This window comes from Agelaius tricolor, unplaced genomic scaffold (genome assembly GCF_023055355.1).
Source record: "Agelaius tricolor isolate 1412-34295 unplaced genomic scaffold, bAgeTri1.0.p SCAF_29, whole genome shotgun sequence".
NCBI lineage: Eukaryota > Metazoa > Chordata > Aves > Passeriformes > Icteridae > Agelaius > Agelaius tricolor.
In genome coordinates, this window is record NW_027269289.1 from 5,200,787 (window position 1) to 5,316,884 (window position 116,098).

At 46.1% G+C, this 116,098-nt stretch overlaps 3 protein-coding genes, 1 long non-coding RNA gene and 3 other non-coding genes across 9 annotated transcripts; all 7 read left to right on the forward strand.

Moving 5' to 3' along the window:
• The first annotated feature begins 678 nt into the window (after positions 1-678).
• CLMP (CXADR like membrane protein) lies at positions 679-66,396 on the forward strand. 3 transcript variants are annotated; one of them, XM_071449476.1, is made up of 8 exons: positions 679-850; positions 1,578-1,927; positions 48,041-48,198; positions 49,793-49,994; positions 51,003-51,170; positions 53,125-53,247; positions 55,722-55,863; positions 60,320-66,396. In XM_071449476.1, exons 2-8 carry the CDS (start codon positions 1,780-1,782, stop codon positions 60,609-60,611), a joined length of 1,233 nt encoding a protein of 410 aa, XP_071305577.1. In that variant the 5' UTR covers positions 679-850; positions 1,578-1,779; the 3' UTR covers positions 60,612-66,396. The 3 variants fall into 3 exon arrangements, 2 of the variants coding, with proteins under 2 accessions (XP_071305577.1, XP_071305576.1); XR_011682707.1 differs by lacking the exon at positions 679-850 and having other exon boundaries at positions 1,225-1,927; positions 60,320-60,665; positions 60,987-66,396; XM_071449475.1 differs by lacking the exon at positions 679-850 and having other exon boundaries at positions 1,225-1,927.
• A 5,442-nt stretch (positions 66,397-71,838) lies between these two features.
• HSPA8 (heat shock protein family A (Hsp70) member 8) lies at positions 71,839-78,240 on the forward strand. Its single transcript, XM_071449857.1, has 9 exons — positions 71,839-71,994; positions 73,050-73,259; positions 73,723-73,928; positions 74,014-74,166; positions 74,765-75,320; positions 75,913-76,115; positions 76,399-76,597; positions 76,858-77,090; positions 77,727-78,240. The coding sequence occupies exons 2-9, from the start codon at positions 73,055-73,057 to the stop codon at positions 77,910-77,912; spliced, it is 1,941 nt and encodes a 646-aa protein (XP_071305958.1). The 5' UTR covers positions 71,839-71,994; positions 73,050-73,054; the 3' UTR covers positions 77,913-78,240.
• LOC139601108 (small nucleolar RNA SNORD14) lies at positions 75,393-75,489 on the forward strand. The gene has a single exon (XR_011682793.1). It is a non-coding gene; the product is annotated as a small nucleolar RNA SNORD14 (small nucleolar RNA).
• Positions 76,227-76,323, forward strand: LOC139601110 (small nucleolar RNA SNORD14). The gene has a single exon (XR_011682795.1). It is a non-coding gene; the product is annotated as a small nucleolar RNA SNORD14 (small nucleolar RNA).
• LOC139601109 (small nucleolar RNA SNORD14) lies at positions 77,147-77,243 on the forward strand. The gene has a single exon (XR_011682794.1). It is a non-coding gene; the product is annotated as a small nucleolar RNA SNORD14 (small nucleolar RNA).
• A 10,967-nt stretch (positions 78,241-89,207) lies between the features above and the next one.
• Positions 89,208-93,844, forward strand: LOC139601012 (uncharacterized). The gene is made up of 2 exons (XR_011682745.1): positions 89,208-89,816; positions 89,882-93,844. It is a non-coding gene; the product is annotated as an uncharacterized lncRNA (long non-coding RNA).
• Positions 93,845-110,124: 16,280 nt separating this feature from the next.
• BSX (brain specific homeobox) lies at positions 110,125-113,275 on the forward strand. The gene is made up of 3 exons (XM_071449612.1): positions 110,125-110,710; positions 111,440-111,636; positions 112,524-113,275. The coding sequence occupies exons 1-3, from the start codon at positions 110,443-110,445 to the stop codon at positions 112,761-112,763; spliced, it is 705 nt and encodes a 234-aa protein (XP_071305713.1). The 5' UTR covers positions 110,125-110,442; the 3' UTR covers positions 112,764-113,275.
• Positions 113,276-116,098: the final 2,823 nt, after the last annotated feature.

Consider the following 116,098-nt stretch of genomic DNA (forward strand, 5'->3'; position numbering starts at 1 on the left):
TTTCTCCATTGATTCGTGTCCTGCTCTGAGAATCAAGGGGGATTTAGGTGCATCATTAAGGAAATCAGGTTTGGTCAAGCGTGTGGGGAAAAGTTCTGGAGGAATCTTGGGATTTGGTTATGTGGGATGGACAGAGCTGCTCTGTGGGAACTGTGATACCCACCCAATCTAGATTAGAGTTGGATAATCAGGCTATATTAGATAAAAATGCTGTTTAAAATGTTGTGACACAGGGAGGAAATCAGCTCTGGAGAGGAGGAGCCAAATGCTGCTCCTGTCTCCATCTGAGGCTGGAAGGGGCAAACAAAACTTGGATGAAACTGGGTGCACAAAGATGATTTTTGTTCTTTTACTCTCTCTGGATCTATCGAGATTTTGTTTCCAGGACTCAAAGGTCTAGCTTCTGATCTTTGTTGTCTTGCCATAAATACCTGCAGAGCTCAGTCATCAGCACCAAATTCCTTCAGAGCTTCCAAGAGTTGTGCCCCTCATTGAGAGCTTCATAAATATTTCTGTATTTCATAAAAAATACAATATCCTGAACTGAAGGTGACCAAAAGAATCACCAAGCCCAGCAGCTCCTGGCTTTGCACAGGGTTTGTTTTCATCCCTGGAGAGGCTGAGCAGCATTTTATCCCTGATTTTTTTTTGTTAGGGAAAGTATAGAGAATTGGTGTGTGGGTGGAGTAACACAGGGAAAGGAAAGAAAGCTTGAAAAAGTGGAGTGTGATGTCCCAAACCACAGGCTGGCAGCCTTGCCCATGCTTTGCTGCCTTCCTGCAGGCTTTACAAACACTTTCATAACTGTTCTGAGGGGAGGAATTTCTGCTCTGCACTCCAAGGCACCGAGGTGGGTAAATCTGCTTTATCTCCCTTCTGCTGAGCAGGCTGGGTGTTTCTTTACGGGGTACCTGAGGTAATTTTAAACATTTGCTCCTTTGCATGAGGGTGAAGCTGAAGCTGGGCTTTAGAGGTGTAAAGGTGTCTCTTGTGTGCCTTAAAATGCCCTTTGGGAGGGAGTTCAAACTCACTCCCCGCAGCCACCAATTTCTGCTTGATTGAGCTTTGCCCTCATCGGTGAAGCGCAGCTACGACAAGAAATTAAATCAGTTTTTAGGGGATTTCTTTCCCTCCTAAAAACACAAAAAGAAAACCACGCAGCAGGAAGAGAGAGGGTTCAGCAAGCCTGAAATCTCCAATTTCCAGTGCAGAAAAGAGCCCAGAGCTAATGCATCCAGGGGAGCGTGTTTGTCCTCCTGAGGAGCTTTTTCCAGGACTCTCCCTCCAACCCCTGAGTGTCAAATCTGATTTTTTTTTTTTCCATGCTGGATTTTTTTTTCTCTTTTTTTTTTTTTTTTTTTCTTGCCGCCTCCAAACTTAACTGTTTTGCCACTGGAGAAATCCTCTTGTTTCTCTGTTAAATATCTGTATTCTATGCTGGAAATCAAGCTCTACCTCACCCACATGACTGGTCTTCACTATTAATCCCAGCTGATGGCAGGGAGGGGCTCTAGTGGGAGGCAGCCATGTGGTGAACATTGAGCTCAGTGTTTTCCCCCTGCTTCTCTCCTCTCCAGACAGGCAAAATTGTTCTGTGCTGCCGTGGATGTGAAGTCCTCTCCGTGCTGCTTCTCCCCCAGAAACTCCCAGGGCCTTGAATCTGCAGCCCTCAAAAAACAAAAAAAAAAGAAATCTGGCTGGATCTGGCTGGAAGATGGAGCAGGGGATGAATAGCAGGAGGGAAGAAAGAGTGAAGTTGGTGATTTTTCTGGCACATGGATGCAATTACACTCAGTGCATTCCAGAGGCGTTCCTGTGAATGCTCTGCAGGTCTGCCTGCTGTCCTTGGGAGAGAGAGGAAGAAAAAAGGAGGACAAGTCCCTCTTGCTGGGAGACGGAATGTCTGCATTTTCAATCCTCTTCTTAGGTAGGTTGGCTTTTTTTGGTGTTGTTTGCTTTTTATTTAATCAAACTTCCACCGGTCTGCTCCGTGTGCCTGAAATTCATCGCTGGCGAGTTGGAGAAAAGGGCTTTGTAATGAGGAAACTTTTGTGGAAAACTGTGAATTTCAGTGGTGTTTGAGCTCTGATCCTTTTCTGGTTGCTTTATGAGCAGGTTGACAGCCAGAGATCTCTGATTAATCCAAATTAATTTTAAAAAGTGCTGGTCAAACAGGCTCATTTGGGAACGTGTGTTTGTTGTTTGAAGAGAGCAGCGCTTTCCAGGGATAAAGGAGAGAGGGGCTTGGAGCTCTTGGGCAAAGCAAGGTTGAATAAAATGTCTTTGTTTCAGGCAGAGTGTCAAATTTGTGTAACTGTGTGGAATTGTTGGGCACTGAGCGTTCAGATGTTGAAAAGAAAAAGGAGTTATTGTTTGCAAGGGGTGGCTGAGATTAGAAACAGATGTGCTGGAGTGCAGCAGGGGGAGAAAGGGATGAGAGAAGGGGGAAGGAGAGAGAGAAAAGAGAGAGGGGCTGATTTGTTGAGGAGGAGAGAACGGGAAAAGAGGAAAGAGGGAAAAGAGAGTGAAGGAAAGCTGGAGGGAAAAGAGTTGGCAGCCCTGAGGTGTCTGAGGGGCTCCTGTGCCTCCCTCTGCTCGCCCCGTGCTGCTGACAGCGCCAGCCCTGCCTGGGCAAACCCTGCCCCTTCCAGGACCCGCTGGGGCCTGGCCCAGGTGTGGGCCGGGCTCTGCCTCCCTGCCAGGAGCTGGGGCAGGGGCACGGCAGAAATGGGGTTCTTGAACAGCTCCAAGGGATTGTGGCAGGCAAAGCCCAGGTCAAGGCTCCCAGGTGTGGGATGTGGACTGGAGAGGGAGGTTTGGTGATCAAATTCAATCAATTTGTGCAGCTGCTGATAAATGGAGAAGTGGCTTTGGCCCTGGGGATTGGGAAGCTTTTCCTCTGTGGGGCCCTGAGGTTTTTTTTCCTCTGTGGGGCCCTGAGGTTTTTTTTCCTCTGTGGGGCCCTGAGGTTTTTTTTCCTCTGTGGGGCCCTGAGGTTTTTTTTCCTCTGTGGGGCCCTGAGGTTTTTTTTCCTCTGTGGGGCCCTGAGGTTTTTTTTCCTCTGTGGGGCCCTGAGGTTTTTTTTCCTCTGTGGGGCCCTGGGGTTTTCCTCTGTGGGTCCCTGAGGTTTTTCTCTGTGGGGCTCTGAGGTTTTCTCTGCTTTCTCTGTGCTGGGGGATCTGGGCACTGCAGGCAGCGCTTTGTGCCCTTTGTGCCCATCTGCTCATTTGTGCCTCTCTGTGGTGGGGAGTGCTTGAGAGAGTGCTCAGCCCTTCAGGACGTGGCTCTGTGGAAATTTGGGACACAGAAGGATGGGTTGCTCACCTTGCTGATGGAGACAATGGGGATTGCAGTCTTTGATCCCATTCAGCTGCTGAATATTCCAATTTGTGGAAGGTTTAGGGTGAGAGGAACAAACTGTTGCTGCAGAAAAGTTGGGTTTGTCTGTAATATAACAACAACTCAGCTTTGCTGCTTTTATCTATAAAACACAAGTGGCTTTATCAATTGTCTTGGTTTACAAGGCAGCTGTTTGCTAGGGAAGGCAGAAAGCCTTCCTGGAAAGGAGAATTTAAATTATCAACATGTCCTCAGCATCTCCACCATGACAGGAACACAGGAATGCCCAACAAAAGACACTTTGACCTCACCTGGAGTCAGCTTCCTCAGCCTCTCCTGTCCAAGCACTGGTGAGGGGAGAATTGTCCTCAAATCTCAGAGCAAAACTTGGAATTTTTGTTTCCTGGCCCTGCAGTGGGCACTGAGCTTTACCTGAGCTTTACCTGAGCTTTACCTGAGCTTTACCCACCCTGCCAGCAGAGGACTTGCTCTTCCTGCTCCTTGGCCAGCTTTGTTCACCAATATTAGAAGCAAGTCCAGGGAAAAGGAAGGAAATGTTGTGGTTCCCTGCTCCTGGATCCTCCTGAACACAGGGAGGCTGGGGAGTCTGATTTGCTGGCTAAAGCCTGGATTTTCTGCAGTAAAAATCTACAGAACTGCCAGGAATGTCTTGCCTTTTTTTTTTTTTTTTTTTTTTTTGCTGATAAAGTGAAGACTAATGTGGAAAAACCCAGGTTTTAGAGAAGCCTGGAGAGGAAGGTTTGTGTTTTCATCATGAAACATCCCAGAAACGTGGCTAATGTACACAAGTCTTGTCTTTTCCACTGTTTACCTCTCCGGGGCACACGAGCAGCTGTGTGAGGAGACAGGAAACAGGGGCCAATCTGTTTGAAGGAGACTTTACTCAAACAGGACAAGATGAAAGGCTTGGCTGAGTGTGGACAAGAGCTCACTTTGCCAGGAGTGGCTGAGGAGGGGAAGGTGGCCCTGTGAGCTCTACATGACTGTGACCAGCTGAGCAGTGAGAATCAGGTGTCACAAACTCCCTTTGGGCCACTGCACCCTCCAAAAGCAGAATTTTGAAGTGGTTCTTCGCTCCAGAGTGGAAAGAGTTCGTAATAGGGTGTTGCGTTTTTCACCCAATAAAGAAGTAGCCAAGGTTTTCATTGAAATGTGTTCCTGAATTGGTTTAAATTTTATGGGGTGGGAAATCTCCGCCTTTCCCCCACTCCAAGTCAATCACGAGTGTTTCTAATGACTAACAATGAAGGAAACAATGAAGGAAAAAGATGATTTTTCTCGTGATCAGAACAGCTTGGAGGGGTGGTTATTTGTATGCCTGGCTCTGTCACTGGTTCCATGTGCTCTGTCACTGGTTCCCTGTGCTCTGTCACTGGTTCCCTGTGCTCTGTCACTGGTCCCATGAGCTCTGTCACAGATTCCGTGTGCTCTGTCACTGGTTCCATGTCTGTCACTGGTTTCCTGTGCTCTGTCACTGGTTTCCTGTGCTCTGTCACTGGTTTCTTGCTCTTTACTGGTTCCCTGAGCTCTGTCACTGGTTTCTTGTGCTTTACTGGTTCCCTGAGCTCTGTCACTGGTTCCCTGTGCTCTGTCACTGGTTCCCTGTGCTCTGTCACTGGTTCCCTGTGCTCTGTCACTGGTTCCATGTGCTCTGTCACAGATTCTGTGTGCTCTGTCACTGGTTTCTTGTGCTTTACTGGTTCCCTGTGCTCTGTCACAGATTCTGTGTGCTCTACCACTGGCTCCATCTGGTTCCATGAGCTCTGTCACAGTCCCATGAGCTCTGTCACTGGTTCCCTGTGCTCTGTCACTGGTTTCTTGCACTTTACTGGTCCCCTGTGCTCTGTCACTGGTCCCCTGTGCTCTGTCACTGGTCCCATGAGCTCTGTCACAGATTCCGTGTGCTCTGTCACTGGTTCCATGTCTGTCACTGGTTTCCTGTGCTCTGTCACTGGTTTCCTGTGCTCTGTCACTGGTTTCTTGCTCTTTACTGGTTCCCTGAGCTCTGTCACTGGTTTCTTGTGCTTTACTGGTTCCCTGAGCTCTGTCACTGGTTCCCTGTGCTCTGTCACTGGTTCCCTGTGCTCTGTCACTGGTTCCCTGAGCTCTGTCACTGGTTCCCTGAGCTCTGTCACTGGTTCCATGTGCTCTGTCACTGGCCCCATGAGCTCTGTCACTGGTTTCTTGCTCTTTACTGGTTCCCTGTGCTCTGTCACAGTTCCCTGTGCTCTGTCACCAGTTTCTCGTGCTTTTTCCTTGGCTGGGGCTGCTCTGAGTGCTCTGCCCTGCAGGTGCTGCTGCCTTTGGGGGTCAGAGCAGGAGCTGTGCCACCCCCAGCCCCTCACCCACCTCTGCCATCCTGCTGGGCACTGACCCCTTCCAGCAGCACTGGGGGCCGCTCACCCCAGTGGAGGAAAGCAGCACCTCACCAGTGAGAGGAATGAGGGATTTGTGTTTCCCAACCAGCTGTGGGGCTGCTGGGAGATAAAACCAGCACTGGGAGAGAAAAGAAACAATGGGGAGGATCCCACTGATTGATGAATGGATAAAGAGATTTGCTTTTACAAATCAACTGTAGGTTGGCTGATAAATGAAATTAGACATTGGGAGATGAAAGAAACAATGGGGAAGAAAAACCCCTAAATTCTGTAAGAATTAAAAATTAAAAGGCAGGGTTATACATTAGAGGGGAATCTTTGAGAAATCTTCAGTATCAGGTGTATTGGGAAGTCTGAACCTCTCAAGTACCTCAGAAATGGGGAAGAGAGAGAAGGGAAATGTGGCTGGAAATTGGGATAAAAAGGAGGCTGAGTCCTCCAAAAATTGAGAGACCCCAGGGGATGCCCCATGGCCTCTGCCTTGATTGGAATAAAGTTCCAGGACTGCTCTGTCTCCTTTTTGGACATCAACCTCTGGTGTTTGTGGGTGAATTTTCCGAACACCAGCGATTCTGTGGGAGCCTGTGGGAGCTGGGGTCACTCTGGGGTGCTGCTGAGGGTCAGGGTCCCTGCAGAGCAGCTCAGCTTTGCCCTGCACGCTCTGAGCTCAGGGATCTCTTTCAGCACCATCCCAGGGCTCTGCCCCCACCGTGCTGAGCCCCAGCTCCTCCTGTCTCACTGCACAGCCAAAAGGTTCTGGAGCAGCTCCTTGCAGGCCCTGCTGGCGTGAGGAATTGCCTCTGACAGCCGGCATTTGCCCAGGTATCCGCGGCTGGTAGCTGGGAAATCCGAGCTGATGCAGAGCTGGGGCTGCCCGGGGCTGTGCTCTGCTGGGAAACCCTCCTGTTCCTGCTGGGAGAGCACAGCAAACAGCAAAGACAGCAACCCCAGGCCTTGACATCCTGCTCCCCAAACCCTCCTGTTCCTGCTCCCCAAACCCTCCTGTTCCTGCTCCCCAAACCCTCCTGTTCCTGCTGGGAGAGCACAGCAAACAGCAACCCCAGGCCTTGGCATCCTGCCCCCCAAACCCTCCTGTTCCTGCCCCCCAAACCCTCCTGTTCCTGCTCCCCAAACCCTCCTGATCCTGCTCCCCAAACCCTCCTGATCCTGCTCCCCAAACCCTCCTGATCCTGCTCCCCAAACCCTCCTGATCCTGCTCCCCAAACCCTCCTGTTCCTGCTCCCCAAACCCCTCCTGATCCTGCTCCCCAAACCCCTCCTGATCCTGCTCCCCAAACCCCCCTGATCCTGCTCCCCAAACCCCCCTGATCCTGCTCCCCAAACCCCCCTGTTCCTGCTCTGAGAGCACAGTGTGCCCTGGCCTTGGAATCCTCCTCCCCAACCCCAGGCCTTGGCATCCTGCTCCCCAAACCCCTCATGGGAGAGCACAGTGTGTCCTGCCCTTGGCATTCTGCTCCCCAAACCCCCCTGTTCCTGCTGGGAGAGCACAAGCAGCCTGTGGGTGCTGGCCTTGGCATCCTGCCCTCTGAACCCTCCCATTCCTGCTGGGAGAGCACAGCCAGCAGCAACCCCTGGCCTTGGCATCCTGCTCCCCAAACCCCCCCAGTTCCTGCTCCCCAAACCCCCCAGTTCCTGCTCCCCAAACCCCCCCGATCCTGCTCCCCAAACCCCCCCAGTTCCTGCTCCCCAAACCCCCCAGTTCCTGCCCCCCAAACCCCCCCAGTTCCTGCCCCCCAAACCCCCCCAGTTCCTGCCCCCCAAACCCCCCCAGTTCCTGCTCCCCAAACCCCCCCAGATCCTGCTCCCCAAACCCCCCCAGTTCCTGCTCCCCAAACCCCCCAGTTCCTGCTCCCCAAACCCCCCTGTTCCTGCTCCCCAAACCCCCCAGTTCCTGCTCCCCAAACCCACCCTGATCCTGCTCCCCAAACCCCCCTGATCCTGCTCCCCAAACCCCCCTGATCCTGCTCCCCAAACCCCCCAGTTCCTGCTCCCCAAACCCCCCAGTTCCTGCTCCCCAAACCCTCCTGTTCCTGCTCCCCAAACCCCCCAGTTCCTGCTCCCCAGAGCCCCCAGTTCCTGCTCCCCAAACCCTCCTGTTCCTGCTCCCCAAACCCCCCAGTTCCTGCTCCCCAAACCCCCCTGATCCTGCTCCCCAAACCCCCCAGTTCCTGCTCCCCAAACCCTCCTGTTCCTGCTCCCCAAACCCCCCAGTTCCTGCTCCCCAGAGCCCCCAGTTCCTGCTCCCCAAACCCCCCCGATCCTGCTCCCCAAACCCTCCTGTTCCTGCTCCCCAGAGCCCCCAGTTCCTGCTCCCCAAACCCGCCCAGTTCCTGCTCCCCAAACCCGCCCAGTTCCTGCTCCCCAAACCCCCCCAGTTCCTGCTCCCCAAACCCCCCCAGTTCCTGCCCCCCAAACCCTCCTGTTCCTGCCCCCCAAACCCTCCTGTTCCTGCTCCCCAAACCCTCCTGTTCCTGCCCCCCAAACCCTCCTGTCCTGGGCCACAACAAAGCAGAACCCACTGGGGCAGTTGGTTTTTCAAGAAGTGCCCCCACTCTCAGTGAGAATTGGGGATTTAGTGGGTGCTTCTCCCTAGCACTTTGTGAGAACCAAGGGGGACAGATTTCAGAGAGCTTAAAACAAACTGAATGGATTTTTATTTCCCAAAAACCAAAAGAGAGAGATTTCAGGTTCCTTCAAACAAAGTTTATGGTTCTGTATTCCTGCTGATTTCCCAGGAGTGAAAACCAAAGGAAATAGTTTTTAGGTTGTTTAGAACAAAGCTTGTGGATAGTTTTTAGGTTTAGAACAAAGCTTGTAGACTTTTATTCCTGCTGATTTCCCAGAAATAGTAGAAAGCAAAGGAGATTGTTTTCAGGTTGCCTAAAACAAAAGTTAGGGGCCTCTATTTCTGCTGATTTTCCAGATATTTCCAGAATTTCTCAGTGATAACTGGAAAATAGCAAATATCTTATACATTTTTGTTTTCTTTGGCTCCTTCTCTTGCCTTTGACTGTTCCATGGTGTCGCAGGTTGGTGGTACAAGAGCTTTGCCTCACTTTTTTCTAACATTTAGCACAAACCTTGGCTCAGAATTGGTGTAGAAAAAAGAAAAGAAAAAAAAAAGAAAAGAAAAAAAAAAGAAAAGAAAAAAAAAGAAAAGAAAAAATAAAGAAAAGAAAAAAAAAGCCAACCTGCAGCTGGGAAAAGAAGTTTTGTGTGTGATTTTGTGTCTTGATTTCACTTCCCTTTTGTCACTGGCTCCTGCAGGAATGCAGGGAACTTGGTGGTGTATTTAGCTTTTCAAAAGGACTCTTCTCCCCAGGACAGCTTCGTGGAATTGATAATAATTCTCTCAAATTCCAAGAGCAGGCAACAAAACATCAACAGTGAGAGATATTCATTATCTGTTAGAAGAATTAAACTTGGGTTTCATTCCAAGCCTTCATCAGAGCACAGCTCTGGGAATACCTGAGGAAAGGGAATAAAGGAGAGCAGGGGGGATTAAAAGGAGCCAGGCATGACTGAGTTGCTCTCTGGCAGAATATCAGGGTTTACTCTCCTCTGAGACACTCCAGCTCTTCCAAAGCCAGCGATGGTTTGCATCAAATATTTGCTGTCGAGACACTTGATGATGAATTGCCTGTTTTTCTCTCTAGTGGTGCTTTGTTTTGTATGAAATAGTTGGGATTTTTAACATCTAACACCAAATAAACTTTATTTTGGAGGGTTTTTTTTTTATCCAGAAAGGACATTTTACCATGAGGAGGAAAAGGAAGAAAACCTGCCAGAAAGAGGCAAAGCAGCCAAAAAAAAATTCATTTTTATGGGAAGTAGAGGCAGAGGGAAGGCAACTTTTCTGAATTTCCCATGGAAAACAAGCAATGTTTTAGCTTTGTACCCACCCTGGCTTTGTCCCCTCCATGCAGAATTAGTGGTTTGGTTCATTTATGATAGATAAATGTCAGAATGACATTTTTTGTGTGAGAGCAGCACAAGTTTCTGCCCAGAAACGCCACTGCCCAACGGCAGGGAGGGATCCTGGTGTTTGTCCTGAGGATCACAACCAGCCCTCCTGCAAACACGGGGCTCTGCAGGGGATTCAGCAGCTCTGCAGCCTGGGATTTGTTTCCACAGCCAAACAATAGGGATTTAAACACTCTTAAATGTGTTTGGAAAATCTTTGAAGTCTCAATCTTTGTTACACTGGGCTGAAGTTTGTGTGTGATGCCAATAAAATTGGCGTTGCAATGTTACAAATGGTGCTGCCAGCTGTTTTCTGTGCCTTTTCCCCACAATTTTACTCAAAACACACCTTGAATTCCCAATTAAACAATGCCCTGTGTTAGCCCAGGCTGCAGGCAGAGTTTGTGCCTCTGAAATCTGTTTTATTGTGCTGCAGAAGAGGCTGCTCCGGGCGCAGGAGGAGCTTGGGGGTGCCTTGTTGAAAAGATGAATGGGTCTGGTTTGGTTGTTTTTTGTGTTTGGGATGTTTTTTTGGTTATATTTTCCAGGGTTGTTTGGTTTTTTGTTTGTTTTTTGTTTGTTTGTTTGGGGGTTTTTTTGAGTTTTTTGTGGGGCTTTTTGGGGGGGGGGGTTGGTTTTTTTTTCGTTTTTTGTGGGTTGTTTGGTTTGGTTTGGTTTTGGTTTTTTTTTGTTTTGTTTTGTTTTTTTTTTCTTTTTTGTTTTGGTGTGGTTTTTTGGGTTTTTTGGGTTTTTTTTTTGTTTTGTTGGTTTTTTTTTCCCCCCAAAGCCGTGCCTTCATTTGTTTTTAAGAAAAGCTCAGTTTACAGAAGCAGCCCAGCAAAAAGTCAGGGGTGAAGCCAGGTCAGGGAGGTCTGGGATGGAGCCTCAGACTCCAGGACAGCGCAGGATGCAGGGCAGGGAGCACAACAATGGAAAATGTGCGAGAATTCACCAAGCACGGGGCTGGATTCCAGCTCCCCCATCGCCCTCCTCCCCTCAGCACTGCTGGGGACAGTGGCAGCCACCTCTGGGCTCTGTCACTTTTGGCCCAGCCCCACCAGGGCTAAAATGTGTTGGCTTTGAGTGCAACGAGGACCTGGAGCCCTGCACTGGGTTATCGACCCAGAATGAAGCTGCTGCCCCTTGCCAGAGATATCCCAGTCCTGGAAAAGGAGGGTGGGCACCAGGCCAGGCTCTCCTAAAGCTCCCCTTGGCACCCTGGATTGTTTATCTGGCTCCTTAACGAGCTCTGGCTCTTCTTTGCAACGAGTTGTAAAGAGAACAGAGCAGCTTGAAGGTGCTGGATGGACAGAAAGCCACAAAACCCATCCTGTCCTCATCTGCTCCTTCCCTTCCTCCAGGAAATCACTTGGCAGCTGAAGAAAGGCAAATATTTCACTGAGAACTTCCCAGCCCCAGGGTGTCAGATTTGCTGTCCCAAGGGGATCAACACCCATCACAGCCTCTCTCTCCTCTCTGGAGCTGCCAGGTTTGGGGTTTTTTTGGGGTTTTTTTGTGGCAGGAAAACTGTCGGGATCTCTTGCTTGTCAGAGTGACCCCAAGAAGAGTTCCAAAGTCTCTTTTCCCAGCCTGGTGCTTGAAGAAGGAGTCAGGGCTCTTCATTTCTCAGTCTCAAGGTTGTTCATTGTTCCTTATCTATAAAATTCTTTCTCCTGCCCTGCCAGGTCCATCCAGCAGGACAGATCCAGGCACTCTGCCTGCCCCCAGGGCAGGGTTATGTGTTTATACGAAAAACTGCCTGTACAATCTTTACAATTAATTCCCAATACCCATCACCTGTGTTAGACACTGAGCTTCTACTCTAAACCAATCCCAAAGTGCCACCAGCACAGCAGAAGATGGAGGCCAAGAAGAAGCAGGAGAAAGTCTGGATGTGCCCGTGCTCACAGGGTCTGAGGATGAGGGAAGAGAGGAGGATCTGACTCCATGTTACACAAGGCTGATTTATTATTTTATGATAGATATTAGATTAAAACTATACTAAAATAATAGAAGAAAGGATTTCATCAGAAGGCTGGCTAAGAATAGAAAAAGAAAGAATGATAACAAAGGCTTGTGGCTCAGACTCTCTGTCCGAGCCAGCTGGGCTGTGATTGGCCATTAATTAGAAACAACCACATCACAACATCACAGCAGAAGATGGAGGCCAAGCAGAAGAAGGAGAAAGGCAGGACACACCCAGATCCCTCCATCTTGCCCCCTGAATCCCCATTCTAAAAACCCCAAAATTCTACTTTTTCACCCCATGATAAATTCACCATCATTCTACTTAATTTGTCATGGCTTGCAGATCTTCATCTAAGGTTGGTAACTTTTTCCATGGGTCACAATCAAACCCACAGGGGCATCCTGGGCTCTGTGCCAGGGTCTCTGTGCCCCCTGGCAGGGGTTTGGGCACTCCAGGACAGCCAGGGGGATGTGCTGGGTTCCCAGAGCAAACCAGGCTGAGCCCTGGCTGGGTGCAGAGGTTGGAGCTCAGGTTTGTGCCTGCAGCTGAGGGAAAAGGTCACTGAGGATTGGGTGGGTTTGTGACATTGCCTGGCAGGAGGGAGGCTGCTCTGAAATGGAGCGTGCAGGGTTAGAGGCAAGGGATGACCACGGCTTGGTCACTCCAAGAGAGAGAATTTATTCCCTTTTTATTCCCTCCACATTGCACTGAGAGCATTCAAAGCACATCTGAGACAGGGGGAAGCTCACACACAGGTGGGTGCACGCTGCTGAGGGTGATGGAGCACTTGGAACACCTCTAAATTAAAGTCATTTTAACTTAAAGGCGTTTTCCTCCTGATCCATCCCCAACTGTGGGCACAGCAGTGATGTGCAGATCCTGTTTGTTAACAAACAGCTGAATCCAAACTGAAATCCTCCACCTGCCACCTGGAGGGACTTGGCTTTATTTTCTAAAAAAATTCTGATATTTATCACCTATTAATGGACTTTTTTGTACCCCTGTGCTGATGTTAAAAACAGGACCACACTCCTGGTACTGTATCTCTTCTAACTCCCCTTTTAACTCCGTTAACAATAACCAAACTAACAGGATATTCTTGTATATTCTTAACAATTATCCACTGGTTTACAGCCGTTTCTAACCCATTTTTAACCCCGAGGAGCTCCACTGGTGGTGTGAAGTGCTGCTGTGCTCTCAGAGAAACCTCTCAGAAAGGAAATCCTGGGCTCTGAGTTGCTTCATGCTGCAGATGAATTAAGGAAAATGAGTTTTTAACAAATGCATGGAGCGTATGGTGGCTGTGAGGTCTTTTGAACAGATTCTTTCCCCAAGTGCCTGGATGGGCTGTTAGGAGCCCTTTTCAGAAATGTAAAACAAAAAGAGAATTACTCCATTCCACTCCCTCTGTGCTTCAGCAAAACATTGGAATGAGGTGGTTTTCCAGTATTAGGAATGTTTGAGGTGGGTGCTGCTGAGTGTCACAGATTACTCAGCCTGTGGTTTTCCTTGCAGATGTGACAGAATTTCAGAGGTCACAGCAATGTTTAATAGAGATTTGGACTTTTATTGGCCAGGTAGGGCCAGAAATCACAGGGTGCCTTTGTGTGTGTGTTTGTGCTTTCATCCAACACAGCCAGCCTGGAATATTGAACTGAACCAGAGCCAGGCACTTCTTCTTTTTTTTCTTTTTTCTTTTTTTTTTTTTTTTTTATTTCATTAAAAAAAAAAATTGCAGGGTTTTCAACCTTGAAGGCAAATCACTTTATGACTTCATTGTTTAAATTTAGGTTTTGTTTTGCGGGGGGATCGTTAGACTCGAAGCAAAAGCCTTGTAGCCCAGGGACTGTCACTTCTGATTACTTCCAGTGACACTTCCAATTATTTCCAATCACAATTCCAGGGACAAGAGAAAAAAAAAAAAAAAGGAGCCATGTTCTCCAACATCAGGGCTTTATTTTCCCCTTTCCTTTTCCTTTTCCTTTTCCCTGCACAGCGTTTCTGGGAGCTGTGCAGGGAGAGCTGCAGAGGCGGGTTTGGAGCAGGAATTCCAGGCTGGATGTGCTGCACTGAGGCTGTGGGGTGCTGGGGATGCTGCTCTGGACCCTGCCTTGGTGGGGACATTGCCTGGTGCTGGCCAGGCCCTGGCTGGCACTGGCACTGCCCCCAGAGCAGCAGCAGCAGCAGCATCAGGCTCAGCATCCCTGCCCCTCCTGGGAGCTGCTCCTGCAGAGCAGGACACAACATGGGACACAGGGACCTGCTGGGAGAGCTTGGGTGACCCCCAGCCATGCAAAACCCTGGGTTTGGTGCAGTGAGTTTGGCCCAGAGACACAAAAAATGCTGGGGGAGCTTGAGAGACAAAAGAATCCACTGGGAGGGCTTGAGTGATTCCCAGGGACACCAAACCCAGGATTTGGTGCAGAGTGTTTGGCCCAGGGACACAGGAATCTGCTGGGAGAGCTTGAGTGACTCCCAGGGACAATGAAACCCAGGATTTGGTGGAGAGTGTTTGGCTCAGGGACACAAAAATTCTGCTGGGGGAGCTTGAGGGACACAGGAATGTGCTGAAGGGGCTTGGGTGATTTCCAGAGACACCAAACCCAGGATTTGGTGTAGGGAGTTTGGCCCAGGGACACAAAAAATCTGCTGGGAGAGCCTGGGTGACTCCTGGGGACACCAAACCCAGGGCTTGGTGTAGGGAGTTTGGCCCAGGGACACAGGAATCTCCTGGGGGAGCTTGAGGAACACAGGAATCTTCTGGGGGAGCTCAGGTGACCCCTGGGGACACCAAACCCAGGATTTGGTGTAGAGAGTTTGGCTCAGGGACACAAGAATCTTCTGGGGGAGCTCAAGTGACTTCCAAGGACACCAAAGCCAGGATTTGGTGCAGTGAGTTTGGCCCAGGGATGCAGGAATCTGCTGTGAGAGCTCGGGTGACTTCCAAGGACACCAAAATTCAGGATTTGGTGCAGTGAGTTTGGCCCAGGGACACAAAAAAATCTCTGTGAGAGCTTGAGAGACTCCCAGGGACACCAAAATCCAGGATTTGGTGCAACGAGTTTGGGCCAGGGACACAAAAAGGACCTTGGGACACTGAGCACATCCAGAGGGGGCAGCGAGGCTGGAGAGGGGCTGGGAACACAAACCCTGAGAGGAACCCCTGGGGGAGCTGGGGGTGCTCAGCCTGCAGAAAAGGAGACTCAGGGGTGCCCCCATCACTGCACAGCTCCTGAAAGGTGCCTGTGCTCAGCTGGGGCTGGGCTCTGTCTCCAGGAACTGACACAACCAGAGCACACAGCCTCGAGCTGCACCAAGGGAAATCCAGGGTGGATAGCAGGAAGATGATTTTTCCAGCAAGGGTGATAAAGTTCTGGAATGTTCTGCCCAGGGAGGTGGTGGAGTCCCCATCCCTGGGTGTGTTTAACAAAGCCTGGATGTGGCACTGGGTGCCAGGGTTGAGTTGAGGGGTTGGGGCTGGGTTGGACTCTGTGATCTTTAGGGTCTCTTCCAACCTGGTCATTCTGTGATTCTGTAATTCTGTGAGTTCTGTGATTCTGGGAATTCTGTGATTCTGGGAATTCTGTGATTGTGTGAAAGGAGCTGTTTGGATCCATCCAGTTCCATGGAGATGTTCCCACAGTGCAGCTTTGTCTGTGGTCTCTGCTCTGGGCGAATCCTCTCCTGTTTCCATTGTTTCAAGCTCTTGCTTGGAGACAAAGGGAATCTCAGCCACACAAAGCAGAGATTTTTGTGTTGACAAATGCCATGATTTTTAATTTTTTTTTTTCTATTCAAAGGGGAATATGAAGCAATGGTGAGTGTCCTCTGGTCAAAGAAGCATTCAGGATGTTGAGGTTCCAGCCTGGATTTTGCCAGTGATTCATGATTTAGCGGTTCAGGACTCATTTTTAAATGCCTGCTCATTGTGAGTGTCTCCATTTCACTGGAAATTGAATATACTCTGGAATTTGAGAGTGTGGGGCCACCCAAGCTGGGTAACACCAAAGGAGGTGACACTTGGGGTGACATTTGATGTGTCCTTTAATCACCCCAGGTGTCTCAGTGTCGACTAAAGCTTTATATTTTTGTGGTTTAGATGTGTTAGGAAAATTCACCCACAAACACCAGAGGTTGATGTCCAAACAGGAGACAGAGCAGTCCTGGGACTTTATTCCAATCAAGGCAGAGGCCTTGGGGCATTGCCCTGGGGTCTCTCCAATTTTTGGAGGACTCAGCCTCCTTTTTATCCCAATTTCCAGCCACATTTCCCTTCTCTCTTTCCCCATTTCTGAGGTACTTGAGAGGTTCAGACTTCCCAGAACACCTGATCCCAGAGATTCCCCTCTCATGTATAACCCTCCCTTTTAATTTTTAATTCTTACGGAATTTAGGGGTTTTTCTTCCCCATTGTTTCTTTCACCTTTCAGTGTCTAATTTCATTGATCGACAAACCCAAAGTTTATTTGTAAAAGCAAATCTCTTTTCCCATTCACCAATCATTGGGACCTTTCCCATTGTTTCTTTTCTCTCCCAGTGCTGGTTTTATCTCCCAGCAGCCCCACAGCTGGTTGGGAAAGACAAATCCGCTGCTCCTCTCACTTATATCAAGAGAATGTTAAATGAATTTAAAAAACTAATTATTTGCTGTGAGTGATTTACCACTGTGCCTTCCCACCCTTTTTCACCATCCCCTAACAGAGGCTGTGCTGGGCAGAACCTTGTCCTTTATTTGCACCAATAAAATTCCGTTTCCCCGAGGAGAACCCTTGGAATGCAGACCCTTTTTATCACTTTTCAATGGCACATGACATATGCAGGAGCCTTTCCCCTTCCAGAGCAGCCTGGGAGCCTCTCCCCCGCCCTGTGATGCAAACCCAAGTGTGCAGCATCTCCCTTTGCTGCTGGCTGCAGCTTTTCCCTCCATTCCTGCCCTCGGGGTTGTCCTCTCAATATTTCCTTTCCTGCCCTTGGGGTTGTCCTCTCAATATTTCCTTTTCTTCCAGCCTGCCCAGACAAACCAGCAGCCCCTGGCAGCCTCAGTGCTGGAGCTCTTTTATCTCTGTGTGCTCGTCTTCTCTCCAGGGTCTGGGGCTTTTAGAAGCTTTTCTGGGGTCTGGGATTCTCTGTTTCTGTTGTCTCTCCACACTGAAAGCTCCTGGTTTAGCAAGTCGGGCTCAGGAACAGCTTCAGCCCATGGAAGGCAAAATAATTTCCAGTTCCTGCAAGGATGGAGCTGATTCAGGCAGGAATTAGCACTGCTCCTCTACCCTTGCTGCTGATTTAAATGCTGCTTCATTTTTTATGACCATCTTGTAAAAGCAGAACAGAGAGGGGGGGGAAAACTCCAAATACTAAAAAGCAAATAAATTCTGTTTTTCTAAAATATCTGTGTGGGGATTGGAACGGAGCTCACTCAATGTCCTTTCCTGGAAAAGATGGAATAGGATCTGCCTGACAGGGAGAGTTAATTGCCTCAAAACTCCTGGGTTTAGGAGTTTGTGCTGTTCTTGCCTCTGAGGAGATCCAGTTCTCTTCTCCCCTCGCTGATTTAACGTCCCAGCTCTGTTGTGACTTCTGCTGTGCCTCTGAGAGCTTTTAATTCATGCAGGGGACACAGTGTGTGGCCTCCTCGTTAGCAGAGCTGATAATCATTAGCAGAGCTGATAATCTTATCAGCAAGGGAGGGAGAGGCTGTCAGAGGCTGCTCTGGGTGAGGAGAAGGAGCTGGGTTTGGGTTTAGGCTGGCTCTGTGAGGAAAGGGCAGGAGCAGCCCTGAATTCCTGCTCTGCTCATGCTTTGAAATCATTCAGGGCTTTATTTTTCTGTGTCAGCACTGTCAGAGCCTATAATCCTCAAGCAAAAGAGGCCAGCCCAGCCCAGCAAGAGAAGGACTCGGTGAGGAATCCCCTTCAGCAAGGATGTGACAAGCAGACTGACAATGTAGAAGAAAGGGGGGGAAAAAATATCCTGGGCCAATATGCATAAAATTAGGGCCTGATTATGAGGCAGAATTAAAAATAAACCGGGCAGAATTGCCCTGGTGGAGGGAGCTGGTGGAGCTGCAGCATGGGCAGCTCCTGGTGCCAACAGCAGTCATTGAGCAGGTGATGATGATGATGATGATGATGATGATGATGATGATGATGATGGTGCCTAAAAATCCTCCCTGGCTGCTGGAGCCAGGCAGGCAGGGCTGGATGGAGCAGAGGAATGGAATTTCCTTTAAAAAGCCACTGGAAACAGCAGCCACCGCTCATCTCCTGCTGTCCTATGGAGTTGTGCATAATGGATGAACTGTGCTGGGGGATGCCAGGGAAAATGTCCTGGGAGCTGGGGGGATGAAAAACCCGGGAACATCAGGGCTGGGCTGGGCTCTGGGGCTCAGACTGGTTCTCCTGGTGGGCAGAGGAGCTCCGAGCTGGATCTGCCCCTCAGGTGTCCTGGAAAACGGAGCAGGAGAGCAGGACACCCCCTCGAGCTCCAGTGGAGCTGGAGACTTCCTGCAGGAGCAGGGGTGACTGAAGCACAGAAAATGGCATTTAAAACGTGGTTTTATGGCAAAAAAAGTCAGAGTTCTTTGTAAGGAGGCAGGATGGGAAGACAGAAATTTGTGGTTTTTCTTCCAGTTCAAGTGGTGACTGTGTCATCTGCTGGAATGAAGATTTTACTGCTAAAATTCCCTGCTGTCATTGATTAACTCATCTCCTCTCATCCTGTGTTGATGAGCTCATCTCACCTCACCTCCAGTCCCACCAGCTGCTTTTAACAAATCCTTTTGGAGCCCCAGTGGTAAAAAAGGGAAATGTCTTTTTTTTTTAAATGTCTTTTTTTTTTAAAAAAAGGGAAACGTCTCATTATGTAATGGAATTTCTGGTCTTGAGACAAAATGGGGAGTATTGGTAAATAATTTGATGATGGTTTTTGATCAGGCTGCCCTTTTCAAAGAGCTCACAGCTGCTGTCTGCTTGCATTTGTATTTGGTGTGGCTGGGATGGAGCTGTGCCCTGACAGAGGCAGCTCTTGCAGCATTTAGAGAAGAGGGCTTTGAAATCTTAAGGAGCCACACGAGCCCTTGCCTGAATTCTTTATAAATTTTGTAGGAAACACACTCCACCAATACTTCCTAAAAGAGGAAATGCTTGAGTCCTGTCTCCTGTGTTTAGAATAAACAGAGTCCAGATAATTTAATCTAAAAGGAAAATGCTCTTTTGAGGATAAACAGCCTGAATAAAACATTTCTGAGCAAAGCCGTGGTTCACATCCCCCCCAGAGCAGTTTGGATCCTGCAGGACGCCAGGAGCAGCTCTGAGCAGGGAATTGGCCTCAGCCCAGCCCAAATCCTGCTCAGGACACCCTGGCCTGCCTGGCACCTCCCAAAAACCCCCCCTGCATCAACCAGGACCCACAGCTGGGCACATCTGGCTCTCAGAAATGTCCAATATTGCCTGGCAGACACTTTGGGGCTGTTTCTGGACGTTAATGAGGGCCAGATGGACACTGGGGCAGTCTGGGCTGCTCTGATCTGCAGCTCTTTCATTGTGTTGATTTTATTTTTATTTTCTTTATCCCCTCTCTACAAAGCAAAAATAACAAACAATTTCCAGTGTCATGAAGCTGTGGCTGCTTTCTGCTGAGCTGGAGCAGCTCAGGAGGGCAAATCCAGGCTGGAAAGGGGGAAATGAGGGATTCCTGGCACTCCTTTAAATAAAAACTCCTGCTTTTATTTTATTTTATTTTTCTTTTTTTAAAATTTTCTTTGTCCCTTCTCTACAAAGCAAAAATAGCAATTTCCAGTGTGATGAAGCTGTTGCTGATTTTTGCTGAGCTGGCTGGGCTGGAGGAGCCCAGGAGGGCAAATCCAGGCTGGAAAAGGGGAAATGAGGCATTCCTGGCACTCCATTAAATAAAAACTCCTGCTTTTATTTTATTTTATTTTGTTATAAAATAAAAGGGAGTTTGAGGCTTTGTCAACTTCACCCGCTCTTTAAAATAACATTTAGCAAATGCTATTTTTATTTTATTATTTTTATTATGATCTATTATTTTTATTTTATTTCAATCCCTTCTCTACAATGCAAAAATAAAAATTTCCAGTGTGATGAAGCTGCTGCTCTTTTCTGCTGAGCTGGCTGGGCTGGAGGAGGCCAGGAGGGCAAATCCAGGCTGGAAAAGGGGGAAATGAGGCATTCCTGGCACTGCAGATGCAGCAAGAAGAGCAAACAGGGATGGGAATTGTCAGGGCAAGAGTCACACATGGAAGGGTCCTGGGTGCCAGGATATGGTACAGAAAAATAGGGACAGTCAGGGCTGCTGGTTTCCAGTTATTTCAAATTTACTACATATAAAAAATCTATATATAAAAATATAAAAATATATATATTATATATATAAGTATTTAAATATTAACTATTTAGAGTAATGGGAATCCAGTAATTTTAAATGTTCCTTAGCATAAGGAAAAAAATCCAGTTAAAAGCCAGTTATTTAAAAATAGTTAATATTTTTAATAACTGGAAACCTCATAACTGACACTTTAACTTTGCCTGTTCGCTTGTTCCCAGTTATTTTAAAGATTTCTTTGCTTGTTAGCTGCCTTCCACTTATTTTAAATATTTTCTTAACTTGTTAGTTTGTTTCTAGTTACTTCAAATATTCGCTTTGCCTGTTGGCTTGTTTCCAGTTATTTTAAATATTTACTTTACCTGTTAGCTTGTTTCTAGTGATTTAAAATATTCCTTTGCCTGTTAGCTTGTTTCTAGTTATAATAAATAATCTCTTTGTTATCTTGTTTCCAGATATTTACAATATATCACTTCACCTGTTAGCTTGTTTCCAGTTATTTAAAATCCTCCTTTACCTGTTAGTTTGTTTCTAATTATTTAAAATGTTCCTTCACCTGTTAGCTTGTTTCCAGTTATTTAAAATCCTCCTTTACCTGGTAGTTTGTTTCTAATTATTTAAGATATTCCTTCACCTGTTAGCTTGTTTCCAGTTATTTAAAATCCTCCTTTACCTGGTAGTTTGTTTCTAATTATTTAAAATATTCCTTTGCTTCTTAGCTTGTTTCTAGTTATAATAAATATTCTCTTTGTTATCTTGTTTCCAGATATTTACAATATATTCCTTTACCTGTTAGCTAGTTTCCAGTTATTTAAAATCCTCCTTTACCTGTTAGCTTGTTTCCAGTTATTTAAGATATTCCTTCACCTGTTAGCTTGTTTCCAGTTATTTAAAAATCCTCCTTTACCTGTTAGTTTGTTTCTAATTATTTAAGATATTCCTTCACCTGTTAGCTTGTAGTTATAATAAATATTCTCTTTGTTATCTTGTTTCCAGATATTTACAATATATTCCTTTACCTGTTAGCTTGTTTCCAGTTATTTAAAATCCTCCTTTACCTGTTAGCTTGTTTCTAATTATTTAAAATATTCCTTTAGCTGTTAGCTTGTTTCCAGTTATTTAAACTCCTGTTTCCAGTTATTTCTGCCCCCTCAGCTGTTGTTTTGTTTCCAGCCCTTCCCAGAGCAGGTTTGAGGGCAATAACCCCCAACAGGGGAAAAGCTCCGGCCCTGCCTTTTCCCGGGCTGGTTTTTCCCCATCCCCAGGAGCCAATTCCCCCATTTTCCCTGGATTGTCCCTGCCCAGATCAGCCCTGGAAGGAAAATATTTCAAAATCACCAATTCTGTTTTGACAGACCTATTGCCAAATGGTGCATTTAATTTTTACAGTTTGATTGTTGGTTAAAACTTAAATTGTGCACTTAGCATTGTTCACCCCATTTGAACTGTTATGGGCTTAAAATCCTTTAAAATTCTGAGCTAAAGCTGCTTCTGCATCACCATCAAATGGAAATATAGGTACAGAAATGGTTTTAATCACTGCACCAAGTCAGTTGTTGGACTCTAAAAATGTCTCTGCTGCACTAAAACCTGCTGAAACTCCAACAAAATCACCAATTCTGTCTTGACAAATCTATTGCTAAACAATGCAGTTCATTTCTGCAGTTTGATTACTGGTTAAAACTTAAATTGTGCATGTAGCATTCTTCACCCCATTGAACTGTTATGGACTTAAAATCTCTTAAAATTCTGAGCTAAAGCTGCTTCTGCATCACCATCAAATGCAAATATAGGCACAGAAATTTGTTTGCATGACCGTACCAAGTCAGTTCTTGGACTCTAAAAATGTCTCTGCTGCACTAACACCTGCTGAAACTCCAATGAAATCACCTATTCTGTTTTGACAGATCTATTGCCAAATGGTGCATTTAATTTTTACAGTTTGATTATTGGTTGGGACTTAAATTGTGCACTTAACATTGTTCACCCCATTTGAACTGTTATGGGCTTAAAATCCCTTAAAATTCTGAGCTAAAGCTGCTTCTGCATCACCATCAAATGCAAATATAGGCACAGAAATTTGTTTTAATGACTGCACCGAGTCAGTTGTTGGACTCTAACAAAGGCCATGCAGGTGCCTGACTCACTTTCCTGTTTTATTTCAGTTTGTCTCTTCAAATACCTTTGGTGACCCATCTCAGTTCCATATTAGAGGCCTGACTTCTCCTCAGCATTGTAATTTGTTCTAAAGATGTCCACAAGGCTGCTTTTGTTCTCGTGAGAAACCCCAGGGAGTTTGAGGCTTTGTCAACCCCACCAGCTCTTTAAAATAACATTTAGCAAACACAAGTTCAGGAAAAATAAAGAGCCAGAGGGGCTGGAATGCAAGTCCAGGCTGCTGAAGGGGTGGCATTTAAGTGGGTTTGAAATTGGGAGGAGTTGCACTGCAAAAAAAACCCCTTCAGCTGTTTGTTTTTTCCCCCAGCCACTCAATAACATAAATATTTTAATTCCCAAATTCTCTTTTATGTGTTTCCTCATCAGTCTTAACTTGCCTGGTGTCCCCTTTTGCACACAAATTTAAAGATGCCACAATCACAATTTGGTTATTCTTTATGAAATACCTAAATAAAAGATATCCTTGGCACTGCAAAAAAAACCTTCAGCTGTTTGATTTTTCAGCTGTTTTTTCTCCCAGCCACTCAATAACATAAATATTTTAAGTCCCAAATTCTCTTTTATGTGTTTCTTCATCAGTCTTAACTTGCCTGGTGTCCCCTTTTGCAAACAAATATAAAGATGCCACAATCACAACTTGGTTATTCTTTATGTAGCCCCTAAATAAAAGATATCCTTGGCACTGCAAAAAAAACCTTCAACTGTTTGATTTTTCAGCTGTTTTTTCTCCCAGCCACTCGATAACCTAAAGATTTTAAGTCCCAAATTCTCTTTTATGAGTTTCTTCATCAGTCTTAACTTGCTTGGTGTCCCCTTTTGCACACACATTTAAAGATGCCACAAACACAACTTGGTTATTCTTTATGAAATACCTAAATAAGAGATATCCTTGGCACTGCAAAAAAACCTTCAGCTTTTTAATTTTTCCCCAGCCACTTAATAATATAAAGATTATTAGGTCTCAAATTCTTTTTTATGAGTTTCTTCATCAGTCTTAACTTGCCTGGTGTCCCCTTTTGCACACACATTTTAAGAAGCAATAACCATAAGTTTAATATTCTTTATGCAGCACCTAAATAAAATATATTCTTGGCACTGCAAAAAAAACCTTCAGGTGTTTGTTTTTTTCCACAGATGCTCAATAACTTAAATATTTTAAGTCCCAAATTCTCTTTTATGAGTTTCTTCATCAGTCTTAACTTGCCTGGTGTCTCTTTTAGCACACAAATTTTAAGATGCCACAATCACAATTTGCTTATTCTTTATGCAGCACCTTAATAAAATAGATCCTTGGCACTGCAAAAAGACCTTCAGCTATTTGTTTTTTCCCCCAGCTATTCAATAACCTAAATATTTTAAGTCCCAAATACTTTTTTATTAGTTCCTCCATCAGTCTTAACTTGTCTGGTGTCTCCTTTTGCACACAAATTTTAAGATGCAATAATCACAACTTGGTTATTCTTTATGCAGCACCTAAATAAAAGATATCCTTGACACTGCAAAAAAAACCTTTCAGCTGTTTGATTTTTCCCCAGCCACTTGATAACATAAAGATTTTAGGTCTCAAATTCACTTTTATGAGTTTCTTCATCAGCCTTAACTTGCTTGGTGTCGCCTTTTGCACACACATTTTAAGAAGCAATAACCATAAGTTTAATATTCTTTATGCAGCACCTAAATAAAAGATATTCTTGGCACTGCAAAAAAACCTTCAGCTGTTTGATTTTTTTCCCCAGTTATCCAATAACCTAAATATTTTAAGTCCCAAGTACTCTTGTATTAGTTTCTTCATCAGTCTTGACTTCTCTGGTGTCTCCTTTAGCACACAAATTTTAAGATGCAATAATCACAACTCTGTTATTCTTTATGCAGCACCTAAATAAAATTTATCCTTGGCTAATGCCAATAATATCAAACCACATCTCCAGCTGGCATCTGGAATTTGCCCAATTTTTAGCCAGAAAAAAAGAGCAGAATTGAATTTTTACTAAGAGGTAATTTGGCCTTAGATGTGAAAGCTTCAGATGTTCTATTTTTCAGTGCCTCTGGAACAGAGTCCCCACATCCTTCCAAGAGCAGGGGAGGCTTGTTTGTAGCATTTATCCTGAATTGTTTATTTATTTCATCTTAAAAGTTCTTTGGGGGGAATCTCTGATCAGCTGGGCGGTGGCAGCAAGTAGGAAGCTGTGACATTAAAAGTAATTGACATTAAAATGTTGTGACATTAAAATGAATCACGTTGGATGGATGTTGGAGACTGAGCCCACAGAGCTCCCGGGTTCGTGTTCCAGCAGGCTCTGACATTCACTCTGCCCTCAGCTCCTGCAGAATTTATGGAACTGCTCTCCCCTCTGGAATTGGGAGCTCCTGGGAGGGCAAGGAGAAGGGATTTCCTTGGAATTCTCCACCTGGGAACGGGAGGTGGAAAAGCCCTTTTAGTCCCCATCCAGGGAATCTGAGTCAGATATTCAGGATTGGCACAGAAAAGGCCATGTTGGGGTCTTAATCAGCACAAGATGAGGATAAAAAGGAAAATTTTGGGGTCTTAATCACCATGAGACAAAGAAAAATGGGATAATTTTGGGGTTTTAATCACCATGAGACAAAGAAAAACGGGATAATTTTGGGGTCTTAGTCAGCAGCATGAGATGAAAATAAAAGGGGTCATTTTGGGTTTCTAATTAGCACCATGAGACAAAGAAAAAAAAGGATCATTTTGGGTTCTTAATCAGCATCAAGAAATGAAAATAGAAGGGATCATTTTGGGTTCCTAATCAGCACCATGAGATGAAGATAAAGATCATTTTGGGGTCTTAATTAAAACCATGAGACGAAGACAGAAAGGATCATTTTGGGTTCTTAATCAGTACCATAAGATGAAAATAAAAAGGGATCATTTTGGGTTCTTCATCACCATGAGACAAAGAAAAAAGGGATCATTTTGGAGTCTTAATCAGCACCACAGTATGAGGATAAAAAGGATCATTTTGGAGTCTTAATCAGCACCACAATATGAGGATAAAAAGGATCATTTTGGGGTCCTAATCAGCACCATAAGATGAAGATAGGAAAGATCATTTTGGGGTTTTAATCAGCAGAAGATAGAGGGGATCGTTTTGGGTTCTTAATTAACACCATAGGATGAAGATAAAAAGGGGTCATTTTGGGTTCTCAATCACTGTGAAACCAAGATAAAAAGGATCATTTTGGTTCTTTATCAGCACCATGAGATGAAGATAAAAAGGATCATTTTGGGGTCTTAATTAAAACCATGAGATGAAGACAGAAAGGATCATTTTGGGTTCTTTATCAGCACCATGAGATGCAGATAAAAAGGATCATTTTGGGTTCTTGATCATCACCAAGACATGAAGAGAGAAGGGATCATTTTGAGTTCTTAATTACCATGAGACAAAGAAAAAAAGAATCATTTTGGGTTTTTAATCAGCCCCATGAGATGAAGCCAGAAGGGATCATTTTGCTCATCCATCCTTGGGATGCTGGAGCAGAGCTGCTGGAATTGGTGTGGAGCCTTTGTTCCCTGTGCTGTGACAATTCCAAGCAGAAAAACCTTGCAAAAAAAAAACCCCAAACCCCCCAAAAATCCCTTTGGCCCTTGCAGTGTAAACAGGGCCATTTCTTGTTGCCATTTTTAGCAATAGTGGGGAAATATTTCATTCCTGTAACAGCAGTGCCAGGTTCAGGAGGAAACATTCCCAGCTGCCAGCTCAGCTCCCGCGGCACCAGCACGGAGTGAAAAGAAATTGAGATTTTCCCTTCAGGGCCTGCAGTTCCTCAGAGCTGCAGGGGCCGTAGCAAACCTGATTTTACAGCCAGGAGCGTGGGAGTGCCAGGAATAATCACTAATTCCATATTTTTGGGGGCAAGAACCGTGTGAAAACTCCTCCAAAGTGGGGAGAGCTGAGGCAGAGCTCACCTCGAGCTCCTCCCTGCAGGCACGGAGGGAGGGAGGCAGGGATGCAGCATTTTGTGCTTCCAGGACATTTTCCAGCTGCCTTTTTTAGCCATGTGGAGCTGGAGGGGCCTCAGAAGAAGGAAGGGGTGGTTTGGGCAGGAAGCCAGGTGCCTCCTCACTGCCTGAGCTCAGGGCTGGCTCCGCTCTCTCTCTGAGCTGGAAATCAGGAAGAACGAGCTGATTTTGGGGGTTTTTCCCTTCCCACTGTGGGCTGTGTGAGATGCCAACCTCTGGATGTCAGCACAGCTTTTTTTTCCATGATACCTTGCATGAAACTCCATAAAATTTGTATTTTTTTTTGAAGCAGAAAGACTGGAGGCCATCAATTAATCTGGAGTTAAAGCTTGGCCTCATTGTTAGGGGACTGAAATCTGCCAGCAGCCAGGTGAGAGGTTCCCTTTGCATGGAGCTTGGGGATTGCAGATTCACCCCAAAATCTGCCACAGGTTGGGTTCCTCCCAGTCTTGGTCACTCTTGTTACACCCTGAGTTACCCACTGGCTGTTCAATATCTGATTTTTTCCCTTGCAAGCTGAAAGCAGACAGAGCTGGGAGCTTCAGTGAAGGGAGCACAGAGGGGGAGAGTTGTGATTTTTGTCCCTTTTTATTGCCCACGTGGCACTGTGGGGTGTCTTTGCTCATGCAAGAAGGAAAAGTGAAAATAAAGAAGTTTAAAACTGTAAATAATGACAATACTGAACACTCCTTTGCATGGAGCTTGGGGATTGCAGATTCACCCCAAAATCTGACACAGGTTGGGTTCCTCCCAACCTTGGTCATTCCTGTTGTATCCTGAGTTACCCACTGTGCCTTCAATATCTGATTTTTCCCTTGCAAGCTGAAAGCAGAGAGAGCTGGGAGCTTCAGTGAAGGGAGCACAGAGGGGGGAGTTGTGATTTTTGTCCCTTTTTATTGCCCACATGGCACTGTGAGATGTCTTTGCTCGTGCAAGAAGTGAAAATAAAGAGGTTTAAAACTGTAAATAATGACAATACTGAACACAGTATTTCCTTTGCATGGAGCTTGGGGATTGCAGATTCATCCCAAAATCTGCCACAGGTTGGGTTCCTCCTTGGTCGCTCTTGTTACACCCTGAGTTACCCACTGTCTGTTCAATATCTGTTTTATCTTTTGCAAGCTGAAACAGGGAAAGCTGGGAGCTTCAGTGAAGGGAGCACAGAGGTTTTAGCAGGGGGGAGTTGTGATTTTTGTCCCTTTTTATTGCCCACGTGGCACTGTGGGATTTCTGTGCTTGTGCAAGAAGGAAAAGTGAAAATAAAGAGGTTTAAAACAATAAATAATGCCAATACTGAACACAGTATTCCCTTTTCTGGGCAATTTTCTGCTTCTCTTTGGTGCTACATCCCTGAGAGAGGCTTAGAGTTGGAAGGGACCCATCAGGATCATCAAATCCAGCACAGGACACCCCAACAATCCCCCCACAAGAGGTTATCCCCAATTCCCAGATTTGGGAAGTAAAAATCAGTTAAAAATGAACTTTTGTGGGGCTGTTCTGCAGAGGTGCTGGAGATTTCCAGCTGGGGATGCTGCCCTGGGTGAAGGGGCTGAGGGTGAACAGCAGAGCCCAGGGTGCTCAGTGCTTTTATCTGGGATTTCTTCTCCCTGAAAATGCCTTTGGAAAGCAAGGGGGAGAAGCTGGGGCGGCTCCTATTACAGAAAATTGGCTTTTCATAGAGAATTCAAACCAGCAAAAAACCCCATGAGTGCTGCACAGAGCAGCCAAACATTTTGGTGGCTTCTCGTGGCCATTCTGGCTCCAGAACTTTGGGAATTTTCAAAGCCAGAATGGACCCGTTGGAACAGTAAATTGTAATAATTCAAATTCCTTGCAGGGAAGGAGATTTTGTGGGGTTTGCAGATGTAAACCTGGGGCTGTTTGCATTTCCAGGCTCACAAGAGGGAATGGAGCCAAAGGAAGCAAACTGGGCTGGTTGAGTTTCCCAATTCTTGCCTCAATTCCCCAAATTAAAGCTTTGAATAATATCAGGCACTCTGCTAAAATAAAACCTTAATATCTGCACATTTTGTGCCTCTTTTTGTGCTGCTTTGTGGCCAGTTCATGATTTATTAACAGTCATTTTTCTGGCACCTTGAAATGTCACTGCTGCCCAAGTAAATATTGGGAAAACCCCAACATTTCATGAAAGTTTGTACTTGAAAAATCATAAAACAATATCAGGTGATGGATCTGATCACTCACTTGTTTATTTTCCTCTCTATGTGATGGGAAAAAAAAAACCAATCCTGGAGTGGAAGTGGGGACAGCTGGGACCTGTTCAGAGACGCTGTCAGCACAAAAAGGGGCTGAATTCATCAAATTTCAGCAGGGAAAGAGGCTGAAATCATCAAATTTCAGCAGGGAAAGAGGCTGAATTCATCAAATTTCAGCAGACAGAGGTTGAATTCCTCACATTCTGAGCTCAGCTGTCCCACAGACCACCCAGGCCGGGTTTGGAGCTCATAGGGAGCCCCCTGTCCCTGCTGGGGTGCCTGGGGTCGCTGTGGTGCCACCAGCCGGGGATTCAGGGGCTCCTCTGCACTGGGCAAGAGCTCTCCGTGCTTTTGGGGCAGTTTAGGGGTTCCAGTGAAGCCTGGGGGTTTAAAATGTGGGATTTGACTCTCAGGGATCGGTCTCTGACTGCAGGCTTGGAGCTTGGCACAGAACAGTGGGAATTGGAAGGGATTTCGGAGGGTTTCTGGCTCCAGCTCAGCCAGTCCAGCTTGGAACAGCCCCAAGGATGCTGATCCCACAACCTGTGAGCTCTCATCCATGATCCCACAACTGTGAATCCCCATTCCATGATCCCACAACCTGTGAGGTCTCATCCATGATCCCACAACCTGTGAGCTCTTATTCCATGATCCTACAATCTGTGAATCCCCATTCCATGATCCCACAACTTGTGAGCCCCCATTCCATGATCCCATAACCCGTGAATCCCCATTCCATGGTCCCATAACCTGTCAGCCCTTATTCCATGATTCTGTGAGCCCTATTCCATGATCCCACAACCTGTGAGCCCTCATTCCATAATTCCAAAACCTGTGAGCCCCGATTCCATGATCCTACAATCTGTGAGCCCCCATTCCATGATCTCACAACTGTGAGCCCCCATTCCATGGCCCCATAACCTGTGAGCCTTTATTCCATGATTCTGTGAGCTCTTATTCCATGATCCTACAATCTGCGAGCCCTATTCCATAATCCCACAACCTGTGAGCCCCCATTCCATGATCCCACAACCTCTGAGCTCTTATTCCATGATCCCACAACCTGTGAGCCCCCATTCCATGATTCTCTGAGCCCCCATTCCAGTGCCTGACCGCTCTCACTGCGATTTCTTCCCCGAAAATCTGTCTGGGATTCCCCTGTTTAGGATTTCCCTCATCCACCTCTGAGAAGTCTGGCTCTGATTCCTTTAATTTCCTCGTTCCCCCTGTCAGCTTTACCCATTCCCCCCGAGGCACTGCAGCTTTTCTCACTCAGATTGGAAAGGACAGAAGCGAGATCAGAGAAGCTGCAGCTTGTCCAGGAAACCCAGCCCGTGCAGCAGATTCTGCTTTAGCTCCAGCTAAAACACTGTGAGAGACAAACGCTGCAATGAGCCCAGGCAAAGGTGACCAAGGGACTGAGGCTCTGCTTGGAGCAGGAATTTGGATTGGAGTTTCTTGGGAATTTTTTGTAATATAATATAATATAATATAATATAATATAATATAATATAATATAATATAATATACATTACTTATATATTATATATTATATATTATATATTATATATTATATATTATATATTATATATTAAAATATATATAATAAAATCTATATTTGGATTTGGAATTATAGATATTGGAATTTGGATTTAGATTTCTTGAGAATTTTTAAAAATATTATATTATATTATATTATATTATATTATATTATATTATATTATATTATATTCATTACATATATTATATAATATTATATATGCAATACATATATATTTGGATTTGGAATTATAGATATTGGAATTATATTGGAATTAGGATTGGGGTTTCTTGGGAATTTTTTGAAATATTATATTCTATTAATTACATTTTATAAATATATATATATATATATATATATATATATACAATATATTATAGTAATAATAATTTGAATTTTTCAACTCCTCTGTCCTGAGGTTCTAAAGCACTGCTGGTCAAACCGAGCTCTCACTTTATGGCAGGTGTTACAGGAATTCTCTTGTCCTCAAAATGTGGCTCTGAACGATGATGTTTTGATCAAGCACAATCTAAAATAGCTGTTCCCAAGAAGGGAATGGTGTGGTACAGTCTGGTTTTTGTTTTCTCCAATCTTTTCCAATATTTCTTCAGCATCAGCTTTGTGGTGTGTCAGGGCTGTGGCTGAAACCCCTCCTGGTGCTGAGGAAATCGGCTGCTCCAGCCATGGTGGGGACCTCAGCCTGACTCACACATGGGAAGCCTTCAGTGGTGGCTGCAGTGAGGTAGAAAAATCACAAAGAACATTTTCATAAAACCTTCCTGCCCTGTCATTCCTTCCAAGGCAAGCTGGTCCTTTGCAAGTTCCCTGTGAAAGCAATCCTGGTGTGAGCAGTTTGTTAACATAACAATCTATTCCTGGGTGAAAAACAACCAGCACCTGCATAAACTGGTTTCACACAGTTAGAGAAATGAAAACTGTCTCTCACAAACAACTTTTCCTGCACCTACACCCCGAGGGGTTGGAGTGACCAATCCAGAATTGGATTGGAGTGACCAATACAGAATTGATTATTAACCAAGAATTGGCAAGAAAGCTGCTGACCAATTGGAGCCCCACAGGAGGTCTGTAAAACTGAATAGAAAGGAGTTGTGTGAATAAAGAAGGGGCTTTTCCACCATGAAGGAAATGGAGTCCATGTGATTTATTCCCATAATGGTGCTGGTTTCAAGGTTTCAAGGTTTCAAGGCCTGGGAGATGGGCTGGGAAGGAGGGGGGAGCCCAGCCTGGCTCTGAGAGCCCCCATTGCTCCTGGCCTCACTCCTCCATCCTGCCCTGACCTTCCCAGCGTGGTGGGGAAGATGAAACAGGAGAGCCTCATCAATGTGATTGTCTGGCAAAAGATTTTGAGAATATAGAAACTATAAGTGAGATTGAAATGAAAGCAAGCTTTGAGATCCCTCAGTTACTGAACAACTGGAAAACAATGGTGTGGCTGCTGAAGGTGATCCCCTTTTGATGGAACAACACCCTCTGCTTGCAGACAGGCCCAAGGGGCAGAGCAGACCCTGCAGCTTGGCAGAAGGGGCCCAAAGAGGAGTTTTTAGGGTTTAAAATGTAACACAGGATGGTAATGTAATGATTCTTATAGGCTGTATGGAAATGCTGTAGGATTTGTATCTTGTACTGGATTGGTTAGTGAGAATTAGAATATTCAACACAGAAGAAGATTTATGGTATTGTAATGGGAACCTCGCTCTCTTACCCTTTTGCTCTCTCCCCCTCTCTTCTCTCAGTCCTGCTCCAGCTGTGCCTGGCAGCTCCCAGCAGGGCCCTGCACCCAGGCCCTTTGCAATAAACCCCAAATCCCAGCCCTGGCTGCAGAGATCTCTGCTCTCCATCCATCCTGACCGTGTTACCCCCCTCACTCCTGTGTTTCCCCAAAGGTGCCTGACCTTTTCACATCCCATCAGCAGAACGCTTCAGCTGCTGCCTGAGTCCCGTTTTCACCTCCTGCTCCTCCTCCTCCTCCACTCCTGCTGGCTCAGTGCTCCTCTGCAGGGCTCCCTGACGTGCTGTAGCTCTCAGCCAGGCGTTTTTTAGGCTGATCCCCAATTCCTGTCCTTCCAAAGGGCTCTGCCTCTGCAGCCTCACTCGGGGCATCCCTGCATGCAGGGATCCTGTGCCAAGGAGCTGCTTTGCTCTTTCCCAGCAAAGGTCACAGGAACACTTGGCAGGAGCCGTGTTCGACATCTTCTGGCCCCGGGCTTGCACAGATCCTCTGCTCTGCAGGACCCTTGGTATTTGCAGAATGAAAAATCCCTGTAACAGCTCAGCTGCTGGCAGGGGAGCCGTGCTGGGCAGGGAGGAGCATCTGCTTCCTTCCCAGCCTTCACTCCCTGGCACTTGTTAGGGAAATTCACCCACAAACACCAGGGGTTGGTGTCCAAAAAGGAGACAGAGCAGTCCTGGAATTTTATTCCAATCAAGGCAGAGGCCATGGGGCATCCCCTGGGATCTCTGGGATTTTTGGAGGACTCAGCCTCCTTTTTATCCCAATTTCCCAGCCACATTTCCTTTCTCTCTTCCCCATTTCTGAGGCACTTGAGAGGTTCAGACTTCCCAAAACACCTGATACCAAAGATTCCCCTCTCATGTATAACCCTATCTTTTAATTTTTAATTCCTATGGAATTTAGGGTTTTCCCCCATTGTTTCTGTCATCTTTCAATGTCAAATTTCATTGATCAGCAAACATAAAGTTTATTTGCAAATCTCTTTTCCCATTCATCAGTCAGTGGAATCCTTCATCAGAAATGTGTTTTTCCAGAACATAGGGATGTATTCAGGTTACCTTGAAAATATTTTGGCACAACAAAAATGCAGCCTGGAAAAGTGAAGAGGAAGTACTTAGGATAGTCTAAGAAGAAAGGAGAAAATTTTGTTTCTTTTCTCTCCCAGTGCTGGTTTTATCTCCCAGCAGCCCCAGAGCTGGTTTGGAAACACAAATCCCTCATTCCTCTCACCCTGGGTGTGACACCAGTGCTGGGCTGAGCTCCCTGCCTCTGGATCTCATCCCTCTCTGGCCCCTCCTGCACTTTGCAGGTTTGATTTTCTACCTCAAGGAATGCCAAAGGTTTATTTTTGGTCTTCCCACCTGTATTTTTGACAGGCTGTTAAAAGTTGGAACTGAAAGTTGTAATTTGAGCGTCTTCCTGCGAGAAAGGAAATTGAGCTGCTTTCTGCTTTAGTCCTCCTGCCTTTTCCAAACATCTGACTTGGTGACTTAACTCGTGCTTTGAGCTTTTAAAGATCAGGATTCTGCCACATCTACACTAAAACTGGAGAGGTTTCTAAGTAAATAAGCAAAAAAATCCCAAAGGCAACCAATAAACATGATTTGAAGAAAACCAACAAACACAATTTCCCAGAAGTTTTTAAATCTCCCAAAATTTTGATGGAAGCAAAAAAAAAAAATCCAATATTTCTTCATTTTCTGGGGCTGTTCCTTAGGCTGAAAATATTGCTGCACTTTTTATTGTGTATAGTCGTGCCCTTTTTAGGTTTGTGGGCTTTTGTCAAGTGGAACGGATCCAGAAGTTGGAATTTGGCATCCTCAGCTCCCAGGCTGGAATCCTGTGAGGAGCAGAATCCCCCTCGGGCCTTTTTCACTACAGGAGAACACCTTGGGTCAAGAAAACAAAACTATAAATATAAATATAAATATATAAATATATAAATATATACATATATACATATATACATATATACATATATACATATATACATATATACATATATACATATATACATATATACATATACAAATATATATTTATAGAAATATATATTAGAAACTATAAATATAATCATAAACATATAAATATATAAATATATAAATATATAAATATATAATATATACATATATACATATATACATATACAAATATATATTTATAGAAATATATATTAGAAACTATAAATATAATCATAAACATATAGATATATAAATATATAAATATATACATATATACATATATACATATATACATATATACATATATACATATACAAATATATATATATAGAAATATATATTAGAAATATGTATTAGAAACATATATTAGAAATATATATATATAAATATATAAATATATATATATATATATATATGTATATATATATAAATGTGCAGGAATCAATCATACTTTGTGTTAAATAACATTTTCTGTTTCCTGTGCCTGATTTTCCCCGAATTTCAGCATTTCAGGATCGCTTGCAGCAGCTGTGCAGCGCTGTCAGTTAAAAGAGCTGCTGTGCTCCCCTTTGGAGAGGGGGAATTCTTTCCAAATCTTGGGTTTTGTCTCATTTTAAAGTTCTCCTGGGCGTTCAGTCCCATCCTTGGCTTGTGAGTGCTGTTGGGACGGAATTTGGGATCATTTGGGGCCAGGTGAGGCTCACATGGGGTGTGCAGTGAATCCCCTGGGAGATCCCAGCTCCTGAAACGCTCCTGGGGTCCCTTCCAGCCCTTCCATGGGGTTTGCATTCCTCAGCAAAATCCCCACTGATTCACAAACGGCGTTTGCAGCCCCACCTCCACGCTGAGCCCACGCGCTCTGCAGATGCCCCAAGCCCTGCCAGGGGTGGAAAAAGTGAGGGAAAAGCTGCTCATGTTCTCAGAGGGCGCCTGCAGCTGGCACGGGGCTCTGCCAACTCCAGGGGAAATGCAGGGAGGGAGCTCAGCCCCAGGGAGGAGAACCAAAAATCGGAATTTCTCGTTCACACTAAAGCCAGTGAAAAACGAGGATTAAAGAATGAGGTTCCCTGCATTTTCTTACCTCTGGATTAGGAATATTTAAAATAACTGGAAACAAGCTAACAGGTAAAGGAATATTTAAAATAACTGGAAACAAGCTAACAGATAAAGTAAATATTTAAAATAACTGGAAACAAGCTAAAAGGCAAAGGAATATTTAAAATAACTGGAAACAAACTAACAGGTAAAGGAATATTTAAAATAACTGGAAACAAACCAACAGGCATAGTGAGTATCTTAAGTAACTAGAAATAAGGTAACAGGCTAAAGAATATATTTAATAATGGGTAACTGGCTAACAGGCAAAGTGAATATTTTAAATAACTAGGAACAAGCTAACAAGTTCAGGAAATATTTTAAATAACTGGAAACCAGCTAACAGCTTAAGTGAATATTTAAAATAACTGGACAAAGTAATTGACCCTGCCTACAACAGAATTGAGGAGAAGGAGGCTGCAAGCAGTGTATTGACACTGTTGATGCCTCAGGATTTCAACTTTTCTATTTTCCATCTGTTTGTAACCTGCAGTTCTTTAGTGTAGAACTCTGAACTCCACACACAGTGGGAGCTGCTGCTTCCCCATTTGGGCAGACACAACAATTCCTCTCCAGGATTTCAGCTTTTCTATTTTCCATCTATTTGAAAGAGATGATATTATATTTAATACTAATACTACTACAAATAATAATAAATTGTATTTAATAATAGTATATTATTATATTTTCCATCTATTTGTAGCCCTGCAGTTCTTTAGTGTAGAACTCTGAACTCCACACACAGTGGGAGCTGCTGCTTCCCCATTCGGGGCAGACACAACAATTCCTCTCCAGGCCTGGCAATCAAGGACACCTCACTGCCTCAGGGCCCAGAGATGGGAACAAAAGGGAGCTGGGGGCAGCAAACTTGGGGTCAATGACTTCATCAGCTGAAGCTGGAATTGGCAGATTCACCCCCAAAATGCAAATGGACCAAGCTTATAAAAGTGTGAAACCTGTGACCCATTGTCCATTTTTGGGTGTGGGCCCTGGAGGGGCTTCATCTGCCCTAAATACCTGAAAACCTGAAGGAATAACAAATTTTTATCCTCTCAGTTTTGCCTGGGCTCTGTTTTTAGGTAGCCCCAAAAGGCACCAGCGCGGCCGCCACCACTCGGGGCGAAGCTGCTGCTGCTCAGCCCCTGCAGCTGCACCTTGGCTCCATCTCTGGAGCCTTGCAGAGCTCAGCATCTCCCTTCCAAGGCTTCTGGGGGTGATGGGGAGGAGCTGCTGCTGCTCACTTGGTGCCTTGGGGCAGCCGTGGCCGGGGTTTGAGGCTGAGTGGAGATGAAAAGTGACAGAGTGTTAATACATTAGGCATTCATTTTGTATCATATTAGTGGTGCTTGTAGTGGGTAAGTGAGATGTCAGAGCCTGTTATGTGCAATTAGGAGCCCACAACTGAACATCCCATGGAAGTTACAGGGATGTGAGAGGAATGAGGGATTTGTGTTTCCCAACCAGCTGTGGGGCTGCTGGTGGATAAAACCAGCACTGGGAGAGAAAAGAAATAATGGGAAGGATTGCACTGATTGATGAATGGAATAAGAGATTTGCCTTTACAAATAAACTGTAGGTTTGCAGATAAATGAAATTAGACATTGAAAGATGAAAGAAACAATGGGGAAGAAAAACCCCTAAATTCTGTAAGAATTAAAAATTAAAAGGGAGGGTTACACAATAGAGGGGAATCTTTAGTATCAGGTGCATCTCTGTACCTCAATCTGAGCATGTCAAGTACCTCAGCCAATGGGGAAAAACCCCTAAATTGCATAAGAATTAAAAATGAAAAGGGAGAGTTATACATTAGAGAGAAATCTTCGGGATCAGGTGTTCTGGGAAGTCTGAACCTCTCAAGTACCTCAGAAATGGGGAAAGAGAGAAGGGAAATGTGGCTGGGAAATTGGGATAAAAAGGAGGCTGAGTCCTCCAAAAATTGGAGAGACCCCAGGGGAATGGCCCATGGCCTCTGCCTTGATTGGAATAAAGCCAAAGGACTCCTCTGTCTCCTTTTTGGACATCAACCTCTGGTGTTTGTGGGTGAATTTTCCTAACAAGTGTCAGGGCTGAGCAGGGAGTGAAGGCTGGGCCTCAAAACTGCACCAAAAACCCTGCTGGAAATGGGACCAGAGGCATCTCTGCCCTGCACAGAGCAGCCAAATATTTTGGTGGCTTCTCATGGCAATTCTGGCTCCAGAACTTTGGGAATTTTGGAAGCCAGAATGAACCCGTGGGTGTAAATTGTGATATTTCAAATTCCTCGCAGGAAAGATTTTGTGGGGTTTGCAGATGTAAACCTGGGGCTGTTTGCACTTCCATGCTCACAAGAGGGAATGGAGCCAAAGGAACAAACTGGGCTGGTTGAGTTTCCCAGTTCTTGCCTCAATTCCCTCCTGCAGGGAGGGATGAAGCTCACCCTGGTGAGAAAAACCTCAAGTGTGAAAACCTCAAGTGTGAAAACCTTGAGTTTCCTGGGCCCTTTTTGGGCAAGTTCAGAACAAGCTGAATGTCCAGGACACCAAGCAGCAGAAGAGCACAAGCAGTTCACTGCCTTCTGATTGAAATCTTGATGCAAAGGGATAGGAAAGGGAGAATGAATCCTCAGCACAATAACATTTTTATTGGGAATCCTTATCAATCTCTGGAGTCTCTTCCAATCTCCTCAGTTTTCAGGGTTAGCTGATGCAACCTTCTCCTTGGATTTCAAAATGGGTGAGCAAAGATCTGATGGACAAATACTGCTTTGAAAACAGTTTTGTTGCTGTCTCTTTGGGTTTGTATTCTGGATTCTGCTCCGTGTCTGCCTTGGGCAGAGAACTTCATTTCTGTGTGCCTTCATTTGTGTGTCCCTGAACTGACAGCAACGAGAGATTCCCTGCGAGACTGAGGCCTGAGAATATTCCTCAGACAAAAGAAACCCTAGAAACGACCACTGAAACCATCTTCCTCCTCTTAATCCTTCTGAAACCAGGCGAAAGAGTGAAATTTGTGATGTTTAGGGATGGAATTTTTAGGTTTTCTTGCCTTCAGATCTTTAAGGTACACAAAGCAACCCAAAAATGCCTGGGGGAAAAAAGGGAATATCAGAGAAACATAACAGGGAAATAAATAACAGGGAAATAACAGGGAAATAATAACAGGGAAAGAAACCCTAGAAACGATCATCTTCCTCCTCTTAATCCTTCTGAAACCAGGCGAAAGAGTGAAATTTGTGATGTTTAGGGATGGAATTTTTAGGTTTTCTTGCCTTCAGACCTTTAAGGTACACGAAGCAACCCAAAAATGCCTGGAGAAAAAAAGGGAATATCAGAGAAACATAACAGGGAAATAAATAACAGGGAAATAACAGGGAAATAATAACAGGGAAAGAAACCCTAGAAATGATCACTGAAACCATCTTCCTCCTCTTAATCCTTCTGAAACCAGGCGAAAGAGTGAAATTTGTGATGTTTAGGGATGGAATTTTTAGGTTTTCTTGCTTTCAGACCTTTAAGGTACACGAAGAAACCCAAAAATGCCTGGGGAAAAAAAGGGAATATCAGAGAGCCATGGAACAGGGAAAGAAACCCTAGAAACGATCACTGAAACCATTTTCCTCCTCTTAATCCTTCTGAAACCAGGCGAAAGAGTGAAATTTGTGATGTTTAGGGATGGAATTTTTAGGTTTTCTTGCCTTCAGATCTTTAAGGTACACAAAGCAACCCAAAAATGCCGGGAAAAAAAGGGAATATCAGAGATCCATGGGTGCTTCCTCCCTCCAGGAGTGCGGGATCTGCCCTGCAGGATTCCCAGCTCCATCACTGAGAGGCTTGGCTGAGCTGGTGCTGGGAGCAGGAGACACCTGGGCCAATGCCCTGATAAAATTCCCTGGACCAAAGGCAAGGGGATTTCACACATTCCTGTGCACGGGCACTCCCTGAACCATTAAACTGGGAGATGCAGGGCTGGAGCCTTGCTTTCTGCTCTTGGGTCTCCAGGGATGGAAAGCAGAACCTCCTGCTTGCAGTGGGGTTTTTAAAAGTGCAGGGAGAGAGTGGAAAGCGCGTCCAGAGCCGCTGCCTGCCTGGGAGGCTCCTTGGCCAAGGGAAGGCTACAGTGCTTTATTTCCCAATATCCCCAAGCCTCTCTGGACTTTGGACTCTGTGTGGGTTGGTGCTGCAAGTAAACTCTGCCATTTCCAGAGACAGAATTCTGCCTTTTTATTGCAAAATTTAGTTGCACGTGGTCGCTGGGTACTGCAGGATTTGTTTTTCACTTGTCTTTAATCCATAAGGGAATCCTGAGGATTTCCCTGAGGAATACTGAACCTTCCTCTGGGGGCATTTGATGAACCACCTCGTTTAGACTCCAGGAACAGTGAATTTACACAGGGAAGAGTGAATTTACTCACTGGTGCTGTGCTGGTACAGCCACCCCAGATCCCCTCCCTGGCTCATCCAGGATTTCCAAGTGAAGGATTGCTGGGCACTGCTGATATTCCTGCTGGTAAAACACCACCAGCCCAATTCCAGCCCCGCTCCTGTTACAAACCTCTAAAAAGCAGAGGTTTTGCTCTGCTTTTGTTGGTTTTCCTGCTCTCCCTGGCCTTGCTCCCTCCTCTGCACTCTCCATTCCAAACTCTCCACGTCACCGCTTGGAAGCTGGGCCGCGTGCAGGACTGTGCTCTGTTTGCACAGCTCCCCCAGCCTCAGCACATGTGGTTCCAATTCCAGAGGCTCTGCGGGGCTGTGTGCATGGGGATGGGGCCGGCCTGACCCCTCTCCCTCACCTCAGGGAGGGGGAGCCGTCCCTTATCCAGCATCTTTCCCATTTGGGACGCTCTTGCGCGGCCACCAAAGGGGAGGCGGCTGCAGGCAGCGTGCTGGGGCCAGCCCGTGGTCACTGGGAGCACTGGGGCTCTCTGCAGAGGACAACCCTTGGCCTGTGTGGCTGTGCCAGCCAAGGAACACACGAGCAGATGTCCCAGGGCACAGCCTGCGCTCCCTCAATGACCCTGGGGAGGCTGCGGCCGCCTCCAGGCTCCCTCCCGGTGCAAGGAATGCACAGAGCTGTCTGCGAGGAGACGCTGCCTGCTGTTTATTTTGGCCTGAAATGCTGTCAGGGTAACTGTGAGGGCTGCTGTGGTCTGAGCATGAGTGGGGCTGTCGACCTTTTTGGGTTCTGCTCATAGCTCTGGGATGAAACAGCACAGCTTTGCCTCATCCGCTTTACCCACAGCAAAAGCTGGGGGAGGAATCCAAGGGGACGTGAAACCCTTTGTGTCTGAACAGCACAGCGGGGGAAGAGGTTTTGTTTCTCCAGAGCTCGATTTTAAGGCCCTCTGAGCCTCAAATGCTGGCGCGTGGAACTCTCTGCAGCGTCCCCCAGCTCCCCGGCCGCGCCAGCAGCCCTGCAAAGTCTGACTGCACACGGAATTCCTTGGCCATAAAAGTCACTGTCAGCCTCCTGCTCCAGCAGCTGAAATCCCGAATCTGCTGATTGCAAAACGCTCAGGGCCTTTCTCGTCAGCACTGGGTGGGGGGCGAGCTCCTGTTGTTAGAGCAACTCAGTAAATCATTTCCTATAAGGCTCCAGCAAGAGGAGGCTCCAACAGATGTGAAACATCCAAAATTCCTGGCATGAGGGAGTGGTTCAGACATGGCAGGCTGTCCTTTTTGTTTTGAACTCCCAAACACATCATTCCTGCACAGGCCTCACTTAGACACATCCTGTTTTCAGACACTTTGATTTTAGCACAAAACTGTGAGGCAAATGAAGGATTATCCAGCTGAAGGAACACCCTGGTGTAGTTTTGTGCATGTTTATTCTCTCTGGGCTGGTTTAGGTAGGAAGTTTTTGCTTATTTGTGTTGTTTTTACTAAAATGAAGTATTTCAGCAGTTCAGGTCTGGCTGAGAGCAGCTATAGCAGGGGATTTCTGCATGCACTGAGGTGTTCTTATCCAACAGCCTGGATTTTGGGAAGAGTGGGTGAGTCGGGACCTCAGGGAATTCATAAAATCACAGAATCACCAGGTTGGAAGAGACCCTAAAGATCACAGAGTCCAACCCAGCCCCAACCCCTCAACTGAACCCTGGCACCCAGAGCCACATCCAGGCTTTGTTAAACACACCCAGGGATGGGGACTGCACCACCTCCCTGGGCAGAACATTCCAGAACTTTATCACCCCTGCTGGAAAAAGCCTTTTCCTAATAACCAACCTTCCTTCTTGTGAGACATAAACTTTGAGGAATTTAGGGATTTTAGAGGAGCTGAGGTTTTAGTTAGAGATCAGCTTTATTGGAGTTAATTGAAATCAATGGGTAGGCCTTGATGAAGTTAAGAGTTAGCAGTTAACTAATAATTGATTGTTTATCAACACAATGCTGGGTTAGCTGGGTTTATAATGAAGAATACAGAAACTGATAAATGGCTTTGAGGAACATAAGACAATTGTGGCCTCCTCTGTTCTGAAACCAATTGAAGATGGGGAATGGGAGTTCTACCAAGGGTTCATTTGTCAGATTTGCATTGAAAATGTAGAAAGGCCAGAACGAGGAAGACTCCATTTACTTCCTCATTTTGGGACCCCTCCCCATGAAAGGGACCAGTGACCCATTTCAAGGAACAAACTGCACATGCTTAATGGCTTTTGAACTAATTACCATGCTTAATGGATTTTGAACTAATTACCATACAGAGCGGGGAATGGGATGTACCAAAGTTATGAACATGCATTTGCATTTTGGGTATTCAATACCTGAACAGATAAAAGGGCTCTGTAATCACCTGTAAATTGAGGTGTGTATTGGGAGCTATTCCACAATAAACACACACTTTCTAACTCTAAACTGTCAGAGAGTTTTTGGATATTGGCACTAGATCAATATCCCTATTGGGAATGGGATCTACCAAAGTTATGAACATGCATTTGTATTTTGGGTATTCAATACTTGTACAGATAACAGGGCTCTGTAATCACCTGTAAATTGTGGTGTGTAAATTTGGGAGCTATCCCACAATAAACAAACACTTTCTAACTCTAAACTCTTAGAGAGTTTTTGTCCCTCACAGTTGGATATCGGTACTGGATCAATATCCATATTTTTAATAAATCGCTTGGAAAGATCCCCTTTTCCCTCGGAGGAGTGGCACAGAGGTGAGGGTGACTCTCAGGGGGATGCCAGGGAGGGAAGCCCTGCCTGCAGGGGACAGCTCTGTGCAGGGAGGATGAGCTGTGCCCCTGTCACAGCTGCCCCCAGCCCGGGCTGTGATCTTAACCAACAACAGCAGGCCCAGCACCCATCGCAGGTGAGCTGGGAATTGTTCAGACAGGCCACAAACTCTGTGTGTGTGTGTGTGGATGAATTTTCCTCAGCAGCAGATCCCAGGCGTTTCCTGAGTCACCTCCAACCTCTGGAGCTGCAGGAAAATCACAGGTTGCATTTCTGCTCCTCCCTGGGCGTCAGGAATATTCTGGTGCAAATCTCATCTTTGATAAAAAGCCAAAATAAATCACAAAAAGCGTTGCTGAAGGACAAACTGCACAGACGTTCCTGAAGAAGCTGAAATTTTTCAAAACCTCTTCTGGATATTCACATTTTAAGTGAGCTTGGCTTGGCCTTGGGTGTGGTTTGGGCTGAGCTTACAAAGCTTTATTGTGCATTTCTTTTATCCCGATTCTCTGAATCTTTTCTAGGCTGTTCCTCCTAATTCCAGCAGTTAAGTGATACAGCACAACCTATTACTTTTTAAATAGCAGAATCTATTTTTAGCATTGCTCCCTAATTCAAACCTTCTGAACCTAATGAAAGATTTAAGTCTGGAAGCTCTTTAGCTTTTAGGGTTGGGAATTTGCCCACAAATAAAAATGTCAGCAAAGCATTTGTTTCCCCTTTGATTCTGCTTGTCTGGTGATGTATATTTGATGTTGGGGTCTGTGGGGTGTGTACATGCATTTAATTGTAACAGGTATGGAAACCCTCTGGGCTTCAGCACAGCATGGACATAAAAATGTGGGATCCTGGAAGGATTCAGGCATGAAAACTCTGCTTTGGGGGGGACAGAATTTGTGATAAGGCCAAACACAGCCTCGGTTCACTCAGCATTTGCTGCTTGCTGTGTTGCACAGGCTCCTTCCCCCTGCATCCATTTCAAAGGGCTGATTCTGCTGAAATTCAACCCCTTTTATGACATACACTCACAATGAGGAGTCCTTAAAACATTGTTGAAACGAGTTCTGAGGAATTCCTCAAGCCTGACATCTTTGCTGAGGGATCCAGCCTGTTGTCCATATTTATTTCTTTTTCATTTATTTAAACTCTGCCATGTGTGCAAGGCAGAAGGGGCTGAGAGGGCTAAAAACCCCCTGGAGTCCTTCCCCTGATCAATCTGGGCAGCGTCTGGATGGTTTTGGGCTCGATTAAAATCTTTGTTGCTGTGTTTCCCTTGGAGATTTGAACACGGGGAGGGATGAGAGGATGGCTGTGGCTGTCTGCAGGGCGTGGGGTGAGTTATTGTCCCGGGAACAATGCAGGGAACAGTCACACAGGGTCACCGCTGCGCCACCCAGAGCCTTCAGGCCAGCGCTTCCAAAAGCATTGTAAAACAACCAAAAAAAAAAAAAAAAAAAAAAGAACAACAGAAAAAGAGTTGGGTAAGCAGGAAAAGCAATGCCACCTCCTCCTGGAGTCATGGGACAGGAGCTGAGCTGTGGCAGTTCCAGCTGTGGGTTTCTCTGGGTCTGGATTGAAGGCACTTGAGGCAGTGGTTCATGCTCAGACTCAGCTGTTCATTGTTTCTTCTCAGTAAAACAATTTCACAACTGTGAGCTCTGCAGCAAGGCACAAAATGGCCACAATCTCCTGTTCCAAGGTCTTTTAAGACTAAACCATCCAATTAAGAGCTGACACCTGGATTATTTTTCCTTTTAACCCAATAACTGATCCCACAGAGCCCCCAAATGAGGATTTTTCTGCCCAGTTACAAAATGCCACCAAACCCAGGAAGAAGCAGCGTGAAGGAGAAACCAGGACAGCACCCTGTGACCTCCATCTTCCATCCACAGCACACTAAAAACCCCAAATCCTCAATTTCTCACCAGTGATGCACCCACACTGCTCTCTGTGATCCATTTCACACTTTTGTGGGTTCCAGCCTATCCTGAAGTCTTTAGGAAACTTTCTCCACGGATGAGGGTCAGAGTCAGGGCTGCCCTGGGGTACCCCAGAGCAGACACAGAAACGTTCCCAGTGCCCTGGGTTTGCACTGAGTGAAGCCACAGGCAGCAATTCCCAAATTGCTGAGAGCACAAAGAGCTGCCCACAGGATGTGGAAGGGAGCAGAGGCTTTGCTGGGCAAGAACTGTGGAGCCTGCAGAAATGTGGCCCTGCTTTTGGACGTGATTTCTGGGAAAATCATCCCTTTTTTCATCCATGGTGTGCGGGATCCGGCCCTTGAGGCCACCCAGGGCTGGGGAGCTTTGTGAGGGAAGGTTTGGAGCAGCACAGGGATAAATAAATCCCTTTGCAGCCCCTGCCCTGTGTCCTGGCCAGGGCTGCTGGAAGGGGCAGACGCTCCTCTGGCAGTCTTTTAAATGAAACCTCAACTTTTAACCATGGAAATGGTTAAAACCTTATTTATCTATTAAAAATCTCATTTACTTCCACTTTTAACCATGAAAATGGTTGAAACCTTATTTATCTATTAAAAAATCTCATTTACTTCAACTTTTAGCCATGGAAATGGTTGAAACCTTATTTATATATTAAAAATCTCATTTACTTCCACTTTTAACCATGAAAATGGTTAAAACCTTATTTATCTACTAAAAATCTTATTTACTTCAACTTTTAACTGTGAAAATGGTTAAAACTTTATTTATCTATTAAAAAATCTCATTTACTTCCACTTTTAACCATGAAAATGGTTGAAACCTTATTTATCTATTAAAAAATCTCATTTACTTCCACTTTTAACCATGAAAATGGTTAAAATCTTATTTATCTATTAAAAACCTCATTTATTTGGACTTTCCTTGCAAGGCCTCACCTACACAAATACAACTTCAGGGAGTGTTTGTTCTTCTTTGGATAATTAAACCTAGAAGGGACCTGCATCTGTTTCTACTCCTTTTTCTCTCCTGTGCCATGAATTCCTGCACAATTCTACACCTAAATCACCATCTCATCCCTGTTTGCTGCAGTAAAACCCTACCCAAACTGTGGGGAATACGAGATTTGTTCATGTTGAGTCTTTTGGGATTTTTTGGGGGTAATTTCTCTACCTGGCTCTTATGTTGGGTTATTGTAAGAGGCTGTTTTATCTTCCTTTCAGCATGAGGTTGGCTGGAGGGAAATAAAGTGAGGCTCCTGTCTGGAGAACCTGCAAAATTTAAACTCCTGTGGGAGTTTTCAGGCATTGGTAAAGCATTAATAAGGATTAAAGAGTTTTCAGGTATTGGTAAAGCACTAATAAGGATTAAAGAGACAAATCAGGGGGTTGTAAATAAGATTTTTTTTTTTCCTTAATAATGTTATGGAAAAGTTTGCACGGTGTGTGAGTTTGGTTATTGGGTCAGTGATGAATCAGCTCCAAATTATTTCTGATTTCTTTGAACAAATAAAGGGTGATGTAGGAATTTGTCACTATTCCACTGGATGTCTCCCTGGCCTTTCTCCCCATTTAGAAGAGGAGTTTATAAGCACAGGGCTCTTCCTCAAATCCACAGATAACTCCTGGGAGCAGCAAGAATCCCTCTAAGGTGTGAGCTCTGCTAAACCAAGCCTATCTAAACCAGAAAAGAACGAAAACTGCCATAATCTCGCAGAAAAAAACATAATTTTACATGAAAAACCTCGATCAGGATTAAGCTTAAAAACCCCAAACACCTCCCGAGGTTGTGCACGGACCCTCAGAGCTCCACAGGGCTTGGAAAAAGCGGCAGATGTGGCGTGAATGTCCCGGTTGCGGCGCCTAAATTAAGATTATTGATCAGCGATGTGGCAGTGGCGGCGCTAATGAGGGCAGCCCGCAGCAACGCGAGCTGCAGGGAAAAGCTGGATCCGTCCTGGGCAGGAATTGTGATTGAATTTGGCAGATGGAGCCTCGAGAGCAGCGGATCCAGTGATAAACTGGATTGTTTCTCCCTTTAAAGCAAGCAGTTGATGTGGCTGGGAAGGAGCTCTCACTGGGGGAGAGCTGAAGGCTCCGCCTGTCCTAAAATTCTGAATATTTCACGGAGTGGATGATAATTCTTGGTAAAGTGTTCGGGAAGGAGAAATTGAATCCCCGAATCTCAGCAGCTGAGGGGTGGCTGTGGTAACTCGGAGGCAGAGCTGAGGGTGGGAGCAGGGATAGAAGGAATTTTCTAAAAGTTGCTCCTGAAGAAATGGAAAAAAACGAGGGAGAGTCGCGTTGGGTGTCAATTTTCTGTCTGCTTTTCACTTGAAGGTTCAGGATCCACTGTTTAAATAGCATAAAAGTATATAAATAGTACATAATAATATTAAAAACACAGGAATAAATCCAGCCTGAGTAACTGGAACCTCTTGTGCTGCTGCTCTGTCCTCCAGGACTGTGTGTCCAGCCACACGTGGCACTTCCCAGTGCTCTGAACTTCCCCAGTTTTCAGCACTTTCACAATATTTGGCCCGGGAAGCAAAATATTTAAATATTTCCTCCCACTTCATTTCACAGGGGAAAATAAAAAAAAGAAAAGAAACAGTTTTAGGGTTTTGTTCTGAACAGCAGAACTGCAGAACAACTCCAGAGAAGATCTGCACCCCACGGGCAAAGGGCGGCAGTGCCCCAGGGAAATCTGGGTGGGGAATTTTTGCTTTTGACCCCAAGGCCTGGAGCCTTCCCTCGCTCTGATCTTTGGGGTCAGTTTGGACTGAGCTGGAGCTCCCCATGCCGGGCCCACGTTTCCAAGCTGGAGATGGGCACAGCCAGGAGCTGCTGGTGGATTTTTGCTCAGTTTTCAGTGGATGCGGAGCAGAAGCTCGAGCAGACAGCGCCGGAGGCAGCGCTGGCCCCACAGCCCATGTGCAGCATCTCCGGGGCCGCTTTTGGGGCCCGCCCGGCCCTTTTGGGGGATTTGTCTCGCATCCCACGGGCTCTGCTTCCCTCTGGCGGCTTCGCTCGGCGCTTCCCTTTCTGTTTCTATTTTAGATCCTGACAGACCAAAAAAAGCTCATAGGGTTTGGGTTTTTTTTGGCGCTGCTATTCAAAGTTACTTCCCAATCCTACTTATTCCACGCTTTTCTTAAGTTTAACCCTCTTCTTCCCAGGCTGGTTTCTTATTTCTGATATAAATAATATTTCTGATATAAATAATATTTCTGATATAAATAATATTTCTGATATAGATATCTTTCAGAATACATAATATTTCTAATAAATATCTTTCTGATATACATAATATTTCTGATGTATATATTTCTGATATGCATAATATTTCTTATATAGATATCTTTCAGAATACATAATTACATAATATTTCTAATAAATATCTTTCTGATATACATAATATTTCTGATGTATATCTTTCTGATATGCATAATATTTCTGATATAGATATCTTTCAGAATACATAATATTTCTAATAAATATCTTTCTGATATACATAATATTTCTGATGTATATCTTTCTGATATGAATAATATTTCTGATATGTATTTCTGATATCCATAACATTTCTGACAAACATAATATTTCTGACATATAGATATTTCTGATAAACATAATATTTCTGATATATATATTTCCGATATACATAATATTTCTGGTATATATATTTCTGATATGCATAATATTTCTGATATATTTATTTCTCATATACATCTTTCTGATATACATAATATTTCTGGCATATAGATATTTCAGATATACATAATATTTCTGATATCTATATTTCTGATAAACATAATATTTCTGACATTTATATATTTCTGATATACAGTATTTTGAAGCATTTCCATATTCTTTCATGGTGTTAAATTGAAGCTGCTTGTCCCAAGCTCCCATTCTAAAAACCCCAAAAAAATCTATTTATCACCCCGTGACAAACTAACTATTATTCTACTTAAACTTTCTTGACTTGCAATTCTCCATATAAGGTTGGTAATTGTTTTTTCCAAGGGCTCAATCAAAGGCACAGGGGTGTCTGGGGCTCTGTGCCAGGGTCTCTGAGCCCCCTGGGCAGGGGCTGGAGCCCTCCAGGGCAGCCAAAGCAATTCCCTGTGTTCTGACACCTGACCAATTTGGAGACTGAAATTTGAAATTTGTCTTCCAGCTTCCTGTTCCGTTTGGCTCAGCGAGGCTCAGACCGAGTTCAAGAGGGTGGCAGAAGAAAACGTGACCCTGCCCTGCCACCACCGCCTGGGGCTGCTGGAGCAGGGCAGCCTGGACATCGAGTGGCTGCTGCACATCTCCGAGACCGTGCAGAAAGCGGTGGGTTTGCTCAGAAAATCACTTTATTTCTGCCCTCACGCCACCAGGCCTCCATCTCCCAGCGCTGCTGTGATGATCCTTGCAGGCTGCTCTGATGAGGAGAGAAGGGTTTGGGAAACAAAGCTGATTTAGAGAGATTTAGAATGAGATTTAGAAAGTTATTCTATGTCTAACATGGATCAGGTTGGGTCACAATGGATTTTTTTAATTTTTTTTTTTAATGTGGTCAGTCTTCATTAGGTCAGGTTCAGAAGTGCCCTTCAGGCTTTCAAAATGGGGAAACAAAGCTGATTTAGAGAGATTTAGAATGTGGAAAAGTTATTCTATGTCTAACATGGATCAGGTTGGGTCACAATGGATTTTTAAATTTTTTTTTTAATGTAGTCAGTCTTCATTAGGTCAGGTTCAGAAGTGCCCTTCAGGCTTTCAAAATGGGGAAACAAAGCTGATTTAGAGAGATTTAGAATGAGATTTAGAAAGTTATTCTATGTCTAACATGGATCAGGTTGGGTCACAATGGATTTTTTTAATTTTTTTTTTTTAATGTAGTCAGTCTTCATGAGGTCAGGTTCAGAAGTGCCCTTCAGGCTTTCCAAATAACCTTGGCTTTTGCAGGCCCAGTTTTTGAATCCTTGGTTTCAGGACAACACAGATGTGAAAAACGCCAATCACTTGTTTTTAGAATTTTAAAAGTTTAATGGCAATAAAATGGTGATAAAAATAGTAATACAATTAGAGTAATAATAATCTGGACAATTGGAATTAGGACAATATGAGACAATAGAAACAAAGAGTTACAGATGTCCAGGTACCTTTTCTGGGCAGCAGAAAAAGGACCCACGTTAACAGAGGATTAACCCTTAAAAGCAGCAGCCTGTTGATATTCATACACCTCATCCATGATGCAGAAATTCCATTCAAACACAGGATTCTGGCTGGGCAGTGTCAGCTGCTTCCTCTGAATCCTGACAGCGTTGTCCTGCCTCAGTGAGGCAGGCAGAAGTTCATTTCTGCTGATAATGGGGCAATGAATTCTCTTTCTCTGAAAGATTCAGGTGTCCTGTGGCTGCTATCTCAATGCAAATCCTTTCTTTAGGAAAAAAGTATCCTACATAACGTATTTTCTCTTTTAACATTTTGTTATAACCTAAAACTGTATTTACTACACTACTTAAGAGCATTAATCCAGCGTTACTTTCTAACACAACACATCTAATATTCATTTGAATATTTGAGAAAAGCCAATCATAAAATACATGCATTTCTCACAACACAGTGGTTTAGTCCTTATAAAAATGAGGTCTGCAGGGACTTCAGTTAGCACAGCCAAAGCTCCACGCTGCTTTGATGTGTTGTGGCACAAACTGATGCCTGTTTCCACACTTGTGCAGTGCCCAATTTAAACCAGCAGAAATAAATGCACTTTTTGCACCATTCTCAGGACAGAACCCAGGTTTTCTTCCCCACCCTGCCCCAGGCTTCCCGGGTGACCCTGGCCAAGTCACTCCCCTGAGATGTGCAGCTCCTGGGAATGCTCAGATTTGCTGTTCCACGTGAAGATAAAACAGCAGCTCACTGTCTGCTCTGCTCCCAGGTGATCACCTACTCTGGGGGCCGTGTTTATGATGACCTGAACGAGGAGCAGAAGGGCCGCGTCTCCTTCACCTCCAACTTCCTGGCAGGAGATGCATCCCTGCAAATCATCTCCCTGCAGTCCAGCGACGCGGGGAAATACATCTGCAAGGTCAAGAACGCCGGCCAGTACGAGTGGGCTCGCATCACCCTCAAGGTCGTGGGTAAGGACAGCTCCTTGTTCTTCCAAAAGGGGAAAAAAAGGAGAAATCCAGACTCAGTTCCTTGGGAGAGATTGGTTTCAGCAGGGTAGAAATACACTGAGACACCTCAAGACTGGGTTTCAGGGCTCAGCTTGATATCTTCCTTTGTGGTTTTTGGCCACAGGAAGAGCCTAAAGAACTGGTCTGAGGTTGGTGTGATAGCACTGAACCCTAAAACAAATTCATAAGGATCATCTCAGGCACAATGGCTCCACCATGAAAATATCAAGATCCCCATTGATTACATCTCTAGTAGGTTTCTGCCTAACATTTTCTGGCTCGCATCACCCTCAAGGTTGTGGGTAAGGACAGGTCCTTGTTCTTCCAAAGGGAAAAAAAAGGAAATCCAGACTCAGTTCCTTGGGAGAGATTGGTTTCAGCAGGGTAGAAATACACTGAGACACCTCAAGATAGGGTTTCAGTGCTCAGCTCGATATCTGCCTTTTCATTTTCTGGCCACAGGAAGAGCCTAAAGAACTGGTCTGAGGTGTGAGAGCACTGAACCAAGTACTGAACCCTCAAAAAAATTCATAAGGATCATCTCATGCACAATGGCTCCATCAAGGTTCCCATCTGATTACAAATCTTCCAGCAGATTCCTGCCTAGCACAAAGACACCTCGAGATCTTTATGAAGGAAAGGAAAGGAAAGGAAAGGAAAGGAAAGGAAAGGAAAGGAAAGGAAAGGAAAGGAAAGGAAAGGAAAGGAAAGGAAAGGAAAGGAAAGGAAAGGAAAGGAAAGGAAAGGAAAGGAAAGGAAAGGAAAGGAAAGGAAAGGAAAGGAAAGGAAAGGATGAAAGAGAAGAAAGGAAAATGGAAAAAGGAGTTTTAGTCCCCTAAAATCATCACTGGTGCGATTCCTTCGCGCATTCCAGGGAAGGCAGATCTTTGTGAAGCTGTTTAAATGCCAAATGGACGTTTCCAGAGAGCAAGCTCTGCTGTGATGCCCTGACCTGTGTTCTCCTTGCAGAGAAACCCTCCAAGCCCAAGTGCTGGCTGGAGGGGGAGCTGCTGGAGGGGAAGGAGCTGTCCCTGCAGTGCCGCTCCGCCTCGGGCACGGCCCCCATCTCCTACCGCTGGCAGCGCCTCGGCGAGGAGGGCGAGAGGGCGGAGCAGCTGCCGCCCGGCTCCAGAGTCAGTGAGTGCGGGCTGGGCTTGCCTCGAGGCTGGGATCGCGGGGGGATGCTCCAACCCTGCTCCAACCCTGCTCCAACACTGCTCCAACACTGCTCCAACCCTGCTCCAACACTGCTCCAACCCTGCTCCAACACTGCTCCAACCCTGCTCCAACACTGCTCCAACCCTGCTCCAACACTGCTCCAACCCTGCTCCAACCCTGCTCCAACACTGCTCCAACCCTGCTCCAACAGTGCTCCAACACTGCTCCAACACTGCTCCAACCCTGCTCCAACACTGCTCCAACCCTGCTCCAACCCTGCTCCAACACTGCTCCAACACTGCTCCAACAGTGCTCCAACACTGCTCCAGCACTGCTCCAACCCTGCTCCAACACTGCTCCAACCCTGCTCCAACACTGCTCCAACCCTGCTCCAACCCTGCTCCAACCCTGCTCCAACACTGCTCCAACCCTGCTCCAACCCTGCTCCAACCCTGCTCCAACACTGCTCCAACCCTGCTCCAACCCTGCTCCAACACTGCTCCAACACTGCTCCAACCCTGCTCCAACCCTGCTCCAACACTGCTCCAACCCTGCTCCAACACTGCTCCAACACTGCTCCAACACTGCTCCAGCCCTGCTCCAACACTGCTCCAACCCTGCTCCAACACTGCTCCAACCCTGCTCCAACCCTGCTCCAACACTGCTCCAACACTGCTCCAACCCTGCTCCAACACTGCTCCAACCCTGCTCCAACCCTGCTCCAACGCTGCTCCAACACTGCTCCAACCCTGCTCCAACACTGCTCCAACACTGCTCCAACCCTGCTCCAACCCTGCTCCAACACTGCTCCAACACTGCTCCAACCCTGCTCCAACCCTGCTCCAACACTGCTCCAACACTGCTCCAACCCTGCTCCAACACTGCTCCAACCCTGCTCCAACCCTGCTCCAACGCTGCTCCAACACTGCTCCAACCCTGCTCCAACACTGCTCCAACACTGCTCCAACCCTGCTCCAACACTGCTCCAACACTGCTCCAACCCTGCTCCAACACTGCTCCAACCCTGCTCCAACCCTGCTCCAACACTGCTCCAACACTGCTCCAACACTGCTCCAACCCTGCTCCAACACTGCTCCAACACTGCTCCAACCCTGCTCCAACACTGCTCCAACCCTGCTCCAACACTGCTCCAACACTGCTCCAACACTGCTCCAGCCCTGCTCCAACACTGCTCCAACCCTGCTCCAACACTGCTCCAACCCTGCTCCAACACTGCTCCAACACTGCTCCAGCACTGCTCCAACCCTGCTCCAACACTGCTCCAACCCTGCTCCAACCCTGCTCCAACAGTGCTGCGGCTGCGCCGGGGGCTGCTCCACCTCTCCCCCTTCCTTCATTTCTCCTCTCTTTCCCCCTTCCTTCATTTCTCCTCTCTTTCCCCCTTCTTTCCCCTTTCTTTCCCCCTTCTTTCCCCTTTCTTTCTCCCTTCTTTCATTTCTCCTCTCTTTCCCCTTTCTTTCTTCCTTCTTTCACCTTTCTTTCTCCCTTCTTTCTTTCTTCCTTCTTTCCCTCTCCTTTCTCCCTTCTTTCTCCTTTCTTTCCTCCTTTCTTTCCCCCTTATTTCTCCCTTCTTTCCCTTTTCTTTCTCCCTTCTTTCTTCCTTCTTTTCCCCCTCTTTCTCCCTTCTTCCCTCTTCTTTCTTCCTTCTTCCCTCTTCTTTCTTCCTTCTTTTCTCTTTCTTTCCCCCTTCTTTCTTCCCTCTTCTTTCCTCCTTCTCTCTCCCTTTTTTCTCCTTTCTTTCTCCCTTCTTTCTCCCTTCCTCCTTCTTCCCTTTTTTCTTCTTTCCTCCCCCCCCGTGGCATTTTTCCGGAGCTGATTTCACCCCACAGATCAATTCGCTCCTCTCTGCACTTCCCACAGCTGAAATTCCTCCCTCCGTCTGATTAACCCCAGCGGTGTTTTCCCCTCGCAGACATCTCGAACCCCGGGCAGGTTCTGCTGAAGAACCTGACGCAGATGAGCACGGGGCTGTACCAGTGCGTGGCCACCAACGAGGCGGGGCAGGAGAGCTGCGTGCTGCAGGTGACGGTGCAGCGTAAGTACCGCCCTGGGCAGGGACGGACACACAGACACCCCTGATGGCCACAGAGGGGACACGGCAGAGATTTATTGGAATGTGGGTATTGATCCAGCACTGGTATCCAACTGCGAGGGACAAAAACTCTCTGAGTTTGGAGTTAGAAAGTGTTTGTTTATTGTGGGATAGCTCCCAAATACAGACTGCAATTTACAGGTGATTACAGAGCCCTTTTATCTGTACAAGTGTTGAATACCAAAATACAAATACATGTTCATAACTCTGGTACATCCCATTCCCAATAGGGATATTGATCTAGTGCCAATATCCAAAAACTCTTTAACATTTTGGAGTTACAAAGTGTTTGTTTATTGTGGGATAGCTCCCAAATACACACTGCAATTTACAGGTGATCACAGAGCCCTTTTATCTGTACAGGTGTTGAATACCCAAAATACAAATGCATGTTCATAACTTTGGTACATCCCATTCCCAATAGGGATATTGATCTAGTACCAATATCCAAAAGCTCTTTAACATTTTGGAGTTACAAAATGTTTGTTTATTGTGGGATAGCTCCCAAATACACAGCACAATTTACAGGTGATCACAGAGCCCTTTTATCTGTACAGGTATAGAATATCCAAAATATAAATGCATGTTCTTCACTTTGGTACATCCCATTCCCAATATGGATATTGATCTAGTACCAATATCTAAAAACTCTCTGACAGTTTAAAGTTACAAAGTGTTTGTTTATTGTGGGATAGCTCCCAAACACACAGCACAATTTACAGGTGATTACAGAGCCCTTTTATCTGTACAAGTATTGAATACCCAAAGTACAAATACATGTTCATAACTTTGGTACATCCCATTCCCAATATGGATATTGATCCATATATCCAAAAACCAATATCCAAAAACTCTCGAACAGTTTAGAGTTAGAAAGTGTTTGTTTATTGTGGGATAGCTCCCAAATACACAGTACAATTTACAGGGGATTACAGAGGCCTTTTATCTGTACAAGTATTGAATACCCAAAATACAAATACATGTTCATAACTTTGGTACATCCCGTTCCCCACTCTGTATGGTAATTAGTTCAAAAGTCATTAAGCATGGTAATTAGTTCAAAAGCCATTAAGCATGCGCAGTTTGTTCCTTGAAATGGGTCGGTGGTGCCTTTCATGGGGAGGGGTCCCAAAATGAGGAAGTAAACGCAGGACAACTTGCAGGACAAAAAGTAACTTTTGACATAATTTAATCAGGTTTAGCCCTTTGTGTCCTGAGCAGCAGAGGCCAAAATCGCCCGAGGAGCCCCCCGAGGGTGTGTGCAGGCCTGGGCAGGGTGTCCTTCACACCTGCATACCGGGAAAGGGTGGAGTTCATCACCCCAATACAAACAATGGAGTTCGGCAGCTCCCGAAGCTGGACCTGCTGTGAGAAGGCTCCTAACAGAGAAGTCTCCTCCTGGAGGTTCCGCAGCTTTGGAATTTTTCTGCCCAGCCAAGCCTGAAATAACTGGAATATGGAATAAGGAAAACCGGTATTGCCCCAGGCATGTGAAGTGAAAGCGCCCAGGCGGCTTTTCTGGCAATTGGACTGAACTGGTTTAAAACCTCGCTTGGCTTTGCTAAACCCTCCCGAGGGACTGAGTTTAAGGAAACACCTTTCAGCCAGGCCCAGCCTGACCACTTCCATCCAAAAAGGTTGTCACAAACTATCAGCCAAGGGCCCATCACCCTTGGGAAATGTTCCCGCATTACTCGGCGGGTTTGGATGGAAAAGGCCCTGCCCAGGATGGTTTCCTCTCCTGCTTTGTCTGCCTCAGCCAGGTCACTTTCCCTCCACATTTGAATAATTAATTTCAGAATAGGGCTGTAATCATTCAAGGGGCTTGAAGGGGGGAACAAAATCCTCATGGGGAAACATTAAGAGATTAAAATTTCCTCTGCCATCACCTCTGCCCCGGGTGCTGCCTGGCGCTGTGTTCCACACAGGGGCTGCCCTGCCTTTGTGTTTGCTGTATTTTTACACTCTTAGAAGGGGATTTTTTCCTCCTTATTTCAACTCCAATTTCAGAATAGGGCTGTAATCATTCAAGGGACTTGAAGGGGGAGAAAAAATCCTCATGGGGAAACATTAAGAAATTAAAAATTCCTCTGCCTTGGGTGCTGCATTCTACACAGGGGCTGCCCTGTCTTTGTGTTTGCTGTATTTTTACACTCTTAGAAGGGGATTTTTCCTCCTTTTTTCAACTCTGCCCCACAGCTGAAGGCCCAGCTCCTGTGGTTTCACCTTTGCTTCACTCCCTGCCAGCTCAGCTTAGCTGGAGATAAACTGGTTCCACTTCTGTGTGGAGACACACCTCAAAAATGAACTCCAGCGTGCTGCCCCGAGTTATTCCCTATTCCCTTGTAGCACGGACTAAAAACTCACCACGCCAACAAGGGCTCACCAATAAATTTGATTTTTTTTTTGGACAACAGATGCACAAAACATCAGCATGATCGCCGGGGCGGTGTGCGGAGTGGTGGTGGGGCTCTGCCTCCTCTTCCTGGTGGTGAGGCTGACCATAAGGAGGAAAGAAAAGAAGAGATACGAGGAGGAGGAGGCACCCAACGAGATCAGGTAACGCCTTTCGGTTAATGCCGCCTCCCACACTCCCTGCCCGCACTTTCCCACCGCGGTTTTTACCAAGTGCAAGCAGCTTGGAGCGTCCTCGCAGGTCGCTCTAAAAAGCTTTTTTTTTAAAGTCTCTGTGAAACATCGCGGGCAAATTTCGTGACTGTGAGAATCTTTGTGAAGACTTCCCGGAAATTCGGATTAAAGTCACCCCTCCTCTCCCCCGGCAAATTAGCACAAACCTCACCCAGCCGTGCTCTCTCACATTTGTAATTTCGGTATTTTGAAGCATTTGCATATTCCTTTATGGTGTTAAATTGAAGCTGCTTGTCCGCCGTGGTTCTGAGAGGGTTTGGGGCTGGTTTCCTTTCCTTCTTTCTTTTCTTTGTCCTTCCTTTCTTTCCCACTCTTCTTCCCTCACTTCTCCTCTTCTTTCCCCCCTCTTCCCACCTTCTTTCCCCTTTCTTTCCTCCTATTTTCTCCCTTCTTTTCCCCCTCTTTCCACCTTCTTTTCCTCTTCTTTCTTCCTCCCTTCTTTCCTTCTTCTTTCCCCCTCTTTCTACCTTCTTTTCCCATCTTCCCACCCTCTTTCCCCCATTTCTCTCTTATTTTCCCTCTTTTCCCTTCTTTTCTCCTCTTCTCCTCTTTCCTTCTTTCCTCTTTCATTTTTTCTTCCTTCTTTCCACCTCTTCTTCCCTTCTTTCCCCACTTTTTTTCCCCCATTTCCCCCTTTTTCCTCCCTTCTTTCCCCCTCCTTTTCCCCTACTTCCTCCCTTCTTTTCCCCCTTCTTCCTCCCTTCTTTTCCCCCTTCTTCCTCCCTTCTTTCCCCCTTCTTCCTCCCTTCTTTCCCCCTTCTTCCTCCCTTCTTTCCCCCTTCTTTCCCCATCTTTTTTCCCCCATTTCCCTCCCTTCTTTCTCCCTTCTTTTCCCCCTTCTTCCTTCCTTCTTTTCCCCCTTCTTCCTCCCTTTTTCCCCCTTCTTTCCCTACATTTTTCCCCCATTTCCCTCCCTTCTTCCTCCCTTCTTTTCCCCCTTCTTCCTCCCTTCTTTCCCCACCTTTTTTCCCCCATTTCCCTCCCTTCTTTCCCCCTCCTTTCCCCTTCTTCCTCCCTTCTTTTCCCCCTTCTTTCTTCCTTCTTTTCCCCCTTCTTCCTCCTTTCTTTCCCCACATTTTTCCCCCATTTCCCTCCCTTCTTTCCCCCTCCTTTCCCCTTCTTCCTCCCTTCTTTTCCCCCTTCTTCCTCCCTTCTTTTTCCCCTTCTTCCTCCCTTCTTTTCCCCCTTCTTTCCCCACCTTTTTTCCCCCATTTCCCTCCCTTCTTTCCCCCTCCTTTTCCTCTTCTTCCTCCCTTCTTTCCCCCTCCTTTCCCCTTCTTCCTCCCTTCTTTTCCCCCTTCTTCCTCCCTTCTTTCCCCCTTTTCCCTTTCATTTCCAGCTCCTATCTGGCCCACAGTTCAGCCACATTCTCTGAGCCCTCCTTGAGCCTTCGGAACAACTGTTCTCCCGGATTTAGCTCTGGATGAGGCAGAGGGGGAGCAGGAGCGCTGCCTCCCGTTCCTGGAGCTCATCCCTTCCCTGCCCCTGAGCTCCCCTAAGCCGAGCCTGGGCTCCAGCCAAGCCAGCCTGAGCTCCTCAGGAAGGAAAGCGCTGGAAAATCTATTTCCAGGAATGACTCTGAGCTGCTGCTGCCTCCGAGAAACAAACCCTGATCCATCTTTAGGTCCCTCTGCGCGGCCACCTGGCCTCGTGTGACATCTCTGCCCCGCCAGGCGCTCCTGTAATCCCTTCTTCAGCTGCTGATCCCTCTCAGCTCGTTCATCTTCTCTCCCCTTCTTTTTCCTCTTCTTTCTCCCTTCCTTCCCCTGCTTTTCTCCCTTCTTTCCCCCTTCTTACTCTCCCCTTCTAGTTCATCTTCCCCTTTCTTTTTCCTGTTTCTTCCCCTTTCTTTTTCCTCTTCTTTCTCCCTTCCTTCCCCTGCTTTTCTCCTTTCTTTCCCCCTCCTTACCCTCCCCTTCTTTTTCATCTTCTCTCCCCTTCTTTTTCCTCTTCTTTCTCCTTTCTTTCCTCTGCTTTTCTCCCTCTTTTCCCCCTTCTTTTTCCTCTTCTTTCTCCTTTCTTTCCCCACTTTTCTACCTATTTTCCTCCTTCTTACCCTCCCCTTCTTTTTCATCTTCTCTCCCCTTCTTTTTCCTATTCTTTCTCCTTTCTTTCCCCCATTTTTCTCCCTTCTTTTTCCTCTTCTTTCTCCTTTCTTTCCCCTACTTTTCTCCCTTCTTTCCCCCTTCTTTTTCCTCTTCTTTCCCCCTTCTTACCCTCCCCTTCTTTTCCCTCTTTTCCCCCTTCTTTCTCCTCTTCTTTCTCCTTTCTTTCCCCACTTTTCTCCCTATTTTCCCCCTTCTTACCCTCCCCTTCTTTTTCATCTTCTCCCCCTTCTTTTCCCTTTCTTTCTCCTCTGCTTTCCCCCTTCTTTCTCCTCTTCTTTTTCCTTTCTTTCCCCCCCTTTTCTCCCTATTTTCCCACTTCTTACCCTCCCCTTTCTCCCCCCCTTCTTCCCCATTCTTTTCCCTCTTCTTTCTCCCTTCTTTCCCCCACTTTTCTCCTTTCTTTCCCCCATTTTTCTCACTATTTCCCCCTTCTTACCCTCCCCTTCTTTTTCATCTTCTCTCCCCTTCTTTTCCCTTTCTTTCTCCTTTCTTTCCTCTGCTTTTCTCCCTCTTTCCCCTCTGTTTTTTTCCTCTTCTTTCTCCTTTCTTTCCCCACTTTTCTCCCTATTTCCCCCCTTCTTACCCTCCCCTTCTTTTTCATCTTCTCTCCCCTTCTTTTTCCTATTCTTTCTCCTTTCTTTCCTCTGCTTTTCTCCCTTCTTTTTCATCTTCTCCCCCTTCTTTTCCCTTTCTTTATCCTCTTGTTTTTCCTTTCTTTCCCCCACCTTTCTCCCTATTTTCCCACTTCTTCCCCTCCCCTTTTCCCCCTTCTTTCTCCCTTCTTTCCCCCACTTTTCTCCTTTCTTTCCCCCATTTTTCTCACTATTTCCCCCCTTCTTTTTCATCTTCTCCCCCCTTCTTCCCCCCTCTCTCCCCCCACTCCTCCCCAAGGCAATCTCTGCCGGTTCCTTCCCCTTTTCCTGTCTCTGGCATCACCTTTCACGCCTGCCCGTTCCATCCTCCCGCTCCTTGTCCCTCTCTCTCCGCCAGGCCCCGCTTGTGGCGCTTCTCTCCGTGCCCACGGGGCTGCTTTGGGGTGGATGAACCGGTTCCAGGCCGTCCTGCCCAGCCCGTTTGCGGTTCAGAGCCCACACAGAGCCGGGTGTGAGCAGCGTGTGTTTATTCCAGACTGATTCACCCACACGGGGCGATGGGAGTTCAGTCCATCAGTTACACAGCAGAGCTCGGACAGTTTGCAGGGCATTCAATGAATTCCCCCCTTTCTTTCCCCCAGCAAATTAGCACCAACTCTTATCTCGCCTTTGTGAGGTCGGTATTTTGAAGAATTTGCATATTCTTTTATGGTGGTAAAACTGCTTGTCCGTTGTGGTTCTGAGACGGTTTGGGGGTGGTTTTCTTTCCTTCTTTCTTTTTTTTTTTTTTTCCTTTATTTCCCCCTCTTCTTCCCTTCTTTCCCCCCTTCTTACCCTCCCCTTCTTTTTCCTCTTATTTCTCCTATCTTTTTCCTCTGCTTTTCCCCCTTCTTTTTCCTTTTATTTCCTCCTTCTTTTTTCCTTTTATTTCTCCTTCTTTTTCCTCTTCTTTCTCCCACTTTCCCCCACTTTTCTCCCATTTCCCCCCTTCTTACCCTCCCCTTCTTTTTCATCTTCTTTCCCCCTTCTTTTTCTTCTTCTTTCTCCCTTCTTTCCCCCACTTTTCTCCCTTCTTTCCCCCACTTTTCTCCCTTCTTTCCCTTCTTATCCTCCCCTTCTTTTTCCCCTTCTTTCCCCCTTCTTTTTCCTCTTCTTTCTCCTCTTCTTCCTCCCTTCCTTTTCCTCTTCTCCCCCCTTCCTTTTTCCTCTTCTTTCCCCCTTCTTTTTCCTCTTCTTCCCCCTTCCTTTTCCCTCTTCTTTCCCCCTTCTTTTTCCTCTTCTTTCTCCTCTGCCTTCCCTCTTCTTTTTCCTCTTCTTTCTCCTCTTCTTCCTCCCTTCTTTTTCCTCTTCTCCCCCCTTCCTTTTTCCTCTTCTTTCCCCCATCTTTCTCCTCTTCTTTCTCCTCTGCTTTCCCCCTTCTTTTTCCTCTTCTTTCTCCTCTTCTTTCTCCTCTGCTTTCCCCCTTCTTTTTCCTCTTCTCCCCCCTTCCTTTTTCCCCTTCTTTCCCCCATCTTTTTCCTCTTCTTTCTCCTCTGCTTTCCCCCTTCTTTTTCCTCTTCTCCCCCTTCCTTTTCCTCTTCTTCCTCCCATCCTTTCCCCGTTTTTCCCGCACTCGGGGCCATTCCCACACCGTTTGACCCCCGTTTGTGCTGTGCTCCCTCGCAGGGAAGACGCCGAGGCACCCAAGGCTCATCTCGTCAAACCCAGCTCCTCCTCCTCGGGCTCCCGCAGCTCCCGCTCGGGTTCCTCCTCCACCCGGTCCACAGCCAACAGTGCCTCCCGCAGCCAGCGGACTTTGTCCACCGAAGCCACTCCTCACCTCACCCCGCCCCAGTACAGCCAGCGGCAGCTGGACAGGAAAGAGGAACCCAAAAAAGCCGATTACAACCACCTGGTGAAGGTGGCAGTGCCGGCCGCGATGGTGCCCGCGCAGAGCCGCGCGTTCCAAACCGTGTGAGCATCCCCGGAGCGTCCGTGCCCCGCAGCGCCGCTCGCACAGCACCGGGGAAAGGCCGAACAGTGCCACGGCACCGGGGAAATTCAGACATTGTCACAGCACCCGGGAAATGCGAACATCATTGCCACAGCACCGGGGAAATGCCAATATTGTCACAGCACCGGGGAAATGCGGACATCATTGTCACAGCACCGGGGAAATTCAGACATTGTCACAGCACCCGGGAAATGCGAACATCATTGCCACAGCACCGGGGAAATGCCAATATTGTCACAGCACCGGGGAAATGCGGACATCATTGTCACAGCACCGGGGAAATTCAGACATTGTCACAGCACCCGGGAAATGCGAACATTGTCACAGCACCCGGGAAAGGCCGAACATCATTGTCACAGCACCGGGGAAATGCGAACATCATTGTCACAGCACCGGGGAAATGCGGACATTGCCACGGCACCGGGGAAATGCGAACATCATTGTCACAGCACCGGGGAAATGCGAACATCATTGCCACAGCACCGGGGAAATTCAGACATTGCCACAGCACCGGGGAAATGCGAACATTGCCACAGCACCGGGGAAATGCGAACAGTGCCACAGCACCGGGGAAATCCCTCAATCGTCACAGCACCGGGGAAATGCCTCAATTGTCACAGCACCGGCCGCTCAGCAGCGCTAGGATAGCGAGGGCTGCTCCTGGCAGCTCCATCGGGATCACTCGGGACTGTTCACAGCGCCAGAACCCTCCCACTCCTTTCTGAGCATCACCGAGGTTCAGACCCTTCTGATTCTGACACTGAAAGATTTGAGAAAGATCTTAAGGAAAAAAAGAGAGCTTCTTTTTAAATTATATTTTTTGTTGTTTTTTTCCCTTTAAAAATGAGCATTAAAACCCCACGGCAGCAAAGCTGTGCTGCCGAGTGAAACTGTGTGAGTGAAAAGAAGCCAACCCTCTGATTCTGATAAACATTTAAGAAAGATCTTAAAAAAAAATTATTGGAGGGAAAAGGGTTCTTATTTTTAAATTTTGTTGTTGTTGTTTTTCTCCCTTTGAAAATGGAACACTGAGCATTAAAACCCTACAGCAACAAAGCTGTGCTGTCGAGTGAAACTGTGAGTGAAAAGAAGCCAACCCTCTGATTCTGATACAGAAAGATTTAAGAAAGATCTTAAGAAAGAATATTGGAGGGGAAAGGGAGCTTCTTTTTAAATTATATTTTTTTTGTTGGTTTTTTTCCCTTTAAAAATGAGCATTAAAACCCTACGGCAGCAAAGCTGTGCTGCCGAGTGAAACTGTGTGAGTGAAAAGAAGCCAAACCTCAGGATTTTTTAAAAGGGATCAGCAAAGACTTAAAGATGCCTAATATTCCAGAGAGGTTCTGTGGGCAGGGAGAAGTCTCTTGGACTGGGTTTGGGGACCTTTCTCAAAAATGTGCTGTCTTAAGGGAAGATGTTGAGGCTGAGGGTGTCCAGCCAGGTGCTCCACATTTTCTGCATTCAGTGCAATACTGGAGGCTTTAACTGAAGTGGAAATGAAAGGATCACTCCCAAAGGACAAGAGATGAAGCATTAAGGTGTCTGAACTAAACTCCACTAAAGACAAAGGACCTTTTCTGCCAAGAAAACAGAGGTGCTTGAACTGCCAGAATAAACTTCGGGCCAGGAGCCTGACTCTGCTTCCAGGGGCAGCCCTGCAGGGCCACGAGAGCCCCTGTGAGCCTCAGAGAGAGGAGAACTGGGCACTGAACCCAGCAGGGAGGCAGTGCCCACAGGGGGGGCACCAAGGGACCAGAAAGCCTGGATGGAGCCTTGGGAAGAGCCCCCAGTCGCTGCCAGCTGCAGGAGAGGCCAGGTTTGGGCTGGAGAAGCCTTAGGGAAAGGTCTCAGCCAGACCAAGGGAGCAGCAGCTGAGCCCAGGGAAGGCCTGCAGGGTTCCCTGGCTGAGGAAACACACCTGGGACAGGTAAACAAGCACAAAATGCTGCTCCCATCAGGACACCCTTGTGTGAGCTCTCCCACTTCTACACCAAATGCTGGGCCAGGGCTGAGGCTCAAACCTTTAGCAAGACTCTTAAAAAATGGCAAGAATTGTAAAAACTATTTTTTGTGAGCAACCAGGTTAAGCATTTCCACAGAATATGAAGTTAGGGAAGGATGGGAGGTAGGGGCAGATGCAGAATTCTGTCACTGATTTCCCTCTGAAGGACTTGGCTCTGAGCACTGCTACACACAAGACACTGAGCTTGTAGGTTCTAGGTTCCTGTATCCCTGGACTGGTGATTTTCTGTTTCAAAATTTAGGGTGTTTGGGTTTTTTTACCCCTCTGGAGGGAAGGAAAGGGTTTCTCCAATTTGTGGAAAGAGCCTACAGAAGATGGCTGAGCACAGAAGAACCACAGATCTGTAATTCTCTCACTCCAGGATTGTCATTAATCTCCTTTTCTGACTGAGACCCAGAATTTCCAATTTCTGTACTTCTAATTTCTATACTTCTAATTTCTATACTCCTTTGACAACCTGATCAAAGCCAAGCCCTGCTTGGGCTATTTCCACATGGGAAAGAGTTGCCAAACTTGCCCTGCACTATGTGAGAACTCCCCTTCCTAGGAGCAGTCCCTCAAAATCCCACTGCTTTCTCTACCCCAGATTTAACCCTTGGCAGGACAAATTCCCGGTGCTGTGCAGGGAAAACCATCCCAGTTTCAATAAGCCCTGGCATGAGGGTTTTGACAAGCTGCTCCTGCTGGGGGTGGATCCTCTGTCCTGGATTCCATCCTGGCCCAGCTGGGTGGGAAGCAGCAGCTCTGGGATCCCTCTGCACTTGGTTTTCCCCTGAGCCCTGAAGGTTCAGGTGCTTCAAAGCACTCCTGGGCCACTCCAGAGCTGGGAAAATGCCAAAAGGAGGCACAGGATGGTGAGAGGAGCCTGGGGGTTGTTCTGTGGGTGCTCACAGTGCTGAACATTCCCTGTGCTGCGCCTCAGCGGTGGCTTCTCCTTCAGCCAGGTTTTATCAGAGAACTTATCACACCTGAGATAGCCCAGCCACCCCAAACGGCACCAAATCAGCAGGATGGCTTCTGTGGTAGGGCTGGAAACAGAAAAATATTTAATAAAAGGCAAAATAACAAAGCTCTTACAGAGAAAAAACGAGCCAAGGGCAAGAGGCTCTGGCTCCTGCTAAAACCTCCCACAAAACGGGGTTCTCTTCTTTTTCTAGTTCTCTATTTCTAGTTCTCTTTCTAGTTCTCCTCTATTTCTAGTTCTCTTCTTTTTCTAGTTCTCTTCTCTTTCTAGTTCTCCTCTATTTCTAGTTCTCTTCTCTTTCTAGTTCGCTTCTCTATTTCTAGTTCTCTTCTCTTTCTAGTTCTCCTCTATTTCTAGTTCTCTTCTCTTTCTAGTTCTCTTCTTTTTCTAGTTCTCTTATTTTTCTAGTTCTCTTCTCTTTCTAGTTCTCCTCTATTTCTAGTTCTCTTCTCTTTCTAGTTCTCTTCTTTTTCTAGTTCTCTTATTTTTCTAGTTCTCTTCTCTTTCTAGTTCTCCTCTATTTCTAGTTCTCTTCTATTTCTAGTTCTCTTCTCTTTCTAGTTCTCTTTCTCTTCTTTTTCTAGTGAATTACCCAGGCCAGACCTCTTGGCCTCTGTCCACTCAGCCAGCCCCAGCTTTCAGGTAAAGTCCAAAAGCTCCTATGAGGCGTCTCTGTACCAAAACGAGACAGAAACTTCTGGGCTTTTTGCCTTTTTAAGCAGACAAAGAACAATTCGGCCACTCTGCCAGCAAAGGGGACATTCCCCCACCTGAGCATCCTCACCCTGAGCACAGAGGCCCAGGAGGGCTCTCCCTGAGCCCCCAGGAGCTGCTCAGCACAAACCCAGCCCGGCAGCCCCAACAGCCTGGGAGCCCAAGGGGCAGCCTTGATCCCAGCCCGGGCTGGCAGTGAGCAGAGAGGAGCCTCTGCAGCCTGCAGGGAGCAGAATCCACCCTGGCAGGAATTCCTGGAGCCCTTGGGCAGCCCTGGCAGCCCCTGCTGCTGTGGAATTCCTGCTGAGAGCTCTGGGGGCTTGGGGAGGGTCAGGCACAGGGGCAGTGCCTGAATCCTGCTCTGGATGGAGCCTCTGCAGCCTGCAGGGAGCAGAATCCGCCCTGGCAGGAATTCCTGGAGCCCTTGGGCAGCCCTGGCAGCCCCTGCTGCTGTGGAACCTCGTGCTGAGAGCTCTGGGGGCTTGGGCAGTGCCTGAATCCTGCGCTGGGGGATCCATCCTGGCTGCTCCAGGCCCTGTTGGCTCAGAATTCCCAGGCCATGGGATGGATGAAATTCTTGAAATTGCTTTTTCAAATAATTTTATACTTTGCTGTTTGAATAGCTTCTAAACGAGGGCTAGCATCCCTCCTTAGGGTGCTGAGGCTGTTTCTGTTCTTTTTACAGCATAAAATAGTTTGTGTGAAAGGTTAACACAAAATGCCCTTAAATCTACTATTGCCCCCCAGTCTAAAGGGTGAAAGGTTAACACAAAATGCCCTTAAATCTACTATTGCCCCCCAGTCTAAAGGGTGAAAGGTTAACACAAAATGCCCTTAAATCTACTATTGCCCCTCAATCTCTAAAGGGTGAAAAGTTAACACAAAATGCCCTTAAATCTACTATTGCCCCTCAATCTCTAAAGGGTGAAAAGTTAACACAAAATGCCCTTAAAGCTACTATTGCCCCTCAGTCTAAAGGATGAAAAGTTAACACAAATGCCCTTAAATCTACTATTGCCCCCCATCTAAAGGGTGAAAAGTTAACACAAAATGCCCTTAAATCTACTATTGCCCCTCAATCTAAAGGGTGAAAAGTTAACACAAAATGCCCTTAAAGCTACTATTGCCCCTCAGTCTAAAGGGTGAAAAGTTAACACAAAATGCCCTTAAATCTACTACTGCCCCTCAATCTAAAGGGTGAAAAGTTAACACAAAATGCCCTTGAATCTACTATTGCCCCTCAATCTAAAGGGTGAAAAGTTAACACAAAATGCCCTTAAATCTACTATTGCCCCTCAATCTAAAGGGTGAAAAGTTAACACAAAATGCCCTTAAAGCTACTATTGCCCCTCAGTCTAAAGGATGAAAAGTTAACACAAAATGCCCTTAAATCTACTATTGCCCCCCATCTAAAGGGTGAAAAGTTAACACAAAATGCCCGTAAAGCTAATATTGCCCCCCATCTAAAGGGTGAAAAGTTAACACAAATGCCCTTAAATCTACTATTGCCCCCCACCTATTCAATGCCCCCAAAACAACTATTCCTTTACTATTTGCTTTCCTTTTTCGCTGTCACTCTGGGCTTGTGGGGATGCAGGAGGTGTCCAGGTGTCAGCCTCAGCCCACACATCAGTGACTGACAGGGAAGGGAACAGTTCCTCACCAAAGGGATCATTCCAAAGTTATTCCATTTTCCAAGCCCCAGCCCACCAGGAGTTGCACTAGGGAAGCAAACAAGCCAAACCTTGTTTTGTAAAATAGTGTATTAAAGCATTTACTGTCATATACCAGCTATTAATGAATTGTGTGATTAAATGCCTACATTTAATGTTATGTAGCTTTTTGTTTCTCAGCAGCTAAACCAAGCTTCCATCTCTGCTACCTGCTGCGATTGGTGTACTTGTACTGTGTCTGAACAACTCAGAGGAAAGCAAATATTTATTATTGATTCCTTTGAATCAATGATTTAATAATTTTTTTGGTTTTGTTTTTGGTCGGTTGTTTTATAAATAAAGGTGCTGCAGCTGAAGTGCTGCAGCTCAACTCAACTTGTACCATTTTCTGGGGTGTGATGGGTTTCATGCTGTCAAGCTGAATCCAAAGGGGGAAAATAAAAAAGGCTGGAGTTAAAAATACCATTTTTAAGCTAAGCTAAGCAGGCCTATGTGCACATTTGCATGGGAAGCGTGGGGAAGCTGGGCTTTTTTTCCTGGGTACTTTTCAGTCTAAATGAGGTGACATTTCACAAAAGATGTGAAAGCCTGGGTGATGCATGGAGGCAAATGTGGTTTTATTTGGGGATAAACCCCGGATATTTGGGTATATCTGGGTATATTCGGGATATTTGAGGTTCTGGGATATTCTGGCTGAGGATGCAGGTGCTGGAAGCCAACCTGGTAAATAAATTATTTATTTATTTATATATATTATATATATATATTTATATATATATTCGGGATATTCGGGATATTTGAGGGATATTTTGGCTGAGGATGCAGCTGGAAGCCAACCTGGTAAATAAATTATTTATTTATATATATTATATATATATTCGGGATATTCGGGATATTTGAGGGATATTCTGGCTGAGGATGCAGGTGCTGGAAGCCAACCTGGTAAATAAATTATTTATTTATTTATATATATTATATATATATTCGGGATATTCGGGATATTCAGGATATTTGAGGTTCTGGGATATTCTGGCTGAGGATGCAGGTGCTGGAAGCCACCCTGGTAAATAAATAAATAATTTATTTATTTATATTATATATACATTTATATATATATTTGGGATATTCGGGATATTTGAGGGATATTCTGGCTGAGGATGCAGGTGCTGGAAGCCAACCTGGTAAATAAATTATTTATTTATATATATTTTTATATATATATTCGGGATATTTGAGGGATATTTTGGCTGAGGATGCAGCTGGAAGTCAACCTGGTAAATAAATTATTTATTTATTTATATATATTATATATATATTCGGGATATTCGGGATATTCGGGATATTTGAGGTTCTGGGATATTCTGGCTGAGGATGCAGGTGCTGGAAGCCACCCTGGTAAATAAATAATATTCGGGATATTCGGGATATTCGGGATATTTGGGGTTCTGGGATATTTTGGCTGAGGATGCAGGCGCTGGAAGCCACCCTGGTAAATAAATAATATTCGGGATATTCGGGATATTCGGGATATTTGAGGTTCTGGGATATTCTGGAAGCCACCCTGGTAAATAAATAATGCCAGCACAACAACCCCTGGTGGTTTCAGCCTCGCCCTGCCGTGACCTTCCTGCTGAGCCGGCCCCGAGGTGAGCAGGACACCTTGAGCTGTGCTCGGCCCGTCCGGATCTCCGCAGGTAAAGCCGGGGGGGGCAGCTCACAGCAATGCAGGCAGCGCGGGTGGGATTCAGGGGAGCTGAAGGGGCCGTGCTTGGTTCTCTCTCAGCCTTCTCTTCCCCCAGGGTGTTCGCAGAGCTGTCCAGACATCGACAATCCTCCTCGTGAAATTATTGCAAAAATTAACGCAACGTAATCAGTGTTTAAAACAAAAGCGGGTGACAACACAGCGGTCTCGCAGGTGTGGCCTGTCTGTCCCTAATTCAAGTGCAAATCTGCTCCTGGTGACATTAAAAACCCCGGTGAGTTCAGAGAGGAGCTGTGCAGTTGCGGACTTCTGTAGAGGATCGGGAATTTGGGGTTATTTTTAACCCGGAGCAGTTTGTCCTGACACGCTGAGAGGGGGGAACCCCTTGGGAAAGGGAAGGGAGGGCCTTGGAAATGGGGGATTTTCAAACTTCAGCGGATGCAAGAGTTATATAAATGTAAGTGCTGCTGTGGTGAGCAGCAGGAATGCCTTTGATCATCTCCCTTCTCCTCCCATTCTGCTTCAAACGCTGAAAGGAGAAGCAGTGCTAGATCCTCGATACACCAAATTCACTCCCCAAAATAACGTTTCAATCCATAATTAATAATAAAAAAAAAAAACAAACCAAAACCATCTCCACACTGAATCCTTAAAGGAAATACTTCAGCCTGCCAAGCTTTAATGGATGTGATATCAAGCAAACGAGCTCCTTTTGTCCAGTTTAACGGCCTCTAATTTCTGACGGGATGAGTCATTTCCAAACCGGCCTCCTCCCTGCGCTGACTCACCGCAGTTTCACCGCCTCCCCCCGGGTGCCCGCTCATCCCAGCGTCACTGGGGCATCCCCGGCTGCTCTTCTGAGGTGCCACCGCAATTCCCCCGCGCTTCTAAAAAAATCAACCCCAAAAAACCGCCCCAAAGGCCAACGGCAGGGGTGCTGCGCTGGGCTCGGCGGGAGTTACACTGAGGAGCATCTCTGGAGTAACCCTGGAGCAGAGCAGCACAGCAGCCTGTATTATGGACAGGGAAGAGTGTGCTTTGCACACCTCAGTGGGAGTTACACTGAGGAGCATCTCTGGAGTAATTTTGGAGCAGAGCACCCCAGCAGGCTGTACTCTGGACAGGGGGAGTGTGCTTTGCACACCTGAGTGCGAATTACACTGAGGAGCATCTCTGGAGTAACTTTGGAGCAGAACAGCACAGCAGGCTGTATTATGGACAGGGGGGAGTGTGCTTTGCACACCTCAGTGGGAATTACAGAGGAGCATCTCTGGAGTAATTTTTGAGCAGAGCAGAACAGCGGGCTGTACTATGGACAGGGAGAAGTGTGCTTTGCACACCTTACCTCAGGAGGCACAGCTGGTGCTCCATGACACAGAGCCCCTTCCCCTGCCCTGCCTTTAACCTTCTGCACCCCAATTTCAGCTCCAAAGCCACCTCTTGGATGCCACCCCAAAATCCCAGCTCAGCTTTGCTCAGTGGGAGTTACACTGAGGAGCATCTCTGGAGTAACCCTGGAGCAGAGCAGCACAGCAGGCTGTACTATGGACAGGGTGCAGTGTGCTTTGCACACTTTACCACTTTGCTTAGTGGGAATTACAGTGAGGAGCATCTCTGGAGTAACCCTGGAGCAGAACAGCAGGGCAAGGTGTACTCTGGACAGGGTGGAGTGTGCTTTGCACACCTCACCTGGCCAGGTGCAGCTGCCTTCACCTCAGGAGGCACAGCTGGTGCTCCATGACACAGAGCCCCTTACCCTTCTGCACCAAATCCCAGCTCCAAACCCTTCCCTTGGATGCCACCCCAAAATCCCAGCTCCAAACCCTTCCCTTGGATGCCACCCCAAAATCCCAGCTCCAAACCCTTCCCTTGGATGCCACCCCAAAATCCCAGCTCCAAACCCTTCCCTTGGATGCCACCCCAAAATCCCAGCTCCAAACCCTTCCCTTGGATGCCACCCCAAAATCCCAGCTCCAATTTCAGCCCTGAGCAGGAGCAGGAGGCACAAACTGGCAGGACAGCAGCGTCCCTGCGGGGCCAGCACTGCTCCTGCTGTGGGACTGGTTCTGTGGGCTGGCTCTGGGGCACCACTGAGCCAGGGCACTGCGTCACATCCCCTCGTTTTGTCACCCCAAAGTGCCCAGGAAAAGGGACGTTGCCACCCTTATCTCAGGATGTGGCTTGCACACAGGAATTATCACAGACACACACAGGGAGCAGGCTGAGGGATCTGCTCCTGCGCTGGGTTTTTAAGTGTTACCAAGAGCATTTTTGTCTAAAGTTAATCTGGGAGAACCTGAAATGCTTTTTTTGTGCTGTTTTTACCCCTTTTCATGGAAGAGATCTCTCTTTTCTTTTACCCCTTTTGAGGAAGAGATCTCCACCACTGGACAGCGAAGACACAACTTTGGGAGGGGTTAAAGGGTTAAAAAGGGTAAAACCTCCATTGTGAGGGGGCTGAGCACATGGCAGGGAAAATCTTTTGCTCCTGGCACCTTTTTTCTCTATTCAGAAAAGGTAACCTTTGTTCTCTATTCAGTCTTGTGTTGTATTTTTGATAAGGGTTAATAATCCTTCCTAGCCTATGAAAAGTGAGCAGCTGTTTCTCACTCTGCCTTGCCTGTTTTCCCCTGTGCCAGAGCCTGGCCAGGACTCGGTGTTTGTGTTCCCTGCTCCCAGAGCCTCCCTGGCCTTTATTCCCTGTAAATATTGGATGTAGTCACAGCCCTGAGCGTGACCTCAGGTGATTCCCGACCTCTGCCCCGCTCCCCTCATCCCCAGGGACACCAAAACCCTCGGTTTTCCACCATTTCCCCTCCCAAATGTCAGGAAAATTAATCCACAAACACCAGAGATTGATGTCCAAAAAGGAGACAGAGCAGTCCTGGGACTTTATTCCAATCAAGGCAGAGGCCATGGGGCATCCCCTGGGGTCTCTCCAATTTTTGGAGGACTCAGCCTCCTTTTTATCCCAATTCCCAGCCACATTTCCCTTCTCTCTTTCCCCAATTCTGAGGAACTTGAGAGGTTCAGATTCCCTGATCCCAAAAATTCCCCTCTAACACATAACCCTTTTAATTTTCAATTCTTACTGAATTTAGGGGTTTTTCTTCCCCGTTGTTTCTTTCACCTTTCAATGTCCAAATTAATTTAGCAGCAAACCTACAGTTTATTTGTACAAGCAAATGTCTTTTTGCATTCATCACTCAGTGGAATCCTTCCCATTGTTTCCTTTCTCTCCCAGTGCTGGTTTTATCTCTCAGCAGACCCACAGCTTGTTGGGAAAGACAAATCCACTGTTCCTCTCACAAATAAATTAATTCATGCTGGGAGCTGCGTTACCCACACGCCAAGGGGTGACAGCCTGTCCTGGGCCTGGACTCAGGTTCCTGATGGATGGGAATATTTAGGACTAATTATAAAACGTGGAGATGCTGAAATGGCTTTCTCTCTGTGGAATAAGCAGCTCCAGTGGCTAAAACACCCCAAACACGGCTTCCTCTGGGAGAAAGCCCGCGGGGTGAAGCGGGGAACGCCTGTGCCGTGCAGGAGGGAACATGGAGGACGCAGATTATTGTACTCAGGGGATTTGCTGAGCACACGCTGCGGGAAACGCCCGGCGATAGCTGCGGCTACGAGATCGGGGAACGCCGCCGTTCCTGAGGGGAAGGAGGGACCTCATCGGGCACAGGGGGATCCTGGGGGCTGCGCCCAGGCTCGCCCCTCATGGCGCCGCCATCTTGCGCTTCCCCTTCCCCGCCGCTCTCCTTCCCCACCGCCCTCTATGCAAATCACCCACCATTCCCGCGCGCCGATTGGCTCCTCCTGCCCCATTGCGAAATATGCAAATAAAGACCTGGCGCGCCGCGCGGCGATTGGCTGAAAAGCCCGCCAGCTCCCCGCACCACGCCTTCCGCTTGTGTCGTCACCAGCAATGTGGGCTCTGATTGGTCAAAGTGCGAGGAAAGGCGCGCCCACCGCGGGGTTTGGGGGGGCGCGGGGAAAGCGCATGAAGGTTCGAGAACGCGGGGCCGGCCGGCGCGCAACGCCCCCTTCCGGCGCGCGTCACGCGCGACAGAGACCAATCACTGACGGGCAGAGGGGAGGGATCCACGCGCTGATTGGTCAGAGCCGCGCGAGGGAGGCGTGGCCTTCTGGAAGGTTCTGGGCGGGTATAAAAAGGCAGCGCGGCGGTCGCGGGGCATTGAGCGAGCCGGAGCCAAGCTAAAAGGCTGCCCAGTGTGTGAACGAGAGACCGGGCCGGACTGCGGGTAACGGGGCTGGGGGGGCACCACGCGGCACGGGAGGGGCGAGCGGGGACGCGGTTGCCTTCGGATGGCGTAGGGCGGGTGCCGGAGGCAACTTTGGGGTGCCCTGGAAACGGCGGAGGGCCCTCCCGGGCGATTTTATGTCCTCAGGAACCGTTGTGCTGCGGGGATAGGGAGGGAATAGCGACTACTGACCTATTTTGGGCTGCTGGGTTTTTTTTTTTTTAAATCCTGCTCTTTCCACGTTTATCTCTTTAATGCGGTTTGCCGCGGGAGGGGGAGGAGCGGGGACTCCGCTTTATTTCCCCCCGCCCCCCCCCATCCTTTTAGGTTCTGCTGAGACGGGGGAGGGGAGAAAAGGGGAGGGCTCCGGGAGCCGCAGCGCCCATCTTACCTCGCTGGGGGGCGGCCTGGGGCGGTGCCGGGGCATAGCGGGTGCTGCAGCGCCCGGGGGTGGAGAACGGCCACGTGTGGGATCCGGAGGGGACGGCTCCAAGGGGGGGTCGGTGTCTCATGGGGCTGCGGCTGTGCTGGCACACGCGGCCCGCCCGGCGGGGACTCCATTTCCCGGCAGCCCTTGGACACGCCCCGTCGCCACCGTCACGTTGCGCGGGCGGCGCGGGGCACGCTGGGAGTTGGAGTCTCTCGTCACGTGGTGCGGGGGACGCCAAGCGGCGGAGGCGGGGAATGCACCCGGTGTGCGCGGCTGGGCCCACGTGGGATAACGGGGCTGCAGTTCCGGTATCACCCGGAGCTCAAAACGGGTCAGACCGGAAAGGATCCGGTTACAGCCCCTTGCAATGGGTCACAGTCCACTAGAACAGGCTGCTCTCAACCCCACCAGCCTGCCCTTAAGCATTAAAAAAAAAAAAAAAAAAATTGCCACAATTTTTCTATACAAGCTATATTAGCTTCACTTTTAATTAAAATACTCTTACCTTACCTTTTATTTTATCCCCATCTATCCTGCCCTTAAACATTATAAAAAAGACAATTTCTCTGGTCAAGTTTCAACTTCACTTTTAACTAAACTATTCTTCTTTTTCCTGCTTTTTCAGACAAGATGTCGAAGGGACCAGCTGTCGGGATTGATCTTGGCACCACCTATTCCTGTGTTGGCGTGTTCCAGCATGGGAAGGTGGAGATCATTGCCAACGACCAGGGCAACCGCACCACGCCGAGCTACGTGGCCTTCACAGACACAGAGAGGCTCATCGGTGATGCTGCCAAGAACCAGGTGGCCATGAACCCAACCAACACAGTCTTTGGTGAGGCTGCAGGATTGGCACATTATTTTCTGGTTAAAGATATTTTATCCTGAAAAAAATAATTATTAGAAAAAAAATCAATTTTTTTAGTGAATTACTAAGAGTAAGGTTATGTATTTGAATTACTTGCAGCCAGAATAAAGTTGTGATATTAAAAGCTAAAATTTGTTAGAGGTGAGGAAAATATTTGCCCTGTAGTTGGGTTTTTCAGGGTAGTTAGTCTTGAGTAATCTTAACCAGTTGTTTCAATCTGGTTTATGGCTCAGCATTTACAGTATTTTAGAGGTAATAGCATTGAATTTATGCATGTAAAAGAAATAAAATTCAGTGTTTGTAGCTGAGTCTTAACAGGGAAGTAATAATGCTAAGGATGGTGATCTAGGATTTTGCACATATTTAGTAAGAATATTAGGGTTTTAATTAGAAATGACCATTATTAACGTATTTAAATGTTGTTTTCCAGATGCCAAGCGGTTGATCGGGCGCAGGTTCGATGACTCCGTGGTGCAGTCGGACATGAAGCACTGGCCCTTCACTGTGGTGAACGATGCTGGCAGGCCCAAGGTGCAGGTCGAGTACAAAGGCGAGACCAAGAGTTTCTACCCAGAAGAAATCTCCTCCATGGTTTTAACCAAAATGAAGGAAATTGCAGAGGCCTATCTCGGAAAGGTGAGGCTGGGGCTGCAGTGGGGTGTGGTGAGCAGTTGTGTGTGAGCATTGCCAGCCCTGACTGAGCCGTTTGCTGTGTTTGCAGACTGTCACCAATGCTGTAGTGACTGTCCCAGCCTATTTCAACGACTCCCAGCGCCAGGCCACCAAAGATGCTGGAACCATTGCAGGGCTCAACGTCCTGAGAATCATCAACGAGCCCACAGCAGCTGCCATTGCCTATGGGCTGGACAAGAAGGTATGGAGGGGTCCTGTTGCTGATGTGTTTTATGAAAAATCCTTTTGCTGAGAGGCCTCAGAAACAAAGTGTAAATAATAATTATATGTTGCTGTGGAATGCAACAGGTGCGTCTTTGATTGGTCTCATGTGGTTGTTTTTAATTAATGGCCAATCACAGCCCAGCTGTCTTGAAGCAGAGCAGCACAGCAGCCTGTACTCTGGACAGGGTGGAGTGTGCTGTGCACCCATCAGTGGGAACTACACTGGGGAAGGCTTTTTGGTCAGCCACAAGATTTTATTGTCATTCTTTTGTATTCCTTAGTAGCTTTCTGATGAAATATTTTCTTTATTATTTTAGTGTAGTTTTAACATACAATTTTATTTTCATATATAATAAAGTATCATACACATATAATAAAATAATACATCATAAAATATCATATATCATAAAGTAATAAATCACTGTTCTGAAATACAGAGTCAATTTTCTTCCCTCATGCTGGGACCTCTGAACACTGCCCCAGGGTCACTGTCTGGCTAGTGAGGAAGGGTTTCAGTATAGGAATTTCAGTGTAGGAATTAAGCACTGAAAGTGTTTCTTTAATGTTTCCTGCAGGTTGGCGCTGAGAGAAACGTCCTCATCTTTGACCTGGGTGGCGGCACCTTTGATGTGTCCATCCTGACCATCGAAGATGGCATCTTCGAGGTGAAATCCACAGCAGGGGACACCCACCTGGGCGGGGAGGACTTTGACAACCGCATGGTGAACCACTTCATCGCCGAGTTCAAGCGCAAGCACAAGAAGGACATCAGCGAGAACAAGCGCGCCGTGCGCCGCCTGCGCACCGCCTGCGAGCGCGCCAAGCGCACCCTGTCCTCCTCCACGCAGGCCAGCATCGAGATCGACTCCCTCTACGAGGGCATCGACTTCTACACCTCCATCACCAGGGCTCGCTTCGAGGAGCTCAACGCCGACCTGTTCCGGGGCACGCTGGACCCCGTGGAGAAGGCGCTGAGGGACGCCAAGCTGGACAAGTCTCAGATCCACGACATCGTGCTGGTCGGGGGCTCCACGCGCATCCCCAAGATCCAGAAGCTGCTGCAGGACTTCTTCAACGGCAAAGAGCTCAACAAGAGCATCAACCCTGATGAGGCTGTGGCCTACGGGGCAGGTAATTAATCCCTGCACTTAGTGGTGTAGGCCTGGGTTTCCCACCTCAATCCTGTAGGAGTTCCCCTTGGACTTGCAATGATGAATCAGATTCCAAAGCCATTCGTAGTTTCCACCAGAAGTCGAAAGGCTTGTGATGGTGCAAGTACCTTCCTTGGATGTCTGAGCGAGCCCTGTGCACCAGCACAGCTCACAGGGGATGTTCTGCAGGGGTTTTAATGCAGCTCTGTGTATTTGCACAGCTCACAGGGGGTGTTCTGCAGGGGTTTTAATGCAGCTCTGTGTATTTGCACAGCTCACAGGGGATGTTCTGCAGGGGTTTTAATGCAGCTCTGTGTATTTGCACAGCTCACAGGGGATGTTCTGCAGGGGTTTTAATGCAGCTCTGTGTATTTGCACAGCTCACAGGGGGTGTTCTGCAGGGGTTTTAATGCAGCTCTGTGTATTAGCACAGCTCACAGGGGATGTCTTTGCAGGGGTTTTTGTGCATCAGCACAGCTCACAGGGGATGTTTTTGCAGGGGTTTCTGTGCATCAGCTCAGCTCACAGGGGATGGTTTTCAGGATTTTAATGCTGTGTCTCTCTCCCCTCAGCTGTGCAGGCTGCCATCCTGTCTGGAGACAAGTCTGAGAATGTGCAGGACCTGCTGCTGCTGGATGTGACTCCCCTGTCCCTGGGTATTGAGACAGCTGGAGGGGTCATGACAGTGCTGATCAAGCGCAACACCACCATCCCCACCAAGCAGACCCAGACCTTCACAACTTACTCTGACAACCAGCCAGGAGTGCTGATCCAGGTGAGCAGAAAGCCCTAGGACAGCAAACAACACACTGTCAGTGCTTTCACTGGCTAACATTTCAAGTAATAGGCCAGAGGTGCTGAATTCCTGTAATTTGTAAATTCCTGGTTGCTGTGATGAAAGTGACTCCAAAGCCATTCGTAGTTTCCACCAGAAGTCGAAAGACTGGTGTTGGTCCAAGTTCCTTCCTTGGATGTCTGAGCGACCACATCCCTTCAGGACAGTAATTAATTAACCCATTACGACTTTAATGACATAATGTGATGGTTTTTCTCCCTAGGTGTATGAAGGAGAGCGTGCTATGACTAAGGACAACAACCTGCTGGGCAAGTTTGAGCTGACTGGCATTCCCCCTGCTCCCAGAGGGGTCCCTCAGATCGAGGTCACCTTTGACATCGATGCCAACGGCATCCTGAACGTGTCTGCTGTGGACAAGAGCACTGGCAAGGAGAACAAGATCACCATCACAAATGACAAGGGTGAGGATCTGCTGTCCTGAGGGTGGCAGGGCACTTAAACCTGGATTTGTCAAACTCTGCCTGCTGTTTGTCAGCACGTGATGTAATCAGATTTCTGTTCGTGTGAGCCTTAAGTTGTGTGGTACATCATGATTTATTAAGAAGGCATGTTGTGGGTCTCTTCTGTCCTCCCAGATTGATTTTAAATTGTGTAATGTTTGAGAATTGGAGATCATTCACTAACAAAGGAGGTCCTAACTCATGATCTGTGTTCTCTGCAGGCCGGCTGAGCAAGGAGGACATTGAGAGGATGGTGCAGGAGGCAGAGAAGTACAAGGCAGAGGATGAGAAGCAGAGGGATAAGGTGTCCTCCAAGAACTCCCTGGAGTCCTACGCCTTCAACATGAAAGCCACCGTGGAGGATGAGAAGCTCCAGGGCAAGATCTCTGACGATGACAAGCAGAAAATCCTGGACAAATGCAATGAGATCATCAACTGGCTGGACAAGAACCAGGTTTGTCAGGTTGCATGTTGGGTTCCACAGGGCAGTGAGAGCTGCAGGGGCACTGGTTGCTGTGATGAAAGAGACTCCAAAGCCATTCGTAGTTTCCACCAGAAGTCGAAAGACTGGTGTTGGTCCAAGTACCTTCCTTGGATGTCTGAGCGACCACAGCTGGGCAGCACAGAGAGTTCCAATCCCTCCCAGGATCATGTTCAGGAGCAATGTTGAGATCCCAAACCAAGCAGGAATAATATAATTGTGCCTCTGATGCAAGTCTGGCTTGGTGCTGGGGCCAAACCCTGGCCCAGATTATTGAAATGTGTAACCCAGGCTGTGCTGCTGCCCCCTGGGCTGGGGCCAAACCCTGGCCCAGATTATTGAAATGTGTAACCCAGGCTGTGCTGCTTCCTCCTGGGCTGGGGCCAAACCCAGATTATTGAAATGTGTAACCCAGGCTGTGCTGCTGCCCCCTGGGCTGGGGCCAAACCCAGATTATTGAAATGTGTAACCCGGGCTGTGCTGCTTCCCCCTGGGCTGGGGCCAAACCCTGGTGGGGATTGTTGCAATGTGTAACCCAGGCTGTGCTGCTTCCCCCTGGGCTGTGCCCAGCGAGCAGAAGCAGCTGAGCTCTCGTTTCTCTCCTTGCAGACGGCCGAGAAGGAGGAGTTTGAGCACCAGCAGAAGGAGCTGGAGAAGGTTTGCAACCCCATCATCACCAAGCTGTACCAGAGCGCTGGAGGGATGCCCGGGGGGATGCCTGGAGGATTCCCTGGGGGTGGAGCTCCTCCCTCCGGGGGAGCCTCCTCCGGCCCCACCATCGAGGAGGTGGATTAAGGACGCTGGGAGATGCATTCCACTGGCAGTTGGTGTTGGAGGAGACCCCCAGTCTGGGGGTTTGGAGTGAAGGACCCAATCCTGTAGGCACATCTGGGTTTATTTTGCCAGATTAATAACTCCATAACTGAGCTGCTGTAAAAAAAAAAGAAAAGAGGAAAAAAAAATATTAAAAACGGAACAAAACCATTTTTTTTCTTTTCTGGGCATTTTAAATACTTGAAAGTGTGCGCAGGTGGGAGATGAAAACCATTGCACTTTACAGTACTGTAAATGAGTGGGAATGCAATTCATGTCCTAAAGAATAAAAACTATTTAATGGGCATCACACTGTCTCTGCCTTCACTTGTTTGTACCAGCTGACCAGTGCAAATAAAAGGAAAAAAATCCCTAAATACAAATAATTGATGCTGAGCTGAGCATGATGCATGTGGGTATTGCAGTGGGAAAAGGGGTTTGGAACCAGGTGTGCTGCTCGAGCATTTGGGGGCTGGGTGGATTTTTAAAAGGGCATTACTGACCTGTGGCAGGAGCTCTCAGAATTAACCAGGTTGGAAAAGACCTTTGAGATCAAGGCCAACCTAGGAATTGCATCCTGCAAGTACAAGAATAACTGAATAATTAGCTTTTCTTGAAGGAGTTACTTCAGTATCTCAATTTGTTGGATGAGGCAGGTGACTGGAGGTAGAGAATTCACTGGCCAGGGAGAGGTCTTTGGGTGATATTTTCAGCAATACCTGGCTAAAATAATAGCTATTGCAAAAACTATTACTCGTAATATTTTACTAATATATTTTATGCAAATATTTAATGAAAATTTTTACATAATTTTTTATGGCAAAACTCCATTGGCTGTATGTGCAAATGTGTTTATTTAGTACCAGTGGAGGAGCAATTAATTTGCAGCTAAAATCAGAACATTCCTAGAGCAGTAGCAGTTGGAAGGAACCTTGGGAGAGATGATCCAGTCAGGCTGAAAAATATTTTGTCTTAGAGACCCTGTCAAACGGCCCCTGTGGGGCAGTGCAGTGATTTCCATCCCTGAGCCATCCCTGAGTCCTGCCCCAAGATCCCAATCCTCCTCTCAAACCCTGATCCTCCAAGTTCCAAATGTTTTCTTTTTTTTTGTGCTGTGCCAGAGCTGGGTGGCACCTGAGCACGGTAGGTTGACGTGAAAATTTATTGGGGAAAATTAAAACTCTTAACCACGGAATTCTTTCCCTGCTTCAGGGTTCAGCCTTTCCTCGGCAAGCTGGGATCCAGAACATTCCAGTGTCCCCTTCCTTCCCCTTCCCCAGCTCCATGATCCCCACCATGCTCTGGGACATTCCCGGGCTGATTTGGGGTCAGAACCACCCCTGGGTGCTCATCCCTGTTCTACCCCAAACACCTCTGGGGAAATCCACCTGTCCCATCCCAATCCAGGTGCCTTTGGCCCGGGACAGACTGGAATGGTGTCCTTGGTGTCCCCACACTGCACTGCCAGCTCTGAGACCCCCCCTAATAATAACCAGGGAATAATGAAAAATTAATTAATCGCATAAAACTGAGGTGGAAATTAGAAGGATTTAAATAAATTGTAATTTGGGGATACTGCTGGTACTGCTGGTGCTGGGCCACCAGATAGCAGCACCTGCCCATGGAATCACAGAGGTCCCTTTTTTTGGGACTTATGTGGGTCCCTTTTTTTGGTTGTCCATCAGGGTTTGGATTGCATCACCCCCAATTATTTATGGTGTTTAATCTAATTAATTATAAATATAATCCAGAGCAGCACCTCCTATTAATTGTGTACAAGGTTTTTTGTTGCCTTGAGGGCCATGAAATCAGGTTTGGAAAGTGGTGGTGGTGGTTTAGGGTATTGAGTGTGTGTTTATTCTTAATCCTGCACCTAACAAGGAATGGATTTATTCCTAATCCTGTACCTAACAAAGTCTGGGTTTATACTTAATCCTGTACCTAACAAGCCGTGGATTTATTCCTAGTCCTGTACCTAACAAGGTGTGGGTTTATTCCTAATCCTGTACCTAACAAAGTCTGTGTTTTGCCTATTCCTGTACCTAACAAGGCTTGGGTTTACACCTAGTCCTGGTACCTAACAAGGCCTGGGTTTATTCCTAATCCTGTACCTAACAAGGCTCGGGTTTTACCTATTCCTGCTCCTATCAAAGAATAGATTTACTCCTAATCCTGTACCTAACAAAGTCTGGGTTTATATTTAATCCTGTACCTAACAAGGCGTGGATTTATTCCTAATCCTGTACCTAACAAGGTCTGGGTTTATTTCTAATCCTGGTACCTAATAAAGTGTGGGTTTTACCTAGTCCTGGTACCTAACAAGGCATGGGCTTATTCCTGTGCCTGTACCTAACAAGGCATTGGTCTATTCCTAATCCTGTACCTAATAAAGTGTGGGTTTATTCCTAATCCTGTACCTAACAAGGCGTGGGTTTTACCTAATCCTGCTCCTATCAAGGAATGGATTTATTCCTTATCCTGTACCTAACAAAGTCTGGGTTTATTCCTAATCTTGTACCTAATAAAGTGTGGGTTTTGCCTATTCCTGTACCTAACAAGGCTTGGGTTTACACCTAGTCCTGGTACCTAATAAGGTGTGGGTTTATTCCCGTGCCTGTACCTAACAAGGTTTGGGTTTCTTCCTAATCCTGTACCTAACAAGGCGTGGATTTATTCCTAATCCTGTACCTAACAAGGTTTGGGTTTCTTCCTAATCCTGTACCTAACAAGGCGTGGATTTATTCCTAATCCTGGTACCTAACAAAGTCTGGGTTTATACCTAATCCTGGTACCTAATCAAGTGTGAGTTTATTCCTAATCCTGTACCTAACAAAGTCTGTGTTTTGCCTATCCCTGTACCTTACAAGGTGTGGGTTTACACCTAGTCCTGGTACCTACCTGGGTTTATTCCTGTTCCTGTACCTACAAGGCCTGGGTTTATTCCTTTTCCTGTACCTAACAAAGCCTGGGTTTATTCCCCGCTCTTTTCCCAGCACACACAGGCGCTCAGCACCCTCCTCCTCCTCCTCCTCCTCCTCCTCCTCCTCCCTGCTCTTCCTCCACGCTCCCTCATCACCACCATCCCCTCCCTGCGGGTTTCCCACCAGTGCCTGCCTCTCTTCCCAGGAATGATTTCCCACCGGGCAGCAGGGCTGATTTCACTCATCAAATCTCCCTGCAATCTTCCCACATGAAATGTTTGCCCGGCCCCACAAAGCACACCGAGTGTTAACGTGTCACAAGCTGCCTGCAGACAGCATTAGGCTGTAATTTGAAAGTGAGTGAAGTGATAATGCCACGCTCCCTGCTTTTGTGAGCCTGCATTAATGCAGCTCTGCCAGCACCAGGCATCGACTGCCACTAATAGCGTGAGGGAGGGTGGCAAAATTGGGGCTGATGCAGGAAATAAAGGGTATTGACCAGCCCACTGCAGTGCCACAGCGGCCTTTAATCTATTACTGCCCTTGATGGGGGTGTTTTAATGCAGCTTTAGTGTCAATCACATTTGCAGTCCCCACTCTGCCTGCTGGGAGCTGGGCTCAGGCTGTGCCTCAGAGCTCATGGCTATTGATCGTGGCCAGGCTCAGGGCTCTGGGTTATAATTATTTCATTAAACCGTTTAATGGTTATCAAATATGAACCCCTCTCCTGTTCCATTTAGGAATTATTGCAATTGTTAATCCATGTCAAGCTTATTTTAGTGAAATTGGTTGATGCTCCCAAGTGCTCGCTGTGCCCCTGCCTGTGGATTGATCCCAGGAGAGCCCCTCTCCCGTGGCTCCCGCTGGGATTTGGGCTTGGATCCCAGTGATCCTGCATTAAACATCATCCCAAACAACAACAGGCACAGCCTGGTCCCCTCTCAGAGCTGATTTTTGGTGGGGTCACAGTGGAGGAGACGCTGGGGCTCTTTCCTTACACCAGAACCTGGAGGAACAGGTTGGAGCCAGGGCTGGATTTGGGGAAAGGTTCCTCCCCCAGAGGGAACGGGCACGGCCCCGAGGCTGCCCGAGCTCCAGGGATGTCTGGGTTCTCTGGGGTTGTTCTGGTGTCTGTGCATGGCCAGGGGTTGGATTCAACCCTTGTGGGTCCCTCCCAGTTTAGGATATTTTGTGACTCTTTGGGAGCACATTCCGTGCCTCAGTTTCCCATGGAATCGCACTTTCTTCATTCTTCTGGGGTTTAGGGATGAAGAGGGCAAATTGTGACCAAAATCCTCCTCTTTTTCAGACAGGCTGTTCATGCCTGTAAAGGAGGGAGAAAATTCCCCTTCCAAAGTGCTCTTGAATCCTTCCTGAGAACACAAACAATTCTGATGTTTTTCCCTTAGAACCTTCATGAGAACACAAACAATTCTGATGTTTTTCCCTTAGAACCAGAGCGTGGCTGCATCCCAGCTGCTCCCAAATGCCTGAGGCAGCTTTCAGAGCACAGGAGCTTTTCCCTCTTCCCAAGGTGTTTTATTCTCCACATGAGCACCTTGAACTGGTGTGTTCATGGTTCAAGGGGAGTTTGGGGGCTCCTCTTGGTTCCTCACCCTCCAGAAGTTCAAGAGTTGCTCCTGGCGTGAACTTTGTGGGGTTTGGGCTTGGTTTTTAATGTTAAAGTGAATCGTGAGTTCCTCTCCACCTCACTTTTCCTCCTCATGACGCCAGGGTTTAATTCCTGGAACTGGGAAACCCCAGAGGAGCTGTGGGAGTGCCAGGGACTCTCATCAGCTGCCCCAGGGCACCCTCCTGCCCTTTCTCCCAGCCCAAATCACACAGAGGGATAAAAACTCAACGAGCCCAGGTGTGGGGAGCCTTTGGAATGCATTTGTATTCCAGATCCATTGGAGCCTGTATTCCTTGGCACCTTTCCACGAGAGCCCTGGATGCTCTGGAAGAAGCTACATCTTAATTTGAACAAAGTGATTCCAGTTTCTGTGGGCAGGCAGTGCAGTTCCTGCAGAGTCCTTTATCAGTATTCTGTGCTGCCTCCTGGCAGCTGCTCATTTGCTGTTGCCTCAACCTGTGCTGACCTCATTTTCTCTCACAGAGCAGTGAAGGATTTGGTAAAAATTAGTTATATTAGTGGCTCCCGATCCAGCCAGTTTATTTGTGATATGACAAATATTTCAGCCATTAGGATCTTTCCATCTCTTAGCAGCTTAAATGCACTCACTTATATTCCAAATCACTGCTTAATTTAAAAGCCTATTTGTGCAGATTGGCTCAGGCAGGGAAAAAAACCTGCGGAACACTCACCCCTCCAAAGAGGGCTGTGGGATTGGATCCCCACTCCATAACTTCACAGAGCCTCTAATCACTGTGAGCACGTCAGGAGCACAGCAATTCCATGGAGGGAGGGTGGGAACACAGAAATTCTATGGAGGAAGAGCAGGAACACAGAAATTCCATGGAAGGAACACAGCAATTCCATGGAGGGAAGGTGGGAACACAGCAATTCCACAGAGAGAGGGCGGGAACACAGAAATTCCATGGAGAGAGGGTGGGAACACAGCAATTCCATGGAGAGAGGGTGGGAACACAGCAATTACATGGAGGGAGGAAGGGAACACACTAAGTCCATGGAGGGAGAGGGGGAACACAGCAATTCCATGGAGGAACACAGCAATTCCATGGAGGAAGAGCAGGAGCACAGCAATTCCATGGAGGGAGGGCAGGAACACAGCAATTCCATGGAGGGAGAGCAGGAACACAGCAATTCCATGGAGGGAGGGCGGGAGCACAGCAATTCCATGGAGGGAGGAAGGGAACACAGCAAGTCCATGGAGGGAGGGTGGGAACACAGAAATTCCATGGAGGGAGAGTGGGAGCACAGCAATTCCATGGAGGGAGAGCAGGAACACAGCAATTCCATGGAGGGAGAGCAGGAACACAGCAATTCCATGGAGGGAGAGCAGGAGCACAGCAATTCCATGGAGGGAGGGTGGGAACACAGCAATTCCATGGAGGGAGAGTGGGAATGCAGCAATTCCATGGAGGGAGGGTGGGAACACAGCAGTTCCATGGAGGAAGGGTGGGAACACAGCAGTTCCATGGAGAGAGGGGGGCAGGAGCTGGGGCTGCAGGCCATGGGTGGACGTTGCTGCCTCCCCTGCTGGCTGTGCCTCAGTTTCCCCTCCTGATGCCCTGGGAAGGAGGCTGGACAGAGTTAAAGAATCAAACAGACATTTATGAAAGGACCTCTGTGCAAACCCAGGGCACTGGGAATGTTTCTGTGTCTGCTCTGGGGTGCCCCAGGGCAGCCCTGACTCTGACCCTCATCCATGGAGAAAGTTTCCTAAAGACTTCAGGATAGACTGGAACCCACAAAAGTGTGAAATGGATTACAGAGAGCAGTGCAGGTGCATCACTGGTGAGAAATTGAGGATTTGGGGTTTTTAGTGTGCTGTGGATGGCAGCAAGATGGAGGGCACAGGGGCTGTCCTGGGTTTCTCCTTCATGCTGCTTCTTCCTTCTTCTCCATGGGTTTGGGGGGCATTTTGTAATTGGGCAGGAAAGTCCCCACTGGGGGCTCTGTGGGATCAGTTATTGGGTTAAAAGGGAAAATAATCCAGGTGTCAGCTCTTAATTGGAGGGTTTAGTCTTAAAAGACCTTGGAACAGGAGATTGTGGCCATTTTGTGCCTTGCTGCAGAACTCATGGTTGTGAGGCTGTTTCACTGATAAGAAATAATAAATAAACACCTGAGTCTGAACATGAACCAGTGCCTCAAGTGCCTTCAATCCACACCCAGAGAAACCCACAGCTGGAACTGCCACAGACCTCAATAGATGCACCTTGGGCAGCACAAGAGCCCAGCCAGGGCTGCACCCAAGGTGAACCAAAATGGTCCCAAAATGAACCCAAGATGAACCCAAATGGTCCCAAAATGAGCCCAAGATGAACCCAAAATGGTCCCAAAATGCACCCAAGAGGAACCAAAATGGTCCCAAAATGCACCCAAGATGAACCCAAATGGTCCCAAAATGCCCGAGCGCTCCCGGGGTCTCTCCCTTGGATCAGTTCTGCTCCATTTGCATCTTGCAGTTCATTGTCCCATTCCAGCTTTAGCCCCTGCAGTCCCATCCTTGTTTTTCTCTCTCCAGCCCACGGGGTTTGTGCTCCTGGGCTGAGATTTGGATCATTTGTCCTTGGTGCCCAGCTGGAGCAGGAATTGTTTTGGAATTTCTGCTTGTGTCAGCTGGGATGTTTGAACTCTAATTTAAACACAAAATAGCTCTGAATTTTCTAATCTTTTTACAGTGGGTCATGGCAGAGGATTCTGACTGAAGAGAATTAACTTTGAAAAATTCTCCTGCACCTTTCATAATTAAGGAGTGATGGGAGACACATTTAATTGCAGGGCAAAGCTTCACAAATCAGAGCAAAGTGCAATTCTTGCTCAGCCTCACTCCTCAACTTGCAAGGCTCTGGGAGTTCAGATGCTGATGGAACTGCATCGATTTTCCCCTATATTGAAAGCTTCCAAAAAAAAAAAAAAACCAACCAAAAACCCTCCTCAACAAAAAAATAAACCCCAACCCACCTCCTGGGCTGCAAGTCCCATGGTTCCAATTAAAATCACCTGTTAACTTAAAAAGGTCCCTTTTTAAAAAGGGTTTAAAAGATTTTCATTTAATTGATCCAACGTAAAATGCTCTTTACAATTACCACTACAAACTACTTGTTTCCCACTGAGTAAGACCCAATTTGAGATGTTTATCAAGACTTTGCACTCTTTCCACTCTCCATACTGAGTTCTTGAATTCTTTATTGACAGCCTGCATCTGCCAGCCAGGGATATTTTTAGTTTGTGGCAGGAAAGCTTTTAAAAGGTTCTAATGGTTTGATTTTGCAGGCTCTGTGGCCTCAAGGAAGAAATCAGCTCTAAATGGCCCCGTGAGTGCTGGGTGCTCCTCATTTCAGAGCAGGAAAATGCCAGGGTTTCACCAATTTCTCAGCATTTCCATCGAGGTTTAGTGCAAAAATCGCCCTCCCCCTCAGATTTCTGGAATTTTTATCTCCCACCATGAACTTCTTTACAATTAATAAAATTGTGGCACTGGTTGGGCCCTCCTCAGTCTCTGACTTGGACTGTGGGGTTTGTTTTGAACTTTGGGGCTGATCCCTTCAAAGCCAGAATATTCCATAATTTTTCCTCAAAATATGGATAAATTATTATTAGTATTAGTATTAGTATTAGTATTAGTATTAGTATTAGTATTATTAGTATTGTTAGTATTGTTAGTATTGTTAGTATTTCATTATTATTTCATTATTATATCACATTTTTATTATTATTATTAGATACTATATGCTATATTCTATAATAATAATAATAATAATAATAACATCATCATAATAATAACATAATAATAATAATAATAATAATAATAATAATAATAATAATAAGAATAAGAATAAGAAGAAGAAGAAGAAGAAGAAGAAGAATAAGAATAATAAGAATAATAAGAATAATTCAATTGAGGTGAGTTTGCTGTACAAAACCCATTAATCTGACCCCATTTGCTGCCTCATTGTGCAGATTTAATTTCATTTTTTTCAGCAAGAAAAGGATCCAGAAATCAAAGCCCACCTTGTTTGGAGCCTTGGGGCATTTCAGTCCGGGGAGTTTCCTTTGGGGAAAAGCAGCTCCCTCTTCCTTTCTCTTCTCTGGGAAAAGAGGAATTCTCCAATTTTTCATCCCAAGGTCGCTGAATTCTTGCAGAGTTTCAAGAAATCAAACAATTCCTGGACCCCCAGCTCTCAGAAATTGTGAAATACGAATATTTTAGCAGCAAAAATCCTCTTTTCCTGCAGTTTTACACCTTTGACCCCTCAGGCTGCAGGAGCCAGGGAGCTGGGAATTGGCTTTTCCCAGAAAAACTGGGAAAAATGGGGAAAAAACTGGGAAAAACTGGGAAAAAATGGGGGAAAACTGGGGAATACTGGGGAAAACTGGGAAAAATTGGGAAAAACTGGGGGAAAACTGGGGAAAACTGGGGAAAACTGGGAAATACTGGGAAAACTGGGAAAACTGGGAAATACTGGGAAAAACTGGGGAAAATTGGGAAAAACGGGGGGAAAACTGGGGAAAATTGGGGAAAACTGGGGAAAACTGGGGAAAATTGGGAAAAACTGGGGGTAAACTGGGAAAATTGGGAAATACTGGGAAAACTGGGGAAAATTGGGAAAAACTGGGGGTAAACTGGGAAAATTGGGAAATACTGGGAAAACTGGGAAATACTGGGAAATACTGGGAAAAACTGGGGAAAAACTGGGGAAAATTGGAAAAAACTGGTAAATACTGGGAAAAAACTGGGGAAAAACTGGAAATATTGGGAGGAGAACTAGGAAAAAAACTGGGGAAAATTCAGAAAGACTGGGAAATACTGGGAAAAAAAATGGGGGAAAACTGGAAAAAATTGGGAAGAAAACTGGGAAAAAACTGGGGGGAAATTGGGAAAAATTAGGAAAAAACCTGGGGAAAAACTGGGAAAAAACCTGGGGAAAAACTGGGAAAAAAACTGGGAAAAACTGGGATTTGTGAGTCCTTCAGGCACCCAAAGGAAAGAGATTTTTCCCCCTGGCAGTCAGCATGGATAGAATTGAAGAAACCTCACCCCAGGAGAGATTTTTTTGTTCCTTGTAAACCCATTTGTGTCTCCATTAAAGAGAAGGAAAAATTTTCCTTTCGGCCCCTACACCTTGAGCATCATCCCCAAAATAATAAAAATAAAAAAAATAAAAATAAAAATAAAAAATGAAAAATAAAAATAAAAATAAAAGTAAAAATAATAAAAATAAAAAATGAAAAATAAAAATAAAAATAAAAATAAAAATAAAAATAAAAATAAAAATGAAAATATAAATAAAATTAAAAATGAAAATAAAAATAAAAGTAAAAATAAAAATAAAAGTAAAAGTAAAAATAAAAATAAAAGTAAAAATAAAAATGAAAATAAAAATAAAAATAAAAATAAAAATAAAGCAGAACCCTCCCAAAACAGGGGCTGGCATCTCCTGCACTTTGCTCTGCCTGCATTTCAGCCTTTCTCCCGCATTATTTTTTGGGGAAAAAAGTGCCATTTTTGGCTCTTTTTTTGTGGTTCTCTCAGCATCAATCCCTCAATTTCTCATTAATAAATCCCATTTTAAATGTGTTTAAACCCAGCCCAGCTCTCTGACCTGGGCTTGCTGCTGACCAAAGCCCCTCCTAAATTTCCAAACTTAAATTAAACCTAAATTTCCAAATTGCCCCAATTACAGTTTTCGATGAGCACAGAGTTTTTCTTTCCACACTTTAAATTCAATTTCTGGACCAAGAGACAAAACCTTGCAGCCCCTGCCTAATTACAAACCACAACATTTTCAAGTGTCCAGCACCAAGGTGATAAATATAGGCATAATTATGGGGTTATTGTGGGGGCTTAATTAGGAGAGCTTAATGAGCTCCTTTTTCCCAATTTTCATCGAGGAGCTCAGAAAAATCAAATGGAAAATATTTTCATTTAAAGGGCATTCCCAGCACAGGGGTGCTAGAAGAGATTTAATTATTCATGAATAGCTACAAACACCTTTTTTTGTGCCAGAAGGGGGAAAAATGGGGCTGTGAGCCCAAAAATGAGCATCCAGCAGCTTCAACCTGGATTTTGGGTCAGTCTGTGAAGAATTTTGGGATTTCTCTCCTTGGCTGTGCTGAGGTTTCATTTGCAAACTTTAATTTGCAGAATTTGGGGGTTTTGGGGGATGAGGGGTTGCTGTGAACGGCCAAGGAGAGCCTGGGCTCCCCAAGCTCCCCAAATTTCCTGATTTTGGTCCCCAAGAATCCCAAATTTCCTGAGTTTTAGTCCCAGGTACCCAAATTTCCCAGGTTTAGGTCCCCAAGAACCCCAAATTTTCTGATTTTAGGTCCCCAAGCAACACAAATTTCCTCTTCTTTTGGTCCTCAAGCTCCCCAAATTTCCTGATTTTTGGTCCCAGGTACCCAAAATTTCCTGATTTTTGGTCCCAAATTTCCTCTTTTTAGGTCCCCAAGAACCCCCAAGAACCTAAAATCAGAATCCTGATTTTAGGCCTCCCAGCACCCCAAATTTCCTCTTTTTTGGTCCCCTAGCACCACAAATTTCCTGATTTTTCATCCTCAAGCGCCCTGAATTTTCTGGTTGTTGGTTCTCAAGCACCCCAAAATCCGTGGTTTTGGTCCCAGACACCCCAAATTCCCTGGTTTTTTGTCCCCAAGAACCCCAAATTGTCTAGTTTTAGGTCCTCAAGCAAACCAATTTCCCTGGGGTTTGTGTCCTAGCACCCAAAATTTCCTGACTTTTGGTCCTCAAGCACCCCAAATTTCCTCTTTTTAGGTCCCCAAGAATCCCAAATTTCCTGGTTTTAAGTCCCCAAGCAACACAAATTTCCTGATTTTTGGTCCCAGGTACCCAAATTTCCTCTTTTTTGGTCCCCAAGCACCCCAAATTTCCCAATTTTTTGTCCTCAAGCACCCCAAGTTTCCTCTTTTTAGGTCTCTAAGCACCCCAAATTTCCTTTTTTTTGGTCCTCAAGCTCCCCAAATTTCCTGATTTTAGGTCTCCAAGCACCCCAAATTTCCTCTTTTTTAGTCCCCCAGCACCACAAATTTCCTGATTTTTCATCCTCAAGCACCCTGAATTTTCTGGCTGTTGGTTCTCAATCACACCAAGTTCCCTGGTTTTGGTCCCAGGCACCCCAAATTTCATTATTTTGGTCCCCAAGAACCCCAAATTTCCTGGTTTTAGGTCCTCAAGCACCCAAAATTTCCTGATTTTTGGTCTTCAAGCCCCCTGAATTTTCTGGTGGTTGGTCCCCAAGCACCCGAAATTTCCCAATTTTTTGTCCTCAAGCACCCCAAATTTCCTCTTTTTAGGTCTCTAAGCACCCCAAATTTCCTCTTTTTTTGGTCCCAAAGAATCCCAAATTTCCTCTTTTTAGGTCTCTAAGCACCACAAATTTCCTGTTTTTTGGTCCCCTAGCACCCCAAATTTCCTGGTTTTAGGTCCCCAAGCACCACAAATTTCCTCTTTTTAGGTCCCCTAGCACCCCAAATTTCCTGGTTTTGGTCCCCAGGCTTCACAAATTCCCCAATTTTTGGTCCCCAAGTTCTACTCCATGTGCAGGAGTGCCCTGATGAAGCAGCACAACCCCACCTGATTCACCCAAGCACCCAAAATCTCCTCTTTTTTTTTGCCCCCAAAGCACCCAAATTCCATCATTTTGGTCCCAAACCTTCCCAAATTTCCCGCTTTTCGCTCCCTCCGGCTGCACAGCGCCCAGGGGCTGTTCCAGGAGCATCTGAGGGGGTTTGAGCACCAAGGAGCCGAGCTCTGCTCATCCCAGCACCCTCCAAAGGGAAAAGGGAGGGTTTGGGGGGCAGCTTTGAATTCAGGGTCCCCCTGAGCCTTTCTGCTGCTGAAATTTGAAATCTCTGCGCTGCCAGAGCCTCCTTGGAGCTGCCAGGGGAGGATGGAGCCTGGGAAACGCCCTCTGTGCATCCCGCGGGATCTTCATCCTCTGCCTGTGGGAATAAACCCCCAAAAAATGCTCCTTTTCCTTCAGGTTAATCAAAATAATGAATTCCTGATAGCCACAAGCCATGTTTAACATCCCAGCCTCTGGCTATGGGAATAAAACCCCAAAAAATGCTCGTTTTCCTTCAAGTTAAACAAAATAACCAATTCCTGATCCAGCTGAAGTGGTGGCAACTGGGCACAAGCCATGTTTAACATCTCAGTCTCTGGCTGTGGGAATAAAACCCCAAAAAATGCTCCTTTTCCTTCAGGTTAAACAAAATAACCAATCCCTGATCCAGCTTGAGTGGTGGCAGCAGGGCACAAGCCATGTTTAACATCCCAGCCTCTGGCTGTGGGAATAAAACCTCAAAAAATGCTCGTTTTCCTTCCAGTTAAACAAAATAATGAATTCCTGATAGCCACAAGCCATGTTTAACATCCCAGCCTCTGGCTAAAGGGGAAAAAACGCTCAAAAATATTCATTTTCCTTAAAGTTAAACAAAATAACCAATCCCCGATGGCCACAAGCCATGTTTAACATCCCAGCCTCTGGCTAAAGGGGAAAAAACCTCAAAAAATGCTCGTTTTCTTTAAAGTTAAACAAAATAACCAATTCCTGATCTGGTTGGAGTGGTGGCCACAGGGCACAAGCCATGTTAACACCTCAGCCTCTGGCTAAAGGGGAAAAAACCCTCAAAAACACTAATTTTCCTTCAGGTTAAACAAAATAACCAATCCCCGATAGCCACAAGCCATGTTTAACATCTCAGCCTCTGGCTATGGGAATAAAACCTCGAAAAATGCTCCTTTTCCTTCAGGTTAAACAAAATAACCAATTCCTGATGGCCACAAGCCATGTTTAACACCTCAGCCTCTGGCTAAAGAGGAAAAAACCCTCAAAAATATTAATTTTCCTTAAAGTTAAACAAAATAACCAATCCCCGATGGCCACAAGCCATGTTTAACATCCCAGCCTCTGGCTATGGGAATAAAACCTCGAAAAATGCTCCTTTTCCTTCAGGTTAAACAAAATAACCAATCCCTGATCCAGCTTGAGTGGTGGCCACAGGGCACAAGCCATGTTTAACATCCCAGCCTCTGGCTGTGGGAATAAAACCTCAAAAAATGCTCGTTTTCCTTCCAGTTAAACAAAATAACCAATTCCTGATCTGGTTGGAGTGGTGGCCACAGGGCACAAGCCATGTTTTACATCTCAGCCTCTGGCTAAAGGGGAAAAAACCCTCAAAAATATTCATTTTCCTTAAAGTTAAACAAAATAACCAATCTCTGATGGCCACAAGCCATGTTTAACACCTCAGCCTCTGGCTAAAGGGGAAAAAAAACTCAAAAAATGCTCATTTTCCTTAAAGTTATACAAAATAACCAATCTCTGATAGCCACAAGCCATGTTTAACATCTCAGCCTCTGGCTAAAGGGGAAAAAACCTCAAAAATATTCATTTTCCCTAAAGCTAAGCAAAATAACCCATCCCTGATGGCCACAAGCCATGTTTAACATCTCAGCCTCTGGCTAAAGGGGAAAAAACATCAAAAATATTCATTTTCCTTAAAGTTAAACAAAATAACCATTCCCCGATGGCTGCTGGCGTGGTGGCAACAGGGCACAAGAAATATTTAACATCTCTGGGATTTTTTTGGGGTTTTTTTGGGGGATTTTTTTGGTTTTTTTTTTCCCCCAAGGAGCTGCACATCCCCCTGGATTTGGCTGCTCATTTGCTGGCCCTGAAATCCCTCCCTGCGCCCGAGCTGAGCAGATGAAGCCTCCAAGATCCTTCCCTTTCTTGTGCATTTAGGGGTGAAAAATCAGCAGCAAGGATTCAATTAGCATCATATCTGTGCCTGCACCCAGGTTTGGGCCTGACAAAAGCAGCATCTGCTTCATTAGGAGTTGCTTAATCAATCCTGACACGGGCAGTTATTATATGGTAACAATGTCCTCTGGGTGAGTGCTTGGAGGGGAAGGCATGGGGCAACCATGAAAAGATGATTTCCTTCTTTTTCCTTTTTCTTGGAGCTCCTTTCAGCATTGAAAGCTGGGGCTGACCTCGTGCCTTGCCCCATTCACAGGGAAGTCCCTGATTTCTGACTTGGTGGGGCTAATTTGGCTCTGGAAGTTTGGGGGTTATTTGTAAATTTATGTAATTTTTTTGTCATCAGAAAATGTGTGGTCAACACTGGCAGGAAGGTTTCTAAACGGTGTGGGATGGATTCATGTGTTACATGGAAATTAAAGTTGCCTTAATTGCTTTTTCTTTCTTTCTTTCTTTCTTTCTTTCTTTCTTTCTTTCTTTCTTTCTTTCTTTCTTTCTTTCTTTCTTTCTTTCTTTCTTTCTTTCTTTCTTTCTTTCTTTCTTTCTTTCTTTCTTTCCCTTCCTTCCTTCCTTCCTTCCTTCCTTCCTTCCTTCCTTCCTTCCTTCCTTCCTTCCTTCCTTCCTTCCTTCCTTCCTTCCTTCCTTCCTTCCTTCCTTCCTTCCTCCCTTCCCCTTTCTCTCCACAATACACAGAAAAATTTCTATTTTTGGTTCACACCCAATGCATTGAAGCCCAGATTTACCAAAACACACAAATCTGAGCTCCATTAATCAGAATTCACCCATGCAGAGTCCTTTGCTCCTCAGACCAACCCAGAAACCCCCATGAATCCCAGAATTTGTGAAATTCCCTTTTCCAACCCAGAAACCTCCTTGAAATTCCATTTTCCAATCCATGAATCCCAGAATTTGTGAAATTCCCTTTCCAATCAAGAAACTCTCATGAAACCCAGAATTTGTGAAATTCCCTTTTCCCACTCAGAAACCCCCATGAATCCCAGAATTTGTAAAATTCCCTTTTCCAACCCAGAAAAAAACCCCATCAAACCCAGAATTTGTGAATTTCCCTTTTCCAACCCAGAAACCCCCATGAATCCCAGAATTTGTAAAATTCCCTTTTCCAACCAGGAAAAAACTCCATGAAACCCAGAATTTGTGAAATTCCCTTTTCCAATCCAGTAACCTCCTTGAAATTCCCTTTTCCAACTCAGAAACCCCCATGAATCCCAGAATTTGTAAAATTCCCTTTTCCAACCCAGAAACCTCCTTGAAATTCCCTTTTCCAATCCATGAATCCCAGAATTTGTGAAATTCCCTTTTCCAACCCAGAAACCCCCATGAATCCCAGAATTTGTGAAATTCCCTTTTCCAATCCATGAATCCCAGAATTTGTGAATTCCCCGTTTCCAACCCAGAAAAAAACCCCATGAATCCCAGAATTTGTGAAATTCCCTTTTCCAATCCATCAAACCCAGAATTTGTGAAATTCCCTTTTCCAACCCAGAAAAAAACCCCATTAAACCCAGATTTTGTGAATTCCCCTTTTCCAATCCATGAATCCCAGAATTTGTGAATTCCCTTTTCCAATCCATGAATCCCAGATTTTGTGAATTCCCCTTTTCCAATCCATGAATCCCAGAATTTGTGAATTCCCCTTTTCCAATCCATGAAACCCAGAATTTGTGAATTCCCCTTTTCCAATCCATGAATCCCAATTTGTGAAATTCCCTTTTCCAATCCATGAATCCCAGAATTTGTGAATTCCCCTTTTCCAATCCATGAATCCCAATTTGTGAATTCCCTTTTTCCAATCCATGAATCCCAGAATTTGTGAATTCCCCTTTTCCAGCCCCCCAGCCCCTTGGATTTGGTGGGAACAACTTCTTAGGGGGCATTAATAAAACTTGTGACCCTAATTGGGGGAAAAGCTGGAATAAAGCCCCAGGTTTGGGGCATTAATGGAAGCCAGAGGGAGCAGCAGAGAGGGATCCAGGCTTCCTGTCCTTTTAGGATTGGATGGCAACTAAATTAGAGAAGATGGCTTTCCATAATTTCTCCAAACAATCACTTAATGGGAGAGGTATAATTCCACGAAATAGGTGAATGGAGTACTGATCCATTTTATGGAACCATCAATAAACGAAACCTTGCCTGCTTTTAAGATTAAACTGAAGGAAAAAATACAAAAAACCAACAAAAAAAAGCCTTCCCCAAAAAAAAAAAAGAAAAAGCCTACAGGCAGTGAAGGGAGAAAAAAGAGTATTTATCTTTACAGAGAAAATTTGTGTGCTAGTAAAGTGCAGGCAGTGACAGGAATTTCAATTATTTAATCAAAAAGAAAATGAAAGTGGCTTTAAGTGTTGTGATTTGAGCCAGTGAAATCTAATGTGGGCTCACATTGAATATGAGGAAAATGGGAAGAAAATTAAAGCTGCTCCTACTTAAATCATGTGGTTACAAATGGTAAATTAGTTTCTCGATGTTTTCATTTAAGTGTTTAAGTGGAAGGTTTTATTCTTAATGTAGTGTTGTGACACAGAATAAAAACCTTATCTGCCTCTCTGGCTTTTTTTTTTCCTTCCCCCCTCCGTGCTGCTGCCTTAGAAGGCAAAAGGGGAAAAAGCTGCAGCAGCGTTTGGCTGCTTTTGTGAAAATTGGGAGGCAATCTGCTTTCAGCAGGCTCATTAAGGTAATAGATGAATAATGTCTATTAAAAATGCACTAGGCTAAATGAATTTAATGCGTGTTGGGAGGGAAATTGCGCTTGCTGGAGGACACAAACTGGAAAATTCTCCTTTTTTTTGTGGTGGTTGTCGTTGGAGTTATTTGGGGTTTTAAGGGTTGGTCTCTGTCAGGCGGAAATGCACACGCAGAGGTTTTATTTGGGAGCGTGAGGCAGCTCCTGAAGTCCTGAAATCCTCAATGTTTTGGGGAATATTTTCCATGATTCATTGATTCCCGTATTTCTGGCTGATTTCCTGCCTCCAAGCTTATGGCCCTTGCCTGGTAAATTTAATTTCCCACATTATTTTCCAATAATCATTGGCAAACTCTTCTGCCAAGGCCCAGGCTGGGCGCCTCCAAACTCAGAAGAAAACAAAATTTGGGCAGAAAACCCCTTTATTTTCTTTTTGTTTTTGCATTGTTAACGTGGTGATTTCATCTCCACCATCAACTTTGAAGAGCAAAAAACCACATTTATTATTTATTATCCACATTATATCTTATATATATAATAGAACACATGCATTGTCTATTATAGACATTATATTATATATTGTTATATATATAACATATTTATTATGTATTATACACATTATATAATATATATTCTTCTATATATTATACAACACATTTATTATGTATTATACACATTATATTATATATTATTATATATAGCTACATATATTATAGAACACATTATTATACCCATTATGTGATACATTATTATATATAGTTATATATATTATATAACACATTTATTATTTATTATCCTCTTTATATTACATATTGTTTTATATATAGTTATATATATTATATAACTCATTTATTATTTATTATCCTCTTTATATTATATATTATTTTATATATAGTTATATATATTATATAACTCATTTATTATTTATAATACCCTTTATATTATATATTATTTTATATATAGTTATATATATTATATAACACATTTATTACTTATTATCCCCTTTATATTATACATTATTTTATATATAGTTACATATATTATATAACACATTTATTACTTATTATCCCCTTTATATTATACATTATTTTATATATAGTTACATATATTATATAACACATTTATTATTTATGAACTAGGAACCCCATTCTTAAAAACACCAGAGGGATGGGGGTTCAATCAAGACCTAAAAAATCAGAAATTTCCTCCCATCAGTAAGAAATCAGCAGGTCTGGGCTCTGTGGGATTTTCCATCCCATTTCTCCAGCTCCAAAAGGAAATTCCAAACTCCCTGCAGTGATTTTCAGCCTTCTGCTCCCATCAGGAATATTTGGCAAAATTTATATTTGAGGCTGCTAATTGTCCAATTAATTTGACTTAAATTGGCTTCTGGGAAGGGATTTAGGGAGGCATATACAAGCACCAATTTCTTTCTTTTTTCCTTATTTTTTTTTGTGCAGGAAATCAGGTTAGAATCAAATATCAGGAATAGCTGGGCTGAATTTAAAAAATGGGTTTGAAAAAATCATCTAAATATTTGGTTATTGGTTTGAAAAACCATCTAAATATTTGGTTATTGGTTTGTTATGTGCTATCCACCTGCAATCACTCCTTGTTTTAAATGACATTTTGATATTTACCCTTAAAATTAATATTAAATTTAAAATTAATATTAAATTAATATTGACCAATGTGAGGAAGTGTTTTGAACATCAGACACCATCCCCTCACTTCCAACACCTCACCTTTGGCAACGGCCAATTCTTCCTTTTTTTCTTTTATTTGAGCAGGAAATCAGGCAAAAATCAAATATCAGGAATAGCTGGGCTGAATTTAAAAAATGGGCTTGAAAAATCATCCGAATATTTGGTTATTGGTTTGAAGAGCCATCTAAATATTTTGTTATTGGTTTGAAAAAATCATGTAAATATTTGGTTATTGGTTTGTTATGTGCTATCCACCTGCATCACTCCTTGATTTAAATGACATTTTAATAGTTCCTTTTACAATTAATATTAAATTTAAAATTAATTTTAAAATAATTAATATTAAATTAATATTGACCAATGTGAGAAGAGTTTTGAACATCAGACACCATCCCCTCTCTTCCAGCACCTCACCTTTGGCAATGTCCAATTCTTTCTTTTTTTCTTTTATTTGAGCAGGAAATCAGGCAAAAATCAAATATCAGGAATAGCTGGGCTGAATCAAAAGATGGGCTTGAAAAACCATCCGAATATTTGGTTATTGGTTTGAAGAACCATCTCAATATTTTGTTATTGGTTTGAAAAAATCATGTAAATATTTTGTTATTGGTTTGTTATGTGCTATCCACCTGCATCACTCCTTGTTTTAAATGATATTTTAATATTTCCCTTTAAAATGAATATTACATTTAAAATTAATTTTAAAATTAACGTTCTATTAATATTGACCAATGTGAGAAGAGTTTTGAGCATCAGACACCATCCCCTCACTTCCAGCACCTCACCTTTGGCAATGGCCAATTCTTCCTTTTTTTCTTTTATTTGAGCAGGAAATCAGGCAAAAATCAAATATCAGGAATAGCTGGGCTGAATTTAAAAAATGGGTTTGAAAAAATTATCCAAATATTTTGTTATTGGTTTGTTATGGAATATCTACTTCCATCACTCCTTGTTTTAAATGGCATTTTGATATTTACCTTTAAAATGAATATTACATTTAAAATTAATTTTAAAATTAACATTCTATTAATATTGACCAATGTGAGAAGAGTTTTGAACATCAGACACCATCCCCTCACTTCCAGCACCTCACCTTTGGCAATGGCCAAAATGCCGTTTCAAAATGCAATTTCCACTTTTAAAGCATTATTTGAAGATGCATTTGTGAGATGCTGACTTGATTCCCTCTCTCTCCTTTTTTTCCCTCCCCTTTTCCCCCCCAGGACCTGTCATCCACTTCTGGAGTGCTTAAAATAAAGTGCACAGATACAGGGGAAGCTGAAAGAGTCAAGAAGCCACATAATACAGCAATGTTTTGAGCAAAGTGTGTTACTCAGATCTTTCTAAAGCACATTTCTGCCTTTATTCTGAAGGCCACAGCACAGCCAACTCTGCCTAATGCAAGTAATGGAACCAATCTCTCCCTTTGATCATCAAAAAGGGCATTTTTTTCTCTATTTTATTGGGGGTTTTTTCGGTTTTCGTTTTTGTTTTTTTTTTCTTCGCAATCTGTTTGGGGCAAACATGAAAGAAAACAAGGTTTAATTATGCTGCAATAAAGGATAATTCTTTTTAATGAGGAATTGTGCTGCTGGGCAGGTGACACAGGAACAGCTGAGGTGGGACTTTGGTGGTGGAGAAATTTGTGGGCTTAAACTGGGTGGAAAAGCCAAGAGCACTGGGGCTGTCTTAAGAGATTTATAAAATCCACTTCCCACTAGAATTGAGCTTTTTACTGCAGCCTGAATGGTGGTTGGAAAATCTGAGCTCAGAATTTGTGAATAACCACAGGAATAACCAAAATATAAACCCAGAAATGGGAGCTGAGATCTGGAGTTGAACGTGCTCATTCCCCAATTTATAACCACTCCTTCTTTTTCTGTATTCATTGTGATGATCAAATAGAATTTAAAGGCTCAGAAAAGTGGTTTTTTTATGCTACAGGTTGGCCTAAAATTGAATGAGACAATTCTATTAATGAGGAATTGTGCTGCTGGGCAGGTGACACAGGAACAGCTCAGGTGGGACTTTGGTGGTGGAGAAATTTGTGAGCTGAAACTGGGTGGAAAAGCCAAGCCAAGAGCAATGGGGCTGTCTTAGTGATTTATAAAATCCACTTCCCACTAGAATTGAGCCTTTAAGTGCAGCCTGAATGGTGGATAGAAAATCTGAGCTCAGAATTTGTGAATAACCACAGGAATAACCAAAATCTAAACCCAGAAACGGGAGCTGAGATCTGGAGTTGAACGTGCTCATTCCCCAATTTATAACCACTCCTTCTTTTTCTGTATTCATTGTGATGATCAAATAGAATTTAAAGGCTCAGAAAAGTGGTTTTTTATGCCACAGGTTGGCCTAAAATTGAATGAGACAATTCTGTTAATGAGGAATTGTGCTGCTGGGCAGGTGACACAGGAACAGCTCAGGTGGGACTTTGGTGATGGAGAAATTTGTGGGCTTAAACTGGGTGGAAAAGCCAAGCCAAGAGCACTGGGGCTGTCTTAGTGATTTATAAAATCCACTTCCCAATAAAATTGAGCCTTTAACTGCAGCCTGAATGGTGGTCAGAAAATCTGAGCTCAGAATTTGTGAATAACCACAGGAATAACCAAAATATAAACCCAGAAACTGGAGCTGAGATCTGGAGACGAACGTGCTCATTCCCCAATTTATAACCACTCCTTCCCTCTATAGATTCATTGTGATGATCAAATAGAATTTAAAGGCTCAGAAAAGTGGTTTTTATGCCACAGGTTGGCCTAAAATTGAATGAGACAATTCTGTTAATGAGGGACTGTGCTGCTGGGCAGGTGACACAGGAACAGCTCAGGTGGGATTTTGGTGATGGAGAAATTTGTGGGCTTAAACTGGGTGGAGAAACCAAGCCAAGAGCACTGGGGCTGTCTTAAGAGATTTATAAAATCCACTTCCCACTAGAATTGAGCTTTTAACTGCAGCCTGAATGGTGAATAGAAAATCTGAGCTCAGAATTTGTGAATAACCACAGGAATAACCAAAATATAAACCCAGAAACTGGAGCTGAGATCTGAACGCGCTCATCCCCCAATTTATAACCACTCCTTCCCTCTACAGATTCATTGTGATGATCAAACAGAATTTAAAGGTTCAGGAAAGTGGATTTTTATGCCACAGACTGGCCTAAAATTGAATGAGACAATTCTGTTAATGAGGAATTGTGCTGCTGGGCAGGTGACACAGGAACAGCTCAGGTGGGACTTGGGTGGTGGAGAAATTTGTGGGCTTAAACTGGGTGGAGAAACCAAGCAAGAGCACTGGGGCTGTCTTAAGAGATTTATAAAATCCACTTCCAATAAAATTGAGCCTTTAACTGCAGCCTGAATGGTGGAGAGAAAATCTGAGCTCAGAATTTGTGAATAACCACAGGAATAACCAAAATATAAACCCAGAAATGAGAGATCTGGAGATGAACGTGCTCATTCTCCAATTTATAACCACTCCTTCCCTCTATAGATTCATTGTGATGATCAAATAGAATTTAAAGGCATAGAAAAGTGTTTTTTTATGCCACAGGTTGGCCTAATTTGTGAATAACCACAGGAATAACCAAAATCTAAACCCAGAAACTGGAGCTGAGATTTGGAGATGAACGTGCTCAATTTATAACCACTCCTTATTCTGTATTCAATTTATAACCACTCCTTCTTTTTCTGTATTCATTGTGATGATCAAATAGAATTTAAAGGCTTAGAAAAGTGGATTTTTATGTCACAGGTTGGCCTAAAATTGAATGAGACAATTCTATTAATGAGGAACTGTGCTGCTGGGCAGGTGACACAGGAACAGCTCAGGTGGGACTTGGGTGGTGGAGAAATTTGGGCTTAAACTGGGTGGAGAAACCAAACAAGAGCACTGGGGCTGTCTTAAGTGATTTATAAAATCCACTTCCCACTAGAATTGAGCTTTTAAGTGCAGCCTGAATGGTGGAGAGAAAATCTGAGCTCAGAATTTGTGAATAACCACAGGAAAGCTCAAAATATAAACCCAGAAACTGGAGCTGAATCTGGAGATGAACGTGCTCATTCCCCAATTTATAACCACTCCTTATTCTGTATTCATTGTGATGATCAAATAGAATTTAAAGGCTCAGAAAAGTGGTTTTTTATGCTACAGGTTGGCCTAAAATTGAATGAGACAATTCTGTTAATGAGGAATTGTGCTGCTGGGCAGGTGACACAGGAACAGCTCAGGTGGGACTTTGGTGGTGGAGAAATTTGTGGGCTTAAACTGGGTGGAAAAGCCAAACAAGAGCACTGGGGCTGTCTTAAGAGATTTATAAAATCCACTTCCCACTAGAATTGAGCTTTTAACTGCAGCCTGAATGGTGAATAGAAAATCTGAGCTCAGAATTTGTGAATAACCACAGGAATAACCAAAATATAAACCCAGAAATGAGAGATCTGGAGATGAACGTGCTCATTCTCCAATTTATAACCACTCCTTCCCTCTATCTATTCATTGTGATGATCAAATAGAATTTAAAGGCTCAGAAAAGTGGTTTTTTATGCCACAGGTTGGCCTAAAATTGAATGAGACAATTCTATTAATGAGGAACTGTGCTGCTGGGCAGGTGACACAGGAACAGCTCAGGTGGGACTTTGGTGATGGAGAAATTTGTGGGCTTAAACTGGGTGGAAAAGCCAAACAAGAGCACTGGGGCTGTCTTAAGTGATTTATAAAATCCACTTCCCACTAGAATTGAGCCTTTAACTGCAGCCTGAATGGTGAATAGAAAATCTGAGCTCAGAATTTGTGAATAACCACAGGAATAACCAAAATATAAACCCAGAAATGAGAGATCTGGAGATGAACGTGCTCATTCTCCAATTTATAACCACTCCTTCCCTCTATAGATTCATTGTGATGATTAAATAGAATTTAAAGGCTTAGAAAAGTGGTTTTTATGGCATAACTTGGATGTTTTCTGTGTGTTTGACACAGAGCTGGGTTTGGGAGGAGGTGTGGGGTCAGCCTGGATGCTCCCAACAGCTCCCTCTGACCTTGGAGTGCAGATTTTTATTTTTGAGGCTTCAGAATGAAACGTTTTAAAGCTGGAAAGTTAAAAAAAAATGGATTAAAAAGGGCTCAAAGTATTGGGGATTTCATTTTCACAAAAAAACCATTCAGGTTTTTGTGCTCTGGTGGCTGAGGTTTGTCCTTATGGGGTGACAGGGAATTTCCTTCCCAGCCTTTTATCCAACTTTAATGGCAAAGCAAAAATGAGGAGAAAAATCTGATTTTCAAACAGACCCAGACCCACTCAATACTTCAGGCTCAAAGATGTTACCTGCATTCATTAACTGGGGGATTTTGGGGCAGTTTTAGGGATTTTTTGGTTTTTTTTCTGCTGGGTTTCAGAGAAGTGAACTCCTCTGTTACTCCAGATTGGGGTTATTTATTTATTCCAGGGGTTTCTCTGAGTGGGAAAGGCTCAAGAGGTTTTCCATGGAGCAGCAGAGTAAAAATGAGGAGAAAAATCTGATTTTCAAACAGACCCAGACCCACTCAATACTTCCGGCTCAAATTGTTACCTGCATTCATTAACTGGAGGATTTTTGGGGTTTTTTTTTTAGGGATTTTTTGGGGTTTTTTTTAGGGATTTTTTTGGGGTTTTTTTAGGGATTTTTTTGGGTTTTTTTTCTGGTGGGTTTCAGAGAAGTGAACTCCTCTGTTACTCCAGACTGGGGTTATTTCTTTATTCCAGGGGTTTCTTTGAGTGGGAAAGGCTCCAGAGGTTTTCCATGGAGCAGCAGAGTAAAAATGAGGAGAAAAATCCGATTTTCAAACAGACCCAGACCCACTCAATACTTCAGGCTCAAAAATGTTACCTGCATTAATTTACTGGGGCATTTTTTGGGGTTTTTTTAGGGATTTTTTGGGGGGTTTTTTAAGGGATTTTTTGGGGTTTTTTTAGGGATTTTGGGGGGTTTTTTAAGGGATTTTTGGGGGTTTTTTAGGGATTTTTGGGGGGTTTTTTAAGGATTTTTTTGGGTTTTTTTTAGGGATTTTTTGGGGTTTTTTTCTGGTGGGTTTTATAGAATTGAATTCCTCTGTTACTCCAGATTGGGGTTATTTTTCTATTCCAGGGGTTTCTCTGAGTGGAAAAGGCTCCAGAGGCTTTCCATGGAGCAGCAGAGTAAAAATGAGGAGAAAAATCTGATTTTCAAACAGACCCAGACCCACTCAATACTTCAGACTCAAATTGTTACCTGCATTCATTAACTGGGGGATTTTTTGGGTTTTTTTAGGGATTTTTTGGGGTTTTTTTTAGGGATTTTGGGGGGTTTTTTTAGGGATTTTTTGGGGTTTTTTTTAGGGATTTTTTTGGGTTTTTTTAGGGATTTTTTTGGGTTTTTTTTTCTGGTGGGTTTCAGAGAAGTGAACTCCTCTGTTACTCCAGATTGGGGTTATTTATTTATTCCAGGGGTTTCTCTGAGTGGAAAAGGCTCCAGAGGTTTTCCATGGAGCAGCAGAGCGTGGCAAACGATCAGAGGGAAGCCACAGAGAACAGGAGGCAAACAATGGGGATAAAATCAAGGTTGGGTGGAGAAGAAAGGGAAAGGGAGGATTATCCCAGCCCAGAGGTTAAAGGCGAGGATGGACACGGCTCCGACACCACAAAATTGGGGAAACGAGGGAGGTCCTGGGCCGTTGGTGCCAAAAGGGGAATCAAAAGGGGCAGATGTGCAGGTGATTGCTCCACAGCTGGGGTGAGAGCAAAGAGGCAGCACCCAAGGGCTGAAGGCAGCACCCAAGGGCGAGCACAGCAGCAGGAATGGATTTTCCCAGGGCAGGGGATTGGCCCAGAGGCCAAAGTCCAGATGGGCCTGGGTGAAATGATCACCCCTGCCCCGAGGGAGGCAGCAGAGCCCAAGGGCTGGGCCAGGGCAATGGAGAGGGAACCAAAGGAACAGGAGAAGGATTGAAAACAGCACCCAGGGAAAGTCCTGAGCCTCCCCCCTGGCTTCTGATTGTTTCTGAAGAGAAAGGAAATGAGAGAGAGAGAGAAAGAGGGAAAGAGAAGAGAAGAGAAGAAAAGAGAGAAAGAAAGAGAGAGAAAGAAAGAAAGAGAGAAAGAGAGAAAGAGAGAAAGAAAGAAAGAAAGAAAGAAAGAAAGAAAGAAAGAAAGAAAGAAAGAAAGAAAGAAAGAGAAAGAAAAGGAGAGGGAAGAAAAAGGAAAGGAAGGAAAGGAAAGGAGGAAGGGAGGGAGGGAGGGAGGGAGGGAGGAAGGAAGGGGAAGAAAAAAGAAAAGAAAAGAAAAGAAAAGAAAAGAAAAGAAAAGAAAAGAAAAGAAAAGAAAAGATTTGTCTTGCTGGGTTTTGGAAGTGTCCAGCTGGCCCTGCTGAAGCTGACAGCAGCTTTTGGGGAATGAAGAAGGTCTCAATGAATGAGTGTCACTTTTAAGGGCAGTGTTTGGAGCAGACCTGTCAGTGTTACTGCTTTTATTCTCTGCCTTGAGGAAATGCTCAGGGTTCTCAGATAATGAGGCAAATTTTCAGTGGAGAGATAAAATTGTGGATTTGAGAATGAAACTGCTGAGCCCACCCATGGACAGCTGAGTCTGAGCTGTGTAAGGAAGCTGGAGTCTTTTTACACTTTCAGTTTTTATCCCTTTTATCCCCAAAATTCTTGCAGCTCTGGGTGGGATAGAAACCTCCAAAGGTTTCTGTCTCAGAACCTCCTGCCATCAGCAGCACTCCCATGCCCCTGTGCTTTTCCCCTGGCACTTTAGCCTGGAGTTATTGTGCTTTTCTGGGGAGCTTCAGGGATTTTCTCAGAATTACACAGAGCTGGCTTTTAACCTGAGTGTTTATTGTCTGAGGATCAATCACCGGGCTGATTTCCCCTCTAGCTCCCATTCTGGCTTTTCTTCCTCTCAGCACAGATGCAGGGCAGTGCCAGGCTGGGCCATGACAGGTTTGAGGCAGCAGGAGCCAAGGGATGAATTAGGAGCCTTGGAAAACTTGGATGGAGTTTTCCACCAACCCTGGTTAGGAGGCAAACTCCTCTTTGAAGCTTCATTTCCCCTCTCTCAGCCCTGGGACTCCCCTGAGCTCTCCTGCAGGGCACAGCAGAGGCTTTCCAGCAGAAATATTCCCAATATCCCAGGCTGGAAGGGACCCACGAGGAGTTCAGCTCCTGTTCCTCTCTGGCAATGCTGAAATGGCAGAAAATTCCCAGTGCAGCCCCAGCCTGGTGCTCCAGGGGTTCCCACTTTGTCTCAGCTGAGCTGGATTGGTAAAATCCCTCAGCACCAACATCCTGGATTGCCACAGGGCACCAGCTGAGCCTGAGCTGGTGCAGAAAAGGCAAATTTGGGGATGGGGAGAGGGGCTGGGGCGAGTCTGGGCTGTTTCTGCCTCTCCCCAGCAGCAGAGGCACCGGGGAATGGACGAGGCTGAGCCTGAAGCATCAAGCAAGGAGCATTCTCCATTCTCCATTCTCCCTTCTCCCTTCTCCCTTCTCCCTTCTCCCTTCTCCATTCTCCATTCTCCCTTCTCCCTTCTCCATTCTCCCTTCTCCATTCTCCCTTCTCCATTCCCCCTTCTCCCTTCTCCCTTCTCCATTCTCCCTTCTCCATTCTCCATTCCCCCTTCTCCCTTCTCCATTCTCCCTTCTCCATTCTCCCTTCTCCCTTCTCCATTCTCCCTTCTCCATTCTCCATTCTCCCTTCTCCCTTCTCCATTCTCCCTTCTCCATTCTCCCTTCTCCATTCTCCATTCTCCCTTCTCCATTCTCCCTTCTCCCTTCTCCATTTCCCCTTCTCCATTTCCCCTTCTCCCTTCTCCATTCTCCCTTCCCCCTTCTCCATTCTCCCTTCTCCCTTCTCCATTTTCCCTTCTCCCTTCTCCATTCCCCCTTCTCTATTCTCCCTTCTCCCTTCTCCATTCTCCCTTCTCCCTTCTCCATTCTCCCTTCTCCATTCTCCCTTCTCTATTCTCCCTTCTCTATTCTCCCTTCTCTATTCTCCCTTCTCCATTCTCCCTTCTCCCTTCTCCATTCTCCCTTCTCCATTCTCCATTCCCCCTTCTCTCTTCTCCATTCTCCCTTCTCCATTCCCCCTTCTCCATTCTCCATTCTCCCTTCTCCATTCTCCCTTCTCCATTCTCCCTTCCCCCTTCTCCATTCCCCCTTCTCCATTCTCCATTCTCCATTCTCCCTTCTCCCTTCTCCATTCCCCCTTCTCTCTTCTCCATTCTCCCTTCTCCATTCTCCCTTCTCCCTTCTCCATTCCCCCTTCTCCATTCTCCATTCTCCATTCCCCCTTCTCCATTCCCCCTTCTCCATTCTCCATTCTCCATTCTCCATTCTCCCTTCTCCCTTCTCCCTTCTCCCTTCTCCATCCCCCCTTCTCCATTCTCCATTCTCCATTCCCCATTCTCCCTTCTCCCTTCTCCCTTCTCCATTTCCATTCTCCATTCTCCCTTCTCCATTCCCCCTTCTCCATTCTCCCTTCTCCCTTCTCCATTCTCCATTTTCCATTCTCCCTTCTCCATTCTCCATTCTCCCTTCTCCATTAAGCCAAGCTTTGTGCTCAAAAGCTCTCTCGGTGTTCCGTGTGTGGCTACTCAGCCCGGGCTCTTCAGCCCTCTCTGCTGCAGCCTGGCTCCCATTTGGAGCCTATCAAGGCTGGCTGGTTTTAATTTAACCCTTCCTTTTGGAGTGGATTGGTCTTGAAAGGCATGAAAAGGCCGGGCTCCCGAGCTGCCTTACCTCTTCAAGGTAAGTGCCTGTATTTTTAAACCACACCAAATTTATCCCTAATGCAGCGCGCTGAAATGAAGCTGCCAGCGTCAATGCAGCCAGGCTGACCTTTGAAATGACCCCCGAGGTTTTAAGTCAAATACATTTCTGTTCTCCTGGGTGAAATTCTGCCTGTGATGTCTTCAAATGATCTTAAGTGTGTGAGTGATGATGGGTGGTGTTTATCTAAGCAAAGCACCTGTGTTATTAAATCAGGAACTGCAATGCATCACTTCCAGCAAGTTTATAAACCTCTCGGAGCCTGTAAAAATCAGTTTTATGTCATTGAAGGAGCAAGAGACAAGCCCCACAGCAGCGTGGGATAAAAATCAGGAGGTCTGAGTTGTTTGGGGTGCCAGGTTGGGATTTACAGAGTCCCCTGAGGGGTTTAGGGGGGATGGAGAAAGGGATAATTCTGGTCCTCCCCTCTGGTTCCTCCCAAATGGGGAGGGAAACACCCAGAGAGTGAAACAGCTCAGGCTGCAGCTTCTCCCTGCCTGATCCTGATCCTGATCCTGGTCCTGATCCTGGTCCTGACCCTGATCCCAATCCTGATCCTGGTCCTGATCCTCATCCCAATCCTGATCCTGGTCCTGACCCTGATCCCAATCCTGATCCTGATCCTGGTCCCAATCCCAATCCCAATCCTGATCCTAATCCTGATCCTGGTCCTGACCCTGATCCCGATCCCAATCCCAATCCTGATCCTGACCCTGATCCCAATCCTGATCCCAGTCCTGATTCTGATCCCAGTCCTGATCCCGATCCTGAGCCTTGTCCTGCTCCTGGTCTGATCCCAATCCTGGCCCTGGTCCTGCTCCTGATCCTGCCCCCAATCCTGATCCTCATCTTGCCCCCAATCCTTCTCCTTCTCCTTCTCCTTCTCCTTCTCCTTCTCCTTCTCCTTCTCCTTCTCCTTCTCCTTCTCCTTCTCCTTCTCCTTCTCCTTCTCCTTCTCCTTCTCCTTCTCCTTCTCCTTCTCCTCCTCCTCCTCCTGCTCCCTCTGTTTTCCCTCCCGATGTGTCCCAGCCCTGCAGGCTGGGGCAGTTCCTGCCCCCCCACGTTCTGTTCTCCCAGAGTTTGGCAGCAGATGGGATGGGGTGTGTAGGGAGAGCCTCTCTTTGTGTCCATCTGTCTGTCCAGCCTGGCAAAGGGCTCATCCAGGATCCAGGGGCTGCTCCTGGGCGTGGTTGGGGGTCCCTGGATGGAATCCACTCTGCTGGGATAAATGGGGAAAAATAGGGAAAAACTTCAGGGGCAAAGAGGACCGGGCATGCCTGGCACCCCATTTCTGTCACAAAGAGCTGTGAAATGTTACATTTAAAAACAATCCCTGGATGTGAGCGCTGCAGGGGAGATCTCCCTGCCTGGGGCTGCCATCCTGCCCCCAAACCCCACAGATGCGCTTTGTCCCCTCTGCTTCTTGCCCCAAAACAGCAGCAGGGAGAGGCTCTCATGCCCGGAGCGCCACTGCCCAATTTGGGGACGAGATTTGCTGCAAATGAGCACCAAGACTCAGCGCCTTTCCTGCTCTGCCTCATTCACCTGCGTCCCAACAAAAAAAAAGAGAAACTCCGAAATTCAGCCCTGTCCATGCTGCTCTTGGAGCTGTGACCCGACCTGGCTGCGGTGGCTCAGCTCCAAACGCTCAGCTCTGCTTTAAATACCCGAATTTCCCCCCCTCAGGAGGTGGGTGAAGGCCCGGCCCCCCGGCAGAGCAATCCCAGCTGATGAAATGGCTCCTCAAGCAGCTTAGGCGCTCCTCATTAGCAGGGGGGCATTAGCCCCGTTTCACCGCCCCGAGTCCATCCACTCGATTGCTCCAGCACACAAAGTTGGATTTAAAAATCCTTCAGCCAAAAAGTCCTAATGGTCATTTCAGGAGGGGCCACTGCAACAGAATTGTCGCATTTATCTGTTTATTTTTTATCTATTTATCTATTTATTTATTCGTCCGTTTATTTATTTATTTCTCTTTTTTTTTTTCCTGGGGAAAAAGAGGGAGAGGAGAGGAGAGGAGAGGAGAGGAGAGGAGAGGAGAGGAGAGGAGAGGAGAGGAGAGGAGAGGAGAGGAGAGGAGAGGAGAGGAGAGGAGAGGAGAGGAGAAGGAGTTTTGTTTTGGTTTTGGATTTTTCTTCAATTATTTTTCTTGGGGAAAAAGAGGGAGAGGAGTTGAGTTTTCCCCCCAGTCCTGAGGGACTCCTCCTGCTTTCCTGCACCAGGGTAGCTGATCCATACCCTGCAGGAAAGGATCTGTGTATAAATACATATCTATATATATTTCTAAATATAAAAAACCCCAAATAAGACCATAATACGCGACATAAATCCAAACATAACGCATAAAACCAAGGCAGAACCGCGGATATATTCGATGTACACAAACACACGCTGCTGGGGCGGGTGAGCGCTGCCTGCGGCGGGCACCCAGCACCCAACCAAGCGCGGGTGCGGCTCCAGCGGGCACCAAGCGCTGCCGTGGGGTTCCCGGCTGGCACCGGGGGCTCCCGGGCCGCCCCCTCCCCGGTTTTGGCAGCTGCTGAAGGAGCCCCCGCTGTCCCCCGGCCCGGGGCCGTGCCCGGCGCTGGCAGCGCTGCGCAACTCGCGAGCCCCGCGCTCATTAAAGCCCCGCGCTCGCCGTTCCTATTCTTCCCCAGCTTTTTCCTCATCTATTTACCATTTACCAGCTCATCCATATGGAAGGCATGGCTTGCACTTGCCGCAGAACTGTACTTTTAGGACTAATTGATTCGGGTAATTAATTTGTTCTACCTGCTGGATCAGATGGAGACGCTGTCCGTGTGCCCAAGGATTAGCACTTGTCTTTCTAACATCTTTCTTAATTATCTAATAGCATGGGTTGTGCGAATTCTGCCTCTATTAGAACACTTTTACTATTAACGGGAGTGATTGGAATTGTGATGACAACTCGATTTCAACAAATTAGAGCTTAAAATCAGGAGATGAAGGAGAAGCGCCTTCTTTTAATTTCCCTGAGTTTAACATCAATAATTAGAGCAATTTTCCGAGATGCGAACCGAAATTATCTCGGCTATGATGTGGTGTATCACCCTCATTTGAGCAAATTGACTCCGGGGAAATGAATGGTGCAGATTAGAGGGGTGAGGAAAGGCAAAAAAAAAAAAAAAAAAAAAAGAAAAAAGACAAACAGAGGAAAGACCCAAAATAATAATAATTAAAAAAAAAGTGTTGGCGCAACAGAGAGCGGGGAAGGGATGGGAAGAACAAGGGATGGGAACAAGGGATGGGAACAAAACCGCGGTGGGATGAGAGCTGAGAGGGACGGGAGGAGCTGCGTGCCGGGGACAGGTTGGGAGCGGAGCGTGGGAAAGGAGCGCTGCTTTATTTTCCCCGAAGTTTTTTCCCTTCTTTATTTATTTATTTTTTAAAGGGAAAAAAACCCCAAAAACAACCAAAAAGCCAAAGCAGGAGATCCTCGCGCGTTGGGGGAAACGCTGGCAGCGGGGCTGGGCGCGCTGGTGCGGAGCCCTGCGCGGGGGAGGCTGCGGAGCTCTGCGGCTCCGGGCGGCTCCTGGCCCCCTCCTCGCCCCCTCCTCGCCCCCTCCTCGCCCCCGGGGTGCTCTGGGTGGCCCTGCAGGCCCGTCCCCCCCCCGCTCGCCATTGGCTCAGCGCGCATCCCCCTTCCCAGCGCGCCTCAAAGGCGCGCAGCGCCCCGCGCATCCCCGACGCGCCCGCCTCGCCTCCCCCGGCTCCGCCGGCTCATTTCTGCCTGGGGGATTCATATTTAAAAAAAAAAATATATTATTGTCGCTGTTTATTTTGACCGCGGATTGAAAAAAAAACCAAAACAATTCTTGATTTCTTTATTTACATCATCATTTTCATTTCTTCCCTGCCGGCCCGGGGGTGCAGCCGGCCGCCCCCCGTCTCTGCTGCCGCAGCCCGGCGCGGCTCCGTCCCTTGCCCGCTGCCCGAGGAGGGCCATGAACCTCAACTTCACCTCGCCCGTGCTGCCGGTCTCGACGGGCCGGCCCACCTCGTTCTTCATCGAGGACATCCTGCTGCACAAGCCCAAACCCCTGCGGGAGGTGCCCCCCGAGCACTTCCCCGGCTCGCTGGCCTCCCGCGTGCCCCTCTTGGACTATGGGTACCCCCTGATGCCCACCCCGACCCTGCTGGCGCCTCACCCGCACCCCGCCCTGCACAAGCCGGAGCATCACCACCACCACCCCTATTTCCTCACCGCCTCGGGTAAGTGCGGCTGCACCCGCCGGGTCCAGCTGGGGACTCGGGTGGGGACGCGGGTGAATCTTGGACATCCCTCGCCACCAGCCTGGCTGCATCCCCCAGGGCAGAGCCGCTCGCTCCGGGGCAGCCGCTCCGTTAGCGGATGTCCGAAACCTTGAGGGTTTCTCTCTCTCTGCCTTTAATTTTATTCTTTTTTAAACGCTTTTATTTTATAAAACCTCGCGTTTCCCTCTCGTTGTCCAAGCGGGCTCCGCTTCTCCATCTCCAGCAGCCCCGCTGTGGCTGCGCCGCTCCTCTCCCCACCCTGCGGAGGCTCTGCCCGTGCCCGGGCCCGTTCTTGCTCTTTGCAAGGAGAAAACCTCCCAAGTTTCCCAAGCCGCCTGCCAGCGGGGCCGTCAAGGATCGCTTCCCCCTCCCCAGGCTTTTCCAGGGCTCCCCCGGTGTTTTCCGTGCCCATTTCGTTGTGGTTTCCCCCCCGGGAGGGTTCAGGTGCCCGCGCCAGCCTCGAGTCCCCTCCGGTGGCGGCGCTGCCCGGGCTCCCTTCACCGGGAACTGCCAAACCCAAACCAATCAATCGACCTCAAAAAACGAAATCAACGAAAAAAACCACAAAAACCTCAAAGAGGCAGAGGCAGAGCCCACCCCGAGCCGCGGCGGGACGAGTCCGACATTTCGGGGGGTTTTCCCCGGTCCCCTCTCCCTCAGCCGGGTCCCCGCCGTGTGTCCCCCCAGGAATGCCGGTGCCGGCGCTTTTCCAGCACCACGCTCACGCCGAGCTGCCCGGGAAGCACTGCCGCCGCCGCAAGGCCCGCACCGTGTTCTCCGACTCGCAGCTCTCCGGCCTGGAGAAGAGGTTTGAGATCCAGCGCTACCTCTCCACGCCCGAGCGGGTGGAGCTGGCCACGGCCCTCAGCCTCTCCGAGACGCAGGTAGGGAGAGGGGACTGGCTCTGGCACCTGGCCCCAGCCCTCATCCCATGGGTCCAGCATCCCCGCATCCCGAGGAGCATCCCCATATCCCGGGGAGCATCCCCACAACCCCGGAGCATTCCCCCATATCCCGAGGAGCATCCCCCACATCCCGGGAGCATCCCCATATCCCGGGGAGCATCCCCATATCCCGGGGAGCATCCCCACATCCCAAAGAGCATCCCCACATCCCGAGGAGCATCCTCAAAACCTGAGGAGCATCCTCACATCCCGAGGAGCATCCCCACATCCCAAAGAGCATCCCCCATATCCCGAGGAGCATCCCCACATCCCGGGAGCATCCCCTACATCCCAAAGAGCGTCCTCACATCCCGGGAGCATCCCCATATCCCGGGGAGCACCTCCACATCCCAAAGAGCATCCCCACATCCCAAAGAGCATCCCCACATCCCGAGGAGCATCCCCCACATCCCGGGAGCCTCCCCATATCTCAAAGAGCATCCCCACATCCCGAGGAATATCCTCATATCCTGAGGAGCATCCCCATATCGCGGGAGCATCCCCCACATCCCATCCTTTCAGCATCCCCGGATCACTTCCATCATCCTGTCCCCGGCACCTGTTCCCAGCCCTCATCCCATGGATCCAGCATCCCCACATCCCGAGGAGCATCCTCCCATTCCAAAGAGCATCCTCGCATCCCGAGGAGCATCATCCCCACATCCCATCCTTTCAGCATCCCCGGATCACTTCCAGCATCCCCGCATCCCCTCCAGCATCCCCACATCCATATCACACCCAGCATCCTTCTCCTTTTAATTTTTCCCCCTCTTTTTCCCTTTTTTTCCCCCCCCCAATCTTTCCCCCGCTTTCCCTCCTCTCCCCAGGTGAAAACCTGGTTCCAGAACCGCCGCATGAAGCACAAAAAGCAGCTGCGGAAGACACAGGACGACCCCAAGCAGGCGGCCGGGGAGGAGAGCCGGGAGCAGAGCTCCCCCGAGCCCGAGCTGCCCGAACCGGCCGGGACCGAGCCCCGCAAGGGCCCCCCCGGGCCCTTCCTGCTGCAGGACCCCGAGGACGAGGTGGACATCCTGGAGGAGGGCGACATCTGCCCCCACCACCTCTAGCGGGCTCTGCTGCCTCTCCTTGGCCCCCGACGGGCTCGGGAAGGGGGCGCGGGTGTGGGGGAGCCCCTTCCCCTCCCTGGCCATGTCCCCGAGGGGGGACATGGGGACCCCGCGGTGCCCCCAGCATCGCCCCAAGGCCGGGCTTTGCTCGGAAATGAAAGGAGCCGAGGGTGTTTTAGGTTCCCCCTTTCCCTCCGAAACGTCGGAGTTTTTTTTTCCTCGTTCCCCGAACTTTTCCTCGGGTGTGAAATAAATGTGTACTCGTGGCAGCATGTTGTGGTTCCTGGGAGAGGCAGGCAGGGCGGATTTCACCCTTTATTCCCCGAATCCCTGAATCCTCGCCGCTCTCCCCACGCTCGCCCTCTCCATCCCCAGCGCGGGAGGTCGGGCAGAGCTTTTCCAACCGTGCGTAAATAAAAAAGATTTGTAAGGAAAACCCTCCGAAGGAACAGGTAAGGCAAAAGAAAAATAAAAATCCCGTTTATTTCATTCCGCTGTGGGGAAGCGAAGGGGGAGCATCACCAAGAACTCGATCTCGCCTCGGCTGCGCGGAGCAAACGGCGCTCCCAGGCAGAAAAAAGGGAATTTCTACAGCTTGGAGAAGCGTGGGCAGCGTGGTTCCTGCCCGGTTTAAAGGTGTGGATGCCGGATAATTCCATTTTCCTCTGAAACAGCCCCGGAGCGGCTCCCGCGCTCGGCTCCCGTCCCCTCCCGCCTCCCTGCGCTCAGCTGGAGCAGCCCCGCTTTGCCTTTACCTTCCTGCCAGGGAAATTGGGTTCATTTCCAGGTAAATTCTGATTTTTTAAAAATTTTTTTTATCATTCAGTTTTGGTTTTGGGCTGAGCTGCTGGCTGGGAAATGCGCCGGGAGCGCGGCGGAGCTTCAGCATCTCTGGGAGGAGATGTTGGGATTGGGATTGGGAATTTTCCCGGGAAAATTTCTGCTGAAAATTCTGAAAATTTGCTGAAAATTCTGAAAATTCTGGCTCAGCATCCCCTGCTGCAGCAGCACCACGGCGGCGTGGCGGGGTCTCCTGAGTGATTGAATTTATTTCCTTTTTTTTGTTGGTTTGTTTTTTGTTTTTTTTCTCGGGAATTTCATTTGGTTGTCTGGCGTTCTTAGCACTTTCAGGGCATTTTGGATGACGGGACATGTCGTTTTGTGAGGGGAAAACCTTTAATTTTCCTGTTTCATATATAAAATATAGATGATTGAAATGTGCGTGTTCGCTTCCTCTTTTTTTGTGAGCCTGCCATTCTAGTTTTTTACGTGAAAAATAAAGAATCACACATTGTGTTTAGAAGAAAACCCCCAACGCCCATCCACCTACCCAGGAAAAGCTGCGTGTTTTTAATAAATTCTTTCAGGACAAAATGCCACCAATCTCCCTAAAAAATTAGGATTTTGGAAGCAACCGCGTTTCTCGGCGGGGTTTGAAGCAGAGCCGGCTGGAAATGCCACTCCCAGCTCCGCTTTCTCCCTTTCTCCCAAATCCCGTGGGCAGGGAAGCGATGGGAATTTAAAAACCTGGGAATTTCGCACTTTTTCTGTGTATTTTGCTCTGGGATTGTTGTCAGCCTCCCCCCCACCCCGCAGGTTTCATCGGGAATTATTAAAATTAAGATCGGATCCACACGATATTGATGGGATCTGTAGGATATTGATGGGATCTGTAGGATATTTATGGGATCCACATGATATTGATGGGATCCACATGATATTTATGGGATACACATGATATTTATGGGATTTATATGATATTTATGGGACCCACATGATATTTATGGGATCTATATGATATTGATGGGATCTATATGATATTTATGGGATCTATATGATATTTATTGGATCCACATGATATTTATGGGATTCACATGATATTGATGGGATCCACACGATATTTATGGGATCCACACGATATTTATGGGATTCACATGATATTGATGGGATATATAGGATATTTATGGGATCCACATGATATTGATGGGATCCACATGATATTTATGGGATCCACACAATATTTATGGGATCCACACAATATTCATGGGATCCACATGATATTGATGGGATCCACACGATATTTATGGGATTTATATGATATTGATGGGATCCACATGATATTTATGGGATCCACACGATATTTATGGGATTTATATGATATTGATGGGATCCACACGATATTTATGGGATTTATATGATATTGATGGGATCCACATGATATTTATGGGATCCACACGATATTTATGGGATTTATATGATATTGATGGGATCCACACGATATTTATGGGATTTATATGATATTGATGGGATCCACATGATATTTATGGGATCCACACGATATTTATGGGATTTATATGATATTTATGGGATCCACACGATATTTATGGGATATTTTTTTTTTTTTTTTGACCACATTTGCCGCTGCTGTTCCAGGCTCGGGAATGGCTCGGGGCTGTCCTGGCTCTGCTCTGTGGTGTCGGATCCATGAGAAAAAGCTCAAAATACGACTCAAAAACCCCTCAAATCTCTGCTGTTGCTCCCGTGCCGCTCCAGGAACTCCCATCCCAAAGCGTTCCTGAGGATCAATAAAACAAACCCCACAACCATCTGCACCTTTGAGTGCTTTTGGGCGCCTTGGCTGACAATGAAAGCTAAAAAATCCCATTAAAAACCGAATATTCCCATTGCCAGGGGCGTCCCCATCCCTGCTGGACACCAGAGCCTTGCAGGGAACGGGAAGATTTGGGAATTTGCTTATCCCAGGAAATTTGGTGCGAAAAGCCCTGAAATGGAGGCAGCTGAAGGAGACGCTCACTGCCAGAGGAATCCCTGTGGAGATGGAAAAATAGCATTTCCAGAGAGTCTGGAGATGGAAAAATGGCATTTCCAGAGGGTCTGGGCAACCTTTTGGGAACAGGTTATTGGAGAATGGAGATGGTTCTGGGGAAAAGGAAGGGTTGGGCAGGCAGGTTTTGTTTCTGGCAGAGATTTTTTCGCTTGAAAGAAATAAAATGAGGTTTTATTCAGAGATTTTTTGACTTGAAATAAGTGAAATGAGATTTTATTCAGAGATTTTTTTCACTTGAAATAAGTGAAATGAGATTTTATTCAGAGATTTTTTTCACTTGAAAGAAATAAAATGAGGTTTTATTCTGAGATTTTTTCACTTGAAAGAAATTAAATTAGGTTTTACTCAGAGATTTTTTGACTTGAAATAAATAAAATGAGGTTTTACTCAGAGAGTTTTTGACTTGAAATAAGTGAGATGAGATTTTTTTCACTTGGAATAAGTGAAATGAGATTTTATTCAGAGATTTTTTGACTTGGAATAAGTG

Coding starts and splice junctions, on each gene's coding strand:
- BSX (XM_071449612.1), top strand. CDS start 110,443: ATGAACCTCAACTTCACCTCGCCCGTGCTGCCGGTCTCGACGGGCCGG. Junction 110,711..111,439: donor CTATTTCCTCACCGCCTCGG/GTAAGTGCGGCT, acceptor GTGTCCCCCCAG/GAATGCCGGTGCCGGCGCTT. Junction 111,637..112,523: donor TCAGCCTCTCCGAGACGCAG/GTAGGGAGAGGG, acceptor TCCTCTCCCCAG/GTGAAAACCTGGTTCCAGAA.
- HSPA8 (XM_071449857.1), top strand. CDS start 73,055: ATGTCGAAGGGACCAGCTGTCGGGATTGATCTTGGCACCACCTATTCC. Junction 74,167..74,764: donor CCTATGGGCTGGACAAGAAG/GTATGGAGGGGT, acceptor TGTTTCCTGCAG/GTTGGCGCTGAGAGAAACGT. Junction 76,116..76,398: donor AGCCAGGAGTGCTGATCCAG/GTGAGCAGAAAG, acceptor TTTTCTCCCTAG/GTGTATGAAGGAGAGCGTGC.
- CLMP (XM_071449476.1), top strand. CDS start 1,780: ATGCAATTACACTCAGTGCATTCCAGAGGCGTTCCTGTGAATGCTCTG. Junction 48,199..49,792: donor CCGAGACCGTGCAGAAAGCG/GTGGGTTTGCTC, acceptor CTCTGCTCCCAG/GTGATCACCTACTCTGGGGG. Junction 51,171..53,124: donor GCCGCCCGGCTCCAGAGTCA/GTGAGTGCGGGC, acceptor TTCCCCTCGCAG/ACATCTCGAACCCCGGGCAG.